This window comes from Lytechinus variegatus, chromosome 2 (assembly GCF_018143015.1).
Source record: "Lytechinus variegatus isolate NC3 chromosome 2, Lvar_3.0, whole genome shotgun sequence".
NCBI lineage: Eukaryota > Metazoa > Echinodermata > Echinoidea > Temnopleuroida > Toxopneustidae > Lytechinus > Lytechinus variegatus.
Genome location: NC_054741.1, coordinates 52,425,192 through 52,560,610, shown reverse-complemented (window position 1 = coordinate 52,560,610; position 135,419 = coordinate 52,425,192). Strand labels below are relative to the sequence as shown.

Genomic DNA, 135,419 nt, shown 5'->3' with positions numbered 1-135,419 from the left:
ACACTGAAAATTTCATCAAAATCGGATGTAAAATAAGAAGGTTATGACATTTTAAAGTTTCGCTTATTTTTCACAAAACAGTTATATGCACATCTCGGTCGGTATGCAAATGAAGAACTGATGACATCACTCACTCACTATTTCTTTTGTATTTTATTATATGAAATATGAAATATTTTTATTTTCTCGTCATTGACGGTCATGTGAAATGAAGTTTCATTCCTCCCTGAACATGTGAAATTCAATTATTTTAACGTTTTGTGCTTCAGGCAAGGAGGTCCTAATCGTCAAATTCATAAAAATTGAAATATTGTATAATCAAACAATAAAAACAAAAGAAATAGTGAGTGAGTGACATCATCGACTCTCTCATTTGGATGTAACTGGCTCGTTCATATAACTATTTTGTTAAAAATAAGCAAAACTTTGAAATGTCATAACTTTCTTATTTTACATCCGATTTTGATTTTCAGCATTGTGCTTGTCTGATTTTTCTCTATTGATTCAAATCAACATTTTCCTGAGGTGGACTTGACCTTTAATAATAACAATAATAATATATAATAACGTTTTATTTACCCAGGGTATAGTCACTTCATCAGTTAGAAAATTTAATCCAGCGGGCCCTGCATAACATACAATACCTATCTAAATGCTGAGCGCTTAGCAAGATGGCAGAAGTTCCAATTTTTAGAAGTCTTTGGTATGACTCGGCCAGGGATCGAACCCACGACCCGAGTCCCGTTCATAAGGCGGACGCTCTACCACTGAGCCACCATAATCATACAAATCAATACTGATAGCTCCGAGTTAATCCAACACCTAGCTCCTCCAATTCCTCCTCCTTCTCCTTCGTCTTTTTTTTCTTCTTTCTTCTTCCTCTTCGGACTTCCCCATCTCTCCCTTCCTTATACTCCTCTTCTTGAAATATTTATTTTATCAGTTTTTATTGAAATGTAGATGATCATAATAATTTCATTTTCTCTTTCGGAAAGGCAAGTATTACATAAATAAATAAGGTATGGAATTGTTCATGGCATTGATATAGGCCTATAGCTAATTCGTTCATTTTCTTATGAGGTGAGTAGCAGACAATCTGGAAAAAAAAGAATAGAGTATTCACGTATTACAACAACGAATTCACTAATAATGAACTGAACAAAACATGATTTGAAAAACAACCAGAAATAGATAAAGTCGATGTAAAAAAACAAATCCCAGGGCTTCTGGAAGTTTCCTTGGCCTGGGCAGCTTGGCTGATGCGAGAACAGGCAAGATTGCGCAATACACACCCGATCGTGGACTCCACGTTTCTCAACATTGCGCAATACATCATGCTAAATATAGAACTATTGGTAAAACGTCATGTGAGTGTCTTCGTTTGCGAGCCAATCACAAACGTTTCTGAATACGTCATTGTCAAATAAGTGATTCATGACGTATCACTCACTTCAAGAGTGGTCCGCGAAATATAATAATTCCAAAGTCAATTAGATATTTTTATCAAAAGATAAGAAATGATAGAATTTTTAAAAATTCAAATATGGTCTATATCTCTTAATGGCACAGTCAATATGATTTTATGAGACTAATATCAGGTTTTCACACAAGGACATGAAGGCACTTCGGCTCGAGCTCCGCCCCATCGAAAAGGGGATTCCCGCGGAAGAATATGGAAAATGTTACATACGATCGTGTATATTATGCATGTACAGCCTGTTACTTGAATGCAGATATAATTTCCACGTCGCAGTTTAATCTTCCTATTCTTCTGTAAATTCGGATTTGACGTGACTTGCCCTCGTGGACGAGAAAACTACTTATAAGAGTGGACTTGCACATTTTGATCATTCATTGCAAATATTCCTTACCGTGAGGTCAATCCACATATTTTGATGGACTCGTTTTCACAGATAATGTCACAATGTCACTTGGGCACGGCAAACGAAATGATGGATTCGCCCGCTAACTTTTACGATTGCGAAGCGGAAGAGAAAAGATTCACCGTCAAACAAGAACAATTTGATGAAATTGAGGAAACACAAGTTGGACTTGGTGATCTTCTCCACTGCGAAAATTCAATTGATCTTGGTGTATACCTTGGAAGAACTGATTCAATTCCGCAAAACCAACTAGAAACCACCGGCGACGGAATTCTCCGACAACTAGAAGAATTCGCCTCGCACCAGCAGCAGATGCTGACTCAAGCTCCTGCCCCAACCCCGGGCGCCCCGGCCCAGCCCAACCAGCAGTCCGTACATTCCGTTGACCATATTCATTTCGAAACGACAATAAGCAATATGCCTCAGAATACTCAGGCCCACATTGAACAATCGGTTCCTGATTATCAATGGATCAACAGTAACAGCACCAGTGCTGCCTCAAGCCCAGGCCTACCAACAGATACATTTGATGAGCAATCCCAAGATGGTCATACTCCGGTGCTTATTTCCAGCGCAAACTCGGCTAGTGGTAGTGGAAGCTCCCAAAATAAGCGAAAGCGGCCTGTCCCTACACCAGGAACAGAGGAGTATAAGCTGAAGAGAGAACGGAACAATATCGCGGTGCGAAAAAGTAGGGAAAAGACAAAAGTGAAAAATAGAGAGCTCCAGGACAAGGTTGGAGACCTTCAGTCAGAGAACGCTGCTCTTAAAAAGCGAGTTGAAGGTTTGACGAGGGAGCTGACTGTCCTTCGTAGCCTCTTTATCAATACCGGAAAGGCGGCTCCTGCTGCTTTGGAGAAAGCTGTGAAGTAATGGAAGCCAGGAGCAAAGCTTGGACTGTTACTCAGTGGTAGCGAAAACCGACGAATGCTCTTTTACTCGACAAGTCTGTTCTGTCTTAGTCCTCGGTTAAGATCATCAAGGAGCATTTCAGCAGTAGACTGCTAGTCTCTTGGAGGCAGTGATGTAGACGAGCGCAGAGTCGAGTCGATAGCAAGGTGGATCTAGAGGTGGCAGAACTAGACGGGAGATTGTGATTGTGCGAACTGTGATAATGATATCAACTTTGTTCATTTACAACCAATAACTCTGATGGTTTGAAGAACTCATGTACATGTACTGTGAAAGTTTGTTGCCTCGAAATGTGAAGAACAAATTTCCTGTGTGGAACAAGGAAAACATTAATCACATTATACATGTAAGCCCAAGCATTGAGATGCTAGCCTTTGCATCTTTGAACGGAATGTTGCAGATATGTACTTTGGATAGTTGTTTATTATGCAGTGGTCTATGACTTCTCATTTTTATATTGAAAAGATAGCCAATGGGCATTAATGTGGTATCTTTATACTGGCTCAATAGATGTTATGATCACACCAATTGATGGCTGATGATCGTTAAAGGGGAAAGATCATTTAGAATATTTTTTGTAGTTATTTGCCCTTGATATTCACCTTTTGTTGCCTGTCTTGTTTCAGCATGTCTAAAGCCATTTTGAAGTTGAGTAATTGGCAAAGAGGAATAATGAAGGTAGTTATTTTTGCTTAATGAGCTTTTTAAAAGAACATTTAGCCTGCTTTGTGATGTTTCTTTTATTTATTTACTAGTAGAGTCATAACTAATATATTGTTAATTGGACTGTGATGTTGATTGAAAAAGATCACAAACTTGTTTATACTGGTTATCTGAAATCTGATCTGGGGTACTAAGGCTCAGTATAATTATTTACTTGTTGTTCATGTTTGTATTCTATTCTTTTTCATGCATAATTTCTTCATGCAAATTTTGAATGTATTGTACATGTTTGTTTTTTGAATTATGATTTGATATAATTTTTCAAATGGAAGAATTGCACAGTGTTTTATGCAAGTTTTAATGCGGTTGACCTGTATTTCATTTACATGAAGATTTTTTTTGTTTTTGGAGTAGTGTTATGTAATTATAAAATCTAAATAACATACGTTATTGTGTAATATATATTTTATTTTGCAAGTCAAGATGTCTATCATTGAAGAAAAAAAAAACAATCAGATTGTGATGTGATCTTTTTGAATTACATGTATGAGACATAATATATGGTCACTCAAAACAAATGACAGTGCTTGGTCTTTTATAATTTGTCTGATGAGCTACACATAGTGTGATTGTGAATAAGAGTGAGAAGATTGATTCTGGGTTAGGTGTGAAAGATGGGTGAGCCTGTGGGGTAAGATTGAGGCTAGAGAGGGGGGGGGGGGTATGTGGTCATGGTGGTGTGATTGAGAAAGAAGGGGGAGGGTTACAAAAAGAGATCGTGTGCATAGTGTGATTGAGAGAAAGAGAAAAGGGGGCATAGAGAAAACAAACGTGCATGGATCTATTGTGTGCGTGTGTGTGTGTGTGAAGGAAGTTATGTTCACATGGTATACAATAGGTTACTTAAAGTTCAAGTCCAACCCAGGAAAATATTTATTTCAATCGATTGAGAAAAGTTAAACGAGCAAAATGCTAAAAAAATTCATCAAAGTTGGATATAAAAAAGAAAGTTATGACTTAATCGCTTATTTTCCCCCAACAGTTATATGCACAACTCGGCAACATGCAAATGAGAGTCAATGTCCCCCACTCAATATTTCTTTGGTGTTTTATTGTTTGAATTGCACAATATTTCCATTTTTATAGAGTTGACAGTAAGAACCAACTTGACTGAACCAACTTGACTGAACCATAAAATGTTAAACAATGGTACTTCCACATTTAACAAAGAAATAAAACTTTTTTTACAGGGCAATGGGGAGAAAGAAATTTAGAATATTTCATATAATGAAATGAGTGGATGACATCATCAGTTCCCTCATTTGCATACTGATGCATATAACTATTTTGTGAAATTAAGCGAAACTTAAAAATGCCATAGCTTTCTTATTTTTGACGAAATTTCAGTGCTATGCTTGTTGATTATTCTTATTTATTCAAATAAACTTTTTTGAGGTGGACTTGTCCTTTAACTTTTCAAAAACATGTGCAGCCCCATGTTCTATCAATTATTGGTATACGCCATTTGGTCTACATTGTACTTCGTATAACACTTCGGATATTCCCACTGATACCCAGTTGATCTAATTTACCTTCCAATTTTTGCTCCTTTTACCTCTTTACATGTAATTTAAAATTAGTTTCATAAACAGTTCACAAGTTTGAGTTAAAATGACTTTTCGGCGAAATGGATGTAGCAAAACGTGAAATTATACAAAAAATATGGCACGAGCTAGGATCGAACCATGCGGGATGAGAAGAAAACGAAAGACGACGAAGTGAGTGGAAAAGAATGAACGTTTAAAAATAAAATGTGCTATGTGAGAGGTTTAAAGGAAAGAATTAACAAATTCTTTCCAAGGGTATCTATCTGTGATTGGTGACTACACTGGCGAATACAAGTCGTGTGAATTTATTTGAAAAAAAGGTAAACAAATTCAAACATCCCCTGGAAAACTATCCGCCCATCAAATGTATTATCTGAGCTGTACAGCGAAAAGGATGATGCAATAGTGAAGAGGAAAGACATCACCTTCAAGAAAACACTTTTTAATAATAATTATTGGGTTTGACTGTGTAATGACTCATTTCTTCCAGTGTGATTTATGATGGGTGTGTGTAAATGTAAGTGTAATTCTATACTTTGATAATTAGGGAATGTTCTATATAGGGTGAAATGTTACTGGTAGATTCTGATGATGGACAGATGGAAATTAATTGTGTTGATAATATCGATTATGATGGCAGAGATGATGAAGGTAATGATGATGATGATGACGACGAAGATGATGATGAAGATGATGGTTGTGATGTGATGAAGGTAATGATGATAATGATGATGACGAAGCTGATGATGAGGTGATGATGATGAAGATGATGGTTGTGATGGTGAGGATTGTGATGATGATGATGATGATGACGAAGGTGATGATGAAGGTGATAATGATGATGATGGTTGTGATGGTGAGGATTGTGATGATGATGATGACGAAGGTGATGATGATGAAGGTGATAATGATGATGATGGTTGTGATGGTGAGGATTGTGATGATGATGATGATGATGACGAAGGTGATGATGAAGGTGATAATGATGATGATGGTTGTGATGGTGAGGATTGTGATGATGATGATGACGAAGGTGATGATGAAGGTGATGATGATGATGGTTGTGATGGTGAGGATTGTGATGATGATGACGAAGGTGATGATGATGAAGGTGATAATGATGAAGATGATGGTTGTGATGGTGAGGATTGTGCCTGATGATGATGACGAAGGTGATGATGAAGGTGATGATGATAAAGATGATGGTTGTGATGGTGATGATAAAAGGGATGATGATGGTGATTAAAATCAATGAGACGATGATGGTAATGGTGAAGTATGGTAAAGTGGCATGACGATGATGACGAAGGTGATGATGAAGATGTTGATGGTTGTGACGGTGATAATTATGATGATAAAAGGGATGATGATGGTGATTAGGATTATGATGATGGTGATGAAGGTGGTGATGATGCCGGTTGTGAAGGTGATGGTTATGATGATAAAAGTGATGATGATGAATTTGCTGACGAAGATGATGTTTGTGTCGGTGATGATTGATGCAGCATGATGATGATGATGAAGAAGAAAGAAGAGGCGATGATAATGACTGTGCATGATGACGATAGACTATAAACATTATATAGGCCTAATATTGGCGAATGTGTTGATAAATTATGTTATATTTAGAAAATACATTTTAATAGAAATGGGATATTACGATTGGAACCCAACCATTCTTAACAACATGGGTCTAAGATGAAATTTTCAGCCTTTAATGTATATGATTTACGTTCATTTAAGTATTTCTATGCAAAGATGGAATATATTTTTTTCCTCGGACACCCGAACCAATTCCCAGGCCCAAACTAGTTTATATCTTCTCCACCATTTTGATGAACGTGATAAAGCTGTTTTGAATGGCGCAGAGCTACATGACGTAGCATTTTCCACCCACCTTCCAACGATAGCAAGTTTGAACTCGTCATTCAGTGCACCAATTCATTTGTTTACTGTATATTGTGTGGGAAAATTTTCCATCCAGACTAGTCTGCTATGCAGACTCTGAATGGCTCGTGAGGTGGGATCTGTTTGCGAAGCAAACCAGCCTGAAAGGGCGAGTGAAGCGAGCCATTTATAGTCTGCTATGCCGACTCGTTGAATCAGCTGAGGTACACACACTGCAGATGTGGGTCTACATTTGTAGACTAATCCAGACCGCGGCAAAGCGACCGCGCTGTAGTCTATTTCGCAGATTTGAAAATCACAGTATTATTGATGTAGTAAATTATGAATAATAATAATAACAACAACAACAAAACATGTACAGAACTTAACACAACTTTTCAATTGTTTGTAGCTATTCTAAGTACTAATATTTTCCCAAATTCACTCAAATTCGACATTTCACTAGTACATTCATTCCCTAGAATATTTACGTTATATGTATTTTATGGCCTCCACATGCGTTCATATTCCTAGCATATTGAATACTCACATTTTTTTAATTATCCGGTAATCAATTACAGTTAATGGTAATACGTAATAGGCCTACGACAGTACGACCTACATTTTATGGACATTTCACATTTGCCATCATGAGTTGAGGGTCTGCAAAAGAACCTAATCATCATGTATGACGTCACTGGAGGGCGAGCGAGAGTGTGCTCCACGGTGTAAATTTAGCCGCTGACGGGGGAATCCCCGAGTGGGCGTGTCCACATGCCACAAATCATGTGACAGATTGAATGTTGATGACCTCACAGGTTCCACGTGTATGCAACGTTGTTTTCTTCGCATCGCGCGGAGCGGCATCGTGACAAACAAACAAAACAGCTTCGTGCATAAAAAAATATAATTTTTATTTTTGTGTTTTGTTGAGCTTGGTAGGTTAATAATACTGATAACGGGATTTTCAGGTATTAAGCCTCTATTCAATCATATAGGTCCATGATTCAATGAACGAAAACCCTAGGATCATGTCATGTTGTTACAGAGGTACTCAATATCGATGAATGGTACACAATGATTGTCTGAAATACATATACATATACTTGGGAAACACCAACAATCTATTGGTGGGAAATATTCTTATTCTATTAATATTCGTACATCTATGAATAATTATCTGTGACGAAAATAATTTCTGAGTTTTGTTTTCTCTCCTTCCTAGTTGCAAATATGAAACAAAACATGATCAACATTAATTCTCGCTGTGATACCAGATTTTTGGCGTCCACCCTTAATCATAATGAAGATTCCGAAAGAAAGGTGTGTATGTAAAGTAAACATATACAGAGATGTATTATATTGACATCTCTATGAACGTTAACCACACACACACACACATAACCCTCTCCCACACCCTCACACACATTTCGGAACATACAAGTCACAATCCCAATTAAGGGCATGTCAGGGCATGCCCGGGGGCATGTATACTTGCATATTCTTCGAAAAAGGCGAGAAGACAAGACGTAGCTCTCACTCTTTAATTTCATTTTAACTGAAGCGACATTTATGCCATAGACACATTTCTTGAAAGATATTTGCACGGAAGAGTCCATTTCCCGAAACGTTTTCTCGAGCAGAAAGGTTGACAATTTATGCATCTTACAGGGCCTATATTCAATAATTAAATGCGGGTATCTTCAAGTTGGAAGAAATTAACATATTTTACATAGACGTGCAAAAGGTTTTTTTTTCTAGAAACAATATAGGATATCTATATTGTTCAGATATCCACCTGTCAGTTTTGGTAAGTCCATAGCTCACTCCAATATTCCGGAGCTCACAGTTTCCCTATTTGTGTTTTTTTTCAGAATTCCTTCCTGCCGGTACTACCCCACCGTCTGCAGCTCGATGAGGTTAGATTTCTTGTTTAAAGGGGAAGTCCATCCTGACATAAAATTTATTACAAAAACAGCTAAGGAAAAGATATTGCTTAAGGTTTGATGAAAATCCATGAAAGGTTAAAAAAATTATTATTTTTAATCTGATGTTATATGGGAGTAGCTTATTCGCCGGTTAAATATATGTCATTTTCTAAAGAAAAAAAAATCTTATTGTACCATCAGCATATCAATATACGAAACTGAAAGAGTAAAAAAATTTAGTCATCACGAACCATTAAAAAAATATTTTCTTTTCTGGTATTTTTACAACAAATTTTCGTCAGGGTGAACCCCCTTTATTCAATAACGAAATTAAGGTTGTGGCTAAAGGATTTCATTTCTTTCACTTCGTTGCATTTATTTCCATTTCTAACATTTACAATTAGTTTCGTACATTCGAAGTATATATACGATGTTTTTTTCCCATTCCGTACGTGACTGACACAAAAAATCGTCAGTGACAAAGTATTTTAGTTTTTTTTTTAAGATTTGAGCTTAGATTAAGATAATTTTTGGTAAGCATGGAAGAACACGAACATGACTAATATTTGTCTTTTCACAGAAAAGTTTCAAAGATTTTAGATGGCAAACCTATCTTTTTTTTTTTTACTTTAGATGAAAAAGAATATCGTCCGCCAACGTTAAATATCTCAAGGAGTGTATCAGATGTACCATCCCAACCGAATTTCAGTATCATTTTGCGCCTTCTCTATATACTCTGGTATATACCCTCATGGTGAAACTCATAGACGACCAAAGACATAATTATCATGAAGGCCCTGCAAACTTTCAAAATTGTTCAACTGTCTTTCTGTGATAATCTGATCAAACCCCAAGTCATGGATGAGATAGCCAAACATTTTGAGGGGGCCAGGGCCCCGTTTTACAAAGAGTTGTGATTAATTGATTCGATCAATCACAACTATGGACGGCAAGCAACATCTATCATGCATGTTTGTTCAAAATATTTTCTCGCTATGATGTATAGGATTCATGCATTCATTGTTTTCTTAAAAAATCACTGTGCTCTTTTTGTTTACAAAGGACATTGTGCAAATTTCCTGTAGAAAAAAATTATAGCACTGATGGATTTCCAAAGAGTTATGACTGATTGGATCAATCGTAATTGCCCTGATGTGGCGTATCGGGCAAACTATATAAAAATTTGTGCGCTAGTGAGCACGAATTTTGACATTGTTTGCAAAAATCAAAATTTGCAATAGATTTTGACATCATGCTAAAAAATGAAATCACCTTTCACCCTTCTCTCTTTCTTTTTCACATTGTTTTACTTGCTCGTCATTTTTATCTATTCACCTATTCATTTTATTGGGACTTGAGAGGGGGGGGGGGGGCTAAGCGCTCCCCAACCCCATCTGTACGCAATTGATGAATAGCAATAGAAGTGACATCGATAGGACAGGGTAATCACTCTGGACAGGTTGAAACTGGTTGAGAGGATATTTGCATTAATGACGTCATTTCCCCCACGAGTAGCCTAACAAGATTCTTCTCGCGCGGTCCCTCCCCTAGGCCTCCCATCACACACTCACCCATATTTGGTTCCATAAAAAAGCTCGCTGCATGAATAATTGAATACATCACATAAATGGAGATATTCCTCCATGATCATTGTTTATCTATATCGCACATAGCGATATCATTATGTGAGAAGTCTTTAAATAGAAAGACGGAGGGTAAAAAGTTTGCTGATCTAACCTGTAGGTCCATTATTTGAGAGAAAGAGAGAGAGAGGGGGGGGGGGGTCTCAACTTTGTCAACTATACTTTTTAGGGGAGGGTGCAATGAAATCGATGAAATGAATATGCAAGCCAGGGAATGAAGTGGCTGACATGAATGAATATAGGCCTTTTTCCTTACACCCCCAAATAAAGCCAAAACTTTATTATTCAACGAAGGGGGTGTCGTTTATGAGGGATATGTGTACATTATTTCATTAAAATATTTTTGTTATCAATATTTTTTTATAATCAGTGTTTTTTTTTCTTTGGTTGTGAAAATTTGTTCGGGGACAGGTCCCCCGCCCTCATCTTATATTTATGTGTGTGTGTGGGGGGGGGGGGGTGGGAGGTGTTTGTTAAAAAAAAACTTTGTCAGAATACCACCAGCCGGTAAAGCCGGCGACGAGAAAATGAACTATTAATAAATTAATTTCATCCCATAATGCTGAAGATGATGATGATAATGACAGGGGCCGCGGAACGGTTTTCAAAGTGGGAGGGGGGCTGACAATGCAAAAAATCGCAATCGTATGGTCGTTTTTACGTTTTTTTGGCGGGGAGGGCTGAAGCCCCCAAGCCACCCCCGCTTCCGCGGCCCCTGAATGATAAGTATCATTTAAATACATTTTTTTTTACTTTGAAATCTGGGGGTGATCGTATCCCCTTTGGAAACTTTGGGATCAATCTCCATCCCCTGCTAGCTGTCAACGCCCCCTGATTTTAGCTCCAGCATGGTTTTAGGTTTTGCTCTGTAAGTCATGCAGTGAGAATTCACGGAACGTACATCGACTCCATAACTTCCATGCCTCTTCGAATTGAATATATATCAATTTGGATTTAATCAAAGCACAAAACGATAAAAACATGCCATTGAATGTTAAGCGAAATCCATATAGTATCTAGATCTTCACAAAGTATGTATTGATGACTGAAATAAAAAAGTTCATGTTTGTAAATATTTAGGCATATATTGACGAGTCTACTCTGGAATGATCATATCCAGACTCTACGCAAGAAAGTTATCAAAGGCCTATATCTCCTTATAAGAATACAAAAACTGCTCTCTTATATAATAAAAGTATCATCCAGTCTCAATTTGATTACTGTAGCACGGTTTGGGATAATACGGGTAAAAAACGATACTAAACAACTGCAAATTTTGCACAATAGGTCCCTTCGTTCAGTCCATTTGTATAACACCCTTAAATTTGATAATCAAGTTGCCTCTTGTATGTTTCGTGCCGTCGACAATCTTGCCCCTGATTACATTTGCAATACATTTTCCATTCGTAATACACCCTATAATACCAAATCTGGAAAAACCCAATTAAGGTTAACGCATCCAAAAGACGAATTATGGTAAAAGCTGCTTTGTCTACCGAGGTGCCCAAATATGGAACTCCATTGAAAACAAAATCCCCCTGTACCACTTTATATTCCTTTAAAACACATCTTGAAAACATGCTCACCCCCTCATAATTGTTGTTAGCAATGCCTGCATCATTTCCCTCCTCGATCAATCCCTTAGCCCCTGCTTGAGTTTAGGTCATCTTTAAGTTATTTCTCTTATTTCTTTTAGTCCCCCTATTGCTTTTAATTATGTTTTTTTATTATCATATTGTATTTTGTCCCTTTCACCAATGTTGTATGTTTTTATGATATAATGTCATATGATTTTGTGCTTTTGTCATTACCACGTTTTATTGTATATTGTACTTTTTATTTCAGTGTGTATGGACCCCTACGAAAAACATCATTTGCTGATAGGGTGTTCTATCCCACGAGTGGTAAATAAATAAATATATTATAAAAAAATTAATTGCTTGATACCGGCATGGATTTACCCATGATACGGGTAAATCTCTGTTACTACTCGGCACGATCGTGACGTCACTGTAAGGTTTGCCTGCTTCTGAAGACAGCGGTTGTACCAATTTCCCCTCAATTTAATGACACATATCACCAAGGGAACGACAATCGTTTTCTAAGAAATCACTTTACTATCAATTTGAAGAGCGAAAATCTGGAAGATCTTAAAGACTGAAGGAAGTAAAATAAGAAGAATGAGGAGGAGGAGAAGCATAAACTAGAAGAAAAAAGGAGGAAGAGAAGGAGAAGGAATAGAAGGAAAAGGAGGAGGAGGAAAAGAAGAAAAATAAGAAGAAAGGAAGAAGAAAAGGAAGAGGAAATTGAGAAGAAAAAGAAGAAGAAGAAAAAAAAAAAGAAGAGGAAGAAAGAGAAGAAGGAAAGAGAAGTATAATATTACGTTTTTTCAATGGAAACGATTCACAAGATATTCGTCATATAAAACAACAAAACCACAGTGAGTGAGAATACCTGTTTCGTGATTGTGCGACCTTACATACCTTTATGTAAACCACTATCCGGGGATTCCCCGATAAACCGATAAGGGGAATTCCCCCATCCCTCTTTAAGGCAACGAATTTGAAAATGTTGAATAGAATGCACAAACTAGATACCTGAAAAGATACAATGTAGTACAGGAATTTCGATGCAGTTTATGATCTTTATAACAATGATTTAGTTTTTCATCTAATAATATATTGTCATAAATAATTCTGATATGTGAATATTGTTATTCACATAGACATTGTGCAAGGGATCAACTGGTTCTTATAATAAAAGGTAATGGGGAGGCAACTCTAAAATATCTGTACCTTGATTGGGCGCACACACGTCCGCATGTAACATTTTTTTATTGGTCAGATTTACACTATATTCAAATTTTCTACATGGTTTCTTCACAATCTAAGCTAGTGAACCCCTACAAAACATACTTCAAATGTCAGAGAGTCCTGGGTTATTCTATTTGGAAATGGATCTGATTTCTCTTTTGTGACTTTTGACATCAGAAATGCACCGTTTTTCCAACATATATTTATGGGTCGCTTTTGCATCAATCACATAGTATAGCTTGTTAAAGATAATCCTAAAATACTAAGGCCCGTATTCTAAACTCAGGTTTTAATTTAAACCCTGGTTTAAGTTGTGGTTTAACTATGGAGAGCCAATTGGAGCACGAATCCCGTACAGTACACATTAAATCTATAAACTCATATGACACCCAAATTGTTCATAATTGTCTGGGAATGAGAACTGAAGTTTGTTTCTTCATTATGAAAGCAAATGCAAATGAAACAGTGAACATAAGAAATATACAATACACATTTTTTTGGGGCTCCCTATAATTTTAGCACAGAGTTAGACCATGGTCTAAGTTAAACCTGACTTCAGAATATAGGCCCAAGACCTTAGAGCAAGAATTTGAATTGTTTATTCACCAGTAAAATCTACAGTATGCATTCCCCCTCCCCCCCAAAAAAAAATTGCACGTTTACTGCAATGTACACCTATTTGAGTGCCCCAAGGGACCCACTACCTCTGGACAGAATATCTCTTCTTGACAAGGAATACATCAATAATTTATATATTTTCATCTTTTAAACTTCCCTGCACACCTTAAATTTGGAAAACAGAAATATACACATGACATGATATAAAATATCACTTCACTTGAATGAAGCATGATACCAATCATACAAGAAATCTGCAACATCCGTGGTTTTGAAATTTGTGCCATGCATGGAACAATTTAAACAACCTTTGTGAATTCAAGCCATTGGTTCGAATTTACAAAGGTGGTTTTTAAAACCATCGGTACCCATGGTTTATGCAGATTAGATTTCCTGTATAAATTATGCTTATTTACCACGTATATTTAAGAAAAGTGTCCAATGCTAATGCACGCTTTTGTCACAGTGCGTCAAACTGACAACTGTTGCCTTAAAGGGGAATCCAACCCAAATAAAAACTTGTTTTTATAAGGAAAAGAAAAATCAGACAAGTTGATCTGTGAAAGTTTGAACAATATTGGACAAACGAAAAGAAAGATATGAATTTTTTAAAGTTGTAAATACTGGTAATCACTATACCCACGGATATTTCAAATTGGCCGCATATGGGATGTCATAGTGATGTAAGGCAAGGACTACTCTTCCATGTACTCCAATACATATTATGGCTAAAATGTCATTTTTCCCAAAAGTTTTATTTCAAATTATATTTTTCTTTCATGAGGACATAAAACAATATACTACATGGGTTATATTCAGATTACTGCCCCAGGGGAATGGGTACTTAGGAGAAAACCACAAATCCCTGATAATAAAGTACATGGCCTATGGGAAAGTTGTCCTTGCCTCTTGTCATAATTTACTTACCCAGTTGCCAATTTGAAATCTACATAGTATTACTGATCTCAATTTTAAAGCAGCTATAACTTTCTTATTGCTTGTCCAATTTCTTTCAAACTTTCACCATTCTGTTTAATTTATTTTTCTCCTTCCCAACACAACTTTTTATGGCCAAGGCTGGATTCCCCTTTAAGAACACTATTTTATTCACGAATCCACTGTTTGAAGAGTGGACTAATTCAGAACAGTGGAATCATGAATAAAATAGCATGGATAACCATGGCAACAGGCATCAATTTGGTACACAATTAACAAGCATAATTTATAAAGGAAGTCTGCATAAACTGTGGGTTAACCCACTGGTTTTCAAAACCACCTTTGTGAATTTGGGCCATTATGTTTAATTAGAAAAACACATCGCTTCTAGACCAAGAATGAATCGATCTGTATAAATAGTATATCTGTATATTTCTCCCACTCACTTTTACTAGGAAACAGAATAACATATGCACATGACATCATAGTTAGTATACTTTCAAAGTATCAGTTTTATTACGTTTCTTTCTAGACAACAATATACAACTATTAAAAGTAATAGTCCTCACCACAATATGAAAGTTGACGTGATAATGGAATTTGAAAATTACATCATTAACTGAAATGAATACATTATCCCTTACTACAAGCGTGCTTGCATGACATCACACAGGAAATACATACAAAGTCTCATGTAATGTACACGTATAACAACGACACTCATTTATTTTTTCAGCATAGCATCATGTGAATAACCCATAAATTGAACCTGAAAAAAGATCACGAGCTTTTGAGGCACTAACATACAAGAACCAAAACTACAATCAAAACTAAATCCACATTATCTCAAGTATTTGTTTGTGCCTTCTAACAGTTGGTACGATATGGTGAGGCTACACTGACTGTTAATGGCTCATTTGTACCATAACTGTATTATCATTAATAAACGTTAGGTGATGATTTGTAAGTGTTTTCTTTCTTAAAAAAAAAGGAAAAATGTGTTATTCAAAGAGCTGTAGGACTGGAATCGCCTACTCTTGAGTGAATGAGGACGTCATATCCACTTTGATATCAATGACATAACGTCTTTAAAGGTTTCCATTCAGTCACATGCCCATCTTTATATATCTATACATGCAACTACAGACAGACAGTCGCGTGACATCAACACTATTCCCAGACAAAATATTGGCTGCCATTTGAACAAAAAATAACTTAAAAAAAAGGGCCGTCAGATTATAATGAATTCTTAAAACATTACACCATGATTGAAAAACAAAGCTTATACAAGGGATAGAAAACAACAACCATCAGTGTAAATCTGGTCTAATCACTGTGGGGAGGGGGGGGGGGTGATAGCAATATTTGGAGTTGAAATGTAAAAACAGAGGGCCCCAAGCAAATCAAGCGCTATTTCTCAAAAAGAAGAGGTACTGTACTAAAAAAAAAATATAAGCCTGTGTGTTATCATTGCTTGATCCTTTGCTGGGGCATAAAGTACAAATAATGAATCAAAGATGAAAGACAGCAAAGTGAGCAAGCAGATTTTCAGTAGATTTGGATATTACATGGAGTCGGCATGAAGTCTAATAATGTGTTTTACACAAGGTAAATGTGAGATAGGAGGATACTTCATCTATTAAAAATTATTGCAGAGCAAGTGAAGAGAGTAGGCCTTTTTATTTCCTTCAGTCCTTTAAATCTAGGGGTATAGAGTTAAAGAAGGGAAGGAGAACTTACAAAGAACATAAATAACACTTCAAAATAGAAAAGGAGTGAAAACATGTTAAATTGAAATGAGCAAATGATGGAATGAAAAGTAATCAGAGGCAAAATGATAATGAAAGTTTCATTGCTTTGAAATACATGTAGACGGGGGAAAGTTAACATCAATAATAAAAATGCCTTTACTAAATAAATTACTGGGAACTACAGGTCTCCAGATAATCAGATCATGGAAGATAACTGTCCTTATTGTTTTAATCAGGTTGATTTGATAAATGTCATCAACAACTCATTATATTTTCTATCTAACATGCTGAAGGTGGCAGAATAGGACATATACCCCCTCCCATTTATGCCCATGTACTTGAAGCATGTTTTGATTGTGGTAATTAAAGTTTCAAGTAACAGTAAAACTTACTGTAGTTACACAATTTAAAACAATTATATAAACCTAAACTAACTATACTCTCATGCAGGAGTAGATTATATAAAGCTCATGAGTAGGAATTGGACAGGTTAAAGATACAGCCAAGTTCTTGGGGTAGGTAGAAGAGAAAGAAAGGAGTGAGAGCATTTGCCTTTTTAAAATATGAAGTCAAGCCAACTTAAACATCTTTATCGTATTCAAAGAGAAATCTTTATGACATTATCATAATAAATGTTATGAATATTATAATTTTGAAAAGTGGAGGGGGGGGGGGTTAGTAATTCATTATTTTGCTGATTTTTTTGTGTGCTTCTGTTACACAAGTAGCAGAGAAGAGATAACAAGAGCATATGAAATTGAATATATTAGAGATTGGATTCAAGACATCTTGTTCTGTTTTGGCCTATATTTAATCCTAAATGAAGTTAAAAATCACCTTTGGAACATTTTGGCTAATTGTGACATTAAAAAAAGTTACATAACATAAATCATGTAGTTATTTTCTTTTGGACACAAGCTCACGCATTGTGGTACACCACTGAACAATGGTAATTTGAATGTCTAATTATTAAGAATAACAATTGCATAACAATATTTTCACAGTTTGCCTGACTGCATTCACATTTTCCATTTCGTTCAATAACTTTGAGTACGACTCTCGTGCGGGATACATGCATGTGCATGGACATGCTAACTATACAATACTCCTTTACATACATGTAGATACACTTGATATGAAACCATCTGTGAATCAAAACTAAAAGCCTCCTACACCTTACTTGAAAAGGGTGGGTGGGGAAACCTTCATAGGAATATCCCTGGTATTGAGCTAGTAAACTAAGTTGTAATTAAATCTTAATTGCACTCTCCGTCCTTCTTACTCTTAAATCTTGGCTATTTCTATCTTTTTGTGCTCAACAGTTAGTGAACCACACCACACCACAAAATGCACTCATTTATGCTTCGTGTTTAATGTACACAACACTACAATGCTCGGCGAGCCCAGAGAAACAAACTTTATTGGAAGTAATATTTCATCACCAAACTTTGCAATTAAATAACTAAAACATGGCAGAACTTGGAACACTTTGAAAATGTTCATTTTCTGGTAGTGTTCATTAACTTTTGAGCACTACTATAATAATAATAATATTAATATGTCCATTTATATAGTGCAGTTTTTATATGCATATACTCAACTGCGCTTTGATACTTGGTATCATATTATTACCCCGGCTGTAGCTGAGCTGCCATATTATTAGGCGCTAAGCGTTCAAGGAATAAATCCTACCGGGTACCCATTCACCTCACCTGGGTCGAGTGCGGCACAATGTGGATTAATTTCTAGCCGAAGGAAATTACGCCATGGCTGGGATTCGAACCCACGACCCTCTGTTTCAAAGTCCGAAGACTAATCCACTGGGCCTTGTTTCATGAAACAGTTATCATTCCTGCCTCCTCCATTATAATTTGTGTCCATGTTTTCTTTTTTTTCTTATTGTACAACCTTACCTTTTGAAGGGGGGGTGGTCATTTTTTGTGTTTAGATTTATTGCACAGATTATTTTCAGAACACCTTACTCAGTGTATGGGCAGTATCACTTTCTGTCTTTCTGAAGAATCAATATTCATAAAGCTTTGTAATTATATTTGAACTACATGTACAATACAATTTGAATAGAATGAAGGTTCACCCTTCTCTCTTTATATTTATTCATGTGCACCATTACATACTAACCAAACATAGAAATAATATACACAATATGAAAACTTTGGCATCATTACTTAGCATCATAGTACTATAGAGTAAAGGAAAGACATTATCAAAGGCAGATCACATTTTGGGGAAGTCAAATCTGAAAACTAAGATTCATAAATGAGGAACAACGTAGTAAAAGGTTGATCAAAGTTGACTACTATTATTATGCAATTCATATAAAATCACAAGTTTTTAGGAAGTTATGTCACAGTGAATTCATAACATGTTAATTGAAATCCAAATGTGTTACAACTTCAGTAACAATCTAGGGTAAACTTCCTTTTGAATGCTGACTTCCCTATTTCTAACATCAAATTCATTTTTTGCATAGAGGTCCTCAGTTGCATAGTAAAACTTCTTCCAAACGATATTCTTTTCTTTGTGGTAATTCATTGACTGAGTTAACAAGGCAGTTGATTGGTCCAACGAGTACTCCCAGAATGCTTTGCAAATCATGACCTCCGCTGGTTTGAGATGAAGAAGGCAAGACGGACTCGATAGTTGGTTGGAGCAACTATTAAAGATAAATACCAGTTGTGGTAACGATCTCAAAATAGGTTTGAACAGAATCCAATAAAATTACCACCAAAGTGTTTGTATGTATAAATAAAAATAAGTACCAAATAGCTCAGGAAGAAAATGTGTAATAGCTGAGAAATTAGCAAAATAAGCAAGGAATTCCATCAAATGTCAGGTATTTTCGAAGCAATAGTAATACACTGTCCACATATGCTTTTCTTTGTTAGTGATCATCAGAGTTATCTATTTTTAGCTAAGATTTCACGATTTTACAAAGATAAGTTTACATTAATGTACCAGATCTAGATGTATGATAATATTTTGACAAGTACCCTTGATTTAAAAGACTTTTTCATGAAATAATTGTTCGCTGCAACTGTCTTTTACCTTTAATAAAAAATATAAACTACATTCAAAAAGAGAAGATTTGAAAATATGATATGAGGGAAGTGTGAATTTAATTTGAGCTGTAGGAAGGAACTTTTTCTTAGAGCAGTAATTTGAAAAATGTTAAAAAAAAATTTAGGTGACGGAGCTGATTAGATGAGCATTTGGTCATTTTTACAGAACAAATTGAAGAATCTGATGAAGGTAGATATACCTAGATAGAATACACTCTCGGCTGCTGGAATTTATATCTCCGCCTCTGCCAGATCAAGGCTATATTTTACACAACCATCTTTACACAACCAACAATCTAATCAAATCATCCTCACTCACATATCCATACATGAGCCAAGTCTGAAGTTGAACCAATAGTCTGCTTTTCAGTTATTGCAAGAAAGGGGATATTTTCAGGTTTATAATAACTATTGTGACCCTTGACTTCATGACCCTACAAGACAATCAGATCACCGTCCATCCACTTTGCACATGTGAGCAAAGTTTGAACTTGATCTCTCAAACAGTTCTTCCGTTATCATCAAAACAAATTATTCAAATGCATGTAATGATCTCTAAAGAATTTCCAGATTAATGCTTCTCCTAAATGTATACTTGAAAGAAGATTGGTGTTGATCTGTCAATCATAATTCCCCTAGCAATCACATATGGTGGGTGAAAGTATAAAACACTTCAATTAGAAAACTATATAAATAGATCATGTTATACCAAAAGCATTCAGCATTTATGCTGAGTGTATGGTTAAAATAAAACCTCTATACTTGAACAAATAAAACATAAAGCAACAACTTACAGTTTTGAAACTTTTATTGGGGAACTTGTACATCCTCATTTTCATCCTTAGTTTTTTTATTATAAAAAATAAAGTAAAAAGAGAAATGATTTACCTTTACTTTTATTGCATGAGTTGTAGGCAGGTTGGGGCAGGTGAGTAAGACAACAAGATGCATTCTAATAACCGGTGAGCTGACATCCTTGTTACATTCAAGGCAATGAAGCATAAAGCCACTAGGGAGGAAATTGAGGAAGGAAATGATAGAATAATGTACAAGATGATTGCTCAACAAAGTCCATTTAGAAATAAAACAATTACACAATTATATAGCTCTACATTCCATACAGTATAAAAGAAATAGTTTTATGTTCTTCCAATTTTCTATCTTTTTAAAAGTAATTATTATGGCTGTATTCATATGTTTTGTAATTTTCCCCTCCTTATTTAGATACATACATATATACAGTTGCAGTTATATAAGTGACATCATTTGATGTCTCTACAATAAGTCTTGGATGACAGCACCACAATCGCCATCACATTCATCATCATCACGATTCCTGATCAACACCACCACTACCACAGTTAAAGCCAGAACCAACATCATCACCTGCATCATCATCATCATCTGCATCACAGTCATCACCATTATCATTGTCTTTCTCCTCTTCATCCTCATAGTCACCATTATCAACATCATCGTCATCATCATCATCATCATCATCATCATCATCATCATCATCATCATCATCATCATCATCATCATCATCATCATCATCATCATCATCATCAACATCATCATCAACATTATCATCAACATAAACATCATCATCATCATCATCATCATCATCATCATCGTCATCATCTGCAGATCTTCATTCTCCACCATCATCCTTAACCATCACCCTCAACCACCACCACCACCATCATCATCATCATCATCACCTTTACCATCATTAATATATGACAATGTGAGATCCATACCTGCCTTCCCCTCCATCTAAATGGTTGTTTCCACAAAGAGGGCAAGATGGCCAGCTACAAGCAGACTCTTCTTCAACTCCACAAATATTACCTAGTGGTGCATAAAAGGCAAGGGCACTAAGAATTATTTGAGTATTAACACAATCATTTGAAAGAAATCAATATCCATATGGCAAGGCTCGACATTAGCGGTGGCCCGGGACTACCAAAAATGAGCATTGGGCCACTCAAATTCTTTAAAAGCCAACACTTGGTGGCCCAGTTGGGCTACTAAAATTTTGATAAATAGTAATGTTTTATAATGTTTCAGGCTACTAAATTTGATTCGTGATCCACCAAAATTGTGAAATTGATGATTAGGGTGGACCGATCTGGCCACCAAGAAAAAATGTTAGTGTGGAGCCTTGCATATGGGCACAGATTAGAAATAAATAAATGACAATAGCACTTAGTTGATTATCTAAATCTTTGAAAACTTATCAAATTTTGCCATAACACCTACAGTAAACCCATAAAGAAAAATATCACAGGATCAAACTTTCTTTTCTGCAACTTGAACAAAAAAAAATCTTATAACATTTGAATAGGACAAGTATCTGAGTTACCATTGCCACCATTAATTTCTTTTTAGATTAAAAATAGAACACCTGACCAAAAATACAGAAAAGAAGGAAATGGCAAATTGGATGAACATCTTACCTGTTACACTAACCAATGAATGTAACCTTGTATCGACTTTCAGAGATGAAAGTGAAAGGCTCGATACACTCTCATTGTCTGACTCATCAACAACACTAATCTGACTGAAACCATCAGCGTTCAACTGCACTCCTATATGAATAATTAAAAAAAATATATATGTTTATCCAGATTACTTTCTGATAACTGTTATCAAATTTTTTGTGTGTGTTAGTTCCTAATGCTGGAAAACACATAGGCCCGTATTCTGAACTCGGAATTAGACAAATTAAATCCTGGTTTAAAGTTGTAGGTTAACTATGAAGAGCCATTTGGGGCACAAGTCTCTATTCGTACATGTTCAATTTATCAACTCCAATCGCACTCCAATCATTTATAATTGTCTCAGAATGATAACTGAAATATTTCCTTCATTATAAAAGCAAAGAAAAACAGAATAGTAAACATAAAAAATATAGGCCTACAATATAAGCAGAATTTTCGAGTTTTTGGCTCCCCATAATTTAAAACAGACTTGGACCATGGTTTATTAAACCTGACTTCAGAATACGGGCCATATACTCTAACCATTTCATGATTTTAATTATCAAATTATTTCTTGTAAAGAGCATTGTCATGGAACACAGATTAGGATAGAAGTTTAGAAACAAAATATATAATTTTCTTTAATCACTCAATGACAAATCACCACAATTTTTGATGATCTCAAATTAAATTGCAGTGATTTTCAATGACTTTTCTTAGCCAGCTAAGGACATAAATGAAAGAAAAAATATATATACATTGACTGACCTTGTTCCGTAGATGCAATGTGAACATCTCTGCACAGTAATTTCCTGTTTCCACTACTCGCACACCTCGCCTGGACTTCTTGGTTTAAAACGTGAGATTGATGCACATGTAAACACACATACTGATCCTGGTCTGATCTGTTATGACCGTTGCTGATCTCTTCTCCCTGAATGGATGAATGCTGTTGATGTTGACCGGTGTATGTAGAAAGGAACAGGAACCAGCTCCCAGAGGATTTGTTGGAGCTATCTTTAGGATGCAAGGATGGCGAGTTTGTCGAGGTGAGGAGGAGGGGTGTGGTAAGAAAGCTTGTCCGTTTCCATGGACACTTGGCATTCTGAAAGAGTAAAATAAACATATAGTCTCTATTGGATTGAGGGGTTCACTAACGTCATTCACTTTAATAGGTCTAGCCATGACAATTTTTCAGAGATTTTGTTAAATATACATGTCTGTGTTAAAAAAAGGGGGAGGGGCAACCGGGCAAGATGACTGATTTTCATATTTTGGAAGATCCTCATTTTTTATAAGAGGGTAGAGAAAGGGGGGGGGGGGTCAAAATCTTTTCAAATGCAGGGAGCTTGAAGCTGCATATTTCTTTCATAAAATTACATGGAAACAAAAGAATACTGCATTAAACGTCACAGACAGTATACTTTTACTACATATATTTCAGGATCTGGAACTATTGTGTGACAATTATTACACTCAACGCTGAAAATTATAAATAATTTAAACAATATTGGTAAACCCAATACCGGTACTGTCAATGCTACATCACTCTTTGTTTAATGCACCTGTATGTGGCAAATGTCACAAATATACATCACCACAAAATAACATGCACACCCACTCTGCCATCCCATGACAAAAGGAAGCAACTCCAATTTTTATCAAAATTAACTTTTTTTTTTAGGGAGGGGGGTATTTTCTGTACAGCATAGGAATCGTAGTTGGAATAGCCCTAAATTCATGGAAATATAAGCATTTCCACAGGAAGTGACTCCATATATTTCCACTTAAAACAATCACACATTTTCCTCAATTACTAGAAAACTCATTCCACAGAGTTGAATCCTTTTGTTATTGAATGGCAGCACCCATCAAGCATACAGAACTTGTAAATGAAAAGGAAGACTAGTTCACAAAACACCTAGCCACAATAAAACCACAACAGCCCAAACTAATACCAACTGTGGTAAGTTGTAAACCATTTCCATTTTATTATCCACTGCTTTAAAAGTTTTCTGTCTAATGTTTGTTGTTTTCTTTTGAAAACTCTTGAAAAATCAAATTTACTTTCAGCTGAAACCTACAAGAACATATAAGGTATTATAATCCTACAATTTCTATATTAAAGCATATCATGACAAATACAATTTTTTTTCTGTTTTTATTTGCTCTTCTGTGTTTACATAACTCATTAACTCTGATGACTTATCATTTCTTGATGGTTTGGAATGGATGGAGCCTGTGTTGTGTGCTAACATGCCCTTTCTATTTCATATATGCAGGATATATGTTACATTATAGAACACCCCATACCTCGGCTAGAACATAAGAACCCACACAGATGGTACAGGGAATAATTTTCCTGGTATTGCATTGCGATTTGCTCCACATTTTTGAAATACTGCTATGCATAAAGACTTTTGTATAGCATATTTTTACATAGGACTGTACATTACATAGTTGAGAGCTTTTCTCTTGTGACCAAAAATGCTATTTAAATTTGCAAAGCAAAATCATTCCCTGTGGTATTATGTACAAATGCCTATTATTATCATAATTATGATATTCTAGCAAATAGCAATTCTTAATGCCCTTGGCCTCTGAGGCAAGTCGAGGTTAGTATAAGCTTTATATATGTAATTAATGGTAATTTTTTAAATATGGTTTGCCATTGACTTTCAGTTATGTACAAATTTTGGCTTACTTTTATGTTACATCCCCCAGGAAATAACTCAGAAATCAGAAGGTAACACTTCCAATAGATCTCACCATTTCTTGTACAAAATCATTTGTAGCATTTAGTAATCTTGAAAGTAAGCTTGGAGATGGAAAGGATTTTTTTTAAAGTCCTGAAACTAAAAAAAAAGAGCTCTGGTAATCCCTATTCATGGTAATATTAAAGCTTATCCAATGTTCAGATTTAGGAAACAATTTGTGAAAAGCTGCCCCTCCCTCCCCCCAAAAAAAAAATTGCCTAGCTTTAGACATGATTTCATTAGAGTATGTTGAGTATATTCTTATGCAGATAAGGATTGGAATGGGTTTTGACAATAGGGCTGAAATAATTGCATCTTCATTTAGATCGAGACAAATGATAAGGCTCATTCTAACCTCCCACTTCCCTGGTTTGAATAACAAACCGAGTCCACAGAACATACACTTCATAAAATAATCAGTAGAGATAAGGAAATATCACTCATAAGTACATGAAGCTGGGAAAGTGCTAGCTGGCCTAAACACCTACTTTAAAAACAAGGACAAAGACATAACATTTATAAACAATACCTAACATGGGCAGCTCACCAAACTCACGTTCACTAACTTTCCGGCACGACCTCATGAGTAAGGGCAAATTACCACAACAATCCGGATAAAAAATTAAGCTCCCATGTTACATTTGGAACTCATTGTCTAGGACTAGCGGTGGACCCTGGTAAATAAGGCCACTCTGGAAAGTTCAAATACATGACATCCTCTTAGGCCCTATTCTCACTATAAAGAATTTGTTTGCTAATTTTCCACCCATAATTATAATTTGTATAGAATTATGCAACTTGTGAAGTCTGCACAGCGAAGAAGAGGAGTGTAGTGGTTTCACGGTACACCACGTATTATTACATGGTGTACCATGAAACCATTAGACACTCTTGTATATAATAAAAAATGGAGAAAAAAGCTAATTTTGACCAGATTCACCATTACAAAATAGCTTGAATGTAAAGAAAAATTTGTTTGATAACTTTCCACCTATAAATATAATTTGTATATAATTATTCAACTTGTGAAGTTTCATGGTACCATGAAACCATTAGAAACTCTTGTATATAATTAAAAAAACACCCCCCCCCCAAAAAAAAAGAGAACAAAATAAAAACACCAGAGTAATTTTTCCTTTAAAGAAAATCAATCTAAAATGGAGAAAAAAAATCTGATTTTGACCAGAATCACCATTGTAACAGCGTGAATGTAAAAATATCTCAATTGCATTCACGACACAGTGCCCCACTGCAGCAAGCTTCCAGAAAATAGATTGTATGGAGCTCACTAAACAGGGCTGCCAAAGAGGTAACATCAGAAATAGAAATATTTTGCCACCGAATCCTGTTTATTGATAGCAATAACAACATCATTGATAATAGTTCTAGTAACAGCACTCTCATTGATAATGATGATATCATTGCAAGTAACACTAAAAAACAAGTGATGCATTGCATACATGTAACACATGTGTATGAACGTGGGTTACTGTGTTTAGTTTGTTTTTAAGTTTGTTCTGTTTTGGGAGCAGAAACAAATTCAGGAAAGTGGGAGGTGTGATTTGAAGGAAAAAATGGAACTCAAATTGAGGTTCCTGGTGATGATTATAACGCTTATCCTGTCATAACAACAGGAAACCCTTTCCCGACAATGACAAAACAATTGACAGAAACATGACAGTATGAACAAAGATACATGAGAGAATGAGATCTAGGTTTCATAGGAAGACAAAAGATAAGTTGGGGAAAATGGGAGGAAATTAATTTTTAAAAATAGGAAACGGAGGAGGGGGGGTAAACTATAATGATGAGATTAACAAGAGAGAAAGGTTGATAAAAGATCTTAAAAGCTCGACTCGAATCGCCATAGTCAGCCACATTGAAATATCTATTGTAAACTGATACTGACAAGATTATTTCAACAAAATTTTCAATTTCATGTTTAAATTAAAAGGGAAAAGTGTACACAAACAAGTCCATTTTAACACAAAAGAATTAAAAAAAGAATAAACAAATAATTAAAACAGAGACATTGGAAATAACTTTTTCAAAGTTTTATATGCACAACACAGGAATATGCAAATGAAAGAATTGATGATACATGTAGCACACACTAACTTTTTGTTTGTATCATTTTGTAGATTTGATTATCAAGAACTTCTTGATTGAATCATGGAGATATTGAATCATAAAAATACATGGTAAATTTGTGGTCCAATCATGTTTTACATCAAAGGAAGACAAAAAATGAAAAAAAAAAAACGCCCATTTACACCAACTTGTCAATGTTTATTCAAATTGTGCTAGAGGATACTAAATACTAGGCAGTGGGTAGCATACGACTAGTTTGCAATCCATCATATGCTAGCTTGGTTAAGATTGATTCATTTCATGAACCGTCAAACAGTCCATCCAACGTCACTCCCGCTCCCATCATCATACATTAATTTAACTTCAAAAGGTCCTATTTGGAGATAATGCATACAATTTTCATAGAAAAGTGAAAGTCAAACACAAAAACACAACAATGTGTGTTGTTCATTGTTGAACTTTTCAGGAACAGTGTTGAATATTGTACAACGCCTACTTAGCTTGTTGTACGCGATCAAATGGGAGGCTGAATGTCACACATTCATACCGTTGCACACAAGACGTACCATCCAAAATGTACCATTGCATGGCTTTAGGAGGTGACGTCACAATGTGATTTCATTGAATAAGGTGACAATGCGCGTACAGCCTGCTGGCTAAATGCGGCTGTCCAAGATCATGTGCGCTTGTGGGCTCGGCTTGTGGGATTTTGCTTTTCGCTTTCAATATTTTTGCTCCCTTTTCGTAGATTACTGGAGGGAAAAAAACTCTTTGTTTTTTCCATATTATCGCTAGATTCTGAGGCATTGTACAACACAAATAGCGAATATTCTTATTCGTGCAATGGTGCGAGATTTCGCATTCGGTGAAAGAAAGAAACGCTCTATTCAACTCGGCTGACGTCTCGTTGAATAGAGCATCTTTCACCTCATGCGAAATCTCGCACCATCGCACTCATGCCTCTTCGCTATTTGTATATCATTAGTAAACAAGCTTTGGTTACATGAACTAGGAAGCTCCAACAATAAGGCTCACAGTATTTTTTTTCTTCACATATGACATCTGGGCTAAAAATGATTGTTTTTCTTTTGAAACAATACATGTATATTGTTAGATTGCTCAGCAGCTTCTGTCATAAATGCTCATCTTGAAATTTCATAGTAAAGTGCAAATTGATATGAAACTGATTGAATAAAATTTATCCCTCATAGCTTTAGGTCTTTCACTGGCCTTACACTAACTTCCCTTTGTGTCTGCCTACTCCTTTGCTTTCATCCCCTTCTCTAAACCTGATTGGTCATCACAACTCTCTAATGCCCTTTTTGTCTCCTTGTTTCTAGTGTTGCTGTTGCATGTATGTGGTCTATGTTACATTTGTTCCACTTTATGTTTGTCATTTTGCCTCCGACGAAGATTCTGCTAGGATTGAAAGCTTACGCCCCTTTTGACTCTCTAATTTGCTCCATTGGCTCTCTTTTATTAGATAAGCAGTTTTCAGCAGCTTCATTCTGCCAAGAATAAAATAGTGTCACACTGTCTACATGTACCTTCCCTGTGCAAAATCATGGCAGATTCTACTCTGTCCAAACATAGTGGCCCGAATTCACAAAGGTGGTTTTGAAAACCCACGGTTGAGTCCATGGTTTATGCAGATTTCTTGTATAAATTATGCTTAAAGGGGAATCCAACCCAAATAAAAACTTGGTTTTTATAAGGAAAAGAAAAATCAGACAAGTTGATAGGTGAAAATTTGAACAATATTGGACAAACAAAAAGAAAGATATGAATTTTTAAAAGTTGTAAATATTACGAAAAATATTCGTAATCACTCTACCCATGGAGATTTCAAATTGGCCGCATATGGGATGTCATAGTGATGTAAGGCAAGGACTACTCTTCCATGTACTCCAATCACTGATCTCTCCCCTACCCCTACCTGGATGGGAACAATAACGCTGATTGGCCTATTCCGTGGTGAAGCACCGGAAGTTGGTACCTCCGCACGCCGAGTTCCCCCAAAAAAGCCAAAATCGGAGTAGAGTCTGGTTCACGGCAATAGTGTCAATTCTTAATTATACTTACCAGATCAACTCTTACAACAGCACTTTTCAATGTGAATTTATACCTGATACAAAGGTTAAGATGTCGTTCTTTGGCACGTATAATTGCACTTATCGTGACGACCGTGGAAACAGAGAAAAGGGGATTACTTTTCACAGATAAGACAAGCTGGTGAACTGCATAGTTGTAGACTTTATGTAGTCCCATGTGCTCAAATACATGTGTGGTAATTCTAAATTACCAATGCAAGTTTCCAAAAACTTCAAAACTCCAGGGGGGAGTTATCGATTGTTGTGATTTCTCTGGAAGCGTGATGAATTTAAACCATGATTCAAATAAATATTCAGTTTATTAATATTCACAAATGTCACCAAGTCTTATGAGTTTATCAGTCATGTTTGGACAGAAGAATATCACGAGACACGAAAATACTGACCGTGTAGCCTGTATTCTGAAACTTGACTTAAGTTAAGACTGAAAATCTGGCGTTTCGGATGAGTTAAAAAAAATTGATTTTTTGCGAAGCATAGATCCTGACCGAAATAGACTGATTTTGGGGACAAGGACTGGATCTACAAGGTATTCTGAAAATTATTTCATCTTTTATTTGTGAAAGGACAATAAAATTTACAAGCTAGAGGTACATGTACGGTAGGACTAGGACTTGGGCTTATGTTACTTGTGGCATGTGAATTTGTGATATTTCTCTGTCAACAATAGATCGAATTATTTTTTCCAAGAACTAATTTTTAAAAAAAGTATGTAAAAAAAGACATTAAGCTACAGAGACGGATTTACAGACTTCAGAAATTTCACAGAACTTATTTTGAGATGACGAATGTCTTTAAAGAAAAAAATGTCTCGGTGGAGCAAGAAAAAAAAGGGGGGTTTATGATCAACCAGAAATTTAGGGGGTGACGCAAGGAAAATTACCTGACAAGCAAAAAAAAAAAAAAAGGTTATCAACCCAAAATTTAGGGAGGGATGCAAAACAAAAGAAATAATCTGACAAGAATCAAAAAAAGGTTATCAACCAGAATTTTAGGGCGGACCACAACGATTTTAGGGAGTCCACCTGAATTTAGGGGGGATGCAGGAAAAAAAAATGACAAGCAAAAAGAACAACAAAAAGTTGTCAACATAAATTTTGGGGGGTCGGTCCCCCACCTAAAATTTAGGGGGGACTGGACCCCCCCTTCCGCTGCCTATATGAACAAACTGGGTAGAGGATAATTGAAGAGGGTCGATCGATGTGACAGAAGGAGAGAGAGAGAGAAGGTCAAGTCCAACTCAGAAAAGTATTGATTTGAATCAATAGAGAAAAATCAGACAAGCACAATGCTGAAAATTTCATTAAAATCGGATGTAAAATAAGAAAGTTATGACATTTCAAAGTTTCGCTTATTTAAAAAAAAATTGTGATATGAACGAGCCAATACATCCAAATGAGAGAATCGATGATGTTACTAACTATTTCTTTTGTTTTTTTATAGTTTGAACTATACAATATTTCAATTTTTACGAATTTGACGATTAGGACCTCCTTGCCCGAAGCACAAAATGTTAAAATAATGGAATACCAACCGAGATGTGCATATAACTGTTTTGTGAAATGAAGCGAAACTTAAAATGCCATATAACTTTCATATTACATCCGATTTTGATGAAATTTTCAGTGTTATGCTTGTTGAATTTTTCTCTTTTTATTCAAATCAAGTTTTTGTTGGGGTGGACTTGTCCTATAAAGGGCGAGTCCACCTCACGGAAACGATTATTTGAATAGAGAGCAAAACCACACAATAATGCTCAAAATTAAGAAGTAATATATGAAAGTTATATTTAAAAAGTTTTACTTAAGCAATGAATTTTTCGGTGTTACACTTGTTTGATTTTTTTTTTTGGGGGGGGGTGGGGTGGACTTAAATTAAAGGGGGTTTCAAGCCCAGTGTTATAAGCCTGCATAACCTAGAAAGTCCTCGCCCTATCGATCCTAAGATGTTATTTGGCAAACCTCCAAAATACCCCTAGACAAGTCAAGGATTTCATCCATTCTTCCTTAGGTGAGAAAAACACCAACCCCTTCAAAATTATGTTTGCGAAATGTACTGGGGGGGGGGGGAAGTACCATGGTTTCAAGAAAATTGCGCAATTCTGGCACCTTAAATATATGAAGCAGACAGCTAGCGTATCGCTCACAATGCACATGCTAATGGAGCGATCGCGTTCCTTTTGGGGGAACTGGTATGGCGGACAATAGAACTCGCGTGCTTCAAACAAAGGACCCTCCTCGCATATCCAGTTAGGGGAGAGATCAGTGACTCCAATACATATTATGGCTAAAATGTCATTTTTCCCTAAAGTTTTATTTCAAATTATATTTTTCTTTCATGAGGACATAAAACAATATACTACATGGGTTATATTTAGATTACTGCCCCAGGGGAATGGGTACTTAGGAGAAAACCACAAATCCCTGATAATAAAGTACATGGCCTATGGGAAAGTTGTCCTTGCCCCTTGTCATAATTTATTTACCCAGTTGCCAATTTGAAATCTACATAGTATTAGTGATCTCAATTTTAAAGCAGCTATAACTTTCTTATTGCTTGTTCAATTTCTTTCAAACTTTCACCATTCTGTTTAATTTATTTTTCTCCTTCCCAACACAACATTTTATGGCCAAGACTGGATTCCCCTTTAATTTAGCACGTATTGGATGTGTGTATAAAACATGTCCAATACTGATGCGCGCATTTGTCACACTGTGCAAAATTGACGCCTGTTACCATGGTTAGATACGCTATTTTATTCATGAGTCCACTCTTCAAACAGTGGCCTCATGAATAAAATTGTGTGGATAACCGTGGCAACAGGCGTCAATTTGGTGCACTGACAAAACCGTGCATCAGCATTGGACATCTTTGATTTACGTGGTAACTTATACAGGAAATCTCCATAAACCATGGGTTTAAGTACCGATGGTTTTAAAAATCACTTTTGTGAATTCGGGCTTTCATGGTTGACTGAGCACATGTTAATAGTGAGTAACGAAAAAATGCTATTCTATACTGTAAATTACTTCATGATGTGACATTGAAAACATACAAAAATGTAATGAGTATTATTTTACAGGATCATTCTTTCAAATTTTTTTTGCTAAAACATGTTTTGTGTAAAACCTACACTGCAAAAACTCCGGTGTTGATTTAACACCAGCCAAGAATCTATATATGTTCACACCAGAGAAGTTTGGTTTTGGTCTAACACCAGAAGTGTTTGGTTTTGGTCTAACACCAGAAGTGTTTATACAACATCAATAAGTATTAAAACAGCATAGGTTTGATTCCAAACTGGTGTTAAATCAACACCGGAGTTTTTGCAGTGTAATATGGATATGGTATGCCCTTATTCTTGGTTATATTTCCTTGGTCAATTTAAAGCAATGAATCTCGCAATCTAATCAACAATAGTAAACCTCCCATGCATCAAATAGGTAAAAATTTTGACAATTATAAAATTTACAATACATCCCAGAATAAATGCAACATAAAATCATCAATTATTTATATAAACTTAATCACAAATATGACCTACGTATAGCATTACAAAGCTCAGTCTCCTTTTTCATGCGGTATACATGTAACTAAGATTAATCATTCATTCATGCAAGAGACAGCAAAACAATTTGAAGAAAGGATATCAATAAGTAAATTGAAAGACGGTATCTAAATTAAGAAAATAAAAAATCCCCAGTCTAAAAAGTATATCTATTCTTTAAACTGATACCAACATTAAAAAAATAACCAAAGAATAGCACAGTTGTAATTCTTTAATATTTAATGTTTGCTTTTTCATAAATTGTGCTTTTTGTCTGTCATAAGTGGGGAATGCGCATCAATTAAGTCATCCAAGAACATAGACTGTGGGAGAGCATGCATGGTTACATTGTGATAATGCACATTATTACTGGCAACCTGCCAACAAAAAGGGGGAATCCCCTTAGATTTGAACTTTCCCCATGATGCCATACCTGGGGATTCCCCTTGCTTCTAAAAGAGAGAAGTCAGTGATTAGACTAAACCAAGTGGAAGGTGGTTAGCTCAATTAGGTTTACAATGACTGACTGGCAGATAGGAAAAACAAAATATTTTCAAGTGTGTGCACCTTATTTAGATATACAGGAAACATATCCAATTGTTAAGGTTGATTTCCTCTTAATTTGTGGCATGTCCTGCCCAAAAGGGAATTTAATCTGTTTAATGGGTGTTGCAAGAAACTTGTGATCAATCGCAAGTCTATTTTTGGTTCCTAAATCAATCATATGTCTTGCAATTAATTGTAAATTAGTGATTGATTGCTAATCTGCTCCATGAAACAAGGAGTTTAATCTGATTTGCTATTTAACGTTCATCTATTGATTGTAAAATATTTTTTTTACTAGTGGAATGGTCGCTTCAACTAAGCCATAGTTCCATCAATCTATTAAAAAAAGCATTTGAAAATTATATTTATGCCACGAATTATTTCATGTTTTTCATGACCCACTAAAAGTAGTATTACCAATTTTTTGTTCCAAGACATTTGCTCTGCTGTGAGTTCCACACACTAATGGAATCGCCAACTTCAACCCTGGATTTAACACTATACCCTATCCAAAACCTAACCCCAGACCTTAAAAAAAAACTTGATTGCAACCATAACCCTAACCCTTTATCTTAAAAGAAATAAAGCCCGGAGCAATTGCCATAGGAGCAAATGTCGGGTCACCCAAATTTTCAACTAAAACATGCATATAATGTAGATTTAACATTTACATACCATTGGTGATACAGAGGGCATGATGATTATTGAGCGATATCAAGGTTCAATAAATGTGAAGTTACCAGGAGTTATACATTGTGAATACATGGGGATAAAGGGATATTTGCCTTTGCCACTAACCCTTATTAAATGAAGCTCAAGATTGTCAGTTAAATTAAAACAAGAACACTGAATATGGCTATATGGGCAGTGTTTTTTCAAAATGTATTTACAACTACACAGAAGAAAGTAGTCACCATGAACACAAATTCATTGTTTTTTTTCTCCAGAGGTATGTGTATGCATGTAGCTACATGTATGTATTATGTATTTTATTACATACAATGTATGTACAGGTATGCATGAAGTCACAATTACAGAGATGCCAAGTTCAAAGACCAGCTATGCATGAGATTTTCTGTGAATCTGAGTGAGATCACAGACATTGTGTACAATGTATATGGGGATAGGCTGTGATAGTTGTGTGAGACAGAGATTTGAGGGGATGAACAAGAGTCCAAAATGCTTGAGTCTCACGCATAATGCGTGAGACTTGGTAGCTCTGCAATTACTGTTGAAAACAGACAGCAAAGAAACAAGCAACAACAAAAGTGTTACTTACAATATCACATGTAATATAAGATACATGTATCCCACCTTATAATGCAGGGCCACACGGAACGGTTTTCAAAGTGGGGGGGGGGGCTGACCATGAAAAAAATCACAATCCTTTGGTCATTTTTTATGTTTTTGTACACAGTTTGGGAAAAAAGTGGGGGGCTGAAGCCCCCACAGCCCCCCCCCCCCCCACTTCCCCGGTCCCTGTAATGGTACTTGACTTTCAGATCCTGTACAAACCAATAATAACCAAAACAACCCAGCACATAGAAAGCAATGTAGCCCAAAATAACATACTCAATGTACTTTCATATCCATCAATCTAAGCACAAAAACACTTGGCTATGCAATTATGCACTGATAATACTTTGAATTTTCCTCAAAGACATGTTACAAGTTGTAGTTTCTATTCCCATTCAAAATCAAATCTTCCACAAATCCTCTCAAAGCAGTCTTCAGACCTACCAACCTCTGGGAATAAAAGAGTGTATGTTTCCCCATAAAAAGTGTATTTCACTCACTCATTGGGGCGCTCAAGCTGCATGCAGGCTAAAATGCGTACTGTTCTTGCAGATAATAATAAAAAACATTCAAACATGTGTATATCTCACCTTGGTTTTAACAAAATGAATGAAAAAAAAAACAAGTTACCTGAAATTACACTGATCTAATAACCATATTTGCGTAAGTTTTATGAAACAGACACATATAGATTTCTCAATAAATTACGATAAAAAAAAGAAGAAAAAACATATTGCCGTATTTTGGTTGCAAAAACATACTAAATACACCAAAAACGAATGGGTTGGCAGGTCTGAGGCATCCACTAGAGTAAGCTCAGGAATGGTTGTGGAAAAAAAAATGTGTCATTTACAGGTGGAAAATTTTGGTTTTACAACATATTCCTAAAACAAAGAGCGCAAATATTTCTGTTGAAAGTATAAAGGGAGTTATACATATAGAATTGTAGGTGTTGTGGCTCAGTGGGCAAGTCTCCGGACTGTTAAGTCTGGGGTTCAACTCACAATGCAGCACTCGCGTCATTTGGCAAGCTGCTTATCTACATTTGCCACTCTTTACCCAGGTGTAGTAGATGGGTACCCAGTAGGAAGGAATTCCTTGAATGCTTGAGCGTCCGATCAGGATAGCCGTGCTAATGCCAGGGTAATAGTATGCAGCGCTTAGAAACATTTGTATTAAGCGCTATATAAATGTTGCACATAATTATTATTAATTATTCATCCTCGGTTGTACTGGCAATATCGGCGAAAATAATAATTACCAATTTGCAGGTCCCACCTCGACAAACAATCCTGTATACCTTCTCAAAGCCTGGTACATTTGTACACAATACCTTCTCAAAGCTTGGTATGTTTGTATACCATAATAGTGATCTTACCTTGATGGCATCACTGATATCCATAACATTAGGGGGTCTAAACAGAGGTAAATCCATGGAGTCACAATCATCTAATGACTCCACTTCTGTCATTCCAATCTCACTTGTCAGCACATAGCATACACTCTGACCATTCTGTAATAACAAAGTACAAACACAGTGATTGATTCATGAGATCTACAATGCACTGAATATTGGGGGTACTGATTGCCAAAAGAAGTCCTGAAATATGAAGAAGAATTATGCAAGGCGTATTCCATCTCCATATTTTATTACTTCATATAAAAAAAACAAAAAACAATTAGCTCCAGTAACATTATCAGCTGTCTAAGTAAACTAATGCAATTAAATTCTTTATTTCATTTCCATTTAAACATAATCATTAGCATGGAAGATCAAGGGACTTAGTTTTATAATCTTGAGGGGAGCAATAAATAGCCCTCCTAAAACTTTTAAGGGGAGCACAACAAAAAGCTCTTCTTTGAGTTTGACATACAAGGGGAGCTTTTTTGTCAGATGACAAAATGGATGGATGAACGTACACTAAGTTACATACCACAACTAAGGAGACAAACAATCAGCACCGGCCGCACAGAAGCGCTGTTAGTGAGAGCTCTGTTAGCACTAACATTTCCCTAACAACTCAGCCACTAACACCTTAGATAGGATGAGCACACAGAAAGCGCTGTTAGCCGGGCACGCTGTTTGTGTGTTGTTAGTATATTTGACATTTATAGTTAGGCAGAATTTAGGATTTGTACGTAGTAATCTATTGTGTAGATTGGTGAAGATTGCTGTACACAGTGCATTGGTGTCTTCGTGAGTGAAGTATTCATGCAATAACAAAGTTTGGCAGTATGTGTCAAAATAAAGGTAATTTGACGGATAATATGGTGAAAAATTCAATGAACATTACAATTTACTTTGACCACATAATGAAAAAGAAATCATATTTTTATTGATATTTTTACTTGAACGTAAGACCTAATTAGATTAATTTGGAAGAAAAGAGAGGTCTAGATATACCACTTTTTATGTTTTGACAAAATGAATTACCGTAAGTTAATGGAGGATATTCAACCTATCATTCATTAACATAGCAACAAATGGGCTATTCAAACCTACCATGTCAAATAACAAAGAAATTACTAGTGGGTGAGGCATCAGTGTAAATTTCATCTCAACTTGCCAAACGTGGATCAAAATGGCGCTAGTTCAGTCAGTAAAGAAGAGGTTTCGCACTTATGACTACTCTGAAGAAGAAATACAAATAATAAAGAGTGGATCCATAAAACATAGCACCACACTATCAGCCAAACACAGCAATGATGCTACACAGCGGATCAAAGATAACATGTACGACAGTATCCGACTAGAAGTAAATGCTTTAGGAGTGGCAGAGAGGAGCTTGCAGAGCATCAAGGATAAGTGGCAGGCTCTCAAGAAGAACGTAAAAGAGAAAGTTGCCGCCGGTACACGCTTACAAGGGAAGGAACGTGAAAAGACAGGAGGGGAAAATCCCACACTAGATGACCCAGACGTGTTTGATTGTCTAAATGATGACGAAAAAGAGATTCTTCAAGTCATCCCATCCGAACAAATAACAGGTAGGGGTATTAGTTTTACTTGATTTCTCAAATGATGTCATGTTAATCAGAGGCGGCGATACATATTATGTAGCATCCATGTGTGGTAACGTAGCACTGCGAATTCCTTCTAAGCGTGTCAAAATCAACAATTATATACATTACCAGTTACAGCGCATAGCTTGTTGATTTCGGATGGTGATTGACGCGCTTTCAACTTCTAGGTTTAAAGAACTTTTGATATTTTATTTTCATCACATTGTATAAATATAATTCAATCAAGGGGTTGGGCTAAAAAAATTAAGAAGGGGCTTCACCTAGCCCCCCCCCAACCGAATACCACCTATACTGTCAACAGTGCAAAGCCCACATAAGTCCCTAAATAAAATAACTCTAGTTTAAACTTTCGAAGATGGGTTTAATATTAATTGTTAAATAATTTATGGGTAAGACTTTTGTAGGCTTATAAGTTCTTTATCATTATATAAAATGTGTTAGATTTGTTTCTCTTTAAGTTTTGTTTTGTTACGTAATGTGATGCCATTTAAGCTCCAGCATATCAAAGTGATAATACTACACTAAATCGCTGTTGCTTACTTTTCAATAAACTAATTAACCACAATTTTTCTACGTTCCCAAACTTACCGCAATTCATTAAAATGACCAAAAAAATGCAACTATTTCAAGTACATGTCAAATGGTTATGCGTTAATTCATATTACATGATTATGAAGACCTATTGGGGACCCTCTGACTCCTATTCATAACTGGAAATTCATTATAGGCCAAATAAGAACAATTGTATCTATTTATATTCACTGGATAATATTATATTGGCATTGCCATCTTTTGCGCAGGTGTGGTGGACGGGTTTGCCACGGACAAGATCGTAATAGAGGAAGATGAAGATTGTGCGGATGATTCCACACTGAGTACTCCGGGAAGTTGGAGCCACCCACCAAGGATAATTCACAACGATGAAAGGAAGCGGAAATTCCCAGACAATACACAAGTCAGCTCATCCATGCGCAGAAGTAGGCCTACCTTTAAAGTAAGTCAAATGTCTTCATCGGAGTACTTTCAAGTAATTATCCGTATCGAAACCGAAAAACTCAATGTTATGAAAGAAACATTGGAAGTTAAGCGGCGGTACATGGATAAAAAATAGCTCTTCTCCAAGAAAAGACGACCACTTCAGTCAGAGAAGAATTACAATACTCCACCCTTAGCCAGTAGTTCAACCGTATGAATGGAGGTACCCCTCACGTGTTACTCCACCTACTTTCATTCCCAACCATGACTCATGGAATGTCAACAGCAGTGGCGAATCTGGGATGACAAAATGAGGTGTATTAGGCCATAAAGCATAACAAACAGAGATTACATAGATATTACAGATGAGAGCAGCATAGATTTGCAAAGTAAAACATGAGATTTTAAGCTCTCACATTTTAATACTGAAAATGTTTTATTTCTTCATTTTTGATGTGGTTTATGTCGTGATGATTCTGTGAGACAACATGGTTTGAAATACCCATGCATGTTTGTTTGTTTTTGTGTTTGCTTGTGCAGAGGTGTGTTTGATTCCATGTAAATGTTGATGTTAAGGTGCATGAAAAAAAAGGCTGAAAAACTCACTCATCATCACAGAATATGTTGTTCAGTAGTGAACACCATATCTACGAAGTAGCCATACTTACCTATTCCCTTAAAAGCCATTCGATCGCCACGCTCGAATACACCCGGCAAAAAATTTCTCCTATAAAAGGAGAAAAAGTCTGCAACGCAGACTAGAGCCCCGCACGACAAGGAGGGAAACCCCGCCCTATATACTATAAGTACCTTGCGTGCGTGGCTCACTTCCTCTTTCTTAGGCAAACGAACCTCAGAAACAGAAAGAGGGGAGGTGGGAGGGTAGCATAGGTAAGTATGGCTACTTCGTAGATATGGTGTTCACTACTGAACAACATAATCTACTTCAGATACGCCATACTTACCTATTCCCTTAAAAGCCAGATTCCCACGGAAACAACTATGGGAGGTGGTCAGGCCAAAGTCAAGAGGCCCTACAGATCAAAACTATTATACAAGATACTAAAGACAAGCTTGTAAAGTTAAACTCATACCTTGGATTAGCGATGGGAACCGGACAGGGTGGCCCTTGCAAACTTGGATTCATCACCGAGGACATCCGAGAGGTAGCAGGATGTGAATGTATTAGTGTTGGACCAATATGCCGCTTTCATTATATCCTCCATGGGTACGCCCTTGAATAAAGCCCAGGAAGCAGCCAATCCTCTTGTGTCATGGGCTCTAACTTTCTGGTGAATGATGACTGGATCACCAGCAGATTTCACTGCCTCCACAATCCAACGAGAGATAGTATCCGGCGAGACGGCCCTGTGAGGGGGAATAAAACTAACAAAAAGTTGATCGGAAGCACGAAATTGTTTAGTCTTATCAAGATACCATTTTAATGCTCTTACCGGGCACCAAAACCTATCCTCCCTAACTGAAGAAAAGGAACTTATGGATGGTAGAACAATTTCAAGAGGGAGAGAGGACTCCCGTTGATTCTTGGCAAGAAAACGACCATGAGGAATAAGTCTAACCTTGTTTTTCTCCCAACGAATATGCCCAGGAGCTGTGGTAAGAGCATGGATAGAGCTACGCCTCTGACCAGAAGCCGCTGCCAGAAGGAAAACAGTTTTTATGGTTAAATCCCGCAAAGATGCATTATGCATTGGCTCAAAAGGGGGCTGACTGAGGGAGACTAACACCTGGGGAAGGCTCCAAGCAGGAGCAAGAAGCCTTCTAATGGGTCTGTTAAGAAAGAAGGACTTTAATAACCTTGACAGAAAAATAGAGGAGGAAACAGATTCACCATTGTCAAAGCCTTCATGTAGGACAGCTATGGCAGACCTGTAACCTCGAATAGTATTACATGCCAAATTCTTGTCATACAAAGATATAAAAAATTCAGCAATCTCACCTACAGATGCCTTGCATGGATTAGTCTTAGCAGGGATATGGAACAACTGGATAGGGGAGTCGATAAAAGTATGGCCTGGGGTAAAATCCACCCTTAATCCCCACTTCTCCGACAGAGGCAGCCCACTAAGAGAAAACATAGCGACCCATTACGTAATAAGGTCAAGCTCCCCGCTCTGCGCCGGTCTTTGAGAGGCGCTCCGTGGCCCCGTGTTTTATGTTCCTTCGAGGTTCCGACGTACGAAATCAGGGTTTCTATCAAAAAAGATTTTTGACATACACAACTTCTGGCTCATTCTCGCGACGCAATATTATGGTTGTGAAGGTGACTTTGTGTTCACTGTACAGCTGAGAGGATGTACGTTCTGTCAATGCAAAATATTACGAAATCGGACAAGAAATAAGTAAGTTACTGCCCTTTCTAATATATTTTTCGTACAATGACACGTTGCGTTTGATCAGTTATACCTAAATTATCGGTGATATTCGTTAAATATGGTTTATATTGTTGGACAGAGGAGTTTTTAAGCTGCAAGTTGATATAAATTTGATTTGCGTGAAACGGCGAGCAATTTCTCAAAAATTGATCAGAATTCAACCTTTCCACCGGGTTCCGAGTGTCTCGGCTCCCGGCCCTACTGGTCTGGCTGTAGCTGTCTATGCGCTCGCGACCGGCGTACAAGTACAACTACAACTCCTGAAAAAGGTGAAAATAATGACAAAAAGGGAGAGATATTGATAATTTAGTAGACCTAGATCTAATGATGCTGGTGAAAATAACTATTATATTAGATTTTTCTATTGATTACCATCTCTCTTTATTTCTAATTTGCCTATTTAAGCCTTGAACTTTGATTTTTTGAAGGCATGAATAATTTTTAAAAATTGTTGCAGATTTCACAAACTTTTTTTAAACATCGCCGTGCCAACTTTTATAGCTGAGCTGTTGCTGTCATTGTCATGTGGACTCTGGCATACATGTATTTTGTCATTGATTATTTTTCTATGTATTCTGGTTTTTTCACTGCTTAAAGACCATGAAGACTGAATTCTTTCCCTTTCTTGACTTCTCTCGTTTTTTTTTGTGTGTGATTATATATACATTGTGGACCCTGGCCCTGTTGGCCTACATGTATTTTTAATTAAGACATAAACCATTGTTCCATATCCCTGCATAAACCATCAGAGTTGAAAATTAACATGTTTCAAATTTATTAAGAACCCCTTTCTTTAGCTCTAGTATGATTTTTAGCATATACATGAAGAATGAACATGTATCTCATGTGGTTATTTCAAAATTCAGGGAGTTGGGAGTTAAAGTCTTGTATACACGTAGCCGTAGGAATATTGGATCGCCCATTCTGTATTTGATCTATGAACCATTAATTAATGTGCTTGTGCTGGTTGACTAGATCTACTATTAAAAGGGCTCCTTTGTTTTAATGTCAAGTGTAGCTCCAAGGAACGATGAGTGGTATTTTTCTAAATAAAAAAGGTATTTTCTATTTAAACTATTTTGTTTTTATTTACAAAAATACATGTACTTAGATGAACTGCAATTCATCCATGATTAATGATATTGATAAAACAAAGTTTTCACAACCTGCCAACTATTTGTCTTGTTAAGCAAGAAGTATTTTACCTGAAAATTATATTTTTTTATTTTTTTCTTCCAAAAAAGGGATACATTTCTGCCACTCAATTTAATGTCATTCCATGAGCATTCAACATGTTATTCATTATACATTTATTTCAATTCAGTGTTGACCTGGTATTACTCTGAACGGCATCAGGTAGTTGGGAGTTCTAAGTTTTTAACTCCAAACTCCCTGATTATATTCTTAAAAATAAATGTTATTTGAAAGGAGTATGGAATTTAATTTTATTGTAATTTTCATGATATTCCTGCAGTTTTATCATTAGGAACATGAATAACCAGTGAGTTACTCCCAACTCTGTGGAATAGCAATATTACATTTAACTACATTAAGTATTATAAAGCAAGTCCAAGGTCAATTAGAAAATAATTTTGAAATAAAAAGCAAAAAAGGAGAAACGGTCCTACCTGTACTCCCATTTAGAGGTTATTTGAAATGATTATACAGTATTATTGCATGGTAGTGATTTATTCCTAGTGTTAATTCATCGTGATGGACATATATTTCTCTATTTTCTTTCAATTTCATGTAGGTGTTCTAGAGAAATGGAAGAGCAGAAGAAAGTATGCAGACTCTGTGGTGATGATCTCTCTGCAAAATGTGTGCTGAAAACCAAGCTTAGAGATGTGATAATGCGGGCCTTCAACCTGGATGTTTTCCTCGATGACTGCAACACCCATCCTACATCTGTCTGCATGTCATGCGATCGCAAATTGGCAAGATGGCAGAAAAATAGGAACGCTCGAAAACCATGCCATCTTAATATCTCCCTCCACGATTTCCCTTTATGTGGAGAAGGGTCATCCAAGAAAGCAAGCAACCCATTTGAGGTTTACGAGAGAGCAGCAAGGGCTGAGGGTCTCACTGCAGTTAAGAGAGGGGAGCCAGAGTGCTTGTTTGTCATTGCAATTGATGAGGATGGCAATTCAGAAAAATGTCTGATGGTTAACACCAGTGGAGAGATTCAACTTAAAGTTCATGGGAAAATGGTCAAAACCGACCCATTCTTTCCTACACCGAGGTCAGGAAATTTTGAAGAAATTACTAACATGCTGAGAACTCTAAAAGCATACAAAGTTTGTCCTGGTAATCAAGATTTAAATATTCCTCCTGACATGTTACTCACTCGTCCAGTTTATGTCCATCATTCTTCATCATCATCGACCATCCGTCATGTCAACTGTCCCTTTCTCGTCATCAACGAACTGCGCTGTCGACTTTGCCGGGTATATAGATCTGACCTTGCAAAGCTGCAACATAGGATCCAGCAAGATTCATCGCCTGCTCCCAAAACTAATATCCGCTACTTAAGCAAAGATAGACTTAAAAAGAGGCTTACAAAGAGCAAACACACTCAAAAAACCCTAAAGCAAAGAGTCTCCCGTCTTGAACAGAGGATGCTCAAACAATTTGAAAGAAGAGCACAAGCAATAACAGCAGAGGACAACCAAGCATTCAAAGACATACTAGATACCAAAACCTCAACAGTTCATCAGCAATTCCAACAGGATTCTCCAATGCGACTTTTGTGGGATGAGCAGATAAAACAGTCAAAAGCACATCCCCAAGCCAGGCGATGGCATCCCTCTATTCTTAGGTTATGCATTGCCTTGGAGGCCAAGTCCTCCTCAGCATATGATGTGCTACGTTCATCTGGTGTACTCATCCTTCCTCACAAAAGGACCTTGAAGCAATACACCAGATTTACATCGAATGAACCAGGGTTCAACTATGAGCTCATGAGAAGGGTGTGCGAAGACATCAAAATGGCATCCCTTGAAGACCATGAAAAGAATGTAACAATTGCATTTGATGAAATGAAGGTTAGCGAAGGGTTAGTGTACTCCCACACAACAGGGGACATTATAGGATTTTTAAGTCTTGGTAGTCTGAACGATGAACTTGATGCATATACTCGAAGTTGTAAGAATGATTCTCCTGCCATCGCAAGCCATGTGCTCACACTAATGATCAGGGCAATATGCTCTTCTTACCAAGCTCCTGTGGCCTATTTCTCTACTCTTGGCGTCACTAGTGACCAACTATATGGTATAGTCCTGAAAGCGGTTGAATTATTAGAGCTGCAGGGTTTTCGTGTAAGGGCACTGGTGTCTGATGGAGCTGCGCCAAACCGCTCCTTCTTCAACATGTTGAAGAAGGAAAGCAATGACTGCTCCTTCATCCACCCAACAACGAGAAGAGTCATCTACCTATTCAGTGATGTCCCCCATCTGCTAAAAACCTGCCGAAATAATTTGGAGAATTCTGGGTACCATAGCAAGACCAGGAACTTAATGGTAAATACAAACAGTTGAACATGTATCCTGTTTAAGGTACAATATTTATTAAATGATGATACATGTACTTCAATCATCTTTTCAATTTCAAAATTTCCTTATCAATGGACTCAGTATGCAACATAATCTTAATGTATTTAATTTCATAGCTTTGTAATCCTTTATAATATTATCATTCTCAATATTAATATTTTTATAAGTATGGGTATTATTATTATCAAAATATGTATTTGAAAATGTCTTCATTTATTAATTTCTATGGCTATTAAAGATTTCATCAGTCTTTGTAATTATGTGTATTATGAAGAATTAACACTTGATGTCCCCTTTATATTATTTTAACAGTTCAGAGGACTTCCTATCTCCTGGGTACACATTCTAGATGTTTATGAGTGGGACTTGCAGGGATCAACTGGCCTTCGAATGCTCCATCGACTCACAGACGATCACCTTCATTTGACCCCAGCTCACCGTATGAAAGTCAAGTTGGCAGCACAGGTAATACTAGTAGTCTTTACATGTATTTCAGTTCGTTTGCACGATATGCAGGATATGGCCAGGGATGTTGCATATCCCTGATATGGCTTCGCCAGAGATTTCTTTAATTCAGATTTTCTCATTATGAATCTTCCATATAGTGTCATGAAAGTTTTTAGGGGACAATGCAAAAAAATATTTCAAATATTTCATTGTCATAAGACCAGTGCTGAAGCAAATATTTGTAGTGATATTTTCTTGCATTTCACACAAATCATAAATGTATATTTTTGTAAAAATAAATAATAAGTGTAGTTCCATTTTGCCACAATTTTTTTAGGTATTAAGCTCAACTGTAGCCAATGCCCTCAGAATCCAGGGACATGAGAACACAAAGAGCACTATCCTCTTCATTGACTACATTGATTCTTTCTTTGATATGCTAAATGTCTCCAACCTGTACATCGGACAGAAGAAGAGGAAGCCTACACTCGAACCTTACAGAGATGTTGAAGACTGGAGGTTTACGGTAAGATTGGAGATTTATTTTCCTATTATTTCTTGTGATTTCTTAAATTTTATAGTGACAGTCAGATAATTCTCAACAAACATATCTGTTACTAAGTAGGAGTGTAGGCCATGCTTCATGTATATTTCATGAGTTATCGTGGCATTTTATATTGTAATGTTGATTTCAGGTTTAAAACAGGTCCTGCTTATGCTCATCTTTAAACTCTTTAAACTTGACGGCCCTCTTTTTAGAATTTATTGTACATGTACCAGTATAATGGTTATTTGAATTTGATATTCTGTCATGTCCTATTAAGAGAAAATACACAACAAAGATAGATTAATACAGGTCAACATAGTGCAAGTAGGACCTATCACTCCAACCTGTTGATTACAAGAATTTAATGTCATTTTTTTTGTTCTTGTAAATGTCAATAACAGTGGCTCGAAGAAGACTTTCTGTCATTTCTTGATGAGTGGAGCTCTGAAGGAAAACTAACATCACTGTCTGCAAGCGGAAAGGATAAGCTGTGTCTGAGCAAGCAGACATTGGAGGGGCTCATCATGACAGGTAAATAATGATAAGATCAGACATTGAAACCAAGATGAATCGTTCTCATATGAATGCCTTAGTTTTTTGTGAAAGCCAAATAAGAACGCAGGAACAAGATTATGGAGTAATACTAAAGAAATAAACACGCAGATGCATTGCATAAATACTATACAGATAATTTGTAACAATTCAGTTTTTGTTTTTCTGAAATCATTCCAGAACATTTTTTTTATTGTTTATTCAAGCATTTAACATGTGTTGACTTTTGCTTCTTGTATTGCGTTAGAATTAAATGATTTTTCAATAACTTTTGTTTGTTTCCAGTGAGGTCGTTTGTAGCACTGGCGAAGCAGATGCTAACAGAGCCCGGGGTCAAGTACATTCTCAGTGAAAAATTTTCACAGGATCCCCTCGAGGAACATTTTTCCAAGCAGCGTGGGATGGGAGGAAGCCATGACAATCCGAGTGTCAGCCAGTTCGGGAGCAACTTGCAGACACTACAAGTTGCAGGTGCCTGCATTAAAGCCTCCAAACGAGCCAATGTCCAGACAGATGAAGGAGGATTTCAACAAATTGATGACACACCACTCCCAAGAAAAAAACTATTTAAATGATTTCTTTGAAATGAAATATTGAATTAATTTGAGTCAATGTTTCATCAGGGATAGCATATCCCTGGTAATAGGAGGGATTCGGGATGACAGTCTTGTAGTCTACATCCGACTATAGGCATCTGCAAATTTTTGTGACAATCGTGTGGTCATCACCAAAAATCTGAAGGGGAGGGGGGGGGGTAAAGCTGACACTCTTCCCCTCTAAAAACCTGTCAGATCTGTCATTTTCCCCCAATTTTGATTGGCTGAGAAGCACTGTTACTATGTTGATTGTCAGATAAAACGTCCAACAAATGCTTTCATGAAACGCTTCTTTGGTTTGAAATAGCCCAGTTAATAGAATAGGGGTTAAACTTTAAGGACATTGTTTTATAGCAATTATATTCTAGTTGAGATTCCAGATTATTGGATAAATGAAAAGGCATGTTTGTTTTTTTAAAGAATTAAAAGCAAATATGTACTCTCAACTCAAATTTTTTCCTCTTTCCTTTTTTTTAAAATCATAATTATTCCAAATCAAGCATTTCTGTATTATTTTTTAGTGTGCACCACCATCCGTTCTCTCGGTTTTGTCTTACTTGCATATTATGTCTACATGTATCTGAGATTCTGTGTCATATTTCTAATATTTTGGATCTCGAATTGATCATATAAATTCAAATAGCATGCCTTAAAGGTCAAGTCCACCCCAAAAAATTGTTGATTTGAATCAATGGAGAAAAATCAAACAAGCACAGTACTGAAAATTTCATCAAAATCGGATGTAAAATAAATAATAAAATAATTCATGCTTATTTTTCACGAAACACTTATATGCATAACTCAGTGATATGCAAATGAGAGAGTCGATGATGCCCCTCACTCACTATTTCTTATGTTTTTATTCTTTAAATCATGCAATCTTTCATTTTTTACAGATTTGAAAAAATGACCAATGGTATCTCCACATGTTGAGGGAGGAAGAAATTTAGTTTCACATGATAAGGGAAAAATACAATATTTCATATAATAAAATACAAAAGAAATAGTGAGTGGATGTCATCAGTCTACTCATTCGCATACCAACTAGGGTGTGCATATGATAAATAAGCGAAACTTTAAAATGTCAAAACTTTTATATTTTCCATCCGATTTTGATGAAATTTTCAGGGTTAAATTTGTTGGATTTTTCGCTTTTTTATTCAAGTCAACTCTCTGTTGACATAGACTTGTCCTTAAATGTTGACTTAATAGTTGTGGGGGACAAGCTATTCACTCACTCAGATTTTTTTATGTGTTGGAAGGAGGGGAGACATCTAACCTTTGTTTTATAATTCGTATAAGGTATGAACCCACATGGATATGTACATTTGTTGTCACTTCAAATGATTCTGATTGATATACTGTGTATTTATCAACAATTGCAAGGCGATGGAACATTCTACTCACCCCCCCTCTCTCTATTAACAATTGCAAGGCGATGGAACATTCTACTCACCCCCCCCCCTCTCTATTAACAATTGCAAGGCGATGGAACATTCTACTCACCCCCCCCCCTCTCTCTATTAACAATTGCAAGGCGATGGAACATTCTACTCACCCCCCCTCTCTCTATTAACGATTGCAAGGCGATGGAACATTCTACTCACCCCCCCCCCCTCTCTATTAACAATTGCAAGGCGATGGAACATTCTACTCACCCCCCCCCCCCTCTCTCTATTAACGATTGCAAGGCGATGGAACATTCTACTCACCCCCCCCCCTCTCTATTAACAATTGCAAGGCGATGGAACATTCTACTTACCCCCCCCCCCCCCTCTCTCTATTTAGTAACAATTGCAAGGTGATGGAACATTCTACTCACCCCCCCCTCTCTATTAACAATTGCAAGGCGATGGAACATTCTACTTACCCCCCCCCCCCCTCTCTCTATTTAGTAACAATTGCAAGGTGATGGAACATTCTCCTCCCCCCCTTCTCTCTCTCTCTGCTTGCATGCACCATACATGTAATTATCCACTATGCATTATTATGAGATTCAATATGTATTAAAATACAGACACCAGTGAGCAGAAGAAACTTGAATGATTTTGGTATATCTATATGTATTTATTATACAAGAACAGTGCCCATGATGGAAGCAGTTCACAAAAAAATACTGTCATTTTATACATGTATGACTCGTATCAAGCTTACCACCTACATGTACATGAACAAAATGCATGTAATTGAAATGTACCTGTAAATGATCTCTTTTGCAAATTTATGATTTAGGGATCATCCTAAATGCTAGCTTATATTATTTAATACAGTATGGATGTGCTTAATGCAAATTAATTTTATTTTGAGACTTCATCCATTTTGTAGTGATTGTAAAGAATGGAAATTGTACATGCACACAGAATTTTGGGACACTCAATTTACATTGTTATATTACATGCATATGAAATGCTACAACAAAATATTTTGTTGTCTTTTACTGTACACCTGACAATTACTAAAGTGTCAAGGAAAATTTATTAGATTTATTATTTAGAACCTCCTTTATCGAGTCTGAGATACTTGCACAGCTCGATGTCACCAGTTACTAAACTTGATTCAATTTACATGTAGGAAATGTCGAGAACCAAATTTTGAGCATATTGAACCTTGCCAATAAACAGGACTGTACAAATGTACTGAACATACTCATATTAAATGTATATTGGTGACATGTTTGAGTCCCAATCTAAACATTCACTTTCATTTTTAAGGTTTTAATTTTGTATAACCATTAAAATGATAAAAACTTCAACTAGTTCTACATTTTCCTTTCATTTATTGCCAATGGGTATGTACTTCTAATTTCTTCTTTTTTTTCAAATGTCACATTAAAAAAAAACTTGGTTGCAAAATTAAAAAAGGATGATGATGAATGATGATGATAGTGATGAAGGTGGAATTGGTGATGCTGATGATTAACAATTAATAAAGTTGCAAACTTGCAATGTCTATGTAATGTATTGTCTTTCAGAAAACAAAGAACACAAGAATCATGAACAAAAAAATAGTATCTCTCTTCATTTATGAATAATCTTTTCTCAAGTTTTCTGAAAATATAAACAAAAAATACAATACAGGAAGTTAGGATTCCCGTAATAAATAATAACCAGACTTCTAAGCTATTTTGAGCAGGAAGTTATGAAGACTGAAGAGGGCAATGTATTTATAAACTGACAAGACAAAACAAAACTAAGATTTTATTCAACAGGGGGGTTCCTGAATCCCTATCAAGACCTATCAATTACATTCCTTCTTTTTGCTTCAGACTCTTTCGTAATGCCTTCTTACTCTTTCTTGTCTTTCCTTGCTCTCTCTTCCTCAGACTTACATACGAACGAACATATGCCGAAACCCTTATCTTTACCCAATAATTTACCACACTTCCAAACAATCCATCTACTTCATAGCTTTCCAAGTTGGTATTCATAGTGCATTTCAGCCACTGTCTTTGTACATGTTCACTGCCATAAATGTTTTTTACAATTGTATCTTTCATGACTTCATCCTTCCGCTGTATGTAGCCAACATTCAGGAACTTCTTGGTGACAAACTCCATGGCTCGAAAAAGCATGTATATGTCATCCGTGACGATGAAGAGTCCTCCTCTATTCTGGATTGTTAGCCAGACGGACGAGTATTGTAAAAAAGATTCTGCTTCGGTGTGTACATCGTCTTCATTCTTCCATTCTTGGAGAGTAGCACAAATCCTCCTAGCACTTGCAGAGTTTATCCTGGCATACTTTCTTGAAAGGGCATGGGGCACATAGCCAGCGACATATCGTAAGACCTGCTCATCATGTGATGACAACGGTGAGGCAGCTTCATTCCCTTCACTTTCTTTCTTACATGCATTCAGAGTCTTCTCCAGTATGAAGTTCAGAAAATGTTGTTCAAAATATGATTGAGCAGTTGCATCACTGTCAACTTGGACAAGCCTTCTCAGCAACATAGTGACAGACTCTCTGCTCCTGTAGTCATGGAATGCCTTCATAATATGTGCATCGGCTGCTGGACCAGCATGTTTATCTTTCGCAGACATCAGAATATTGAAAAAGTCATTCACAATTTCCTGGGTGACCTCTTCAAAAACGTTTGAATCCGTATCAACGTCCTTCCCAATTTCAATAGCTTTAGACCCTATCACTGAATTTATGTAGAACTTGTCTTCAAGCAGGGCCTGGATTGCAACCTTTCCGTAACAGACGGCTTCAGACACAATTGCGTCCCTTGATTTGGAAGGCATTCCAAGTTCTGAAATGAAAGGAAAAAAAGTCATGATTATTAAATTACAGACCCAAATTGTACATGCAGTGTTTAGAAAAAATATATATCCAAACAAATTATTTCAACCTGTAGGAATATGTATGTTCTTCTTTGCAATACAAAGACTTTACTTTTAACCCTAGTCACTGCCTTAAAAATTATCGAAATTCATCACTAATTTAAACCTCAGAGGCATTTTACATCCCAAACCTAGCCAGGAGGCTTCTAGAGAGTAAAAATTATTTACTAACGTAAGGTTACTCTCATACGAAGCCAGGTCTTCTATACAAAGAAACCTGAAACTCTCGCCCCGAGATTTCTACTTTCTCTCTAAAAGATCTAGCCCTAAATCATGTACATGTACATGGGTTATAATTTCACTTCCGACATTTCTACGCTATGGATTTTATTTTTAGACAAGAATTCATTAAAAAGAATGTAAAAAATATCATGAAAAGAAGAGACTTGCCCGATGTTTACGCCACCATCATGTTTTCTATTGTTCTGCACCCACGATACGGAAGCCTGCGTTGCGGAACGTGGGTGAAGAACATCGGGCGAGTCCCTTCCTTTCATGATATTTTTCTCATTTTTTTTAATGAATTCTTTTCTAAAAATAAAATCCATAGCGTAGAAATGTCGGAAATGAAGTTGTATCCCATGTACATGATTTAGGGCTAGATCTTTTAGAGAGAAAGTAGAAATCTCACGGGTGAAAGTTTCAGGGTTTTTTGTGGTACACACACATGTATAGAAAAGAAGACCTGGCTTCGTGTGAGAGTAACCTTACATGTAGATGTACGTTAGTACTCTCTAGATTAGAAGCCTCCTGGCTACCCAAACCCAGGGGGGGGGGAAGAGAGAATAAGAAAAAGTATAAATATAAACAAATATTCTGAAAAGGGCCTGGGCCACTGAATACTGCAACCAACTTACTTGCTCTTGTAGTACGTTTCACCTTTTGGGGATGATCACTGTGGGTTGGAGCAGGGATATCACTGGTTGACGTTGGAGCACTTGCTACACTTGCTGAAGCATCTTTGGAGCTTGTTTGACCTTTAAAAAAGTACAACAATAACAAAATACACTTTTATTTTTTACACTGGGGAAACTTAAAAAAATTCTGTCAGGTTTAAAAGGGATTGAATTAGGCCTACAAGGCTACGTAAAAAAAAAGTTTGAATCTAAAATGACATTTTTCCCCTTTTTTCAAGTTCAATTTCTTATTCAGGTTTTGATAGATTAACAAAATCAATACAAAAAACATACGTAGACCTAGATCAAGATGTAAATCTAGATGCAGATTATTAATAGAAAAATAATAGAAATCTAGACCCTGGACTGGGCGGAGGCCAGAGCCTGGCTGGAATTTGGAGAAAAAAATATTTCTAGAATTGTAGAAATAAAAAGTAGAACTTAAACATCTAGATCTAGATCTATAGATCTAAATCTAATCTAGTCAAATATTTATTTAACTCACTTATTGGCACAGTTGAGGAAAAAGTAGAATGAGGTAAATCAGTTGAGCAAAACTCGCAAAACCACGAAGCGGATTCATCGTTCGCTGAAGACGAAGTTGAGGCCGAGGGAGCGGAGCGACTGGTATTGCAACCAACATCATCGGCTGCTGGTGGGACTACGAGACCCACACACTTGCGATGGTACCATCCTATCGAGCAACTCGGCCCACTGCACTCAACAATATCTTCAGTTGATGGAATACCACAAATACATATTTCGTCACTGATACCAGCCTCCCAACTTTCAGGTTCTATAGTCAATTCGCTTTCGATTTCAAGTTCCATTGTTGTCAGATTCACGGTAATTAAGCGGTGAGAATGTATCGAAAATAGTTGAAAATAATTGCGTGTAGTAGGTATAGGGTAAAAACGTTGCAAATTTCCCATAATGCATTTGTTCTACCGGGCTCACGCTATGCTAGCATCCCACAATGCCGCGCGCGTTCACGAGCTGATGACAGATTTGCGATCCATCTCGCTCGGCGATGCGGATTACAAGTAATCCCTCTGAGGACTCCCGAGAGACGCGGCGCAGCGAATGTCTCAAAGAGACTTTATCGACTCCCCTCTCCAGTTGTTCCATATCCCTGGTCTTAGAAAAGAAACCTGCCGACACCATCTAACATAGTGACTGAGTCTGGAGTCGTAGGTTGATCGTGTGGAAGACCGTAAACATTCGGCCGAGAAATTGGCAGCCCGTTCAGAAAGTCCAGCCTTGATTGCTGCTGCCCTGTAATGGGCCACAGTGTGAGCCTCAGTTTGTTGGGCTCGGGGTAGTAGTGCTGGGTCCCTGGTTGACTCAGGATGTCCTGCCTCATCGGTAGAATCACTGGGCTCCCCCACAGAAGGCCGACTATCGTTGAGAACCATGGTCGGCGGGGCCACCAGGGGGCGACTAGCAGTATGGTTGCTCCTTCCTCCTCTACTTTCTGAAGTACCTTGGGGATGATTGCAAATGGAGGAAAAGCATAACCGAAAACATTGTCCCATGGAATTGAGAAGGCGTCCGTCGCCACTGCTATTGGATCCCTGTGCTTGGTGCAGTAAGTAGTGATCTGCTTGTTTAGTGTTGAGGCAAATAGATCTACTGTGGGTTGCCGAATTGATTGAATATCTCCTTGGCCACAGCCTCGTGGAGCATCCATTCCGAGGGGAGATAGCGTCCCCTCGATAAGAAGTCTGCTATGTGATTCTCCTTTCCTGGAATGTGGGATGCCTTCACCGTGATGTTGCGACTGTCGCACCATGTCAAAATCTCTAGAGTCAGTCTGCAAAGGGTCCTTGACCGAGTTCCCCCTTCTTTGTTGAGATATGTTACCACCGTCTGGTTGTCTGACTTTATCAGGACACACTTTTCCACTATCTCGGATGCAAAGTGTTGGAGGGCTAACTGCACCGCAATCATCTCCAACCTGTTTATGTGAAAATTCAGCTGATGACCAGTCCAGTCCCCCCACACCCTCTTCGAGTCCATGACTGCGCCCCAACCTTGGTTTGAGGCGTCGGTTAGGATGACCACTGACGGAAGGGGACCTCTGAAGGGCTTCCCTGAGGTCAGAGACAAGGGAAGAAGCCACCACTGAATGGCCCCTATTGACTCCGGAGATAGAGGGATGTAGGTTTTCTCGGCGTCCATGGGTGGGCGAAAAAACTTGAGATGTAGCTGGAGTAGTCTCATCCTCAGTCTGCAAAGGGGGACTGTATCCACTAAGCTTGCTAAGAGTCCCAGAAAAATCTGCCAAGTCTTCGCAGTCGAGAAACGACTGGACAGGAGTTGCTCCGCGACTGCTCTCGTTCTCTGAACCCGGTGGGGAAGGGGGGCTGCCAGCTGACGCGGGATGTCTATAAATGCTCCAAGGAAATCCGGAGTCTGAGTTGGAGTCAATCTTGATTTTTCCCAGTTTATGAGAAGGCCTAAATTTGTCGTTAACGCGATAGTGACCTTCAAGTGTCTGTGAAGGGATTGTTCTGAGGGGGCGAGGATCAACCAATCGTCGAGATAACAAAAAATTTTTACCCCTCTTCTTCTTAGCTCTGCAGCAATTACCCTGACGAGCCTTGTAAAAATGCGAGGAGCAGAGCGAAGGCCGAAAGGAGGGCCTGATACTGGTAAGTGTCCCCTCCTATTGCGAAACCTAGGAGATGCTGAGAGGACTTTGCTATTGGAACGTGAAGATACGCGTCCGATAAGTCTATAGATGCCGCCCACTCGTGGGGGCGAAGCAGGGGCAGGATCTTGGAGAGGCATTCCATCTTGAATGGCTTGTTTTCGATGAACCTGTTTAGTTTCTTTAGATTCAGGATCATCCTGAATTTTCCGGACCGTTTCCGAATTAGGAAGACATTTGACAAAACAATTTTTCGGCTGGAGGGCACCTTGGAAATTGCACGCTTTCTCTCCAGTTCGTTGATTTCCCTTAAGAGAGCCTCTCTCTTTTCGAGAGAGCGGGGGAGGGCAGAGGTGGTTCTTAGTTGTGCGAACGCGTCCCGATAATCTGGGTCGATCTCGACCCGGTATCCCTCCCGCACTATCCTGAGAATTAGTTTGTCTCTTGTTATGAGGCTCCAATTTTTTGCAAAGAAAATGAGTCTTCCTCCTACGGGGGCTATGGGGGCTAGTAAGTCTGGGGAAAACGGTCCGGCCAAGGAGTCACAAGTGTTTAGGGGGGTACTGAGAACCGCGGGACGATCTGCGTCGACCCCGAAAGGGCTTAGGGGTCCTTTGATTGGTCTGGGGCCTCCTATCCCTGACCTCGCGTTGTGGGGGGGCCTGCTGTTGCTGGTTACTCGGCCCAGAGGCCTGCTGACGTGAGGAGGAACGTTGGCCATAAGAATGTGAAGACAGCCTGTACACTGTCTTATCAGCCGTGGAAGAGGCAGAGATGGAAGATTCTAAAACTTCCTGAAAACGACCACTGAAAAGGTCATCCCCCCAGGCTGGCAGTCTTTCGAGTAGTCGAGTAGCATTTTTTTCAATCTGAAGTAGGTCAATGACCTGTGAACGTCTTGCTCTCGTGCAAAGTAAGGCCGTTCTCGACGCCTGTTCAAACTGGTATTCTGCAATCTTCATAACACACTCCCATATGTCTCTGCGATCCTCTGGGGAGATACATAGTCTCTCAGATTCCCGAAAGGCTGTCAAAAGATATGTGTGATAGGTTGCTAGGCGCATAGATGCCCTGGCTGCCTGGTCAATAGAGGTCAACTGACTCTCCATACGCTTAAATCTACGTGACCCGAGTGGATTCTGATTAGAGTAGCGCGATCTCTTAGCCTTAGCATCACCAACACAAAAGGCTGCATCTGGGACTGTGGGAGTCTTGAAAGCGTGCTTAAAGTCTCGTTCCCCAAAGCGAAAGTGCTTCTTAACCACTCTGTTGGTAGGACGTAAGTCCCTTCCCCTGTCATTAAGGTAATTCAGGCAGGATGAGAAGGGTTTGTCAAGCTTCACCGCAGCTGAGTTGACAGATTGTCTCCCAAGCTCCGAATCGAGACAGAAAATAGGCTTAGATTCCTCCAAGTCGGTAGTCTCTGCCTTAAGCTGGGGGCAGTATTTCGTAATCAAATCTGCAGCCGAAACAGGCTTGCTTTCTACGCTATCATGGCGAGAGCTGGGGCTGGAAGCAAAAATAGCTGAAGAAAAACCCTCACTAATCACTGAAGCCCCCTCCTTCTCATAACGACCGCTAGCAATGCTCTGTCTCTCTGATCCTGAAGTAGAAAGTTGAGACAGCAAAGAGTCTGCCCATTTTCGCTTGCAGGATGCTATGGGCCGATGGTAGCCATATTCAGAGTCTGAATCATCCTCATTTATATCAATAGAGGGAGCATGACAGGTACCCGGGCTTCTCCCCCGAGTACGGCTTTCAATGTCCCGTTGTCCTGGCCGTGGCCGCTTCGCCGGTACTCCGTCACGCCTCAGCGGCCCGTCCGGCGTCGGGGCGCCTGGGCTGTCGGGCCGAGTTTTGGTCTGCGCCGCTGATCTGGTAGGGGCGCTGGTGTCGCCTGCAATCGGCTGATTCGACAAGTTCATACATTTTTGCGCCGCCTGGAACATCTTCATGAACCATGCCGCCGAGGCAATGTCCGTGTCGTCAGGGGGATGAAAACCCGTTTTTACGTCCTTCCCTGATTCCCCCATCTTCGCTTTCTTGGTGACGGGAATCGTCTCGAATTTATCCGAGTCGTCCAAAGAAAACTCGGCCCCCTTCGGTATCTTTCCCAGTAAGGTGACGGACGTCCCGAGGGTTAATTCGTCCGGAGTAGGGGTTTTAGCTGTCTTCCCCTTGGGTTTGGCCTGGGAGGGGGTCTTGACTTTTCCTTTGAGGGGGATTTTGAACCCTGTACCTCGTTTAGACCTGGCTATATTTGGGGTTTTCTTTCCTCCATCATCTTTCATAGCTCCATCCTCTTTCGTATTGTTCTGGGAAGTGTTATTACTGGCTTGATTGGGGCCCTGACGGGGAGAGTCTTTCGATCCAGTTGTTTGGCTCATTATGGTGGATAATATAGACGTGGGGCCTGAAACGTACCTCCGTCTGGTATGGCTGTGGGATCGGATGAGGCGTGGGTACCGAGACCTCTGCCTACTTCTGTGATGAGACGTGGGTTCTGAGACCTCTGTCTACTTTTGTAATGAGACGTGGGTTCTGAGACCTCTGTCTACTTTTTGTCATGAGACGTGGGTTCTGAGACCTCTGTCTACTTTTGTAATGAGACGTGGGTTCTGAGACCTCTGTCTACTTTTGTAATGAGACGTGGGTTCTGAGACCTCTGTCTACTTTTGTAATGAGACGTGGGTTCTGAGACCTCTGTCTACTTTTGTAATGAGACGTGGGTTCTGAGACCTCTGTCTACTTTTTGCCCTGAGACGTGGGTTCTGAGACCTCTGTCTACTTTGGGAAAAGTCTTGTACTGTTTGGGTGTATAGAAACTCTAACTGAGCGTAAGCGCCACACAACCGTTAGGTTCGGGCGCCGGCAAAAGAAAGAGGAAGTGAGCCACGCACGCAAGGTACTTATAGTATATAGGGCGGGGTTTCCCTCCTTGTCGTGCGGGGCTCTAGTCTGCGTTGCAGACTTTTTCTCCTTTTATAGGAGAAATTTTTTGCCGGGTGTATTCGAGCGTGGCGATCGAATGGCTTTTAAGGGAATAGGTAAGTATGGCGTATCTGAAGTAGATACTCCCCCCCCCCGGACTTTCAAAATTGTGTCGTTTTGCAACTTTAATTTGACCTTGCCTCACTTTTCAAGGCACTGCGCGTCCATGTGAACCATAATATCATGTAGGGTATCATTGTAAAGAAAATTAAATGATCTATTCATTAGTATCAATCACACCATTAATATTCACTAAAACCGAGGAGGGATAATCGATCAAATTTTTTCATTTGAGGAGTTTAGTATTGCACTCTTTGCTTAAAGAGTACCCCTTTTCTGATTTTCCGATGTAATGAATTATTTTTTTTACGAGTTTTGAGGAGACGTGGTCAATACGCAGAAATATAGCGTCACTAGACCCATACGCCCCACCCCCTTTTTGCCAAAACCTGGATCTACCTAGTATGATGTACACATAATTTTCATCAAAGAAAAAATATTGGCGATTCTACTGTTATCATATCTCACGTTTTAATGATCTCTACGGAACCCCCCCCTGTGACTTTCAATATTGTGTCGTTTTGCAACTTTTTAATTTTGACCTAGCCTCACTTTTCAAGGCACTGCACGTCTATGTGAACCATAATAATATCATGTAGGGTATAATTTTAAAGAAAATTAAATGATCTATCCATTAGTATCAATCACACCATTAATATTCACTAAAACCAAGGAGGAATTATTGATCAAAGTTTTTTATTTGAGGAGTTTAGTATTGCACTCTTTGCTTACAGAGTACCCCTTTTCTGATTTTCCGATGTAATAAATCATTTTTTTACGAGTTTTGAGGAGACGTGGCTAATACGCAGAAATATGGTGTCACTAGACCCGTACGCCTCACCCACTTTTTGCCAAAACCTGGATCCACCTAGTATGATGTACACATAATTTTCATCTAAGAAAAAATAATGGCTATTTTACGGTTATTAGTTTTTCACTTCTCGGTATTTGACAGAAATTAGAAAGTTTGAAGGCCTATAAAATAAATAAATTAGAAGATGTGTTGATCTGTTCTACATTTTATTGTAATAATAATATGTTCCATTTGTATAGCGAATATAATTGCATATACTCTACTGCTCTTGATACTTGGTATCATATTATTACCTCGACGCCCCAACTGAAGAGTATCCTAGTTCAGATTGGACGGTGGTGTATGGAAGTTTTCTTTCCCAAAGCTAACATAGAGGGCCTCCTGACCCCTAATCCCTAACCCAGAGCCAATCCACTCATCTCCCCTTAGAGGCTATAGAAAGCAATGTAAACTCACAGTACTTGTGGTCCCTCTCAATTCAGTCTGAATATCAAAGCTTGTGCATTTAATTAACATTTCAGGCAACAAAATTGTATTTTCTCCTCATATTCTAACTCTACAGCAGCATAACTCATAATTTCATAATTATTTTGTTCCAATCATTAGCTTTTGTGACATTTAGCATGACTTCTCTAAGTGGGGTAGGCAAAATGGAGGCACTGCTGGCCTGGTATGGTTTGGGGCTGAGGGCCAGGTAGAGACCGGGGGATTGCGGCAATACGAAGTGTACAGTATTGAAGTTTGCTTGCTTGCAGTGTGACATATCCTACTCACAATTTGATTGGGATGATGTTGCAGCATTCGGATCATGGACGAAAGCCCTGGTGCTCTAGATAAGGTCAGTCTCTGGGCCACTCTCAGGTTCATGAATATGTATGATCTGCCCTCTCCTGATTGGAGGACCTGTTGCCAGGTACTGCTTTCCGCTATCTGATTGGTCAACTGGACTTCACAGACCACACCCTCTCTGTCTTGAAGAAGGAGTGATTTGATGAGAGATGGGCTTGATTGAGTGTGGTGTGAACCTCGTCCTGATATTCTATAGAAGGAAAAATGATAAAGAAAATACAAATTAAAGGTCAATGACTAATGAAGCAACATTGTGACAGAACTGATAACCTAAAATAACATTAATCTTGGTAAAGTAAAATACTAAATCTGAGAAACACCATCAGAAGAAACTAATGAGAGATAAAAAGTTAAAAAACACTGAAAAAAAGCAGTCATAAAAAATAGCGGTAAGGTTTTATCAGATCTTACCAGATTTATTACACAAAATGTGTTCGGGAGGGGGAGGGGGGCCTATTAGGGTTAAAACCAGAAGTTTCATGACTTGAGGAAAAAAAAGAAGAAAATGTGAAGACTACAATATACTCACCTAGCAGATTGGTATGGTACCCCAGCTTGCAGCCTCCGTGTCACGATCCTTTGAACTCTAGCCTTGAAGCTGACACCAGAAGATGAGCATGTACCACTCTCACTCACGCTTTGCATAATGGATGCAGAGATATTCTTGGTCCTATTTTCTTGGCCGATGGCAACCTCGGCTCCAGGAGAACGATTGCTTGATACACCAGGAAATAGCCTCATAGGAGTAAGAACCTGGAATAGAGTCGTTAATCATGTAAAGGAAACTATTATCAATGTCTTCACTTGTCACAATAGCCATCAGGGAAATGGGTAACATGTACCCAAAGTGTACAGTGGAACACCCCTGGCAGTCTCACCTGCAGTACACAATACAATACAGGAGCAGTGGCGACTTTGTCAAGTTGAAATATCAAACAAATTCCTCTTTCTAATTTATCTTTTGAATATGCAATATCAGTAGCGGACCGTGAACCGGACTAGACAAAGCATTGGGGGGGCACAGCATTGTTCACAGACAATGCAGTGCCCCCCAATGCTTTGTCTAGTCCGGGTCACGGTCCGCTACTGTGCAATATAATAATCCAAGGCCTATCGGTTGATGCCTTGTTGACATGACTCAGTTGGAATAAACTATTTTCCTCATCCTCCATGTTTCAATTCTAAAAGATGGTGTGGATACAAGAAAATAGATATCATTTCACACTTATAAATAGAAAAATTTTCACCCAGTTTCACAACATACAGATATATAACTTCAAAACTACCTTGACAATTGAAAATCATACTCTTCAAAATCTGAGTATCAAAGAGCATCTCCAGGCCTAAATTATGTGACTTGAACAGATACAATAAAATCAGATAATAAAACAATGAAAATTTTATCAAAATTCAATGAGGAATAACAAAGTAAAGTTTTGAGATTTCAAAGTTTTGCATTATTGTGGTGAAACAGTTCTATCCTTGTCCTGATGGATATGCAGCAAGCATGATGATGATGTCATCTTTCCACTTATTCTTTTGCATTTTATCAAGTGAAATTATGTGCATTCAAATTCTATCCTAAAAATGTAAAATCAGTATTGACTACAAATTTTCTCTAAGATTATCATTTTCTATGGACTAGATTGCAGATTATTTTGATGTTCATTATTCACACCATTGAACAAGATACACAATTTCCATAGACTCTATAACCAGAGCCATCTTGGACAAAGGGCATGACGGGTCAACAACAAGAAAAAGAAGCGTTTCCTGAATAATATTTAGGATGCAAAAATCTCAGCACACTTTGAAATGCTATACTCACCTTAGGAGATTTGCTGTTTTCTGTTGGGTACCCAGTGACAACTGCTTGATCTTGAACCCCATTATCAGGGTCAAGGTTCAAAGGTCGACAGTAGTAGGTACACAGAACTACAGGTTTGCTGACATGTGGTATGGACAGCTTCTGCCTGAGAAATAAAAAATATGTGGTGGTTTTGAGGATCATCTTCGCAGGGTGCTACATAACTTTTTAGAAGCGCTTGCCCGGGTGGGCAGGTTGATTTTTAAATAGTTGGAATAGACTTGCCCAAAAATCTATTCACTTGCTCGAAAAAATCCTTGCAAAAAAAGATTTACCTCTTCAAAAGAAAGTTTATGGTTTTATAAACCATTGACCATTATCTTTCTTTTGAAATGAACTGATCTACCATGTTTTTGCATTCCTTTTTCCAAAGTGATTTTATCTTGCCTGCCATGACCAAAATTAGGGTCAATATCATATCATATATTATCGTCCCTAATTTTGTTCATTCTGTGAGAATTTTGCTAGCCCAATTCGGGCAGGTAGCTTTGGTCTTTACTTCAAAACACTTGCCCGACTATAACTATTATTTGCCACGGGCAATCGGGCAAGTGCTATGTAGCAACCTGAGCTTCTGTAAGGCATCAATACACACTTTGCCACTCTTCATGTAAGTGCTAAATGATAACCCGGTTGGATAAGTAATAGTAGCTTGTTCTGTATTGTTTGCACCTCAAAAGGCAACTCGCTGGAACACTCCCTAGGGAATGGACGATGTGCATGCATTGTTTAAGTGAATGACTGAATGAATCTGATGACCGGGATAATGATAAATCTCTATTAAGCACTTAAAAGACATACATGTATTTCTGAAAGATAAATACCAGTTGTGGTAACGATCTCAAAATAACTTCGTACAGAATCCAATAAAATGACCAACCAAGTGTGCGTATTCATAAACAAAAAATTTGTGCCAAATGGCTCTGAAGAAAAAATGTGTAGACGCTGAGAAATGAGCAAAATAAGAACAGAAATTCAAAATGTCAGGCATTTTTCCAAACAATATTAATACACTATCCCCCATATGTCTTTCTGTGTTAGTGATGATCAGAATTATCGGTTTTCAGCTAAGATTTCATGATTTCACAAAGAGGAAGTTTATTCCAATGTACCAGAACTAGAGTTATCATAATATGGTAGCATTTAACCTTGGTTTTAAAGACTTTTGCATGAAATAATTGTTTGCTGCAAATTACTTTCTTTTACCTTTAAGTGCCTCATAAATACAAGAGTATTATTATTAATATTATTTAATGAAGACTTGTGATAAAAGTGATAGAATTATCATTAGAATCATTAATGGCAAAATTACCATAAAGCACTTGATAAAGTTGAAACAAGTCTCAATACTGAAGGATCTCAGAAAACTCACCATGGTGTATTGATGCTGATCAGCATACCCGCAGCAAGGCCAAGCTGATCTCCTGTACTCCTGGTGAAGAATACATATACCTCCTCACCCAGACTCTCATCTCCTTCACCCTTGGGTCTTAATTCATCATTGACCTTTGACCTACAGCTAACCTGAGTCACGCAGTGGGTCAGGTACAATCCCCTGTGTGGGTCACAGGAGAGGACTTTGACAACAAATCTTGATTTGGTGTTATCTGTGGATATAATCAAAGATGACCAAGATTGCCATGTTCATGATTTTGATCAATATAATATAAATAATCATCAAAATCATCATCATCATCATCATCACCATCATCATCATCATCATCACCACCACCACCACCACCACCACCACCACCATCATCATCATCAATAAAATCTAATCCAATCTTAATATATACCTGCTCTAATCTGCTCTAATCTAATATAATATTATCCAATCTAATATAATCTATAGAGAGCATTTCATGTGAATGCACCTACTTGTAATACAACATAGTTTCATCTAATCTCACAATATGTACTCTTATTTATGCGCCCTATTTATCCCTTGCCCCAAGTCTGGTTTTGAGTCTACAAATATTTGCAAGAGCATAAAATTCATTCTAAGGGCATTGGAGGCCATGGTCTTGTGTGGCCTTGAGGTAATTAGAGCCTCTGCACTTCATACCTTGCGAATGCTGTGAATCAGTCCGATTGTGATACCACATAGCAATGGATGACTTCTCTCTGCTCACCAACTTCTGCAGACGTTCAGCGAGGCCACAGCTGAAAATACACAAGAAAAAGAAATTACCAAAAACGTACCAAAAAAGAAAAAAAAATTCAAGCAGAATACAGGATTTCTGGGAAATAAGTAAAATACTGAATTGAAGATATCTTCTACCTGACAAATTTCTTCTTCTTTCTGGCTGAATCCATGAGGCCTGGCCCAGAACTGGATCCTCTTCCACCTTTAGCTTCACCATCTCCTGACCGGCCCAATTTCCTGTCTGGGGTGATGGATGCCTGTAGCTTCAATTTCTTCACCCAATCACTACCAGTCTTGGGACTAGTCATCGGGTTGGACATGATGCTGCTACCTACATCCTTGGGTCTAGGAGATGTGGAGGTGATCTTTGGTGAGTCTCTTGCCCAGGACTGTTCAGAGGAGGTTACATCTGAGATGGATTCATTCTCTTCTTCTGATGGGGAGTCGTAGTCTAGGATTTCAGGATCAAACAAGTCCTGTGGGAAAAATATTGCAGTTACAAGCTTTTTAAGTTGAGAAATAAATATAATCACACTATAACAATATCAAATACAAAATAACTTTCTTATCTGACATCTAATTTTCATAAAATTTTCAATGTTTTGCTTTTTCGATCTTCCTCTATTTATAAAAAAAAATGTGGGGTGGTAGACTTGGCCTTTAACCTACTATTGCAACAGATCTGATTATTGTAATATTTCTTTTTTTATAGGTGATTCTACAACTATGTAGCAAGCAGTTTGAAAGACTGGATTTAACACACAAAATGGGCCCGAGATTCATTGATCCTATAATTGCTGTAACATGACGCCAAACTTACTTAAATCAAAAGATGGAGGGGGTTGGATTTAATAGACACATGTAATTGAAATAGAATAGTTGAAATTACATGTATATCTTTATTGTAAATATTCAGTTTCTTTTAAGTGTTACATTACATAAAACAATACAATGAATATGGGGGAGAAAGATCAGGCCATCCCTAACTAGGCTGGGAGACGGAGACTTCCAGCTCCCCCACAATTGAGCCAGGGTTACTTTAGTCAAGGATAAATGCTGGGCTGCCTATGTACAATTTTAAGGTCAATGTTTACATATGTATTAAATCTGATGAACTAGCTAAACAATCATTTTAAATAAACATTTTAGAATAAATTCTAAAATTAAAGTGGATACCATTGAACACAGACCTTTTTCCCCTGCACGTATTTCCTCTTTCCTTTATCAACAAAGTGACTGGTCATTGCAGTTTTTAAACTTCTAGTTGCCACAGATGAAATACCCTCATCCCTTGGTGGTTCTTCCTGAACTCCTGAAACTTTCATCCTGGCAATCCCAGGGTCGGTTCTATCATAGGATTTGTCTCTCTGTGGAGGCACATCACTCTTACAGGGAAGATCTCTATCATCATGGTCACTTTCAGAGTCACTTATTATAGAATCTTCCAAGTTTACATCTTCATTTCCTGGAGATTTACTACTCCTCTGGAAAGCCATCGGTGCATTCCTACCAAGCGAAGGCCTCCTCTTTTTCTTGCGGTGCTCTCCAGTTCTTCCTTCCAAGGTTACCACTCTCCTCCTGTTGGTCGAGGTGTCCAAGGTTCCCATGTTTTTCTTGACCTTTTCGTCCTCATCATCACTGGATGAAGACCAAATGATGTCTACATCTCCGTTCTCCTCTTCCTCCTCTTCCCACTGATCGCCCCATCCTCCATGTTTGAAATCTACAGAAAATGAATAATGAATAAAGAAAGAGATACAAATAGAAAGAGTGTGAGACAAAAAGAAATAGAAAATGAAAGCATGGCATGATAGCAAATATTTTTTATGTAAGCATGTACAGAATTGCATTTTTCCTGAGAATTTAACTACAAGTAAATTAACTTTCACAATAACATAACGAGCCAGTGGCGGACCGTGACCCGGAGGAGACAAAGCATTGGAGGGGCACAGCATTGTTCACAAACAATACAGTGCCCCTCCAATGCTTTGTCTCCTCCGGGTCAAGGTCCGCCACTCCGCCAAGTGCTGTAATGAGCATATATGCTCAAAATTCAACTGAAAGTGTGCTATCATGAGGTCGAAAGCCTGAGCACATGTAACACTTTCACTTGTTGCACTTTACCAGCTTCCAGGAAAACAGAGAATTGATCATAGTAAAATCTTGATGACATGGAATTCAATGCACAAATTGGCCCCAGTATACATTGTAGATTTATCATCGGCTAGAAAATGTCTGTATTGAGGTTTTTGAATTGCCCTTCTCACTCATGATCATCTTTCAACCTGTAGATCTAAGCTGAAGACATACGTTTTCCAGATTGCCTATAATTAGTAATTATTTTGATAATATTGTTCAGAATCAAGATTTTTTTTCTTTTCAGTTGCATCAATGCCTTTGATCAGGCAAATAGATAATTGGTACTCTACACATTCCTATATTGGATTAGGCTAAATTGATATAACTTAAGTGGAAAAAGTCCGGTGAATGGCAAATTGTATTCACCGTGATAGGAGTATTTATAATGTTTCAGTATCAGTCATGAGAAAACGTTAGTGGGGAAGAAATAAAGAACAGAAAGAAATGGAAACATAAAAGAGAGGTAAAATGATATAATACTGCTTGCATGATCATCTGTGCAAATTGATCAGTTTGACACTGCATTAAATCGGTTTCATATCAATCTTCTCTATAAAGCTACTGGTCATAAATTAAAAGGAATTTTGAATATTGCATCAGCCCTCAGTAGAAAAGTTTAAAGAATAACTTACTTTTGAATGACTCCTTGGTACAACTTGTGCTCCAACTTGGCAGATCGTCAAAGCCAGCACTACAGTTGGACCAGTGTTTGTGAAGTTTGTCGGAGTACAAAGATGTTCTTGGTTTTTTCTTTGGATTCATGGTGCCTGGAAAAGAGTTTTAATTTCATACAGGGTTAGCTGTAAATTGAATCAAAGTTTTCCAGGTACAAGGCTGTCATAAAGCCAAGATTAATCTGCTTTGATTTCTCAAATTAGCAACAATTGGTAGTCCTTTATTATACTTCAAAGTTGATTTTTTGCTAATAGACTGATCACACGTGATAATTGAGAGATACTCAAGGATATCTAGAACCTTTATAAAGGATAATGAAACCCTTGGAACAAGATAGCTTGTATGGAAACAAAAAAAATCAAAGAAACAGATCAAGAAAAGTTTGAGAAAACTCAGACGAATAATGAGAAAGTTATGAGCATTTGGATATTGCGATCACTAATGCTATGGAGATAGCAAATTGGCAATGCGACATAGATGTGTGATGTCACTTGTGAACAACTCTCCTCATTACTTTTAAGTATATATTAAATTGCCTCTTTTATCACATCTATCCGCATATCATGTGTTCTTTATATAGGAAGGCATGTAACACAGATTTTTAAAGAATACGTCACGGATAAAGAGTTTGTATTCACCATAAGAGGAAAAAGCAACATTTTGAGGGTATTTTATAGTCCATCAAAGGGAAAGTTGTTCACATGTGACATCACACATCCTTGTCGCATTGCCAATGGGAGGATCTCCATAGCATTAGTGATTGCAATATTCAAATGCTCATAACTTTTTTGTTATTTGTCAGATTTTTCTCAAACTTTCTTTGTTCTTTACTTTGATTTCCATGTTTCGACACAAGCCTACTTGTTCTAAAGGTTTCATTCTCCTTTAAATACAATGACCATCCTGAACTCAATTTAACACAATCATTCTTACTGATAGAGAAGAGATGCTGCCTGCTGGCCTCAAAGTGTGATTTTATGGACGTTCAGTTTCTTCCTCACTTTCATATTCATTTCGTACCCCATGCCTCAAATTTTGTTGTCTTTGATGATAAAGTCAAGGCAACAGTCTAAATGTCAGGCATCCATTTAGTAAGTAGTTTTATATTGTATCTGATCATCTAGCTTTGTCAAACACATCACGCTGTATAATACAATGATTATGTAATTATTACACATTGTGGTACTAATAAAAAATGTAAAAAAAATCATACATTGAATCAATATAACAACAAACGGCAAACAAAGTACTTCTGGCAAGTTCTTTCTTCTTCTTCTTAAATGACAAATGTTTGCAAGATGTTGATTACTGATTTAGAGACATGCTCCAATGCTTTTCTCCTCCGGGTCACGGTCCGCCACTGAGTCTAACGTTAGATCATCTAACTTAAAATTTTAATCGATTCTGACATGTCAAACTGTCAATCATTTGTTCCAAAGAAAATATGCCAAACATTGCCAAACTTATTTTGCCACACGTGGTCATGGAGTATGGTAGTGGATCGTATTACCGAACACTTTTCATGAATTCAATCATATCAAACACATTATTCTCATAAAATTCATCAAACTTTCACCATGAATACACAATTTACCTACAAAATATAAATATGTAAAAATTTTGCCGAAATCATGCTTTTTTACGATGTTAGCTTCCCATCGGACCCCTCTTTGCATGTGAAATATTTTTGTCACTTGAAAAGGGTAGGCCTATCGTATTACCGAACATGTGTTTTCTATGGAAAAAAATGAGAAAACAAAAATGTTGAAAGAAAAAAAACTTTGAAAATGTGTTTTTGACCATTTTTCATCATCTTTCTATTCAAATTCCCTTTGGAAGGATGTTGCAAAGTTTTGAGAGTATGAAATTATATTATTTCCTGACTGGTTCGGTAATACAATTAGAATTACAAGGCCGGTCAGTAATACAATCACTCACTACCGGTATACCGTAAACAGAGAACAAGGTACCGGTATATCATAACCTTGTTCATTGAATGAGTGCCAAAGACCACACTTTCCACTTAGTGGCTTAGTGCAGTGACTTTGACCCTTTATTTTGTATGCTTGTTCCCCAGAACTATGGGGGAATTGCTTGCCAGGCCCAGGGTCCGGTGGAATTTCCTCCGCTTACCCGCGTCTATTCGTGCCGTAGACATGCCATGGTCATGGTAGATTAGCCAACAAAGTGAATACCGGTATTGTATTGCCAAAATCTTAATGAATTCATCATTAGGTTCAAGGGGATCAGCATTTTAATTTTCTACTTTACACTATGTTTTTTTACACAAAATCACACTAAAAATAAAACTTACCTTCTGCTCACTTACGGTCGCAACACCACCAAACACAAGGCCGGGTCCCGGGAAATCTTCAAACATACACATAGACGGTAACGCGGGGTACGGTGCGACATCACAGACACAGCGCGCGGCGCACACGCGAGCGGTCGGCCTGCGGGGGTCGGTCGACGGCATGTGCTTTGGCCAGACAAATTCGCGATGGACCCGGCTATCTGGGCGTAAAAGTAGTGTGGTGTTATAAAGATAAACGCTGGTCTATAATTACGGTATCGGTATTACGGTTTAATCAAATAAGGACAATAGCAATGATCACCATGTGTATGGGCTTTCCGAAATGCATTCATCCGGACCCATCACAGGAAAGGCGCTATTAAAAGGCTATGTTCCATTCCATTTTCATGTTATGCATTATCTACTAAATTATTTATTCTCATTCAACAAACTGGGATACGGTATGGATATAAGCTCACACATTTTATATTCTAGCAGAATTGGGATAGCTGACCCCCTCCCCTCCCTGCCGTGGACCCTTATTAGTGTCGAGTGACTGTCAACCAGATCTAGCAATCATAAAAATAAAAGTGTTCTTTGGGTATAAGCTGTCTGTATTGCTCCCACATAAATGTAGGTAAATGAATAAGGCAATGAAATTTTAAATTTTCATATTGATTCACATAACAGTTATATCACATCCCAGTTGCTTCGCAAATCAAAGAAGACATTACATACCGTTTCTTTTGAATTTCAAAATATGAAATATCTCCATTTTCTCATCATATTGTGAAACAAAGGTTGATTTCTCTCTGAACATGTGGAATTGCCGTTTGACTATAGAAACTTCTTGAGATTCAGTGAAGTCTCCTCATTATCATATCTACAAAAACCGAAATATTGTAATCATATACCCGAATACAAACAAAATGGTGAGCGGCAGACATCACCAACTCTCATTTACCTATCACTGTCACTGTCGTGCAGATAACTGTTGAGTTCAAAATAAGCAAAATCTTGAAATGTCATAACTTTATTTAACATCCGATTTTGAAGAAATTTTCAGTGTTACGCTTGCTATATTTTTCTCCTTTTCATTATTCAGATCGACTTTTTGGTTGGGGTTAAATTGATCTTTGAATTTGGAAGAAATATCTTCCAGTGTACAAGAACTTACGTAGCATATTTGTTGTTGTAATAGGGTATGGTAAATGGATGCCAGAACAGCAGTTGCCCCTATAAATTTTGAACCCTAAATTATCTTCTTTCTTTTTTTAAAAGGTCCAAATTTTGCACCCAAACTGTTAGACGTGCACAACCCCTGAAGATCAGCTCAGTCTCATTGTTACCATTTTTTTGGTAAGTTTCCTGAAAATGTTTTACCAATTCTTGCACTGTGTAGAGCATAGGTAAGGACAAATAGAAAATTAGAGAAAAGAAAAAAAAAACGGGTAAAAGACAAAATTTTCTCTTACATGTTTCATATACATGCCTTCATTTTTATTCAAATATTTGCAGAAAACACAGATATTAAAGACATCATTACAAGCACTTTTAATTACATTCATCTTAACGACACCTCGGCTTCTTTGCCTCAATATCCATTATACCTAACTACAAATAATTACATAAAATAGTTCAAATCTTGGCTCCTCATCCAGCCAAATTGGTTTCAAATAACAGTCTAAATACTACTAGAAATACTATGTATACCATGGAGGCATACCTCTGTACATTGCTACTACTGCGACTGAGACCAAGTTGGCAGGATGGGTTGCTGTATGCTTTAGAAACACTGATTATTTTTTTCTGTCCTGAATGTTGGCTACATACATATTAGTATATACAATCTCCATAATGCACAAGTGTGAATGAAAAGCTCAGAATTTCCCGTCCCATTCCCTTCTCTCTAGTTTTGGGGCATATTTCTTGGCATAACGTATACAAGTTTGCAGATTCAGCATGTAAAATACTTGAGATTAATATTGTTAGTATTGCAGAAATGATTTATTTCCCAAAGAAAAATAACATTACATTTCAATACTTATGGTTAAACTTTTTTCTCTGAAATCTAAATATAAACAAAGATAAACAACCTTGCTATTGTCTGAAAAAAATATATTTGCCATAACATCATTTTTTGCTGACCATTAAACATTTGTTTGAAATGCATGTCCTCAGTATTATGTATCATTTATTCAGCTATGGAAATGCTGAATATGGATGTCATAGGCTCTCGCCTTATCTAAATTGTAATTCATACACATACAGTGTAACTTCACAGGAGTGGTCAAGTAAAAAAAAAATCAATGCATTTTTAAACAACATATGTGATATTGTCTGAATTTTCAAACTATTAGAAAGAGCGTGGTTACAGAGAAATCAAATGTGTACGGATTACCTTAACATAATTTTTTTTATTTTGGAAATCATTTTGATTTATTTCAATTGTGCTTTGAATTCAGTGAGGCATATGATGTTGCCAGTAACATAGGTTGCTGACTAGCACAGCTGGAATCAACAACACTGTTAACACGAGAAAAGTGGCAGCAACAAGTGAATGTCCAATGTCACGATTCTTTCAAGCATTTCATAACTACTCCTTGGTTGATTACCTTGAAATGATTGGGAGCTGTAATACTAATATGGTTTTAAAAGAAACCCAGAGAAATTAAACACAGTTAAATGATTTCTACAATGCCACAAGTTGCAATTCAGGAAAAATCATCAAATTGATCATGAATGGTTATTCAAATCTCATCAGATCCAAAGAAGACATTTTGTTGTTCCTGAATGCACGTAGCAAATGGAATACTGTGAAGGAGTACATAAGAATATTCTTGTCTTATTTAGTGTGCATCACTGATATGATATAATAAAGATATGTGAATAAATAAGGCACAACATAACACATCTGGCTCAGGAGAAAATAAACATTTCTATAATGAATGTGCCTCACTTATCTATTGTTGAAATATAATCAAGTATGTTTGTAGTGATTAGTAATCATTTTCTATTCTTCTTGTCAAAGTATGACAAGGGAATGTTTACTAATTGGTCATATATCCAGTCAAATATGCTCTTCTGAAATAAACGGAAGTGAAATGAGGTCAGAGAAAGTGAGACAAACTATGAACATCACATTTCCATGATTGACTTAAAACAAGATTAATCACAGAGAAACAAGCACAGTACTTGTGCAGCATTGACATCAAATGAACATTATTCATCTTTGCAGTTCCATGTATGATATGAAAAAAATGTGCTCATCAAATTCACTCTTTATACATCTCAAGAGTACTTGAAAAAAAAATTTCAGCTTCATGGTTAAAGTTAGGAGAAATCAAATCTTGTAGTTTCAAAACTAAGGAACACTTGGGTACGATAAAATTAATACTGATTTTCCTGTCTGAATAACATAATAATATGTCAACGACAAAAAAAAATTGATAAAAAGGTTTAAATCATTTTGTTATAAAGACACATACAATTATGTGTTTTTTTTAATAGCCCTTTTTTTGTATGGATAATTTCGATACACTCCTTGTCAAACATGTATGCCAAGTTTATATGATATACACCGAATGAGGTTTTATGAAAATAACCATGTTGGGGATTACATGACATGACTACATGTCTGTTTCATGCATTTCTGGTAAGGGTTTGGTGGGGTTTTCATGAGCTTTGATAGATAACCATGGCTGGTTGAGCGGGATCCTTGATGACAAGAATTCGGGTTATCTTGTAGTGTATTGCCTGTAAGGGTTTGGTTACGTTTCATGTGCTTCTGCATTATCTCTGGCTATGCCTGGTTGAGCGGAGCCCTTTTGTTGCATACAGCTACGAGCCACAGACTCGAACAGCCTGTAAAGAATGAAAACAGATCAATTAACAACTATAAATGATGTTATATTAACCATATCCATGCCAGGCAATTTTGGTAGATCATTCCATCTGGAAGGGGCAGCCCCCTTTAGGATCTTGACTTCCAACAGCAAAATTGACACATTTGTTACCTATGGCATACAATATGATATAGCATGTAATGATTTTTTCAAAAATTATCAGACCATTTATTATTCTAATTTACATAAAACTATTGCATAAAATCAAAATTCTGTGATCTCTTTTCTAAAAAGATCACTGAAATTTAATATATTTTTCTGCTTTACATATAAAATGAAGTGATCTCTTTTCTCATCTGAAATCATTGAGCTGAACAATGACATGCCATGCTCGCTGGACTTACTTCTTGATTTCGGGGGCACAATGGACAAACTCATGGCTCCAGAACTTGAAGTGATGGTTACGGATAAGCTCGATGAATGTGATGAGAAGCCCCCAGGGGTGGGGTCTGTTCACGATCAAGCGCTCCAGTAGCACTCTGCAATATGTAAAGGAAAAGAAGACAAAAAGCATTGGGTCAAAAAAGGAGGAAGTAGTATGCTTTGCAAAAATTTTATGATTAAAGGACTTCACCTTTAATGAACCTAATTGAGCCACATTGTCTTTCAGCTTACAGACACGAGCATTTGCAATGGATTCATTATCAACTTAAAACAAGAAATGTCACTGACAGTGATTCATACTTCCGTGTTATCATGATGGCCTTATGTAAGGACTATGTATCATAACAGCACAGCTTCTGACACACTCAAATATGTCTTACACTTTTCACTCTGATAATAATTTGTATACCAAGACTCAAGAGCATTGGGTCAAAATAGAGGAAGTAGTTGGCTCTGCAAGAATCTCCAGATTTATTGTTATGGCAATTATAAAAAGGATTAAAGACACAATTTGAAAATTGTGTCTTGAATGTCTTCAATCCAAGGTCAATTGTGAACCAAGAGCCTTGGAAAGAACTGAAGAAGTTTTTTCATCTGCAATATTTTATACCCTCATCAAACTTTGTTTGGCTGGGGTAAAGGAAAACTAACCCAGGGGTAAGAGAATGCAGTAGTTTTCTGTAATATTTCAAGAGATTAGTTAAGAAATATAGTACTAACCTTGTGATCTGCTCCTGAATAGCCTCAGTGTTAGCCTCAGCAAACAGGTAGAGAAGCGTACAGCTGAAGTAATGAGTATGGCTGTTAGGGTACCGTAGCTGATTGGCAATGGCATTCAAGAACAAGTAACGACCTGCAAAAAACAAATATAGTAATCACTCAATTCTAAACTTGGATAATAATATGAAATTTAGATGTTTACTTTTAAACTTCTAGACATCCAATGGGTAGAAAATACAAAGTCAACAGGCTCTTACTTTAAACATACTCTATTATCTTTAAATTTCAAACTTTGCAAATAAGTCACTCAGTGAGTTTAAAGTAAGCAGTTAGCTATAATAGAAAGTGATGAAGATCAATACTAAGTCCTATGAGTGGTTATTTTCAAGGAGGTTTTATTTTTTCAAAGTATTTTAAAAAATGTCAACTTCAATATTATGTCCCCACACATATATCAGTGTAAGCAACAAAATTAAACCACTGTAAATTTCTGAAATAAAATAGATGTTGGAATAGAATTTCAAAGCAGTTATGTGAGACTCCTAATATCAAGTTTAAGCAAAGGGGAGGGGGTGGGGGAGAGGGGTATCTGCTCTAGTACCCCTGACTAACCTTCTGTATCAAGATCCACGACCAGGTTCTGGTATATGTCCATATGGGAGGAATGCGTGATGGTGCTCATAGAGGGCGTGCTTCCCTTGCTCTGGATGTAGTTGATGGCTTGCATACCCACGTACAGCACCAGGGCGTTCATCAGGGATACGTTGTAACGTTGACCCGGTTCCTGTGAGACCTGGATATGACTGCGTAGCTCAGAGAGGAAGGTGACAGGGCTACGGGTCTTGATGTAGGAGTCCAGATCCTGAGTGCAAGGAAGGTTCAGTGAATATGAGCAATTAAAAATTAAGGTGGAATAACTTGAGGATATATATATAGGAAGAAACCAAATTGGAAAGTAGACAAAGTGGGTGTAAACCGAATGGCAATCTGCATATACCTAACCTTTTGCCTATAGACTTGATAACATGATCTCATTAAATGTGTGGGTTATAGTTAACCGATAGTTGGAAATGTATCTGTTTTTTAATTTATTCTAGTGGTATAGGTAAAGGAGGTATATATAATTTGACAATCAAACATATTAAATTTGTCATATATCAAATTTACAAAATCTGGAGAAAATCCTGAAAAATCACAATAAATGGGCTCTTGAAGTCTCTCTTTGAATTGTGAATAATGCACAGTGACTTTTGATGGTGGCAAAATTGAAAGACGTTCCATACAGATCTAAAAGTGAAAGTTGTCTTCTGGTAAAGGCATGGACTTTGAACACCTCGTGAATGAGACAGGCGGTAGGGGCCCGTAACACAGAGCAGGGTTCCCACAGAAATTTGAAAACAGAATTCCATGACTAAATTGCTGCTTCCCATGACTTCCCGTGACATCCCGGAGTTATGTAGAATTTTGGATGCCACAAAACTGGGAAAAATGGAAGCCATGATCACCAATTATAATAGCAGAGTATGATCACAGAGTGTGAGAGTTGCGAGACACAACAAACTAAAAAGCTGCAGGTAAATGTAATTCCATGACTTTTCACAAATTTTCCAAATTCCCTGACTTTCCACGACTACAAATTTTTTCAAGGATTTTCCATGACTGTGGAAACCCTGGCAAAGCGCAGTAATCACTGTAGAACATTCTGTTCGATGATTGATTGCATTCACTTCATCGCACAATTGATCATGAAAACAACTGTACGATTAATCGCTAACCTTTGTGTTATGGGACCTAGGTGTTTGAAATGTGGGAAATTTACCTTCTTAAATGAGGCAGGCTGGATGACAGTAACATAGTTGGTCAGGATGCGGGGATGATGAGCAATGTCTGCTAACATGTCAACCTAAACAACAATCATTCATTATAAAAAAGTTCATTCACTTATCCATCAAATTTAAGTCAATCATGTATAACTTCGCAACTATTTTCAATTGTCCTACTTGGTGATCATAGAAGTTTTTCCCCACATATCATTCAAATGTTTTTTATATAAAGATTTCATGATACAATGTAATTCAGTCATTATGTTAGCTCCATTAAGATGGCCAAATTGACTATCATATTCATTTATTTTTTTTGAGGGGCGGGGCTTTATCATAATTGCAAAAGTTCATAAAAAAATAATTATTTTTTGGCATCCGAACGATTAGTAATAAATTTGGTAGCATTGCAACATTACAAAATTTGCACAAAACATAAAAGGGTTGACGCAACAAATAAAAGGGAGAGGTAGGCTAGGGGGGCATTCGGGACCCAAGTCAGTTCAGGAATTTAAGGATCACAGCTAGCACAAACATACATACCTTGAGGTTAGGTGTGAATGGGTCAGGCAGTCTCATGTTACGAGGGAATGCCGATAGGATCAGGTTACGCATCTGGATACAGTTTGGTGGGATGACGTCACAGAAGCCGTAATGGTAATCGCAAAGGAACTCTGGGAAATCGTGTAGAAGCACCAGCAGCACTCTCAGAGTACCCTACAAAATGCATGAAAAAGGGAAAAGAAACAAATTTTGTTATGTTACAAACCAGACAATAGTTTTTGCTGAACCACAATTCGGTGGATTCAAAATACGGTGCGCCATCTATCAGTTGCAGCAGACAGGCCAAAATTCACAATGCACCATGGGAAAAAGTCGACATCTTCTGCATGCGCTAGAACTAAAGTGCATACGATTAGTCAGCACTGGCCGACGCCATCTCAACTGAATATGCTGTTTACAAGGGTCCAGGAGGTGGGAGAGACATTTGCCTGCATATTTCTTTGTGAAATTAAGACCGTTTGGGGTGAATTCTTGCCATATGGTTTTCAGTGATGAAGCATAATAGCCACATTACAGTACACTAGCACTTTGCGCTGCCTGCACCCGCACATGATGTCAACCAAGAAGTTAAAAATTTGGCCTGTTCGCTGCAACCGATATATGGCGCACGACGTTGTGGATCCACCGAATTCTGAGGCCCCTGCTCAGCGCTGCCAACCTGAACAAGAACATTCCAGTAATACTAAAAATCAGTACGAGTTGGCATCTCAGCCCGCTGACCAGACAGTACTAGCCCTTTAAATCTTTGACATTTTTAAATTGAAATTGCAGCTTTCAAACACCATCTGACAAAATATTCTAGAAAGAGTCCGATGGTAATGTTAGATGGCAGGATGCGAAAAAAGGCATTTAGAATGAAATAATTTCCAGGTTGGATACTTACCTTGTAAAGTAGAGCTAGGTGCTTTGGAAGTTCTGCATTGCGCATGAATGGTGTCATGAACTTGAAGAGACCTGTTAGTAGACCAGCATACATCGGCCATCCCTGTACATCAATGAAAAACATTGAATTACAATAATTCATGTCTTCAATGGTAAACTAATCTTTTAATCCACATGTTCAAGGGATTTTAATGGAATTCTAGTAATAACCAATAATAATAATAATAAAAAGTCTGAAAACTGAATAACACTCCTAAAAAGAGTTTGAAAGATGTCTCTAAGCCATGAAAACAAGAAATCATGCACAATCCTACAGTGTGTTGGTTGAAGCCGACATTTGCATGATGATGGATAGTGAGAAATACACCATTTGTCAGGACAAACTTCATCATTCAGACTATTCTGATTGGTCAACTAGGAAGCTGGACTCTAATTGGTCAAAACTGGATGACAAGAAATACAAATCTTTTGCATTGGAGATAACAATCTGAATTTAAATACTCAACACTGCATCATCGCTCTGATGCATTTAGAGTATCACAAACAAGAAAACAACATTTCCATGCATAGGAAGACATGTTTCAAAGTGTACACATTAATACTTGGATGCTTTAAATATATGAATACCGATGAATAATTATAAGAGTAATGATAACTGTATTGACTTCTAAACATGTTCCTTTTTGGGGTTTTATGATTAGATTTAACGATATTAATAAATCTTATTAGTACAAAAAAAGAGAAAACATGGTAATGTGTGGTTTTTACCTTCTGTTGTGGAAGCATGCCCAACATCCTAGCAATAAAGATACGATGTGAGATCAGTTCTAACCAAGCATATACAAAACCTGGTGCTTTAGATGGTCTCAGTACATGAAGAGCATTGCTGAAAAGAATATAGAAAATAGAAATTGAAAGAAACAATGCATATATGATGTGAGATCAGATTTAACCAAGCATATACAAAACCTGATGCTTTAGATGATCTCAGTTAATGAAGAGCATTGCTAAAAAAGAATAAACAAAGCCTGATTGTGACATTATTTTATTACTTGGGTGGAACATCAAACATTTCAAATGGATATTTTCGTGGAATTTATGTGAGACCACTTTTAATCCGTTTAATGCCAATTTGAGCAACTTTATTCATGAAAACCTTCCTGCACTGTTACAATACCTAGGTAAGGGACTTACCAGAAAGCCGACATGACTTGGAAGTTGATGGCCTCTAGGATCTGCTCTGGAGCATTGAGTTCCAAGAGAAGCATACTAAAGATACGATGGTAGGCCAACTGATGAAACTCTGTTTGGCGTACCTCGTGATCCTGAAGCAATACACCTGCTACGATACCCAACACCTGAATAAGAGATAATAATGTGCACCAAACAAATTAGCAAATGAATACAGCAGCAGAATGAAATATTTGTGCACATATAATTACCAGGTAATGTGTATAAAATGATAAAATCCCTACAATGCGATAGGCTCATAATTTATCATATTTTGAAGGACATAGTTGAAAAAAAAAAGGAGTTAGCTGTGTTTCATAGCAATGTCTAAGGTAACTCTGAATATATCTTTTTAACTGAAAGGGTAAATATTTGGGAAATTTCTACTACTTGCTACTGCAGAAACAGGCCTTCAAATCAGAGATATATACAGAAACACAGGAATACTTCATGCCTGCTGACTACATATTTTTACTTTATGCACTGAAGATTGACATCATTATGGCTGCAGACCAGGGCTCCGTAACACAAAGATTAGCGATCAATCGCTAAATGAACAGACCAATCAATATCAATGTTACACGCGCATTTGGTTTAAAATACTGACCAGGGACCAATCAGTGCGGTTCTTTCATATTTGCAATCCATCGCAAACCTTTGTGTTACGGAGCCTTGATAGATTATCTGTACGTATCAGTAGATATTTCTCTAGCCAAAAATCTAACTGGGAATACAAAATATTTAAATAGGGAGCCAACCAGAGGAAACAGTTTATTTCAATATGGAGCCGATCAGAAGAAACAAGTGTAAGGATTACCCTCAGGGGCTATGTATGATATTTCTTGGGCAAGTTCACCTTAACTTCAAAGGGCTATTGATGATATTTCTAGGACAATTTTTCCTTCAAACTTTCCAAGGCTATTTATGATAGCCCCCTCATATTTTGGGCGATAACCTCCGACCTCTCACCTTATTGAGAAGATTGATCTTGGTGACTGGGTTGGTAGCGTCTCCGGAGTGCTTGACGAGAAGCGCGATGAGACGGACAAAGGCATCCAGGGTCTGGAAGCACTTGGCTCTGGTCAGGGCCTGGCTGTGGACCTGTTCCGCCAAGGCCCGGTAGCAAACATCCACACACAGCTCAATGGAGAGCCGGAAGAATCGTGTGATCAGGTCGTCTGTCTTCAGGATACCCTGTTGGTGCATCTGTGTTGCATGAAAGAAAGTAAGAATACAGAGTTAGGGTCAAGAGATAGAGATGTACATTTATATCATGAATGCTGTGGAAGAACTATACATTTCTATCATTCCACCTCCTGCGATAGCTTTTGTACTCGATGTATATGAACAAAAAATGTATCAACTTCAAAAGCAATTTTTTTCACCAAAAGAACAATTAAAAATACTCAGGGATGCCAGCCTCTTAAAAACAAATTGCATTATTTTGATGCATGCAAAAGTATTTTGGGTGAAAAAATAGTATATCAACTTTTTAGCGATAGACACATGAATAATACAATTCAAGGGAATTTCTTTCTTAATGAAACCTGAAGTATATTTATCAAATACCAATGTATACGGAATTCTAGAATAAAAGAACAATTGACATCTGTATATAGTGCATTACAGAATGTTTGGTATCTCTGGAAATAGCTTAAGTTTGCACATATTGCTAATGAACATGAGCATGAACATACCAACTCATAGGGAAAGTACAATACATCGACTCACCTGATTGACAAACGCCGAGAAGGCTTTAGTGCTGTCCTTCCCACCGGCCGGTGAGTAGTACATGTTGACCCACTCCCTCAGGAGGTATTCTGTCTTCTCCCTGAGGCCCGGTGGATCATCAAACTCACGAGCCTGGGAGATACCGGAGTGCATCATGGAGGTCGGGCCGCCGGGTGCTTTGTCCAGAAAGGCAGGGTCGTGGTTCTGTCTCACAAGCTCGATCAATTGAGGTAAGCTGGTAATACAAAGGTTTGATTCTTTATAAGTCTACTTTATCAAGCAATGATGACGGCAGCTCAAAATATCATTTCATTGCAATGAAGTGACATATATCAAGACCAAGACATCCATTGTTTGGTATTTACCTAGTCAATCACAAATAAAAAGATGTCTCATCTAGATATCCAAGATAAAAGATAAAGAGAAAGGGAGGTAGGAGAAAATATAGATGACTGAGGCATAGGTTCACTTGTGTATGGAAAAAAATTGCTTCTTTATTAGTGTGTCTGTGTGTTGTTTCCACCCCCTCCCCCAATCTGGATGTCTATTTTGTTCTCCATCCATTTATTTTCTCCTTCCTTTTCTCTTTCCTAATCTTTACTTCCCCATTGTACTTTTCTAACCTCCCTATCCCTGTCTGCCTCCATCTCTCTCTTTTCTGCTCTTTAACTTTCAATCATCCCCCTGCTTGCTTACCCCTCTGGTGGATTAGGACTCTGCGTTGCAATCCTAGCCAGTACGTGCAGTGTGTTGTAGAGATCGGCCTCATTCAGCACGTTGCTTTGTTTCTCATCGATGAGGAATCGCTTGACTACGCTCATGGCGAAACCAACAGCACCGTAGTTAAGGCCATTCTCCATCGACTGCAAGGAAGAGAGGAAAGAAAATATTTCTTTGAATCATTCTTCATTGTGCATGTGTAACAATGATTATCAGGTATTTTGTAACACAACCATATTGATTGTTGCATGAGAAATCTACATTCATAAAAGGCAAAGTAAACCCTGACATCGATTTCTTTTACATAACAAAGAAACATGAAATAAACATATAAAGCTTTGGTGAAAAACTATCAAAGAATAATAGAGATATGAATTTGTTCAGTTTTAATGATTGATTTCCCAGAAACCAAACAACTGTACTTGTACATTTGATTTCTAATACAAAACGTCTTTTCATACGAGTGTATAAAAATACATATTCACAATTGTCATGATCCATTAATAATGAAATTGATTTTTTTTAGCTTATAGTTCATGAAAATACAGGGGAGTCACTTTACTGTGACATCAAAATGATAAAGGTTCATTGAAATGTTGTATTTTTTTTTTCTAAATCATCACTAAAATTTTACTCTCATTCAGTTACCTTCATATATACCAAATACCAGACATTTTTTTTCATTAGATAGCAAGTCTACCAAGTTTGATGGAGGTGAATCATAGCCCTATGTAAAAGGAATCTCATACAGTTTCTCTGTTTAAATTGTAGGTGAAAGGATAACAATATACAGTAGTAAAAGATTTTCTCTTTGGGGAAAGGGGGGGGGGGGCGGGAATAATTTACAATGAATGTAGAACGACTTACAGTGGCAATATGCATATCAATAGTTTGAAGGTTGACAAGGTGTGTCCTCAGCAGCTGTTCAATGGCATCAAGGTTGTACTTCCTCTCGCTATTCGTCTCACAGACAACTCTGTATTGATAGCAAAGAATAAACATGGCTAATCTGAAGCCTCTCTTAAGTTTTAGTAAATACCCTCCTCCCAATTGTCTGTTGTTATTCCACCTTATGAATTATTATATGTTGGCAAAATATGTGTTTTTATGCATATTATTACAACACACAATGTCTTGGGCGATTCCACACTAGAACTTCAAAAAGATCATAAATTTCAACATGCTTTCAATAAGTCATAAGTAGTGTAATATTTTACTATGATACCTAAATTTTATGAAAATTATGAGTTTTAACCAAAAGTGAAGACAGATATAGTTTTTTGGGGGGAGAACAATGGAATTTTAAATTTTCAATAATTTTGCTCATTGAATAGTTAAGTACAAATTCCACCTGAAACAATTATTTGCAAAGCAAGAGAAGATTTAAAATATTGCAGGTCAATAGAATAATATATCATTGATGGTTCCAAATAATATCTACAACATTTTCATGATCCATAATAGGGGCAGCCCTGATTTTTCCGAACCTATTTTTGGCAATGTCCCGTACGACACATGACAATGCAAAAGTTTTTCCTACAATTTTATTTTTGATGATGCAATTTCATAAAATGAGTTTCTCTTTGTTTGACCCATGGGTGATCGATTTATCCCATAAGGATCTAATTACTGCCCTTCATTTTTCAATTATTGTCCTATTAAAAAATGTCCCGTACGACACACGCTGTGTCGTACGGGACATGTCCCGTACGACACACAATATAATAATGCATCTAATTGCAGGATTTGGATTCAGAAACCATAAATAGTAGGCATATTGAAATTCATTTAATTGATTTAACATAAAGTGAACTGAAAAAGTACTTTGTTTATCTCCATAGAACATGAAATAGGTGATTCCAAACATTTTTATTAATTTCATGTAGGCTTATTCTTTTGTGAATCCCTTCAGCTAAACTGGTGATTTTCACTGATCAGAGCAGGTTAATTTCTTTTCATTGAGCATGAAAAGAAAACTTTTATATTTCAACCTAGCCTGGAAGATGACTTCCTCTTGCATGCTAATGTGGAATTATTATAAGATGTAAAAAAATCATATCAATCATCATGATCATCTATTTGGACTTCCCTTATTGAATATTGAAATATTGAATATTGAAACTCCTTACGTTTTTCAAGTTGTAAAAAAAATCTTGAAAATAAGACAAACCATATGGTTTCATGAAATGCAGATGGGTTTGAAAAAGTAGAACCGCATTTCCTTAGACAAAAAAATTGTGACCAAAAAGGGAAAAAAGTGACAGTTGTGACATATATCATGTAGATATACATTTTATATTAAAAAATCATAACATCATGATCATTTTAGCCCCATAATTTACACAAAGTTTCATTCATTTATTGTTTAAATAGTGTTTGGAAATCATCAATTAGTTCCCTAAAATATAACTTCACACAAAACCTGAAGTTTTTCAGCTCGTAAAAATGCTGTGAACACTTGTACATTTCCCATCATGAAAAAAATTATAACATATTGCTCCCAATTGTATATATTGAGGTTACTTAATTGTATTGTCCTGAATGACTGCTTATTAAAAGATTATTCATAAATAAGCAAGAATTTAGGGGCAATGCTCCTTCTGATTGATAAAAAGTTCATGTTTATTTATTCAGGCTGCCCAGTACAACACGCAGTGCCTGTACAACACACAAGTGTCCCGTACGACACACAAGTGTCCCGTACGACACACAAGTGTCCTGTACGACACACAATTGTCCCGTACGACACATTATTTCGTTTATGATATATTGACAGAAATGTTCACCTAATAGCGGTTTCTAACCTAATGAATGTCTGAGTTTGATGGATTATCATTATCATCAGCCAAATAATGTGATTGAAGAAGTCAAAGTGACATAAAGTAAGAAAGTTTGGCTTCAATTTAGAGATGTCCCGTACGACACATTTTGAATGTCCCGTACGCCACAATGTTCTCGAAAATTATAATTTGCTTTATTTATTCATGAATGTTTATTTTGCTTTCTTTTGTAAATGTGTTTGTTCTTGGGTAATTGAGTGTCAATTTGAGTTCAGTTTCTATGAAATTTATCTGCCCAACTCACAGACTTTTGAGTAAAAACATGAGGTTTCTAAAAAAGCCACTTTTTCTGCATCCGTACGACACATTACTATTTTAAATCTGTATAATACAGGATGTGAATTCAAGTCATGTTAAGTCTTGGTTTTTCTTACACTCTGGTAGTAGTTGACGACCACCTATAGTTACTGGAATATTTTTTGTTTTTTCTTGTCAAAAACTGTCAAATGTTCTCTAAATGTCCCGTACGACACGTATGGAATCACCCTCTTGTTGGTTTAGCCAAAATATGACTTAGTCCCTCAATGTACAAATTGATGTTTGTAGCTTAACAATGACTGAAATTTAAGAAATTAATCTGATTAAAGGTGTGAGATGTGAATTTTGGCAACTTTTTGTAATGCCCCCCCCCCCATATTGCTGGTTAACCATGACTATCCATTTAGAAACATTTTACACCAAAAGAATATGTATTGACTCGGGGACCTAGTTAAATTTAAGGTTTGTTTTAAGTTTGGGTTAATGATAAAAGAATTTCCATAAGAACAAATGAATTTGAATAAATGTTATATTTTGATACTATCAAGAAAGATTATGACATACCTCGTGACCTGTTTGTTTGTCCACTGTGGACCATAGGCCCTCTGATCTTGAAGAGACTTGAGAACTAGAATATGTGCATCTCGGTAGCGCAAGGCTGCATTAGGGTCTAGAGAACTTACTGTGTAGCCTTCTAGAAGACCTTCAACAGCCTAGGGAGATGATCAGAAAACAAAGTATGCAGTGACGAGTCAGTTTAAAGTATATCCTTGGAACCAATTCTACAAGTTTTGGAATAATACCATTTGTTTAAAATGACAAAGCACTTCACATTTGACATTAAAAAGTATGAACTATGTTGTTCATTCTAGATTTTCTGATTAAAATTACTAGCTGATTTTTTTGCAAATTGTATATTATTTAAGCTTTCTTTCCATATAATTAGGATGTAAAATGTAGAATAAATACTGAATAAATTGGCTAAACAGAGTTTTCTGTATCTCAATAGTGTGGAATTTCCTCAAGAACTTTATTTTGATTACTAGGTCAAATAGCCATAACCAAATAAAAAAAAAAATCATATTTAATATAACACACAAAAGAGAAATAGTGAGTAGATGACCTCATCGATTCTGTCATCAAATAATAATGAAATAAATAATGAACGCATGTTATCATCTGAATATAATTCCTCACCTTTTGGAGGCAAGCAAGAGCTGTGACAATCTCCCTGGAGTTCCTGGCTACCATGACTGATTCTAAGAGAGCATGTAAGATCTGGACATGCTGGGATTGAGGCATCACTTGGTTGATAAACTGAAGATGTTGATCGATCTCCGTGATGCACTTATCATAGATCTGTGTGATCTCATCAACAGCATATGACTGCAAGATAAAAAAAGCATAGAATTCATTAATTCAAGACATAAAACCCTAAGTTATCTAAAATGTGATGCTAACTGTAAATCACAGTACTGATGATTGTCCAGATTCTCTCAATCTGAGCTCCAATATTGCTCATGATTAAACCGTTCATTCAACTAAGAATAATTCATGGTTTATTTTTGGTTGGTCACCACAAAACTGGAACCTTCAGTATGAGAAATGTAATCCACCCAGAACAAGGTCAAATTGTAATGTGCTAGTTGTTAAAAAAACACAACTTTTCCCCCCATAAATAGATGATATGGATATATTTGAGATCAAAAGATATAAATCATAAAAGATAAAAATCATATATAAACACAGATTTGTTGATCATTTAAACATGTAAACATAATATATATCAATGTTATTATTTCCACAACATAAATATTCATACAAGAAAAAAATAACAAAACAAATAAACACATGAAAGGTAATGACATCGTATAAACAAAAATTTCATGTAATCTTTTGAATAAAACAATAGTCGATAGTCCTTTTTCCACATTAGACTTGATACAAGATTTCATATCAAATAATAAATGAGATAAATACCTGGGTGAGTTTGGCTAAAAACCCTGGTGGTTGGTTTGCTTCTGGTGTAGGTAGGAATCCTGGAATGCTACGAGCAAACTCTTCATAGACGGCTATCTGACCTTGAGGGACTCCTCCAACCTGAACAAAACAAATAAACATGGAATAATTTATCAGGAATTTTACAAAATTACCTTAAGAATTATCAAAGCACAAAAAAACTGATGGACTGACACCTAGGCAGGACATAAGAAATACATAAGAAATATTGTGTTACCAAAGACTGAAAATCAATCATTTTTACTTTTATAACTAAATTATCTTTACATGTTACATTTCAAACCTTCAATCTATGATTCAATCTATGAAGGACTGTGGAAATCAAATTACAAAGCAGGAGATCTCAACTTTCTTGCTTCAATTTATCAGCATGTATGGTTGTTTTGCATTATGTATGGGTGAAACCATATTTATTCTGTTTATTTGCAACATGTAATTACTTTGCTGGACAGTCAGCGATCAAGCCCCAGCTCCAACTTTCTTCAACAGGCTCTTGGCATTATAAATCGTTATTGATATTAACAAGTTGATAAAGCATATAATGGTGTTTTGGGGTGAGAAAATTCATCATCGTCACCACCACCACCAATGAGCATCAATTCAATGAATACAAGGTGCCTCCCTTGTCCTCTGAAAAAGATGGGGAAAACACACTACAGATGTTCACACTTCTCACCTTGAGTCTAATCTGTTCTGGCATCCTCTCAGCCTGATAGGTAAGAACCACCGGATCACAGTAGCGACGATTCTCGTTCCTCGCATGCTTCCTCAGCTCAATCTCTGTGGCAAGTCTGCGGTCCATCTCAGGAATGGCCTTCTCTACAGCACACTTCTGAATGAAGCAACAGGCCAGTTCTACGTTGTCGTTGGCAACCACAGATGCTGCCTGTTCTATCAGCTCCTTCTGCTGTGGAGTACCACCCTGAGAAAAACAACAAAAGATGTTGGATGAGTGATCAATGATGCCACATAGAATAGATGGAAAATCATCTAAAATTGGCCCTTTTGCACCTACAAAATTTGTTTTCAGGGGTCCGTGGCAGAAAGAGTTGCAATAAATCGCAACTCCAAAAATCATGTGCAACTTGATTTTCAACCAATCAACAGCGCGCATTTGGGACTTGCGATTGATTTTTTTTACTTGCATTTAAATGCAACTCTTTCTGCAATGGGCCCCAGATCCCCATAACAGGTTGAAGAGTAATAATTCTTACAATCTAACAAGTGGAATCCATGAGATGATAGGGATGTTGATGCTTCATAATAAAAACAGATGTTCTCATAAGTGTAAGAAGAGGGCACAGTAACACAAAGACACCATCAACAGTACAATTAAGTTTAACCATACGTCTATTGAAAACAATGTACAAAAGTTATAATCAATCACAAATATTGATTGCATCTATTCATGTTACAGCATAAAACGGTAAAACTAACATTCATTCAGCCAGATTCAAAAGTCAATAACCCACTGGAATGCTTGGAGGTCACAGATTCAGTTTTCATTTGTAAATGTGTCACTATTTGCATATAGAAGAATCAGTTTACCTTGAGAGCTGCTATACAGGATAGTTTGAAGTTGTTGATGATACTGAAGATGAGAGGTTCATGGCAGGTGATCATGGCCATACCAGCCGTCAAGTTCCGCACCATGTGGTGAGCAGCAAGACGCATACGATTCTCCTCAGGATCTAGGGCAAAGTCCTGGCAGAACAACCAAGAATGAGAATTATTTTGGAATTGAAGACAGATTTAAGGCATACTCTCATTAACGTCATTAAGGCCCTTTGAACATTAATATATTCAGTTGTATATCAAAAAGCATATAACAGTGACGATGAAGAAAAAAACTGAATTCAAAATGGAAAAATAGGCAAATTTATCAAGACCCAACCTAATTTCTATTTGCTTTTTTTACCAGCAAATACAAGATTCTCGAAAGCATCTTTCACATGACATATGATTTATCACATAATTATTCATTTCATTTCACAATGAATACAACTTTGAAAATAGTTTATACATTAACTATAACTTAATACAGGCTTTAAATTTGTGAATGATTAGTACATGAATTCGAAGACAATTAAGGTGTTGATAAGAACTAACCTTCTTGACGATTTGTTCACAGGTGCTGAGAGCTATCTTGATGGATCTATCAACCACTGGATGCACTAGCTCCTGGACTGCCCTCTCAACAGCTGGGCGTACGCAGTTACGCAACTGAGGGTGGGCCTGGAAGATCGCCAACTGTCAATGGTGATTAGAAAGAAGTTAAATACTTTTTGCTCTGTTACCTCTCCAAGATAATAAATATATCATATTTCCGTTCCTGTAAGAAAAGTAGTCTCTCAACTTCTGCAGATCTTCCAAGAATTGTCAGTCAAGGAGGGAGAAATTATTTGAGACACAGCCTCTTCCTCCCCAGACTTATTTAGATGGAATGGGTGACATAAGTGTCTGACAGCTGGAAAACAGACTTTACCAAAAATTGTGGCAAAGGCTTCTCTGCGATGCAGATGGCCAAAGTATAGATTCAGTGACATGGGTGCTATCACTTTTTTAAATTGGATCAAGTTTGAATTCGATCCATCAAACAATTCTTTATTCATCTTGAGAATAAAAACGAAAGAGAAAATGATGGACAATGCCTCCAAAGAATAAACTCATGTGATAGGAAATAAAATAAAACATTCTAAAATGTTGGCAGACTACACCACACAGGAATACGTGAGAGTGTAAACGATGAGCAATGTTTACTGACCTGTGCATTGACGGATGTAAGAGGAGCGATTCCTGTCAGGGCTGACGTGTTAAGATCTTGGAAGCTAAACTGAGGAACAGGTGCAGGTGTGGCAGGCAATGATGGAGTAGGCGGTGTAGGAACAGCTGAAGCGATCCCTATAAAAAAAAAAATTTATCGTATATCAGAAAGACAGTACAGTACAATATGATAAAGTACTACTTAAATTATGTATTTGTAAGGCGATGCATCACCTGATTTACTAGAGCTCTTGTGACTTACATTGTATGAGTTGGCTTAACATTCTACCAGAGAATAATGCAGTTATACTTGGCAATACATGCCTACAATTTTCTTTCAGGTCTTACTTAGTTGTTTCTTCATGCAATGTTGCTTTCTTTCGTGTTGGAATATGCTTTAACCTTCATGTTATGTGCTGTGTTGGCATTGCTTCTTTTAGTTAAGTATAGATAAATGCTCTTTTTAGTTGATCTGAACTGCAGCAAACCACTTATATAAGGTTTATTGCTAATCAGGACCGCAATGCGTTATGGGATCTAAAAAATGCATTATGCGATTATAGGATTATAGGATCGAAAAGAGAGCAATAAAGCTAGCTCCGCGCATGCGCACTACGGACAATCCACAGTGCCATGCACGGAGCTAGCTTGATTGCCCCCTTTTCGATCCTATAACGCATTGCAGTCCTGAATAGCGATAAACCTTATTGGCCTATTTGGGATTCTCCTCAAAGGAATTGCTGTTTACAGCTGTTTAATCCGAGAGAGGCAACTGTTAACAATTGCATTATTCACATCACATATTACACTGTATACTGCTCTTTGTACAAAATAAACCCAACCAATCAATTATCTCACAAAGTACCTAATGAAGTGAATGAAGGATAGTGTTTCTTACCTTGATCACCTACAAGTGAACTGTTGGGTACGGTAGGAAGGGGCACGGCCAAGCCACCTACTGATGAAGGGGGGTTATCCTGACCCATACCCACAGAGATACCAAACGCCCCACCCTCCATGAACTTCTTGGAAGTCGTCAACTTGTGCGGGATGAGACCGACCATCTCCAGATCCTTCAGGTACATACCAGGCTTCAAGTCCTGAGATTTATGACAAATTGAATGTGTTTTTTTAAGCGTTTAATGAGAAAAAAAAAGTTTTCTGAGGAACTTTGATGGTTTGTAATACAAAGGTTCACAAATGATCGGAGGACTCAATTTGGAAATTTATTCCATCTAACATTATGAGCGATCAATTAATCAATCAAGGAAACTTACATAAACATATTAATGAGGGTTTGGCTATAATCCATAGATTATTTGATTGATTTTTCATTGATTTTATAACATTTTGAAGTTTAGGGTTTGTGGTGTCATGTGTGAACATCTGTCCCATTCATTATAAATTCTATTATTTTCAAATTTTTTTTACTAATTCATCATGACTGAAAATATTGTATTATACAAACGAGATTGAAATAATGACTGTATGAGATATTACACCCAATGAACAGGTACAATTACTGTCAATATTTTGAAAATTAGAAAAATCATACCTGATTTTATTATTTCCGAGAACAACATTGATGTCAGGGTGAACTCCCCAGTTAATATATCAAATAATTTAGAAGCAAGGAAAACTAGAATAGATATGATAGATTTCTTTAGTAAGTTTATTGTTGTAGGTAGATGTATTTAGGAAACAACAAAACCCCAACTCTACCATGCAATGAAAAAATGAAGGGGAACTGAATTCAAGGATTCAGAGGTGATATCAGGGAACGTTTCATGAAAAAAGTTGTCAGACGTTTCATCCAAAAAGTCCTTTTTATTCAACAATACACTGTTACCCATAGTAACAGTGCTTCTCAGCCATTAAAATCAAGGAAAGTTGTCAGATCCGACAACTTGTCAGACAAAAATATTGATGAAAGCTCCCCTGACATCTGTTTTGACAAGATGTAATTCATTTATGTTGGAGACTAGGAAAGGTTATGGAGGGGGAAACTTACATCCATGGTGATACTGAAGGCTTTGCAGAGAACTTCTACTTCAAACTTGAGGTTGAGTTTGAGATTGGGTTCCTGGTGAAGCTCCGCCAGGACATTCATGATGGCCATCGTCCAGGGGTTAGGAGGCTTGAAGATGCGACTCTTTGTGCAAGACTCAATCACTTTGGCCACAAAGGGCACCACGTACAAGAGTTCAGCCTGGCCCTTGTGGTAGGCCTCTAGGATAAGGGCTTTCATATCCAGATCCTGGAGGAAAGGGATGACAGGATTGTGATATTACACAGAAGAGGAATATCAAAATACCAATTAGGAGTAAAGTTAAGAGAATTAAGTTATGGATAACCCCATAGAGAAATCGTGATATAAACATTAATTCCAAATTCATAGAGTTGAAAGAATGAACAGAAACACAATTAGTTTTCTATATACATGTAAACATACATAATTCAATGTTATATAATGATTAACAACAATATAAAGATGTCAACATTGGCTAATAGTATATAAGAAAGGTAAACTCTCTTATAAAAAGAGCAATTTCATATTGACAGTATATATACTAATTTACCAAACTGTTCAAGAAATAATTAAAAAAAATAATCCTCCAGGTTTTAAGTGAAAGAGATAATAAGAGACAAGATTAAGAAAGTTAAGGAATGCAAAATTGACATTGATATGCTCCTATGAAGATATAGAAAGATGAGACTGTACTTACCACTTGTAAGATAGGTTTGTTCTTTGCTAAAGTGAGTTTTCCAAGCCAATGTCCAAGATTTTTCAAAAGGGTCCTATCTGAGAAGTTTGAATCACTTTTACTGGATGCTAGCAGCACCTGAAATTCAGATGTACAATACCAATTAAAATACATAAATTCTTTGAAGTTTTCCATGGTATACATTCTATTAAAAAAACAAAAACAATAACGCCACTAATATCATTACCAAATGAGAAAGTAAACAACAAATCTGAATTCCGAGTGCCTTTCAATGAATACCACGTTTAAAAGCACATTAATTGGTTTACATGTATGTCTGTATTTTGTACCATAGAAATCAAAATGAAATACTAAACAGCTTCCAAGTTCAACTGATCTGCGATTCAAAATATATATCAGAAGACAAAACCAGACTTGAGGCTTACCCCGATATTCCTGTAGGTTTCCTTTAGCACCAGGTCTGCCAGCTTAGCGAGTTTGATCTGATCTACAAAGTTAGAGTAGAGTGTGTGGAAGTTTGTCTCGATGCTAGCCCTCTTCAGGACCAGGTAACGAGATATCCACTCAAGATGTTCCTCCAAACAAAGCTCCTTCATTTCTTCACACTGCAAACATGAAATGAAAATTCAAGAAAGAATGCATTTAGTAAAATCAAATACAGATCAACAACTTCTTGTTGTTCTTCTCAAACCATCCATTATCCCACACAGTGACCTATCTAATTGCTTGTATTCGTTTGTTCTTTCAGATGTTCTTACACCAAAAGCTTGCTGTATATGGCTAATTTCAGAAAATACTCAACTTTTGTCGCTCTCCATTTTTTGCAATTTTTTTTCCTAAAGTCATAATAATATGTAGGCATTACAACTTTTCATATAAGCTAGAAAACAGAGAAGAATAATTTCAAGGCAGTTCAACATACACAGAGTTGAAAGTACCTACTTCTTGAAGCTACCTATAGTGAAATTTGAATGCATCCCTGCAGACATCATTTTCTCCTGGCATATGAATTTTTGTTATAATCATGCAATCCACAGCCAAGATCTTGGGATTTTGCCTCACCCAGGACTGACAAGAATAAAAGAAACCCAGAGCTATTAGAGCAGGGGTTCTCAAATGGTGGCGCGCGCGCCACTTGTGGCGCACCGAACCTTGCGGAGTGGCGCTTGGGAGCCGGTATAAAAAATAAAGGAAAAATAAGGGAGAAAAAATGTATCTACCAGTAACCTGGCAATAAGGTTTTGGTGATCATTTTAATACAAAGAGAAAATAAAAACTCTTTACTTGACACTTAATTGCTAATTGATTTCCTAAAATGTTGTCCAATTTAGCACTCGATAACCCCGATAATGGAGGATCGATGGTGTTCTCCTTTTTATTTATTCTATACGCTGTACAAAGTTTATGTGCCACACAAGTGATTTGAAAATCCCGTTTGTAGGATTTCTATTTCAACGGCGAGAAATTTTCGCATTTCCAGAGTATACGTTTTGGTTCAGAGTTAAGCATAAATATGAAAATACTTACCATGATTTTCTTATTTACGAGATAACTGGATATACCCATTTGATTTGCTAGTTCATTACGATGAACCTGCGTGCCGAATATAGAGTACACAATTTTTCCTGCGCGCGCGCTGCATCTCCCTACCAACGCACTATCCCAAGATCGTCGCGCAATTTGGCGTCCATTTCCTCTCATGAGCCTGCGGGCAAGACATGTTGTCACACAAGGCGAGGGGTAGGAGGGAGGGTTCAAATGGGTATATCCAGTTATCTCGTAAATAAGAAAATCATGGTAAGTATTTTCATAATTTACATCAATAACTGGGATATACCCATTTGATTTGCTAGACCAACACGGATTCAACGTGAAGGGAGGCATGTCTAGACTAAGAAGTGCGTTAAAATAGGGAGATGAAGACACAAAGGCCGTTGCCTTACGGACAGGGGAGGCGATAAAGCCTCATGTGAAGAAGTCCTTAAGAGCAAGGAGTGAAGGAAAGAGGGGCGTCAATAGACGGACCTCGAGAAGTCGTGAACGACGATTCCAAGAAAGAGCCCAAGAAGAATGATACTAAGTATCATGGGCCCTCGGCCTAGTGTCAGGAGAACAACATCACCAGCTGACTAGAGCGTAAAATTCGGAATTTGTTGAAATTTTCAACAAGAATCGTGATCGGAAAACTGTAGCTTTAAGGCTCAGTAAGTGATCCATCGAACAATCTGAGAAGGCGAGAGATCTCAGAAGCCTCCGCGTGGGAGAAAGCGCCCAGAATTCGATATCCGTCTCAAATGCGTGAGGGCAGAACATCTGCAGAATTCTGATAGAGAGCTGTGGCAGAAAGTTACTAGCGGTCCGAAGGGGACTAGGAACGACGGAGAGTAGGGATTTAAGAAAACCACTCGTAAGGCAGTCAAGGGTCGAGAAAGCGACTGAGTGCCATCCTTTTAATAAGAAATACCGCGGACCTGCTGCCTATGTAGAATAAAGCAGTCTGGTTAAAATAGCTCAACCGGGCGTGTCAGAGAAACAGCGCGGTACACATCACGACAAAAGTGTGATAGACCGAGTGATCGAGAGAGAACTCAGGATCCCCTTTCTCCCGTACTGATCGAAGCACCCATCTGAGGGTGCAGTGCCCGCGGTGGAAGAGGTGGCTTGGCTCAAGCCACCATTGCCGAGAGAGCCCGTGAGGCTAGGCTGCGATGGATGACCGCCGGGCGGGGGAATCCCTAGCAGCAGCAAGTGTACGCCAGAGGGAGCTGGCGAAAAGTCTCTGTCATGATCATACGTGAAGGCGACAATCAAGAGATGTTCTAACGAACAGACATCGCCAGATATGATACCTCAACAGTACGTTCCCAACGGAATCGAATGAGGTAGCAACGGCCCTGTCCTATCAAGTTAGGGACGGAAACTGGCTAAGAGTGTCGATGTCCTCGCTTGAAGAAACAAGCGAAGGAGGGAGACTTGAGGAAAATAAACACAAAAATTTCCATCAGTCTGCGGTGAGAACCAGTTGTTTATGAAAACAGCCACAAGGCCTGGTCTCTCAGGTGATCGTAAGAGCAAGCACCGCCGGCGCCGGTTGCGGCAGCGTGGAACAGTCCGATATCGGAGAATAAGGAGTTCCAAAAAGCTGCGGGGGGCGGCAAAAATGACGCCCTAAGCAGTGGGGGATGAGCATCTAAGTTTCTAAAAGAAGAACTCCAGTGAAGTAAATCACTTACATGGAGAGACTCATCCGCAGTCGGCCCGAGAAAAAGCGGGTCGTAGTGATTGTGGTTAGGTAGGCATAAGCATACATGCATCCACGGTTACATCATCCTCGGTCGTGCGGTGACCATGGCCACATGCATTGCATGGAGGGAGGATGAAAGCAGCATGCGAGGTGACTCGAGTGTGCCGAGTGAAAAAGCTTCTAAATAAGAAGACGATTCGACAAATGGGCACGGTAAGACATCCACCGTAGACCACTCCACACAAGGAGGAAACGGCGGAGACGCCCGCAAGCTTGACCCACATAGAGAGCAGTCTATAACATAGACTGTTAGAGCTCGACCGATGGTCTGAAGGCGTACTGTTTGGTGTAAACTCGCCGACCCGGTACGGTGGGTGTGCCCAGAAAATAGGCATAGAATGCCGACAGAGAAGTCTGGGGCTTTAAACAAGCTTGAACGCACGTACATAGCCAATAATCTCATGAGATGTACGGCGGTTTCTTTCCTCCGAGATGATGCTTACCCGACCGGGAAGGACTCGGGGAACAGCTGTGAATGTCAACAGGAGGGATATCTAGCATATGAAAAGCTGATTCCCTCCAGGTATTCGGTGCGGGTGCTTTCGGCGGTGTCCGGCTGGACGACCGGTGATGGCAGCTCGGGCAGGGCTCGAACGAGCCGCCCGAATACGAGACAATAGGTTAACATAACCATAATGCACCGGGTGGTGAAGGCGTAGCGATTACTAAGCACAGGAGAACTTTAAATCGCCGTGACATTCAGATCCGATATACATACTCATAAGTTCGGAGAGCTATGAGGTAGTGAGACATACCGCTGAGCGGTGATGGTGCTCATATCGGAGTCGCCCTCTCTTCAGCGGCGATCGCTGGAGGACGGGTGTCTGTACTAGCCCTGACTCTGGCCTTGCAAGGGTAGGAGCTAAGTAAGACAGGGCACCCTTACTTTCGAATAGAAAGTGAGGTTCAGGCCAGAAACCGACGGTCCCGTCGCCTGGGCGGACGGACCGCGGACGTGATAGGTTGCCCCCTCAAAGCAGCCAAACATTCTCACGAGAGAAGTGCGGCATGCGGTATGTAAGAGATTCTTACCTCCAATCTACGGGCCCGCTTAGGGGGTAGAATGGAGAGTTACCGCTGAAGGAGTCGTCGCCGTACGTGGGCTTGACGTAGAGGGCGAATTCGGGAGTAACTGCATAAAAAGGGGAATACCCATGCAGGTAACTCGCCGATGGCTCCCCGGAGTGCGGGTTGGCGAGAGAAGTCTCAATCCGCTCAATACCCGACGCCAGCAATAAGACCGCGGCGGTCTTATAATGACGGAGAACACGAGGATAAGAACCCGTAATGCTCGGGGACGCATAGATGCAGCCTGAACGGATGCAAAGTCCAGCCGTCGGTCACCGAGAGCTTGCCGACATATTGATGCTTGAAAGCCGTATGTCGGAAGCACCTGCATAGAAACGGGGGTCACCGTGTAGGTGAACAGCGTTTCAATAAATGCCCGGTGTGAGAGGACAGGTGATTGCTTGAGCCGCACAGTGCTTAGCAAGGCGGCTGAAGCTGATATGAAGCGTGGGTGAATTACCCGCACTGCTCATGGGAGTATGTGCGACGCCTGACCCACAAATATCGGGAGTCTGGTGACATAATGGAGGGCGATGCCCGTATGTCGATAACACCTGTGTATTAGCGGGGATTTCCCTTGCAGGTGCGTGAGCCGGCGAATCATGAAATCGCCGGTGACTCTCCGAGGTGCAAGATGGCGAATGTCTGCTTAACCTGCCCGGTGCTCGACACGGCGGTTTTAGCTGACAGGGAGCATGAGGATAAAGATCCGTGATGCTCGAGGGCGTTCTGTTGTAACATGAAGTTACGACGCATGGCCATCGGCACAAGAATCAGAAAGAAAGGTCTGCCCGCAAAGTGGGATTAGCGACCTAGACTTTCTTCTTGTTATTCCTCTTCTGTGCGGCCCCCGCCGGGGGGCAGAAGAGGGAACAATCATCGGGAGTCTGGCGACATAGTGGCGGGCGACGCCCGTATGTCGATAGCACCTGTGTATTAGCGGGGATTTCCCTTGCAGGTGCGTGGGCCGGCGAATCATATTGCCGGTGACTCTCCGAGGTGCGAGACGGCGACTGTCTGCTTGACCTGCCTGGTGCTCGACACGGCGGTTTTAGCTGACAGAGAGCATTAGGATGAAGATCCGTGGTGCTCGAGGGCGTTCTGTTGTAACATGAAGTTACGACGCCTGGCCGTCGGCACAAGAATCAGAAGGGAAGGTCTACCCGCACAGCGGGGTTAGCGACCTAGAATTTCTTCTTCTTCCTCTTCTATGCGGCCCCCGCCGGGGGGCAGAAGAGGGTATAATGATTGGGAGTCTGGTGACATAATGGCGGGCGACGCCCGTATGTCGATAGCACCTGTGTATTAGCGGGAATTTCCCTTGCAGGTGCGTGAGCCGGCGAAACATGATATTGCCGGTGACTCTCCGAGGTGTGTTGGATGGCCGGTGTCTGCTTGATCCGCTCGGTTGGTAGTACCGTCGGCTGAAGCAGGCAAGCCTGGGGGTAAAAACCCGCAGTGCTGGAGGGCACTCTAGATTAGCTTGAGAAGCTGAGAGGCCTGGCCATCAAAAGAATCAGAGGACAGACCGCCCGACGGAGCGGGGCTTACGTCTGTGGTTCTCCTCTTCTTCTTTTCTTCTTCTTCGGTTGCTCCGGCGCCGGAGCGGAAGAAGGGACAAGAGGCTGGGCTGCGCCTGTCTTCCTCTCCTTAGCTCTCCCACGGGGAGAGCTAGCCGAGCGAGAGGAGGCGTCGGCCGAATCTGATGGCGTCAGATTGAATTGAGAGTCCGACACGGTCGGACTCAGGTGCCTCTTCCGACTAGGGGCTGGTAGCCCTTTGCCGACGCTCCCTAGAGGGGTCTTACACGGCATCGAGCCTAGTCTTTGCCGGGTGGAGAGACCCGTGCTCTCCCCCCGGACTTTAGGTGACCCGATGGCCGGTGGGTCTGACAGCCCTAGAGGAGTCGCCGTTTTCTGTACTAGTGCGACGCTCCCCAATAAGGTTCAGGTTCCGGGACGGAAGCCTTGGCCATCACCGTGCGGGCACGTGGTCGCAAATCCACGGTTCCACCCTTATTAAGCGGGACACGTGAACGCGCGTCCACGGTTCCACCCCTTTGAGAGCCCACGGGGCTCTGACTCTGTTCTCGCTATCTATACTACCTGTGGTGGGGGATAAGACCCCGGTGTCGGGCCCCGAAACAGCAGCCGCCTGAGGCTCTTCAGAAAGAGAGTCCGAAAGGCTCATTATTGCCGTAGGGTGATCTAGTAGTAAGATAGAAAAAAAAAAGAGAAGCAAAGGGGGTAGGGGGGGGGGAACAAACCCCAACCCAGAAGACAAGGACCTCAAAAAGCGGACTTTTGAGAGTCAAAAACGGATCTCACAAGGATGATACAAGGTAAAATCCCAGAACAAAGGAAACAGTAATAATTGAGAATTATTAAGAGACACTGTCCCTGAAGTCCGTTAGAAAAATTAATTATTTGATTATCACAACAAGAATCTGCTTCCGCCAAAATTCTGAAAAGAAGGAAGGGGGGAAGCATCTAAAAAGAAGAAAACACTAAGTTTTCTTCTTTTTTTTTTGTTGTTGTTTTGTTGTGTCCACCTGTTCAAAAGAAAAAAAAAATAATAATTTTTCTTGAGGTGAGGATCAGCTAAGGAAAAAAAGGGGAGCAAGATTCCCTTTCTTTTTTTTTTTTTTTTTTTATAAACAAGAAGTTTAAGAAAAAAAAATTATAAGTCCAGAGACCGGTAGCTGACTTGAAAAGGAAGGGGGGAAAAACAAAGATAGCTTTCCCGAGAAGGAAGGCCGAGTCAAAGGCGACGAACGCTGACAGGAGACGGCTTCCTAAAAAAAAATTCTAAGTATTCTTGTGAAGGAAAGAAAATATATATATTTTTTTTTTATAATTAATTGAATAATTAATCAATTAATAAACACAAGAACAAAGGATTGATTGAAACAAAAGAACAATCAACTAACTCGAAACAAGAAACAAAGAACTTGAATCGAGGCAAAGGAGCAAGTCAAGAATTAAAAGAATCAATCAATTAATTAATTAATCAATTAACCAATTAATTCAATTAATAAATACAAGAGCAAAGGATTGATTGAAACAAAAGAACAATCAACTAACTCGAAACAAGAGACAAAGAACTTGAAACGAGGCTGGAATACGACGCTCCTAACGTCCTACAGAACCTATCTGTGGAGAAATAAATCAATTAAATTCACGACGAGTCGTATAAACGAAGAAGTCAGTGAATAAAAAGAATTAAAAGGATTAAAAAGGAGCGAAGACAACGCCCGAGCAGGAAGGCGCGGAGCTATGGGGCGGAGAGGTGAAGACAACCCGCCTGTGAGAAACGTATCTTTAAAAAAAAAAAAAAAAACTCACGAAGAGGGACAAGAAACGTTAAAATAATATCACGGAAGCTCCGCGCGACGTGATAATCCTATAACAATCTTAGATGAGAGAAAATAAGATTGAAATAAGGGAAGAATTGCACAATAAAGTATCCAAACGGAAAACAGAAATGCAATTTTGAGAGTGTACTTAGCTTGCGACTGCACTCGACCGCAGGCGAAAGTAAAAGAGGAAATGGACGCCAAATTGCGCGACGATCTTGGGATAGTGCGTTGGTAGGGAGATGCAGCGCGCGCGCAGGAAAAATTGTGTACTCTATATTCGGCACGCAGGTTCATCGTAATGAACTAGCAAATCAAATGGGTATATCCCAGTTATTGATGTAAATTATGATATTCAAAGAACATCCTGATCATAAAAGATTATGAATTTGGGACATAACAAGCAGAAACTTTATTTCCGAAGCCGATTAAAATCCGATGTTGTACTAGTGAAATACATGTATGCTCAGATGCATTGTCTGTCGTGATTGCCTGCATGTACTCTTGCTTAACATAAACTGAATGACTGATACTGCACGAGAGTTGTAGAGAGAGCTAGAGAGGGGCAGTTGGGGCGTTAGTGCAGCGCAACGCCTAATTTTCAGCCCTTGCAAAATCGGGGAACATAGCTTCAACCACTGGCGTACAGATGGGGGTGGCGATTGGGGGCCCCCAGGTGTTTCATGGCCCCCAAAAAAAGGAGAAAGGGAAAGAAAAGGAACTTTAATATTATGTCGAAATATAGATATTTGTATTGCAAAGTTCAATATTTTTGCTTCAGTTTCCATATCTAGCCCCCTCATTTTTTTTACTCATTACGCCACTTGCTTCAGCCAATAGATCTGGTGCAGATCAGTCTGAACTAGTGGTATCATTGGTATGTTGTGAAAAAGTCACTGGTCATTTTTCTTTTAATATTAATATTGTGTCGTTTGTTGGCATTTGTATTTCTTCTGTTGATATTAATAGAGCCCCTCTGGGCAATTTAGGCATCATAAAACTTCTGGCGGCTCTGCCCCCTCGACCCCTACCAGGAGCCTCTGGACCCCTCGATCCGCTGATACATTGCTGGTTCGCGCAATGGATAGTGGAGCATTACAGATTCTCAACATGAAATGTGGCGCTTCAAGAAAAGTAATTGAGAATGGCTGTATTAGAGTAAATCAGTCTTATTATTAAATCACTGTGAATATCACGGAATATAAGCTTGTGTTTGCGAGTCAACTTATAAAACAACGAAAGCTCAAACATTAGTGACTGAACTAATGATTGGACAATGCATGCACCATTGCAATGATATTTAACAGATTTTTTTTATTGTCGTTCAAGCACAGGTTTTCATTTTTGTCTTTTGTATGTAAGCTCTTGAAAGGGTGATGCTTCGACCCAAATGGTCACATTATTCACATATGCGACTGGAATCACCTTCTGTACTAGGTTGACCTGAGAGAGGTTGTTGAAGATGAAAGCAATCTTGTCCTGGACTTGTTCTGAAGGTTCTTTGATCTCTTCCTTAGGTGTAGCCACCAGGAGTGTATCAATGTTGGTGGTATTAGCAATGGAAGGCTGAATCAAAGACAAAAAACATACGAAGAGTGATAATGAAGTGTTGTTAACCTAGTGAAGTCTAAGAATTTTAAAGGTGATAATGCTTTGCCCTGGTTAAAATCGTAAATAAAATCACTTAAATATATCACTGCATTTTTTGTACATCCTATTTATTTTCCTTGGATTGGGATTCACACATTAGGAATATCAATATAGTGATCCATTTCTAAAAAAAGTGGAATATATATCTTTTTAAATTTAATTAAAGGAAGTTGCTTCACGGCTTTATAGTTCACCCCCCCCCTTACTTTCCAAAATCTCATAAAAAAGATTGCTTCAAATGTATCCCCTAAAATTGATATAATTCAAACATAGTTTGGGAAATAACTATTACACCACTTTCCTACTATACGCACATACTGTATGGTCTAATAAATATTTAACAAGATGTATCACAACATTTTGCAAGAAAAGCCTCGAATTCAATATCACTTAATTAGTAGAAGAATTCTCTCACCTTAGGAGCTGCTTTGGCAATGGGTTTGATGGCTGACACGGTGGTAGTTGCTGTTGTAGGCTTTGTTGTTGACAGTATGGATGATGCTGTTGTTGTTACTGTTGCTGTAGTAGTTGTGGGTGTGGGTTGTGGTCTGCTTGCTACCGGTGGTTCCATGGATTGTTGACCATATGTCACATACTGCAGATATTATAGAGAGTGACACTTGATACGTTTTCATTTGAATCATTAACCAAATTCTATGGCCCGTATTCTAAAGTTAGGTTTAACTTTGACCATGGTCTAACTCTGTGCTAAGATTATGGGAAGCCAAATGTTTCAAAATTTTGTTTAGAGTGAATGCTTCTCATGGTTACTGTGCTCTTTACTAATTCTTTAATGGTGAAGACAACTGTCATTCTTACCCTTCCCAGGCAGTTAATAATGTTTTGGAGTCAAATAAGCTGATACATAGAACCTCTACTGTTAAAGATATATGAAACAAACGGCTTTCCATAGTTACACCACAACTTTAAACCAGAGCTTAAAATCAAACCTGGCTACAGAATATGGGCCACTAAGTAAGATGACAATGTTATATGAATATCAGAATATATTTAATGGACATTTTTTTGGAAGTGGAACAATCACAACCATATTAATCAGTTTCACGCAATTCATCTTCAAGAAGTGATAACTCAATTCTTTGAGTTATCACTACTGAGGACAAACATCAGTGTAAGTGTAACCAGATTCAAATAAAATAACCACCAAGCTGTTGATACGTACAGACATCAATATGTGCTAAATGATTTTGGTAACAATATGTGGCAGCTGCAAAATGAGTGAAATAAACATGGAATTCCATCCAGGTGTATGGACTTTTCCAAGTAATAACAATACGGTGTCCCACAACTGCGTTGGCAATCTTCAATGTTCTTGCTTTCAAATTTCATGATGTCACACAGATTGGTGAAAATGTAACAAGATCGTTTATTGCAACAACAAAAGTTTAGCTTTAAAACCGGTCATGGTGGCTCAGTGGTACAGCGTCTGCCTCATGAACGGGAGGTCATGGGTTCGATCCTCGGATGAGTCATACCAAAGACTTTAAAAATGGGACCTTCTGCCTTCTTGCTAGGCGCTCAGCATTTTTTCTTAACTGAAGTGGATACCCTGGGTAAATAAAATATTATTATTATTATTAATCTTTAATAGTGAGATGAGAAGAAAATGATTTCCTACCTCAATGAGATGCTCCGGAAACTGTTTGAAGTGAGGGATGGAAGCAACATGAGTACAGTACTGGGCAAAGTCTTTGAGACGTAGCTTGAACTTATCTAGTGCTGCTATACCAAACATGTACATCTTGCTGTTGTGAGACTTCCTGAGGGCTTCTAGAACATAACGCAGAGCCATTCCTAGAGCCATAAACCTGAAAAAACACATATATGAATACACAATACACATAGTCACTACAAAGGATGTATGCAAAGTGAGGGAAGACCACTAGAATTTACAGCTGGGCACCGTCTTACAACGACTTGCGATTGACCCGATCAACCACAACTATGGAAAGCCAGCAACATCAACATCTGAAATACATGTTTCTTACAAATATTTTATAGATATGCTGTATAATCACACATTCACCGTTTTCTTGACAATTCAGTGTGCTTCTCTGTTTTCAAAGGACATTGCGCAAAGTTCTCGTAGAAAAAAATATGACACTGATGGGTTTCCATAGAGTTACGATTGACTGGTTCAATTGTAACTCTTTGTAGGATGGGGCCTTGGTGGTAACAATTGCATATTCAATATGAGACATCCCAAGGGCTTCTAGAACAAGGTGCAGAGCCATTCCTAAAGCAGCAAACCTGCAAAAATATTGATTGATGTCACTTGAAAAGTTCTGCTAAAAGGGGGGGTTAGAAATACCCTGATAAAGTGGAAGTCTACACTATTAGCATTCATTTATGAAAGGCACATAATTAACTCCATAAAAAGCAAACAAAATCATTTTTTTACACACTTGTTTGTTTTTAACGGCACAAGTGAACTGTCTCCCTTCCCGGTCCAATGTTATCTACTTTAATTTCAGAACTGTTTTAACAAGGGGGCTCATTATAAATGAAGTAAGCTTTTCTTCATAGAAAAATGCATGAAATAATGTGACATATCTGATGCCAGTTATGAGAGCAGGGAAAAAAAACTACACAGGAGCTTGGGGCGATTTCACCCCCAAATTACTCAAAAGAGCCCTGAAAACTCTCCTTTCACTAAAATATTCAAGCTCATCTAATATTGCAGAAAATAACTGATAGAATAGGAAATAAATAATGTTTTCCCCTGTATAAGAATCGGTAAAGGTTGATGACTACTCACGTGACTAAACCCTGTTCAATGACACCTCCAAACAGACAAGCAGTAATCAAGAGTTCTCTCTCAGGATACTGAGGAAAGAACTTGTATTCCTCAAATAGATTCCTCAGCATACACATGAATACCTCCTGAATTTCAAGATAAAAGAATACAACAAATGACTGGAATGAGAAGGTAAAGAGATGACCATCATGGCGGTACCCTTTTGCCCGTAACACAAAGCTTAGCAATGATCGTAGAACATTTTTCTACGATTGATTCCATTGACTACAATGTACAATCAGTCGCGAAAATTGAGTGTAAGATTAATTGCTAACCTTTGTTTACAGGACCCAGATACCGCCTAATCACCAACACCAGTCACCAGACCTTGTCTTCTCTAACATTTATATTAGAGTATATTTATCCATTGATTGTCTGTTTTACAAAGGACAGCCTTCATATCATAATGTAAAAATACAAGAATTACAGAAATTGGAACAAGCATCACATGATACATACTGAAATGCAAATTTCACAAATCGAAATGAATAATGGGAAATATATAAACTTTGCACAACGTCTTACAGAATGCAAGTTTTCAATTCACTCTTGTTTAACGAAAAGGCCTCAATGCCATTCAATGGTTAATGGCATAGTAAAAATACTTGACAGCAAATTTAAATCATTGTTTTCATGGAAGTAACCATCGGAAGGCAATGTTACCATTACGACAACTTTTATTCAATTTCCCCGCTCCCTGTTGAAATTTAAAACTCTGAACTGTTTAAGGCATTTGAAGGTCATATGAACATCAGAAGGTAAAAAATAACCCGCAAAGTTTAGACACCAAAGCATAAACTTCTGTGACAGTATGAATATGCAACAAACACTTATTTAACAACAATTTACACAACTATTGTTCAACTTACCCTTTCCCTGGTGACTTGTGAATCTTTGAATTGTTTAAGCATTTGCAGAACATCATCCACTGACATGATAGGGTTTGGAGGCTGGTTGTATATCTGTTGAAAGTAGCTGTTTGCTTCCTCGTCAATCTCTGGTGAAAATGACTGGTTCAACTCGGGCCATATATTTGATATATCACCTTATACAGAATTGAAAAAAGGTCAAAGCCAAATAAAACTAGAACTCTCACTGTAGGTGTGTAATACCCCCGCCCAATACACGGAAAAAATATGTCGTGCCCATCCTTACCCCAAGACATAAGTGTGAGCAAAATATTATGAGAATTGGTTAAAAAATAATGAAGTAGTTTGACATATAACATCTTGCGGCCATGGCAACACAATTTCCAACACATGCAAAAATATTTCCTGTACATCTTTACCTCAAGACCAGTGTGTGAGTCAAATTTCTTAAGAATCGGTTGAAAACTGATCAGATAATTTTAATTGCAAGATTTTTACCTTATTTTTGCCAAAATAGACCGTTACCATGGCAACACAAATATGTCATGCACATTTTTACCTCAAAACCAATGTGTGAGCCAAAATTTCATGAGAATTGGTTGAATATTGACGAAGTAATTGAAACTGAAAATATTTTACCAAATTTTTGCCATATAATATGCCGTTACCATGGCAACATGACTTCTGACACACATATAAAAACATGTCTTGCACATTTTTACATCAATACCAATGAGTGTGCCAAATTTCATGAGAATTGGTTAAAAACTTACAATGCTATTGTGAGAGAGTAAGGGGGTATAAGAAATGTAATGTAAAACCTTTAAATACTGCGGTATCACAATTTTGGGCATTTCAACTAAAGAAAAATATTGTAAAGTTAAGAGCATATGTACATAATACTTTATCTGGAGCATTTGATCCAGATGTTCATCCCAAAGAAACAAGTAAATTCAGCATTCAATATAAACACAAAGATAAACACATACAGATGATTTGGTATAAGATGTTCCTTGGTAAAACAGAAATACAGGAGACCTGTGCATACTGTAAATGTAATATAATAGTTCTTGCTGTCACATCACAAAAGTCACGGCAAAGAAGCATTATTTTTTGTAACAAAGAAATCTGTATGCCAGGGGTCCCAATTCACACTTTCAATGGAAACAGTAGTGTCCCATCAATTTGCATCCAAAGTCAGTTTTCTCATATTTTGTTTCCACCTCCCATGTCTGAAAGGAGAGGGTGACCACTCAGACAAGATTTCTCAGTGGTGCATAAAAATTCCCTCTCCGCAGACAATGTCTAAAGGTGGAGTGGGTTTCAAAAAGACTCAAGGGGAAAATTTGAAATACGTGTATGACAATACCTGGTCTTATAGCACCGGCACCACTTTTAGGGGGTTGGCTCATTGTTGATTGACTGTTAGTGTGCAATGAAGATTCTGGTTTGGAGAGTGAAACAAGGAGGAAACAAGAAAAGGCAAGAAGAATGAAGACCCACTATCCAAACTGCAATTACTCCAAAAAATAGAAGCACACACTCATTAGATTAGTAACATTTCTTTTTAGTACTTACTTTTTTCAGAAGACGCTATTCATGATGGAAGAAGGGAAAAAATGTAAACATTAAAACTAACAAATACTAATTCTAAAGGTTGCAAATTGAATTGTATTTTCTTTGAATTATGAACTAAATAAAAGAAAAATAGAATGTACAAACTTTCCAAATGAATGAATGATCTTTCTTTTGAATTTTCACTGATAGAAATCAATTAATTTCATGTTGCTAATGATGAAAAAAAGGAATAACAATAGTGGGAAGAGCATCTAAAAGAAGTTCATCTTCATTTTACCACATACCAGAGCATTTCTGAAGTCTTTATGTCTGTGATTTTTTTTCAAACAGAATTGTTATAAACTACTGAAATATTAATATCTGATTGGCTAAGAGCAACTATGTCAGTGACATTACTGCCAGGATGCCTTGTGAAACGCTCCCCCTGAATATGAGCACATTTCTTACGATGACTGGTAGACTGGGACGGATTGATGAGTCCACCCAGGTTGGGACCGGGTCCTGACAGCATTGGGAATGTTTTCTGTGGCGACTGAGGAGGCTGGCCGAAGCTGGATCCCAGAGGGTTTGAGCTGAAGGGGTGTAGGTTGGGCGTGGTCATGGACGGTGCAGACGACCCCATTGTCGATCCCATCGTCGACCCCAAGGTGGACCCCATCGTGGAGCCCATATTTGAGGCCATGGTGGAGCCCATGGATGTACCCATTGTAGAGCCTAGAGGAGGCATGCCGGGTAGCGAGTCAATCTGTGACAGATTGAGACAAATGGAATAGATCATTAGGGATGGCTAAGATATCCAGAGATGTTTACAATCATCTAAATAAACACAAACCCATATTTCCAAATGTTTATAGTTCTAAGCTAAAGAAGGATGTCAAGAAACTTACTGGTGTGCCTGGTCCTGGGGAGATTGGGGGAATCCCCTGGTTGTTCATTACTCCCGGTGGAGGACGAGACTTGAGCAGGTTACCACAGTTAGCCACCATGTTCATGATGGTTTCAGCAAGCTCAGGTGACACAGAACTGACCAAACAATAACACAAAAAATACACATTGTTATTCATCGATTTGGTAAACACCAATTGTACAGAAATTCTGGTGACACGACAAATGCTCCTGCGACACTTGTTCTGGTCTTAATACATCTGAGGGCATAGGGTCAGAGTTAGGATTGCAATAGAGTGATTGGATCAGAATAATTTAAAGATAAGGATAAGGGTTCATTTACTTTTGGAGGTCAGGTTTTAAGTTTGGCTTAACAAGTATATTGTACATAAGAGCAATTGTCGCCAGAGAAATTGTCATGGAACCATAATATTACTAATGCACATCAGTCAGCACTTTATCAAAACCCCTCTTCACACCTATACACCTCAGAAAATTGCCATAAATATTTCACTAAATTGACTGAAGTGTATGTGATAAGGGATCAGCTAGAATGCTATGTCGTAATCAACTCAGCCGATGGTCGCAGCTCTTCAAAGTAGTGCATCATTCATCTACCGGTGTGTTGGCTCAATTGGTAGTGTCCGTCTCACAACCGAGAGTTCAAACCCTGGCCGCATCAGACCAAAAGATGTTAAAAGATGGAAGTTGCTGCTACCCCGTTTGGCGCTCAAAGATTAAAGGGATAGAGCCTCGTCGATCTGACGCTGCAGAGTGGCTGCCGGGCCCACGAACAATTGCGCAAAATAAATTTTCAGAGTATTCCTTTCTTATGTGTATTTCAAACAATAAAATATGGATGGATCACAAAGGAAATGATTGTGTAATGATATAAAGATAATGCACAGAAAAAGTGATCACATAATTCAAATACAATAACCTTGAAGGTCCTTAACGCACTACCAATAAAGATGAACTGATCTCCATGCAGAAAAATTCTGGTGTATTCTTGGCAATCCTAAAATCTTACTGTTGATTAACAATCAAATGACAAGAAGAGAAACCAATGTTTTACTTGATAAATTAGTCTGCAGACAGGAGTGCCTTATCAAAATACTTTCTACACAGAAATGGCATCCACAAAATCAAGTACAATGATCTAGGGAATTACCACTCTTCTGACCTTTTGACAATGCAATTACAGTATATTGTATGTCAGATTAACAGGAAAGACTGAATCATATGATGTTTCACTTCCTGATCATAATAAAGTTCCTCATATTTTACTCTCAGCTCATTATTCCCACGACCACTTCACCATTTATCTAACTTTGACCCAATTTTCGAATTAAAGCCTAAAAAAGAAATGGATAAAGTTTCAACAATGTGAATTACATGTAACAAAAACTAGTGACTGTTTCATTTTACTTTTCATCAATTCTTACAATTTGGCATTACATTTGATTAAGCACTCTATATTGATAATGTTATTATTTGAACATTTATTTCCACATGATAATTGTATCCTGATATTTTCCTCGCACTCCATGTATGGGACAAGGTGTTATATCAAAAATAGATTTAAAAATAAACATATCATTCAGGACTGGAAAAATATATATATCCTTTGCAAATTACATTCCATATATTAGAATTTAGACTAACTCTATTCACACGTGCTCTAAGAAACTATCTCTTATTTTATCTGATAAGGATTACAACCTAAAATGAACGCTTCATCACTTCAAAATATAAAAATATCACAAGAAATATTAAGTGGAAAAGGTTTTTTGATAGTAGAAGAGCTATGGCAAAGTGCAAACAATATATTACATGTAAGTGCAAAATGATTTCCTTTACAATATCACCTATGAACATGCATCATTGACATTATGTGTTAACTCACCTGACACATGCTTGTAGACAGGCTAACATTGTCCCAATGGTTTCAGGTGGTAACACCCCCGTCTTACCCCCTCCTGGCAACTCCCTGGGCTCTGGGGGCATTCCTCCCATTACCTGGGGGGCACGTCTCTTCAGAAACTTCACACATGTCTGAACAAAGGACTCCTGTTTTACAAAAAAATTGAGCAAAATGTTTAATTAAAGACCATGCAGGATATTTGTGGTTTGATCTTCAAAATTACAATCCAATTCAATCTTTAAATTCAAAGTTCTGCAGCAGGTCCACAATAAAAGCACACTTTAAGATAAGATGAATTAAGACTCTATAATGCAAAAGAGATTTTAACTTTTACCAGAGGGCCAGCAAATAGTTAATGAAAAACTCATGAGCCCAGTCTTTATATCAAAGAATTCTTAATATTTCATTTGCTATCATCTGTAGTATAACTTCTATTTGTATTATATAAACTACAAAATCCATGGGTGATAAGAAGAAAGTACGATTGGCCTGAATTCACAAAGTTGGGTTTGAAAACCCATGGTTGAGTTCATGGTTTATGCAGATTTCCTGTATAAATTACACTTACTTTACCGCGTATATTAAAAAATGTCCAATGCTGATGCGCATATTTGTCACAGTGCGCCAAGTTGACGCCTGTTGCCGTGGGTATCCACGCTATTTCATTCATGAGTCCACTGTTTTGAATTAATGAGTCCACTCTTCTAACAGTGAACTCATGAATAAAATAGCAAACCTAACCATGTAACAGGCGTCAATTTGGCGCACTGTGCCAAAAGCGCGCATTGACATTGGAATTTTTATACACGTGTCCGATACGCGCTAAATCAAGCGTAATTTATACATGAAATCTGCATAAACCATGGATTCAACTGTTGGGTTTTCAAACCCACCTTTGTGAATTCGGGCCATAAGTTCTGACTGATTTCGTCTCTGGACTTACCCCATGTTCTCTGATCTTGTCTGTCATCCACTTGTCAAGCTTGAGGTACTCTCTGCGTGATGCCAGGCAGGCTAGGTCAATCACAAAGAGGAATGGTGTTGCGTTGAGGAGGAGAGACAGGGCTTTGAGATCCTGGGCCACATCAAGGATCCTTGACAGCCGAGTCTGGTCGCTGTCGCCCCGCATGTACCAATCAGCCATGGAGTGCATCACAATCTGACGAATCGTGGGTGATTGCCCCTGAAACACAAAAACAAAAGAATCATTTTGGACTGGTATGACCAAAACTGATTTTGCAAACATGATCTTTCGATGGGACTTAATATGTACGTAGGTTCCCTAACAGGTCACATCTGATTTATAGATTTTCAAAGGAAAATGTGCTCTGAGAAAAATATAAGATACAACTTCCAGAAAATTAGGGGCAATAATAATAAATTGTAATAAAGGTTCTAATGCTAATACTAATGATTATCATGATTATACCAATGATACTATTGATTACAATGATAAAACTAACAATGATCATTAATTGTTAATTATTATTCATTTAAAGTTACCCTACAATGTCTATGTTTAAAAGAGGTTTGTAAGTAATCTGATTGAGTCCTATACTCTCTGATTCTATTTTTAATTTCTTAATGACTTTTTACTGTTTGTGTATTTGTTTGTTTGTTTACGATCAGTTAAATGTTATCTTTATATGTTGGGGACAAGCCATTGATAGGCATCTAGCCATTGTTTGTCCCTCCACTCTTTAAAATTTTGCATACTTTATTATCTTTGTTATCTATTGTTATTGTAAGCATTTCTATTTATTGTTTCTTGGATTGATGCTTGTGCAATTTTGATGTAATTTCTATTAAATAGCGGACAATAAATGAATTGAAATTGAATAATTGTAACAATAACTTTCTACCACAACTTACCTGTCCATGCCACGCATAGTGCAGTACGATGCCGGAGTTTGGATGATTCCCAAGGAATATTGGCATGAGAACTGCTATCAGCTCTAACCGTAATGGAGTCATTGTCGGCTGCAAGGAGATACACAATATACACAAAATAATTTGTTAGTGACCTCGATAACTCGCCGATTTCAAGCTTCTGTGTTGAAAAGTAGTGATTGTGTTCATGCAAAATTAGCACCAGACAATGCACTGAACTTGAAAGGAAGCTGGTGCTGGTGTTAAAGTGGGTTCTGGTGTTTAAGCAATATTTGACAAAACACCAAACTTGAAATGGATCTGCAGGAACTGGGATAACAAGGTGTTAAGCAATACAAAATATCTCTGATAGAACTTTATACTTGTACACTTTGATGTCAGATAATTGAGACACCTTAATTTACAATCTGAGCACCAACGACAATGCCATACTTAAATGACTCAATATACAACACAAGTTACAAACTATTTTCGAATTATGTGATCAGAGTTTACTGCAAACCAGACGCTTAAGATTCAAATAAGCTCTTCCATCAAAACATGATTGCTTCAATGATGGATCTTCATGTAAACCGCTTGAAAACTAAGGTACCTTGTTCAGAGCAGCAGTGAATTCATTCATGGATTTAGATTATCTTATGGTATGGAGAAGAAAACATGGGTGTGAGTGGTAAAAAAAAAAAGATCTGAAATAGCTGAAGAGTGTTGAAAAGGTCAGAGCTCCCATAATTTTTGGACAGATGAAAGCCAAAAATAAGCTGAAATTAAGCTGAAAATTAAAAAAAATCAGCTAAAAATCTGAACTCTCACACCCCTGAGCTTAATACTATCTACTCGTGTTCAAACAACATTAAATGTTACCACTATTATAATCATGTTCAGGCATTACTGCTCACCTGTACTTGTAGTAAAGCAAGAAGCAGCATATCGGGACAATGTTTGATGGGAAAGCTGAAAAGGTTCTTGACTTGTTCATACTTCCCAGTCTCTGAGAGCTTCAGCAACACTTCAACCAGCTCAAGGGATTTCCTGTGAACATAGGAGAGAAGAATAAGAAAACAATATGAGCACATCAGACCTCTGTTAATGTTTGTGTTGATTTTTTTCCAAGGTTGCTTTCAGAGATCAACCGAAAGATCATGCCAAAATTAAAATGGCTAAGGATTCAGAACTATCAATTAGACTAGTGTTTAGAACTATCAACTGGATCAGTGTTTAGAATTATCAACTGGAATACTGTTTAGAATTGTCAAATGGACTCATATTTAAGAACATCTTCTGGGACCTATTCATCATTACATCATGTCCTCAATTGAAAAGGATTTTTTATTTTGCTTCTGTTGCTGTTGATATTATTTCTACCATTCTCATCAATAATAATGATGATGATGGTAAATTGATAGTTATCTCCATCATCTTATCATAACTGTTATATTAATTGTATCATTATGTTCTATACTTGCTGAATACGAATACTGAATGTGACATCTGCTTCTACAACGATGGCTCCTTCGCTCATTTCTCTGAAGATACGTGGTCCGGTTGTCATAACGAGTTTCCGGCTCAGAGTGACGCGAGGATCAGAATTAGGGTTAGGTTTGAGGTTAGGGCTTATGCTTGGCTTAAAGTGTGATTTTTCATAGGAACCACTGGTGCAGGAACAAATATCATGGTAAAAGTTGAATGATTTAAAAATATGTTCTAATTTTCTAGCTTTCACATACCATGTAGCAATTTTTCTGTTCTCTTCTTCCGGTGGTGCCTTGAGAATGTCAATGACAACTGGATGACAAGGATAGTCAGCAAAGCAGAAGATATCAGGCTGGGATAGGGCTTGTTGGATCCATGATAACTAGAACAAAATAAACATTGTTGTTCCTTCGTTATTCACAGATGCAAAAAAATATGAATACACAAAACTAATGATTGCTCTTCAAACTGAGAACTATAGTTGGATTAACATTTTAATTTCAAGAGCGACACAGGCTTTCAAATGACACTAATAATCTACCCCAGCCTAATTAGGATTACAATTTCTCTCAATCTCTCTTTACTAACTGACTATTGTGATTTTTCTATTCAATTCAAATAAAACAACTATGATTCTCAACTGCACTCAAATCACAATTTATGCCTCTTGACCTTACCTGATCTAATGTTAGATATTAAAAGTTTGAAATAAAATGTAAACAGCATTGAAGAGTCAAATGCCTGAGAATTTTTTTTGGACACCACCCCCTATGTCGGGCTGGTGAACAAAAACTTGTAATAATTGAAACATTTCCTTTCTGAACTACCAGGGGTGTTGCACAAAGTTATAATTATGACTTTGAGCCACCCGTAAATGCCGACATGTATACGATATGCAACACGCAATCTTATTAATATGCAGTTGCTTGCCTCCTGTTAGCATGATCTGAACAATGTGGCCATGCCTTCTATTACGCATGCAAATAGGCATTTGAACGTGACTCCAATTCATACTTAACTCTTTGCGAAACACCCCCAGGTATCTATTCTCATAGACTTACCTGTCCTTCAAAATTCTTCCATACTCTAGTGTAGAGGGCTTCTACAGGGAAGACCTCCTGCTGAAGACCTCTGATCAATGCAGTCTTCACAAGCCTCAGTGCCTGGCTGTCCCCGATGTAGAAGCCTGGATGATCCAGTTCAAACACAACCTCCTTGAAGTTGATGTGCGGGGCAAGCTCTCTTACCACCTTAATGAAGGTGTCAACGTCCCAAGTGGAGAGCTGGCCAGACTGGTCTTGTTTGTCCTTGCCATCGCTCCAGACACTAGCCCCAGACACCGACTGTGCAGGAGAAAATACAAAAAGCAACAAATGAAACTCAAAAGCCTTAGGACTATGAAAGACAGGAATATGGAGTGACACAGCGTGAGACCAAAGTTCATCTCAAATGACTTCTATAAATTGTTGCAAATAACATACTTTGTACTAAATTAATGTTTACGTTATGAATGTGAATTGACTTATGCATACTTCAAACTTCAGCTAATTGGATTGAAAAATATTGAGGAATCCTTAATGGCTTTCCAAATTGCAGCCATCTAAAATGACTTTTGAAGCTATACAAATAGCTCTATGAAACACCTCAATGGAATAACCATGGCTGCAACATAAGGAACAAAATGTAAACTTCAAGCACAAAGATTGGGGTGATACACGTATCATTAATGATGGTGAAGACTTCTTGTTCTTGGTCAACAGAATGTATTGCTCACAGAACACATATTTCCTCTATTCATTTGGCCCATGTTCCAGCAACTAGTTCTGTCATGTACCCGAAACTGGCAAAAATAAACATTTTTTTTTATTTCAGGGGCCACTTTCCACAACTTACTACCTACTTCTGCAACATTTGATAAGCTTTAACATGGCAATGAATGGGAATTTTTAACATTTTTTTAATTTCCAGGGCTCTTTGGAGCATTTCGGGGCAAAATCGCCCAAAGCCCCCATGGAATTTTTCCCCCAAACTTCAATATCCTTGAACTCACTGACCTGTAGAGGAAGGTTATCCATGAGGCCTGTATGGGTCCTGGCCATCATACCGATGACCTTGGCAACATTGCCAGCGGTCAATCCATTGATGCCAAACTGGACAAGTGTCTTGTGGCATTCCTCCACCGTGGCACAACAGCTGTACCCCATCTCCTGCATAAGCTCTGCCAGAGAGCCATCCATCTGAGAAAAAAACAAAAACAGGCAATTGATTGGAAGTTTATTGGACATACATGCATGTCAAGCTTTTCTACTAATTTAACATTCGATTATTCTTAAGGAAACATTAAATGGAATTGAATTACAATATGCAATACCCCTCTTTTTATTTATTTTTTAGAAATGATACAAAAATTGTATTGTGTGTAGGTTTTTTTTACACTAGAGCTTCCTTTGAAAACAAAGGTCAATACACACATGAGTAGAACAAAGTAAAGGAGGAAGCTTGTAATAGATCATAACATTCATGAACACAAATGGTAAACGCGAGTACATCTGTTGAACATGAATTTTGTGTGCCAACAGTTCAGTCATAGATACATGTAAGTGTAAAGTATTGCACCATACACTGGGACATTAAACTATGTCCATACATGTACATTATATTAGAATGTCAATTTTGCGGGATCAAGTACAAAGCGGAATGGCCCAAAAATATTTTTTACAGGAAATTGCAGCCCAATGTGGGATAGTTGGGAGGTCAATTAATGCAACATGCACTTCTAACAGACTGAACAATATCAAAAGACTGATAGTATGCAGGAGACCTTCTAACCTCTGGGAATGAAAAAATTGTATATTGTAGGCCGATAACAATAAATGATTTTTCTCAAAAATATGATTTTCTGTTTTATATGAAAAAAAAACAAACGCCAAGCGTTGTCTCGCCTGCATATTGCAGTCATGAAGAGAATGTATGTCAAAACTATGCTATATGACTTCCGAGGCTGTCAGCAGTTAAGGAAATGAATGTTAGTGAAAAAAAATGTATTTCATAATAATGTGAGTGAAAACTTTGACAGCTTTTCTATTCTACCTTTGGCAAATTTGTGTGAATATTATAAATGGTGCCAAGAACTATAGCTCATTAAATAAATAACAGCTTTTAAAGAATAAACAAGTAAAATACAAAATCTGGTTCAAGTATAGAGAGTACTGAGTTCTGAAGTAAAATGTTCATTGACCTTTGACCTTAATCAAATTCAACTCGAACTTGACCTGCACCTTCAAAAGATGGACCTCTTGTATGAATTTGGCAATCCTACCTCGAAGCTGTAGAAAGTTATTGGGTGTACAACACAGCACAGTGCCAGTCATGGAAAGTTCATTGACCTTTGACCTCATTCAAATTCGACTCATATTCGAACTTGACCTGTGCCTTCAGGAGATGGACCTCTGGTATGAATTTGGTGATCCCACCTCGAAGCTGTAGAAAGTTATTGGGTGTACAACACAGCACAGTGCCAGTCATGGAAAGTTCATTGACCTTTGACCTTTAACCTTATTCAAATTCGACTCATATTCGAACTTGACCTGTGCCTTCAGGAGATGGACCTCTGGTATGAATTTGGTGATCCCATCTCGAAGCTATAGAAAGTTATTGGGTGTACAACACAGCACAGTGCCAGTCATGGAAAGTTCATTGACCTTTGACCTTATTCAAATTCGACTCATATTCGAACTTGACCTGTGCCTTCAGGAGATGGACCTCTGGTATGAATTTGGTGATCCCACCTCGAAGCTGTAGAAAGTTATTGGGTGTACAACACAACACAGTGCCAGTCATGAAAAGTTCATTGACCTTTGACCTTATTCAAATTCGACTCATATTCAAACTTGACCAGTGCCTTCAGGAGATGGACCTCTGGTATGAATTTGGTGATCCCACCTCGAAGCTGTAGAAAGTTATTGGATGTACAGCACAGCACAGTGCCAGTCATGGAAAGTTCATTGACCTTTGACCTTATTCAAATTCGACTCATTCAAACTTGACCTGTGCCTTCAGGAGATGGACCTCTGGGGGGGTATTCTGAAAAGTCTCGTAAGTTTCCACTTAAATATCCTTTTAAGTTACCCATTTAATGGAGCGCTAATGTACCTCCAAATTCGTATTCTGAAAACTCTATTAGCGCTCAATTAAGTCCCTTTAGGCCACTCCCCTACTGAGCCGAATTAGCCAATCAAATGCGCTCTTACAACGTAAATTTTTCTCCTAGCGCGCAGTGTCTCTTCACTTTAAGCTGCAGCGCAGCACCCGGCTGCTGCAGGTGCACTGCACCACGATCTTGATACAAAGAATTTTTGCTGAAAAATAATGCTTAGGCAAATATGCATATTTGCATCGGAGATTAGAGGTTCGTTATATTGTTGAAATTAACTGTTGTCTTTTCTCTTTCTCATTTATTGTACCTTTGTGCTTTTCTCTTTTTTTCGAACGCGTTCTGATTTTCACAACCCCCTATCCATTGAATCCATTTGTAGCTTTCTTTCTTTCTTTCTTTTTTTTTACAATATTTTATTTGCCTCTGTCTCGGGGCCATGATAGGGGGGGGGAGTTCTTCTTTAACTTAATTCCTACTTATTTTAAAAGTACAAACGTTATGACACGGGTTTTTATAGGTGGGGAATCATGGCATCACTCACTATTTTTTTTCTTTTGTATTTCATTCTATATTTGTTTAAATACTAAAAGGGTCTATGCTTATTTTTTCATTGTCAGAAACAAGGTTTAATTCACCCCTGCACATTGCTGCATCTGCCGTGATTTGGCAATTTCATTATTGTCAAAAAAAAGTGTGCAAAAACAAAATAGTTTATGATGCTAATAATAAAAGAAAATATAGAAAATAATAGTCATGTTTTCCCTATACGTACACAAATATTTCTGTCTCCTTTTCCCCCTTTTCTAATTTATTTATTACCAAATATAATCCCTAGGCCCTATTCCTTATTTTACTTGTTTGTACACCATCTTTTCCCTCTTTATTCTATTCCCTTTTTAGCTCTCTCCTTTATTCTCTTCCTTCCTCCTAGTATTAAACCGATTTGATGATATTTAGACGAAATGAAAGCCACATTTAGCAAGATATGATTAGACTTAATGGACCTCTTATCACCATTATCTTTCTCCACTGCAAAGTCCGCTAATTGAGCGCTATGAGACTTTTCAGAATACCAAAGTCTCGTAACTACTCAATTAAGTCTTCGCGCGGTCATAACGCGTACTATTGCAAGTGCGCGCAACGCAACCCTGCCAAATAAGGAAAGGGGCACTTAAGTGACTTTTCAGAATACCAAAATGCTAATTGAGCGCTAATTGACCGCTAATTGAGCTTTCAGAATACCGCCCCTGGTATGAGTTTGGTGATCCCACCTCGAAGCTGTAGAAAGTTATTGGATGTACAGCACAGCACAGTGCCAGTCATGGAAAGTTCATTGACCTTTCACCTTTGACCTTATTCAAATTCAACTCATTCGAACTTGACCTGTGCTTTCACGAGATGGACCTTTGATATGAATTTGGTGATCCCACCTCGAAGCTGTAGAAAGTTATTGGGTGTACAACAATTGTTGACGACGCCGACGCCGCCGACACCGGAAATAGTGATACCTATGTCTCGCTCCGCTACGCAGGCGAGACAAAAACAATGCTGTAATTTGATTGCAAAAATGTTCTAAATACCGGTACAGCAAAAACCTAAGGGGTGGCAGCTCTGATGCAGGCACAGATCCTTATAATCACTGCATTCAACAAGTGGGTCTTCGGATCCATAGTCTAACACAAGTTTCAACTTGGGCTTGAGCCAAAAACAGTACACCATCCCACTTAATAAACCTAGTAGTCTGAAAATTCAGACCCCTTTAAATTCTCCAACAAACCAAGGGCTACACCTGGAATCTACAGTATTTCAATTGATTGAGGTGCACGATATACTCACAACTCCTTTAGGTATTGCAATGCTGTCAGAAATCACTCTGTCCATATGAATATCTTGTTTGTCACCATATAACAGAGGAGCAAGTACCACTGGTACTCGCTCGGGCGGAAATTCTGCAGGAAGGAAAAAAAATAATTTACATAGAGAAGTGCATGTATCAAACACTATTAAGAATGAAGTAGTATTAATATTGAAGCCCTTATTCAGTTTGGGTTAATCTAAAGATCATTTTAACATTTTCAATTCAATGACAGATAGATCATATCAAACACATGCAGTGAGGAAGATACATAGTACATGTACAAGCAGGACTGTAGGAATGTATGTGTACATGTATACCCAGGACCTTCCAGGCATGTACATCCATGTACATGGGATACATGCATGTACAGTATAAGGTTCCAGTCTGTGTTGACACAGAGGAAATTCAGGAAACACATACACAGTACAAGTGTTAAAGTAGCCAAATCTACAGCCCTGTAACATACATCCACCAATAAATATTGGCCTGATTTTTGCTTCATTTCTTTACTTTAAGCTTTCATTTTGTTCATCTAATGATGAAAACCAGATTGAAAATTGCAGTGATAGTGGGGGAAATCCTTTGGAGAGCAGGTTTTTTTGTGCATATCACTTAAAGACCTTGACTCTCTTCAACTCCTTCAAAATAAAGCAGCAAAGCTTATACACTGTAAATCAAAGTATGACCATGTCTCTCCTCTTATAAATGATCTCCATTGGCTCCATGTTAATGATCGTATCAAACATAAGACCTTAACTCTAATTTATAAATGTGTTAACAATCTAGCCCCAACCTATTTAGCTGACCTACATGTACTCTTTGCACACACATCCAAATACAACACACGCTCGGCCACTAGTAATACTCTTGTACCTCGTACTGCTAAACAAATAGGTGATAGAGCCAACTCTACTATTGCCCCCAAAACATAGAACTCCTTGCCGCCTTCACTAAAGGCTTCCCCAACACTTTCCTCATTTAGAAATCTCTTAAAACCTACCTATTCTAATTTTTTTTTCTGTACGGTTTCCATACAATGTTCATAATATCGTAGTTATCATTCTTATGTTTCATACTCCCTATTTGTGTTCTGTTATTCTTTCGTTCCATAATGCGCTTTGTATCTGATGAAAAGGCGCTATATACATGTAAATGAAGCGTATTATTATCAATCAATGAACAATAAAAGAGCTGGGGATTTGTGGCAAGGTCTGGATCCCTCATTCTATGAACAAGGTTATGATATAACCCTGTTCTCTGTTACTACTCCCTGTGTGGTGAAATAAGGCTGGCAATGTTTGGCTTATTTTCTCTTTTTCTTTGGGACAAATGCTCGATTTTTTGACACTGTCAGTTTCCATTACAGCTATTCATCATATACATGTAACTTGGCTCTTAAGTAAATTTGATTCTTTGCATAATATTTTCTTAATTAAAAATAGAGATTGAAAAATGACAATTATCTTGCCACATTACTTTCCACCAATAGAGGGCGTACACAAAAATATGCCCAAAATTCTAGTTTTCGATAGCTCTGGTGAATTAAAAAACTCCCAAGTTACTAATGAAAAACAAATTGCAACAGTATGGAACTTAGTATTTTTGGTCACATAAGTGATATTTTAATGATTTTTTTTAAATTGTGTGCTGTGTACAGCATTGGCATACCATAGTCCTACCTGTAGATTCCCCACAGGCAGGATGGTAATGAACCCTTGAGTGGGTCTGGGTTGGCAATTGATATAGCTGAGTCAGGTACATGTAATACTACTTAGCCCAAAAATAATTGGAGCTGTAGAGCCGTAGAGATTTTGTTTTTAGTCCTATTGATGAATAATTGTTGAATACTATGTTTAGGTTGCGTCACTGTCTGTGAAAGTTTTTATTTAAAAAAAAAATCTAAATCTTTAATATGCCATTACTATTTAAGATTTTGAGTGACTTTATTCTTCTGGAAGAAGGACCAGCTAACATTGATTTGACTCGAAAAAATCTGAGCTGCAACATCCTATAATTCCCGAGTCTGTGATATGTTGAAAACTATTCAAAGCCCTGAAAACTATTCAAAAATCACTCAAAATCATAACTCGTGCTTCCAAAAAAGAGTGAGATATACATGTAAAGTGATTGGAAACATCATCCAAATTTTCTGCAATATACCTGTTCTGCATTGTGTTACATTAGATTAATCTCCCTTGGAGATGAATAAAATGGCAATTTTTCATCACAGATATCTTTGGAATTTATGCACAATTTTGACTTTTTTTTTCTTCCCCGTTGTTTCTTTGATCCATATTTAATACATCAATCAAGTATTCACATCAAAGTTCATCACTTTTTTTTTAGATAAGACCTTGTGATATTGATGTAGTACATGTAGTTACTGGTAGCCCCTTATGATATTTTTATGAAGACTGGTTCTACAAAAGACCCTTGGACAAGGTAACAAACAATAAAACTTTGTACATATGATAAGTGCCCATTGTTCTTTTGAATACAAAAGATACCATCATATCAGGCATCATGGAGAGTACTTGTAAAGGCGACCGCACACCTTGATTGGTCTGCAACCCGATTTCAAAATAAAATATCTAGTAGAATGCCAATATTGAGACTTGGAATATCTTAATGTAATCTTAACGTAATGTTCTAAATAATCGTACAAATTTCTGTGTTCAAATCTGCGACTGTGCTATCATCCTTCTTAGAATAAAAGCGAATAATTTAATATCTAGTCGTAATGATGCCATAGCAGTTGTATGATTGCCTACGATTTGAAACTTGGCCTTTACTCTAAAATAAATGCTTGTAATCTTTCAAAATGGTTGTTATTTTAGTATCTTTTTAATTAATTTTAACCTCAAATAAAATGATATGTTCCATTCACTTTTTCAGAAAATGAGCAAAATGCGATTTGGTCCAAAATCGGATCACGAACAGTCGTAAGGTGTGTGGTGGCCTTCAGTTCTCACAAGCATAATGAATTCTAATTTCCTGAAAACACCAAGCTACATACATTGTATGTGGACAATGGGACATACAAATGACAGTGCACATAAATCAACAAAATGTATGTTTACACTGAGTGACTAGACTAATACATGTACATGTACCTAGGATCACTTACCCATGCATGCGACCTAGGATTAACATTTTATCCTTATCAGACTTGAAATCACAGATTAATTTTCGATGTCAAGGGGACATAATGGATGTTTTTTTAAAATGCATAACTGATTACAAACACAATTTAGAGTACATTTCTGATAAATGTGATAGATACCTGTTATCATCCCCATGCCTAAGGGATTCATATAGCATGATAAAAATCCACCTCCGCCATGGAAAGCATAAATTTGTTTCTGCTGATACATAATTCCTTTATCGAGCAAAGGGATAAGCACCAAAAATACAGCTCTGTAGAAATGTACATGAAGTGTTACATGTACATCCGAGCAGCAATTCAAGAGTGAAATGGCTGTTTACATGCAAGCATCTAGAACATACATTCCCTGTTTTGCAGCTGTGTACTTTGACTGAAAACACATACTTTGATCACAGTCCAAAGTGCACAATTCCCCGGTGCAAGCATATTTTCTTAGGTACACAGACTGGACAGTGATTATTCCAGCATTCATGTTTACAAATTATGATAATGAGACAACAAACAATGAGACCAGCTGATGCAAGTACCTCTCAAAACAGAGATTGTGCAAGACATGAAAAGGTTATTGACAATGCATAACATTCTCACATGGAATAACACACATTCTTCAATACATGTAGGCCCAACCTTCATGACATGTTTAGTGTCCAGCCTCTTTGAAAAAGAAGGGAAAGAAGAAGCCCCCCCCCCCTTTTTTTTCTTTCAAAATTAGCCGACAAACCTATTCTTTAAAAACTGGCCAGAGTTAGACTTAGGAAGTTAGGAAATTATTGAAATAATTTTACCTAAAAAAGAATTGAAGTTACATTTTTGGGGTTTTATCCCCCACACAAATATATTACCTTAAAAAAACATTTAAAAAGGGGAAAATATTAGGCAACCTACAAAATGGATGTGGGCTGGGACATTTTAAATGGCCTTACCAGTATCCAATTGCTTCAAGCAAAAAATTAAAATGAAGATAATTGCAAGTTCAAGATGGATTTGCATACAATCAGTACTTCACGTTTATAATTTCGTGGAGCTCAATAAATCGCTCTCCTTATTTTTTGAGGAGCTCAACTGAGCTCCTTAGAATCGCTCTCCTTGAGGAGCTCAAATCAATTCATTACATTACATGTATGGTAAATTGTTGATTTTTCTTTACATTGTATACATGCAATATTTAGCTGTGTTAGGTATTAATTAATCTGTGGTGAAACTAGGCCTGGGTCAATACGTTTTCATGATGTCGCACGTGCTCCTGCTTAAAACAAAAAAATGAAGAAAAAAAATTACTAAAATTTCACATTTTACATCTTTTTTCCATAATTCCTTGAAATTACTTTAATTTAGTTGAAAACTATCAGAAAAATGAAGAATATTCACCTCTTTCCCGACTCTGATTTGAACTTACCTCGGTAAATATTGTAGTCCCACATGTAGACTTCCATGGTGTTGCCATGAAAATCTACATATGGGACTACATGGGACTGTAATATTTACCGAGTTTAAATTAAAATCAGAGTCTGGGAAAGAGATGAATATTCTTCATTTTTCTGATAGTTTCCAACTAAATCAAAGTAATTTCAAGGAAAAACAAAGGCCATTTCATGGATTTAAAGATGTAAAATGTGAATTTTTTTTCAATTTTTTTTTTTTAGGAGCACGATTTTTAGGGCTCCTTATTTTTTTAGGTGCGCGGTAGGAGCGCCGGCGCGATCGCGCTCCTCAAAAATGAAGGTCTGTACAATGTGAAACACACATGGACTTATGTGCAATACACCCCCCCCCTTTAATACAAGAGTTACATGTTCCTTTTATTGAAAGGAACTTCAACTTTACTGAACCCAACCAGTACCATGCAGTTTTGTGTTCACAGTACATGTAATAAAATAAATCAACACAAAACCAAAGTCTTTTCATGATTCTTGTCAAATTTGCTAGCATTTTATCATTCATTCCCATTATTCAAAAATACTGTTAGAATTTTCTGTCCCTTTTTGTGCATCTCCAAACCAGTCATTGTGTTTTCAAGTCAGCTGTCATTATCTATTCCATTGCCATTCTCACAACCATTTGATGGATCAATTTCAAACTGGGTCCAAGTACAAGTATGCACATACATGTACGAGTGGCAATTATCTGGGGCAGTATTCTGAGGTCATTTTATCGTTAACATTTTTGATTTTATCTCTCAAAATGATATTGGTATTCTGAGATGACATTTTATCTCTCAGATAAAATTTCAAATTTTACTTTGTGTATAAATTTTATCTTGCATAAATTTCATTTTGTATAAATTTTATCTTGCATATCTATACATGTAGATGATACGTGACAGATTAGTGCCTGCGTAGACTTGCCAATTGCATATTTTACCAAGCAACGTGGATGATGTGCTTGCGCCCATGTCACTTTGAAGAAAAAATGAAATAAACTTAAGAGCATTGGCTATTTTATCTCAATGATGTTGACAGTTCATTAATATTTCTAGGTGAAATGAAATGAAATTAAAAAAAATGATAAATTTATTGAGAATAACACCTTAACATTATTCCTGTTCAATCAGGAATTATTTCATAACACTTTTGTTTTTACTAATATTGTCTTTGACATGATGCTTGAAAAGATGCAATATAGACTTCAAAAAAAGATGAGAGTATTGTCAATATTTTTAAAAGAAATCTCTGTAAAGACGTGCAAACATATGGTGCAAGCGTATTTGGAGTCAATAAATTGTTACGATCTCACTCCTTTGCCACACCTCCTAGCGGAATTGATTTCCATTTGTTTAATAAGATGAGAGAGCTATAAAAGTATGTTTCTCATTGGATATGAATTCAAAAATAGGAGTGTCTTACTAAGATAAAATAAAGATAAAATTGTTCTCAAAATACCAATTCGGAAAGATTTCAAGGGTATTTCATCTCACTGATCTTATTTCATCTGAGATAAAAATGGATCTCAGAATACCACCCCTTATTACTTTTCAGGGTAAAAAGATCTTAGGTCAAATTTTACAGATTTCATTATTTCATATACCCCAAAATACTGTCAAAATTTTAACAGTTTGAATCAGCCCTGGTTTGAATATTCAATCTCAAACTACATTCATTGTAAGTATGAGGTCAAAGAGCAAAGGCTATACCATAACACTTTGTTCACTCTACATGTACATTTACAGAACAGTTGATGGCTCAACTTCTAAATTGGCTCATGTACTATATAAGGCTAACAATGATCCATTGGTTTTTAAGGTTCATGAGGTCAAAGGTCACACAGATCATAATTTGATGATTTCAGAAGATGGGTGTCTCATATATTCTTGGTCAGGGAATGGCGGAAGAATGTACATGCAGTTTGCCTATGCACCGTTGAGAATCCATGTTTTTTGCATATACAGAATTCTATTCTATACTTTCTGACATCTTATTCATCTGGCGAATATTTGAATACTTTTTATTGCTAGCCCTCTTGAACATGCACAATTAATGCGATAACTTGCTATTGGATATCAAGGTAAAAAAAGTTGGCCTTCAAGCCCTTTTAAAAAAAAGATGTAGACATTGTTGCCCTTAGTAATGATCATACATGTAATTCCATAAACATATTACCGTAGGTACTTTAAAGGGATGCTCCGGGCTGAAAATATTTATATCTAAATAAATAGAGTAAAGTTCACAGAGTAAAATGATGAAAATTTCATCAAAATCAGACAATATCTTGGGAAAATTATTGAATTTTAAAGTTTAGCAATATTTTGCGAAAAACATCATTATGAATATTCATCAGGTGGGCTGATGTCAAATCCCTACTTTCCTTTTTCTTATGTTATTACATGAAATCATAATAGTTTCATTACTTGTATTCATGTGAGAATGTTATGATTCCCTTATAATGAAATAAGTTGCAGCAATGAATATCTACACCAAATCAGTTGTCAATCCATTTTTTAAGTTCATTGTAGAAAAAAAATTGAATAAACCTAATTTCATAATAATATACAAAAAACAAGTTGTGATATGACATCATCAGTTTTTCTCATTGAATTTTCATGAAAATATAATTAGAACTGTTTCATTGGAATAATGCAATTCTTTAAAATAGCCATAGCTTTGTTAGTCCTTGTCCAAATTCGATGAAATTTTCACTGTTTATCTTTTTCTTTATCTGTTCAAAACATTATTTTCAGCCTGGAGTACCCCTTTAAGGCCAAACTTATTTTTTCCTAGATATTAAGAACTTCAGGGCCTACATGTACATCACCATTGTCATCATTGTGCTCATTATCATCATCATACATGCAATCATCATATTAATGAACACCATAATTATCATTACCACATATGTAATGATTATCTCTTAAATCATTTTGCTCACAATAATCCAGAACATTAATATCATTATCACCATCTCTACAAATTACTACTATCTGTACTTCTTTTACTTGACAGTTTAACACCCATCACTATATAAAGACTACCATCTTACAACTATCATCAACAACATCATCATAATCATCATAATCATCATCATCACCATCATCACCACCACCAACACCACCACCACCTCCATCACCATCATCATCACCACCACCAACACCACCACCACCTCCATCATCATCATCATCACCATCACCATCATCATCATCATCACCATCATCATCATCATTACCATCACCATCAACATGACCACCATCACCATGACCACCATCACCACCATCACCATCATTACTACCACCACCACCATCATCATCATCACTACTAGCACCACCACCAACTTCTTCCTCCTCCTTACTACCCTCATCACCATTATCATCCTCATTGTAAAATCATTCCATACCTTTCTTGAGAGTCTTGGTGAAAGCCTCTAGCTGTACAGTTCCAAGTCCTAGCTGATCAGGTGATCTGTAAAGTAGATGGCTCAAGAGCAGTTGGAGTATCTCCACAGAAAAGTCTGCTAATCCACTCTCTTGCTGGTTACGTATGTCTAAATCAGGCAAAATGGTAATTTGAATATCATTAGGCCTATCAGTTATGATATGGACATCTATCCATTAGTATAATAATAATAAAGAACAGTGTTTGTGTAGCGCCTTAGGCCCAATGCGCGTTAAGAGAAAGAAGAAAAGATGAGGGAAAGCTGTTGGTAATGCTATATCATTACCAGTTAAATAATATGCTTTCAATGCAGACTGCATGCCAAGTTTGGAACTGAACATAAAATATGTATGTAAAACCAAACTGCTACTTTGATAGTTTAATTATACCCATGTTTCTTTCTATATGTTGCAAAATATCCTTTTTTTGAACTTCATTAATTTAATCAAAAACTGGATAAGCTCTTGCATCAATACCTCTTTGAAATCATAAACAGGATGTGTCGAATTAGGGTGTGATAACGTTGAAGCTAATTTAATGACCTCTTTTGAAAAAGATGTTAATGAATTCTAATCCTCTTTTTGTCACCTTTACACAATAGAGTGTTCCCAGTGACTTCATCCTCCATCAATGTTGGAAAGCTCAACAAAAGACACCTGTTCATCAAACCATCACAAATCATTGTCTTTATAGTATGGTGCACAGATTCCCTATTGTTTTGTCCATATATGAACACTCTAGAGTGCAAGGGTGACTGTACTTCAATAGGCCTGTCTACTTCCATCCCTCTTATTTCAAAAGTAACATTTTATGGAAATGAACATTTTTTCTTTGTAATGAGGGTTAGGATCATCGATTGTCAAATAGTTTTGAGTTACATATTTCAAAGCTGAGAGCCTCCTTCCATGAGGGTTATTTAATTCTTTAAAAAATGGTGACTTTTTGTGGGTTTTGCAAGGCCTGGTAAAATATTTCCATGTTGGTTTTATCAATTAACTACTCATAATTTGTTATGGTAATACAATTTAATGAGAAAAAAAAGATGTAAATAAAAAAAAGACCAATTATATGATTAAGTGTAGGGACAGTGATTTTCCGTTTAAAAAAATTGCCTTTTCCGTTTCAGAAAATCTCAAATTCCGTTTCAGCATGTCAGAAAACGGAAATTCCGTTTCCCCATAGACTTTGTACACACGGAAAAGTGACAATTCCGTTTCCACATTGAATAGCAAAATTACACGTAGATCTACACTCGCACTGGTCAAAATTGTATCTGCTACTGTACCAACAACACAATAGAATCTGTTTTAATCGGATCTATGCGGGTGTATATATTTTTACAAAAATATTTAGCATGCATACATCCTCACCTTTCACATTATTAGCATTATTTCACGGTGAAATGATATTTCATCGATAATTTTGGGGGTTTTTTTTACATCGTTATCATCAGTCAACGGCGTTTGCCAATCCGCCATCTTGGATTTTAAGACCACGATATCGTGCTGTTACATCTTCAAACGTAGAGGGCAGCAAAACACGACCGTGTAGTTGGAACGATATATGTGTACAGTGCAGTGAAGCCCAACCCGGCCAGCCGGGTACGGGTGCGGGGTACAATCGAGTGTGCTGATGTCGAGTGCAGTCACGATGTGTGAATTATCATGATTATAGCAAAGTGAGATAGTGTTTTCTGGGGTTTTGTGGCCATTTAATATTCTCATTTTGTTGTGATTTTGAAGTAATTTGTGTTGCTATTCTGTGTATTTTGAGGGAAAATACGTTTTCCGTGATTTTCCGTTTGAAATGCTACTTTCCGTTTCAAAAGGCCCTTTCCGTGAATTCTGTCCGTTTTCCGCGATCGCGGAAAATCACTGTTCCTATAAGTGTTGAATAAGAACATTTCCCTCATCAAATTCCCATACATGCAAGTTTTTTCAATTGTTTTGTTTACTAAAAAGGTAAAAGTTTATCTTTATTTACATTAACTATTTGTTTCTCAAATAAGGAAAGAGACCGCAGGAATTTCAGGTCTTTATTTAGAAAGAGCTCAGAGCGACTTAAAATTTCTAGATCTCTGTCCCCTACATGTATACACACGTATGTTGAGGATTTGCCCATAGACATGATTAAATTGATTTAAATCAACAAAGTGCATGAAGCAATAAATGAAGAAAAGTAATTTCTCTCACCAGCATCTATGTAGGCACGGACAAGATCAGGCAACTTTTGCTTTACAAACTGGAGAGCTGTTGACAAACAAATACAGATAAATCAATAAGGCTTTATAGTCAAAAGTAATAACTAAGAGAAATGGTTTACAGCAATGTATGTGTAGCAGTGTATTACTAAGAAAATTGATGAAAGAAAGATTGATTGATAGATCGGATTTGTGGCTAAGTAGAAAAGTGGGAGTGATATTCACATGTAGGTGGAAGGGCAAGGTTAAATGAAAAAAGGACTAGACAGAGAAAAAAAATTAAAAGAATTTGAATTAAAATGAAAAATGGAAAAAAAAGCCAGAGCTTCATGAAGAGAGAGGAGGTACATGTAGGCTGTAACTTAAGAAGCAACATCATGAAATACAGGTTCATGGTAACCATGAGTTAGGATGCTTTCAAATTTACATATAAGTGTATGGTAACCAATAATCATGTTTTCCTAGCAAGTTGATCTTTTATTATCAAAGCCTCCATGACCATTCATGAAAAAAGGCACATGTATAATTCAACCGATCACTCTTTTTTTTTTTACATTTCAGTTCAAATTTTAGTTCATACATAGCAAAGTTTGGACTAGATATTCTTTGCAAACGCAATCTTCAAAAAAAAAATGGTATCCACAAAATTTTATTCATGTTAATATTACCTTAAAGGGGAATGAAACCTTTGGAACAAGTAGGCTTGTGTCGAAACAGAAAAATCAAAGAATAAGAACAAAGAAAGTTTGAGAAAAATCGGACAAATAATGAGAAAGTTATGAGCATTTGAATATTGCAATCTCTAATGCTATGGAGATCCTCCCATTGGCAACGCGACAAGGATGTGTGATGTCACACATGAACAACTTTCCCTTTGATGGACTATAAAATACCCTGAAAATGTGTCTTTTTGCTTTTTCGTATGGTGATACAAACTCTTTATCCATGATGTATTCTTTAAAAATCTGTATAACATGCCCTCCTATAGAAAGAATACATGTTCTACTGATAGATGTAATAAAAGAGGCAATTTAAGTGAAATATATACTAAAGTAATGGGGAGAGTTGTTCAAGAGTGACATCACACATCTTTGTCGCATTGCCAATGTGAGGATCTCCATAGCATTAGTGATTGCAATATTCAAAAGCTCATAACTTTGTCATTACTTGTCCGATATTTCTCAAACTTTCGTTGATCTGTTTCTTTGATTTTCTGTTTTCACACAAGCTACATGTATCTTGGTCCAAAGGTTTCATTCTACCTTAAATTAACTTGCTATGTACTCTTACAAAATATTGTTTTTCTTTCACCTGAATTTGTCAGTAACACAGCACAAGACAAATTATAATTTATCACAAAGAAAAAAAAATATATAAATGTACATTGTGAGGGAGAATATTATAATTTTGACTAAACAAATGATTTCTGTATATATTTTCCTACCAGCATGAAAACACATCTTTGAGCAATGCTCAGTCTATAATATCAAATGCAAATATTATATCCAGCTTTAGAACTGCAATGGAAATTATGACAAATTTAGGCAAAAAAAAAGATGCATGGGTTTCAAAGGCTTGCGATACACATAGAGTTACGACAAATTCAGGCTGAAAAGATGCAAGAATATCATCAGAGAAAGAGCGGTCATATGATTTAATTTCTTTTTAACACTGTAAACCGTAAGGAAAATAAGGAATATGATGCAAGGATAATGGGATAAGTTGACTTACCTAGTGATCTGGTTTCAGGTTTAACTGAGTGTGTCAGAGCAAGCCCAAAGACAACTTCTTGAACTGAAGTGAGCTTTAAGATTTTGCTCAGTTGGGTGAAGAACTGCTGGCTTGGCTTTAGACTCTGAATTTATGAATTAAAAAAAAAAAAGAGGTAGGTGCATACATGCATTGCTGTACAGCTGTAATAGGGAATCGTATAACAGTATAAATGTACATATACATGTACATGTATCTTTCTTTTTTTATCTATATAACAAGGAAACAAACTTGTAAATAAAAAAAAATATGATACAAAATTAATGCTTAGCATGAATTCTATCAATCTCTAAATTTTTGAAGGTATAGCAGCAATAATTACTGGTACATGTATTCTATCGATATTCACTGCAAATCTTCTTCATTGCACCTGCATTTTATTTGGCCTATGATGCACATGTACCTCATATAAAAACAATAATTAAATTGTGTTGATTACTTTAAAAGTAAATTATATCTCAATTAATACTTCGAGCCACTCCACACTTAGCGTGCTCTTCAAGTTAGCGTGATGTGCCAACCCTGGTATTTTGCTGACTGAACGACACAGATACAGATCTATGCTTACAGTGTAAATCATCATAAAGAGGCCAATTCACACACTGAGCTATGACCTCTTACTGAGATCTGCAAGCTCAAAATGGGAACAAGAGAAGTTGGCCTGTAGTTCAGTGTCATCTGCATGCAAGCTCCACTAACAGTTTAACAAATGAAGAAAAGATTATCTCCAGAGCATCTCACTATGGCTTACATATATGCCATGCCACCATGTACAGTAAAAAAAAATTTACATTCTATCAAGTTCAAAGGTTATGCACATAGAATTCAACTCACCTTCTGCTGATGCAGAGGGTTGTCGATAGCAAAGCACAAAGTTGAAACAAAATTAGGTTTGGTGATAAGTAAAGAGCACTCCTGTATCAGCAGCTGCGTCTGTTGAAATAATAATGTACAAACAAATGTACATGTAAATAAGGAGGGTGGAGTCATGTCCAAAATTTTTCTTTCTGGATTCTGATGGCATCTTACTGATGATTTATACCATCAATAGAGGGATGTCAGAAGAAATTTGTAAACAAAATTTCCTTATCAGAAGCCTACATGTATTGTACATGTATATATGTAGTGTTCTACAAAGCAGCTCAATATGAATCATTATAATTCTAAAAATAATTGAATCAGGTTAATTGTATGACCAGAAACACTGAACACGATTGTTCTTGAAAAATAATGGGCAAAGACAAAGTGTTTCCCTTCTACTGAATATTGAATAAGCACTTTTGTGTAGAAATAATGTGTATAATTTGGCAATTCGCATTGTCAACATTATAACTCTTAATTACAAATGGTTTAAATTCAATTTAATCAATATTTAAAAAGGAGAATGTTCACAAAATACAACAGATAAAGAGAACGAAAATACAATAAATGTTAAATTTCCCCAATTTACAACATTGTGTCTACTGGGTTCATGGGTTGTGTATTGCACAATTATATATATATATTTTTTAGTGATGCTTACATGTATGTACCATTCCAATGCTAATAGAATACACTTTCAGCAGGATTGATTTTATGCTGTCACTACAATAAAATTTTCCTTATATGAAAACACAGTGTTTCCTTTTTTCCCCCTGATACATCAAGTAAGCTTTGCATTGTTATAAATGAAAGATTTTTATTTCTCTCACCTCATAAAAGTCTTTGCCGCTGCTCTTACCATCACAAAAGTCAATGTAGGAGAAGAGGCAGCGCAGCAGGTGCCTGTCTGCCTCTGGCCCGTTGTGAGAAACGAGCTGGAGGAAAATCATGAACAAAAAAATCATTATTTGCATTATACACCAAGGTGCAACATCATTAGTGCTATAAGCAGTTGTCTAAACGTTCGTTCTTGATCGTGAGCAGCAGTTTCCATCCTCTCATTTCCAGTTTTGTCTAATCATTCTCAACAACTTTCGTGTGGGTGACAAAGATTTCTGGAATAAATTCAGAGAAATCTGATGCTGTACCAGACTTTTTGAATTTGAAAACGAATGATACAGACAATTGAAACCATGCAGTGATTTGAATGAAAGTGATTAGCCCATTGACATTGAGCACACAACTGTACATGTGCTTTCCATGATAGCCAAGATGGCAGTGTAACCATCAGAAAATTTTCTTTTGGTTCTTAAAAGTTCCAGCATTTCGCAAAGGAAAGTCAGATTTTGATATCATTTTGTTAAGTTAAAGCAGGCTGAATGATTACAATTTACATGTACAAGTTTCACTTTTCCATCTGCTGGTGGGAAATTCTTAGACCTTGTCATGCTTGTGTAGAACAGTATTTTTTGTGAACTGCGAACTTTGATTGATTACAAACAAGCACCAGGAGTCTGAAATGAAAAGAGATATTCTCATATTAAGACTACTCTTCTTCTAAAACATGCAATAAAAAATTACTGCAAATTATGCTGGTGCAAATATTCACTGCTGAATGATATGCGCCGTATAATTATAAACGAAAACGTCAATGCATGCCAAAGCAAAATCAGACCCCTTCTTTTTGTTTCATTATTTTGGCCTTTGGGTGATGGTCAGAATTCAGAACGATGATTGGCTTCTAGAATCTAGAGTAAATAAATTGGTTTTCATCCTTTTTTTCACACTCTGCACAGTTATAGCAAATAAGGAATTGCAAATGAAGATATGGTAGTCGACAGTCAACATGATTTTTTTTTAATTATGTTGTTTTCAACACTTCATCATCCTAAATCAAATTGATGTCTCAGACATGTCTGATGAATAAGGTTTATCGTTAATCAGAACTGCAGTGCGTTATGGGATCGAAAAGGGGGCAAGCAAGCTGCCTACTAGTACAGCTACATGTAGCTCCGTGCACTGCAGACTAATCTAAGTGAGCAGAGCTCGCTTGCTTGTGCCTTTTCAATCCCATAATGGATTGTGTCTTTGCGGTTCTGATTAGCGATATCTGAATCCATCATCACTGTCAAACTCAATGGGTGATTTCAAGTATAGTGTTGAAATCTGGAGTTGGTGTTGGGACAATACCAACACCAGCTACAACACCGACCGTACTTGAAATCAAGCTGGTGTTGGGATTGACCTCGGAAAATATGATGTGTTTCCGGCAGTTTGTGTTGAGTTCTGGTGTTGAATGTCGTCTGCTGAACCGAGCATTACAGCTGGTGTTGACGATCTACGTGCAATTTCCCTATTCACCAACACCAATCCCCAGGGATTGGGGAAATCGTGATTTCAAGTTCGGTGTTGATGAACTGATGAACTTTGTTCACGAACAGGAGGCGAACACGATGAAACACCCCCATAAAATCATCTATTACAGTTAATAATAATATGAGCGCAAATCATTATAGTTTTACACATTTTAATGAAAAATAATATTTATGCTTTCTGATTATTGCAGTGATTTTAACCTGTGCATTCTGTATAAGATTTTACTGCAATTTCTTCCCGATTTCACTTTTGTCGTCGAGAATTTCTTGCGTAAAGTTGAGAGATGATCACCAGCACAGCACAGAGCCGTGACGTCAAAATGATATTGATAACGCGATGGGTATCGCTCCTCTGAACTCAGTTCGGTGTTGGGGCTCGGTTCAGCAGCCTTTTCACACTCTCAACACCAACACCTAACCGGTAGGAAATCACCCAGACAAACAATGTCATTGTTGTCATGTCTCAATGAAAAATGATTTTTTTTCAATTCATTTTAAAATCCAAATTAAGAATTTAAGACCAAATTAAATCCTAAAGCGTTCTAACTTCTTGAATATTTTTGAGACGAACAAAAGTTACATAATTTTTTTTACTCAACCATTGATATCTAACGTTACTTTACTTACGCGAGAGATTTCCCCGACACTTTGCTTGTAATTCTTTTTGTTGAGATTGGCCACAAGATTGGTAATCTGAGAAAAGGCCAGCGACAGGGAATCCAGATTCATTATTTCATTCTTTCAAGTTGTAGATCATCAAGTGGGCTGAAATGTCCCCCCGCTGATCCCGTAGATACTGTAGAAAACTATAAGCAAGTGAAAATTCCGATTAGTAATTTTGTTCGGTAAAATATTTGATGGTTTTTGACGATATCTAGGACACCTTTTCCGGTGCCATATTGCTGTTTCAGGGTAAAGAAGTTGCCAATTTGAAAAACTGGTAAAAAAAATGACATTAGGTTTATGTTATATTTTATAAGGCATGAATTTTAAAGTTTAAATTAATTCACTTTAATTATTTAATAAATTTCGATTGAATGACTATTCAAATGATTAATTCATCATATTAAAATGATACCAATGATTTTAGATGATGTATAAACGAATACGTCTTTCGGTTCGGTTCGGTTCATTAACTTCGGTCACAACTACTCAATGGTTTCGGTTATGAGCTCAGCGTGTAGCAGAGTGGCAGTCATTGAGTCATTGGCAGGGCTCAGTTCAAATCAGTGGCGTAACTACGTGGGACCCCCCCCCCCCAAAAAAAAAAAACCGAGGGGAAAAAAGAGGAAGAACGATAGAGAAACGTAGTGGGGATCAAAGAAGAAATTTATATCACATTACATTATGATATTTTATTAATTATATTATATTATGTTATTGTATTATATTGTATTGTATTATATTATTATATCATATCATATTATATCATGTTATATCATACTATCTTATATTGCATAAGATTTGTTTTCTTAATAATTTTATAAAACGTAATTTGCTTTGGGCCTATGATGTGTTCATCATTCCTGCTCATATTGTCTGTTTATTGACATTTATATTACTGTTCTAAAACATCCCGTTTTCAAGTAGATATACACAATACTTCCTCGCACTTCGAGTTATTATTGTGTTATGTAGTGTAGGGTTGCAAAATTCACAGGAATTTTCTCAGTGGGAACTTTCCATGGGAATAAACAGCAATTTATGGGGAATATTGGGAATTTTCGGAAATTTTCAGATATTTTCAAGAAATGTTTGGAATTTTGATAAAGTATACTTTATCAAAATTCCAAACATTTACTTTATCAAAATTCCAAACATTTCTTGAAAATATCTGAGCAACTTTCTGATATTCACAGGAAATACCCTTGGAGATGATGATTGATTGTACTTCGTCAGCAATTTTATATTACAACTGAAGGTATGAAATTAATAACAATCACTAATCTCAATCAAACTTGCATGTTTTTCCCCCTTTGTGAAAATGGATTCATCTTGATTTTTTTCAAAGTCAGCCATTATATTGTTATTTCTTGCCCCCCCCCCATTTTTGATTGATGGAGGGGGGGGCATCTCAGAAATAAATTAGTAATTAAATATTGTTCATTCCTGGACTTGATTTTTCCTATTTAAAGACTTAAGCCAGTACCATAGCTGCTGATGGGATTAGTCTGCTGTGTAAACCTAGTCTGCAGGCACAGACCCTGATTGAAATCTTGATCAACAAGTGGGTCTCCACAAGACTAGGCACTAGCACATACAAAACTTGCTATTTCCTGAGCAAGAGGGCCTTCAGTACAAAAGGCATGAGTACATGTAGGCTGCACATTCAGACCCTTTACTCGAGTGAGGGCTTTGCACAGCAGACTAGTGCAAACCCTTCACTCAAGGAAAGTCGTCTGAATATGCAGCCTCAGGTTTGTGCCAGTGACTTGTG

General features: G+C 37.5%; 5 protein-coding genes across 7 annotated transcripts; 2 read left to right on the top strand and 3 right to left on the bottom strand.

Moving 5' to 3' along the window:
* The first annotated feature begins 1,698 nt into the window (after positions 1-1,698).
* Positions 1,699-3,587, top strand: LOC121408340 (CCAAT/enhancer-binding protein alpha-like). Its single transcript, XM_041599772.1, has one exon. The coding sequence runs from the start codon at positions 1,896-1,898 to the stop codon at positions 2,754-2,756; it is 861 nt and encodes a 286-aa protein (XP_041455706.1). The 5' UTR covers positions 1,699-1,895; the 3' UTR covers positions 2,757-3,587.
* A 15,032-nt stretch (positions 3,588-18,619) lies between these two features.
* On the bottom strand, positions 18,620-68,419 carry LOC121408336 (DNA repair-scaffolding protein-like). Its single transcript, XM_041599769.1, has 15 exons — positions 68,398-68,419; positions 66,026-66,160; positions 64,445-64,977; positions 63,390-63,730; positions 63,174-63,271; positions 62,481-62,715; positions 61,070-61,214; positions 59,771-59,994; positions 59,167-59,431; positions 35,930-36,064; positions 22,973-23,309; positions 22,181-22,312; positions 21,482-21,572; positions 20,610-20,730; positions 18,620-19,315 (listed from the first exon to the last, which is right to left on the bottom strand). The coding sequence occupies exons 2-15, from the start codon at positions 66,153-66,155 to the stop codon at positions 19,139-19,141; spliced, it is 2,964 nt and encodes a 987-aa protein (XP_041455703.1). The 5' UTR covers positions 66,156-66,160; positions 68,398-68,419; the 3' UTR covers positions 18,620-19,138.
* On the top strand, positions 37,044-38,001 carry LOC121408339. The gene has a single exon (XM_041599771.1). The coding sequence runs from the start codon at positions 37,134-37,136 to the stop codon at positions 37,557-37,559; it is 426 nt and encodes a 141-aa protein (XP_041455705.1). The 5' UTR covers positions 37,044-37,133; the 3' UTR covers positions 37,560-38,001.
* LOC121408337 lies at positions 49,848-53,003 on the bottom strand. The gene is made up of 3 exons (XM_041599770.1): positions 52,380-53,003; positions 51,836-51,955; positions 49,848-50,887 (listed from the first exon to the last, which is right to left on the bottom strand). Exons 1-3 carry the CDS (start codon positions 52,804-52,806, stop codon positions 49,878-49,880), a joined length of 1,557 nt encoding a protein of 518 aa, XP_041455704.1. The 5' UTR covers positions 52,807-53,003; the 3' UTR covers positions 49,848-49,877.
* A 1,420-nt stretch (positions 68,420-69,839) lies between the features above and the next one.
* On the bottom strand, positions 69,840-133,897 carry LOC121408335 (CCR4-NOT transcription complex subunit 1-like). 3 transcript variants are annotated; one of them, XM_041599767.1, is made up of 46 exons: positions 133,610-133,897; positions 131,438-131,542; positions 130,581-130,679; positions 129,708-129,831; positions 127,969-128,025; positions 125,739-125,885; positions 117,727-117,839; positions 113,789-113,971; positions 112,796-113,077; positions 111,989-112,116; positions 111,161-111,293; positions 110,247-110,354; positions 109,318-109,557; positions 108,357-108,520; positions 106,453-106,588; positions 106,013-106,310; positions 105,566-105,580; positions 103,988-104,163; positions 103,080-103,204; positions 101,940-102,129; positions 100,716-100,895; positions 100,076-100,216; positions 91,349-91,528; positions 90,924-91,040; positions 90,209-90,454; positions 89,096-89,297; positions 88,199-88,335; positions 87,544-87,684; positions 86,983-87,138; positions 86,111-86,356; positions 85,396-85,515; positions 84,613-84,801; positions 83,980-84,128; positions 81,185-81,293; positions 80,294-80,460; positions 79,598-79,832; positions 78,836-79,072; positions 77,831-77,994; positions 77,405-77,522; positions 76,638-76,739; positions 75,734-75,907; positions 75,190-75,273; positions 73,983-74,232; positions 73,371-73,503; positions 72,611-72,745; positions 69,840-72,225 (listed from the first exon to the last, which is right to left on the bottom strand). In XM_041599767.1, exons 1-46 carry the CDS (start codon positions 133,709-133,711, stop codon positions 72,132-72,134), a joined length of 7,131 nt encoding a protein of 2,376 aa, XP_041455701.1. In that variant the 5' UTR covers positions 133,712-133,897; the 3' UTR covers positions 69,840-72,131. The 3 variants fall into 3 exon arrangements, with proteins under 3 accessions (XP_041455701.1, XP_041455700.1, XP_041455702.1); XM_041599766.1 differs by lacking the exon at positions 105,566-105,580 and adding an exon at positions 105,357-105,431; XM_041599768.1 differs by lacking the exons at positions 69,840-72,225; positions 72,611-72,745; positions 73,371-73,503; ... (4 more) ...; positions 77,405-77,522; positions 105,566-105,580 and adding exons at positions 77,613-77,643; positions 105,357-105,431.
* Between the last annotated feature and the right edge of the window lie 1,522 nt (positions 133,898-135,419).

Coding starts and splice junctions, on each gene's coding strand:
- LOC121408337 (XM_041599770.1), bottom strand. CDS start 52,806: ATGGGAAATTTGCAACGTTTTTACCCTATACCTACTACACGCAATTAT. Junction 51,956..52,379: donor TTCCTCAACTGTGCCAATAA/GTGAGTTAAATA, acceptor ACTTTTTTAAAG/GTCAAACAAGCTCCAAAGAT. Junction 50,888..51,835: donor GAAACGTACTACAAGAGCAA/GTAAGTTGGTTG, acceptor CTTTCATTTCAG/AACTTGGAATGCCTTCCAAA.
- LOC121408340 (XM_041599772.1), top strand. CDS start 1,896: ATGGACTCGTTTTCACAGATAATGTCACAATGTCACTTGGGCACGGCA.
- LOC121408336 (XM_041599769.1), bottom strand. CDS start 66,155: ATGAATCCAAAGAAAAAACCAAGAACATCTTTGTACTCCGACAAACTT. Junction 63,272..63,389: donor AAGAAGAAGAAATTTGTCAG/GTAGAAGATATC, acceptor GTGTATTTTCAG/CTGTGGCCTCGCTGAACGTC. Junction 23,310..35,929: donor ATATCAGTGATGCCATCAAG/GTAAGATCACTA, acceptor TTACTCTTTCAG/AATGCCAAGTGTCCATGGAA.
- LOC121408335 (XM_041599766.1), bottom strand. CDS start 133,711: ATGAATCTGGATTCCCTGTCGCTGGCCTTTTCTCAGATTACCAATCTT. Junction 131,543..133,609: donor GTGTCGGGGAAATCTCTCGC/GTAAGTAAAGTA, acceptor ATTTTCCTCCAG/CTCGTTTCTCACAACGGGCC. Junction 112,117..112,795: donor GGAAGAATTTTGAAGGACAG/GTAAGTCTATGA, acceptor ATTTTGTTCTAG/TTATCATGGATCCAACAAGC.
- LOC121408339 (XM_041599771.1), top strand. CDS start 37,134: ATGGCGCTAGTTCAGTCAGTAAAGAAGAGGTTTCGCACTTATGACTAC.